The sequence below is a fragment of the Chelon labrosus genome (genome assembly GCF_963514085.1).
Source record: "Chelon labrosus genome assembly, chromosome: 5".
Taxonomy (NCBI): Eukaryota; Metazoa; Chordata; class Actinopteri; order Mugiliformes; family Mugilidae; genus Chelon; species Chelon labrosus.
Genome location: NC_140341.1, coordinates 26,631,350 through 26,746,493, shown reverse-complemented (window position 1 = coordinate 26,746,493; position 115,144 = coordinate 26,631,350). Strand labels below are relative to the sequence as shown.

At 40.9% G+C, this 115,144-nt stretch overlaps 4 protein-coding genes across 5 annotated transcripts; 3 read left to right on the top strand and 1 right to left on the bottom strand.

Annotated features, from left to right (window-relative positions):
* The first annotated feature begins 13,560 nt into the window (after positions 1-13,560).
* Positions 13,561-30,061, top strand: LOC311487850 (integrin beta-2-like). Its single transcript, XM_084544249.1, has 16 exons — positions 13,561-13,634; positions 13,879-13,930; positions 14,410-14,507; positions 14,877-15,078; positions 15,194-15,364; positions 15,990-16,231; positions 17,844-18,002; positions 18,105-18,200; positions 18,294-18,383; positions 18,491-18,628; positions 19,276-19,466; positions 20,992-21,224; positions 23,994-24,213; positions 24,336-24,547; positions 24,764-24,930; positions 29,407-30,061. The coding sequence occupies exons 2-16, from the start codon at positions 13,882-13,884 to the stop codon at positions 29,470-29,472; spliced, it is 2,334 nt and encodes a 777-aa protein (XP_084400375.1). The 5' UTR covers positions 13,561-13,634; positions 13,879-13,881; the 3' UTR covers positions 29,473-30,061.
* A 9,335-nt stretch (positions 30,062-39,396) lies between these two features.
* Positions 39,397-61,347, top strand: LOC311487849 (integrin beta-2-like). Of its 2 annotated transcripts, XM_084544247.1 has the most exons (17): positions 39,397-39,441; positions 42,922-43,005; positions 43,245-43,296; positions 43,747-43,844; positions 44,214-44,415; positions 44,531-44,701; positions 45,299-45,540; positions 45,859-46,017; positions 46,120-46,215; positions 46,308-46,397; positions 46,505-46,642; positions 47,314-47,504; positions 48,336-48,568; positions 51,933-52,152; positions 52,275-52,486; positions 53,389-53,555; positions 57,929-61,347. In XM_084544247.1, the coding sequence occupies exons 3-17, from the start codon at positions 43,248-43,250 to the stop codon at positions 57,992-57,994; spliced, it is 2,334 nt and encodes a 777-aa protein (XP_084400373.1). In that variant the 5' UTR covers positions 39,397-39,441; positions 42,922-43,005; positions 43,245-43,247; the 3' UTR covers positions 57,995-61,347. The 2 variants fall into 2 exon arrangements, with proteins under 2 accessions (XP_084400373.1, XP_084400374.1); XM_084544248.1 differs by lacking the exons at positions 39,397-39,441; positions 43,747-43,844 and having other exon boundaries at positions 42,958-43,005.
* A 6,263-nt stretch (positions 61,348-67,610) lies between these two features.
* On the top strand, positions 67,611-89,557 carry LOC311487848 (integrin beta-2-like). The gene is made up of 17 exons (XM_084544246.1): positions 67,611-67,839; positions 72,250-72,333; positions 72,591-72,642; positions 73,116-73,213; positions 73,476-73,677; positions 73,793-73,963; positions 74,522-74,763; positions 75,075-75,233; positions 75,336-75,431; positions 75,522-75,611; positions 75,712-75,849; positions 76,464-76,654; positions 77,506-77,738; positions 84,846-85,065; positions 85,184-85,395; positions 85,612-85,778; positions 88,372-89,557. Exons 3-17 carry the CDS (start codon positions 72,594-72,596, stop codon positions 88,435-88,437), a joined length of 2,334 nt encoding a protein of 777 aa, XP_084400372.1. The 5' UTR covers positions 67,611-67,839; positions 72,250-72,333; positions 72,591-72,593; the 3' UTR covers positions 88,438-89,557.
* Positions 89,558-92,173: 2,616 nt separating this feature from the next.
* On the bottom strand, positions 92,174-114,901 carry cavin2a (caveolae associated protein 2a). The gene is made up of 2 exons (XM_084545055.1): positions 114,219-114,901; positions 92,174-96,384 (listed from the first exon to the last, which is right to left on the bottom strand). Exons 1-2 carry the CDS (start codon positions 114,780-114,782, stop codon positions 95,512-95,514), a joined length of 1,437 nt encoding a protein of 478 aa, XP_084401181.1. The 5' UTR covers positions 114,783-114,901; the 3' UTR covers positions 92,174-95,511.
* Between the last annotated feature and the right edge of the window lie 243 nt (positions 114,902-115,144).

Below are 115,144 nucleotides of genomic sequence, written 5' to 3'. Positions count from 1 at the left end.
CAATCACAAAAGTTACCCGCACTTGGCGGGTGGGCGGGTGCCAATTTCATGCCGTGTACATGTACTCCAACATTGGTCTGGTATTTTGGGGATGGGGTGGGAAGGGTTTATGTTTGTTCTGATTGTGTCTGTTCATGCAGTTTGATATTGTTTGTACTGTTTTGTATGATTGGAAAATGTTAATAAAAAAGACTTTGATCACAAAGAGGCGACCTGACTGTGTTTGTCTAAATGTTGCTGCTGTCACAGAGAAGAGCAGGCTCACTTTCTCCTCCTAATCGTATTGTAGATTCTGAACACGATGCCTGAAAAACACTTTGTTTTCATTTGTTCTCAAGTGATAATTTGGTGTTTTGTGTCTTTGTGTGTATTTCTATTTACTTATAAACTTTGTCCAAATTCTGTACTGGATTGTAAGTGATTAATAATCCAAATGACAAAATTCACATTTAGATAATCATGTGCATCACCATCAGCCACAGGAGCTGATGAAGGACCTGCAGCAAACATGTCTAATTCTGGCACATTTGGCAGCGTTTGCTTGAAGAGCAAGTTTTTTTTTTTTTTTTCTGCAGTTCTCTCCATCTCAGAAGATCCTAACAGATAACGTTACGTTCATCCTACATTGCACTGCACACCGGCTCACCGAGCCAATGGGAGGAGGTGTTTCATGATATAATTGGTCCAGCCCCGTGTCAGTCAAGAAAATAACCAATGGGCTGCAGACCACCGTGTGGCAAAGCCCGGTGGTTAGGAAACAAACTTTTGCGCTGACTTTTTTTTTTTTTTTTTTTTCTGAATGCATTACGTAGGCAGGACCAAAGTGAAAGAGGCTGGTGTTGCAAAAGTGTTCACATTCTGTACTTAAGTAAAAGTATGGATACTTGTGTAAAGAAATACTCTGGTAAAAGTAAAAGTACTGATTCAACTCCTTTACTCAAGTAAAAGTAAGAAAGTACAGGCTCTGAAATGTACTTAAGTAAAAAGTATGATTTTTGCCATTAATGAAACAATTCATCCGTTGATAATTATGCAAAATGAAAAAGATCTAGCAGAATAATCTAGACTGAATTGACCAGAAATCCTGCATGAGCATCTGGATAATTTTTAAAAATAAATTGAGGGTTATTGGGTTGTTGTTGACAGCTGGGATAGGCTCCAGCAGACCCCGCTACCCTTAACAGGAATAAGCTGGTGCAGAAGATGAATGAATGAATGAATGAATGGGTTGTTGTTTTTAAACTGCTATCTAGTGTTAGCTATAAACGATCAAAACGATGTGTTCCCATAGCATTGCTAACGTTGTAAACTAGCTTCCAAAAAATCCTCAAAAAGCTAATGATAGCAACAGAAACCACACTATACATGAATTATTTTTTTTCACATTAGACCAGTAGTTCTCAAATAGTGGGGTCAGGTGGACTTCAGTATCAGTATGTCAAATGGCCAGTCCATCCCTGGTTCAACTCCTAGTGTGCAGCAGTGTATGCAGGTGGTGCCGCGCAGGAAGATGTGTACCGTCGAGAGACAGGGCAGATAGGCAGGGACAGGGCAGATAATCAAGGCAGAAACTCTCTCATGGGCTAAAAACGAACTACTGTTTGTGGCAGGAAAGCCACATGAAAGTGTATATTTATATATGAAGAAAAACCGATAACTGTATCAAGTGTTGTAAGATTGCGAAGAAGAGACAGATGACCATTCTCCACCACTGCCACATGACAAGCACAAAAGAGAGAGAAAGAATGAACTCAACTGATAGATCTGTTAGTATTAGGGACGATGTAAGCTTGTAGAACCTGCTGGTTGTATTGAAATATTGCAGGAAATACACAGTGTATTTACAACCTGATAATAGCTTGTATTTTCTGCATTTCAGATTGAATGTTTCTGAATATGAATGTCTATTTTTAGTGAAGTTGCCTGGAGGTGAACTAAAAGTGGAACTAAAAACAATGCCACTTGAAAGGTATTAATCATAAATGAGTGAGTTAAATCAGTATTCTCTTCAAACAAGACGATAAACAACACATATTGATCAGTTTCCTTGTCATTTGAAGGAAATCACACATGATATTACAGATTAGCCAAATCTTCCCATAATGTGGTTTGCTGATGATTGCTGATTTGCATGTCACACCTTCTTTTTAGTGTAATAATAACACAGAGAAAGTGTTAACTGTAAACAGGCACTAGTACCGCTTTTTATATAATATAACCAGGGTTGGGGAGCAACGGATTACATGTAACAGCGTTATGTATTTAAAATACAAAATAAGAGTAACTGTAGTCTGTTATAGTTACAGTTTAATTTGCTGTATTCTGAATACAGTTACTTTCTCAAAAAAATGGATTACTTAGGGATTACTTTACACTACACACAGGTTGCACTGTGCAGATGCAGGTGGCATTATGTGCGCAGTTACGCTGCAAGTCAATGCGCGAGAGGACTTTCCACACACAACCGAATGACAATGGCAGGGGATGAGAAAAACGACCTGGAGGAGGACAAAAATGCATTTTTGGCATGGAAATTTACAGAACATTTTACCTACAAACCTGGTCAAGAAGGTCGCAACATCACAGTCCAGCTTTGGTTGTTTCTGATGAGATCCAAAAGTTGTACTGGTAGTGGCGCTGCAGTCATCTTTTTCTCAGTCCTTTTAGTGCTGTCCTCTGTATGGCTATGGGGTGCTTTCTCTGAAAATAAATAAAAATAAAATAAATGCAAATAGTGAAATGGTAGGCTGTTAATGTGCTGATTTTTAACTTTGTAACTGGCAGTGCACAACCTTACTTCTGTAAACTGATAGAAGGAATCAGTGGTGGGAAAACGCCCATGTGCAGGAAGATGCTGATGCAGCGCATTGACAAAGCGTCACATTTTGACCATGCATAATGTGTTTGCTGTGAGTTCACGAAGTGCATGATTGCACCCTGTATTGTTCTCAGTGCAGTTTGCAGTTTTTATTTTATGCACATTCAAAGCATGTTTTTGCTTTGTTATACAAATACTTGTTAAAGCAGCCATGTTGCACTTTAATTTCCCTAATTTCTGAGCTGTGGAAATTAATAAAGGTAAAGGAAATTGAACACTATTGACTCTTGGAAGCCATTTTTCTTTAAATAGTGTCAGTTGCAGGACAAAACGCACCACATTTGTGTTTTGTGTACCAGCATAACCTTTTCCCTGAAGACAGATCGTTCTCTAAACCATGTGTCCAGTGTACCAGATAAACACACACAGCTGGATGATTTTGAAGTGAGCTAAAAGTAATCCAAAAGTATTTAGAATACATTACTTTACTTGAGTAATCCAAGGGAATACGCTACAGGTTGCATTTTAGGACATGTAATCAGTAATCTGTAGGGGAATACATTTTAAAAGTAACCCTCCCAACACTGAATATAACAACTTGCACAACTGCACATCACATATGTTAAGAGTTGACTTAGAGGGGGGCGCGCTTGAGCATGAGTAGTGAATAGACGTGTCTTCCACAGCTCAGGCAGAAATCTGTTAAATTTCTACATTTTGGACCTTGTAACCATTCAAACTTCGTTGGAAACACAAATTAAGTGACTTTATTACCTCACGAGTGGACAAATGCCTCCCAAACCGGCCAAACAACAGAGTGGGAGAGGCAACTCGGACTCCCCCGGTTAGCGTTAGCAAAGAAACAGATGCGAATGCTAACAATATGGAAGCGCTGGCTAAGGCAGTTACTGCTGTGCAAACCTCTATCAACTCATTTTGGGAGGAGAACCGGGCGTCTATGAACGAGTTCGATAAAAGACTGAGCAGCGTGGAAACTTCCCAAACTTCACTGTCTAAAGAAAACGATGCCTTGAAGGAGAAGGTAGAATACTTGGAAAACTACACCAGACGGCAGAATATACGTATTGTGGAGATACCAGAAAATGCGGAGGGCCCACGGCCATCGGAGTTCATTACCAGGCTGCTCATTGATGTGCTTGGTGAAGACAGTTTTGAGAAGTTACCGTCGGTGGATGGAGCCCACAGAAGTTTGGCCCCAAAACCAGCGGATGGTGACAACAGACCGTGGCCGTTCATTGTCAAGCTCCACCACTTTCAAACTAAAGAGTTGATCCTACGCCTCGCCAGGCAGAAGGGCCCGCTTTCTTACAACGGATCAAGATTTCACATTTTTCCTGATTACAGCCCGGATGTCAACAAACACCGCGCAGCCTTCTCCGAGGCCAAAAAGAAGCTCCACGCCACAAAGATCCAGTTCGGCCTCTACTACCCAGCCACTCTGCAGTTTATACACAACAGGAGACGCATTCACTTTCATGTGGCTTTCCTGCCCTTTATTGTGTCAAACACTATCTTGGACCCAAATGGCAGATATGCGATGGTTGTGGGAGAGCTGTTTCAACTTCGCTTAGTATTGGTTAATATCTACGGCCCGAACTTTGATGGTGATCATTTTTTTAAAAAGATGCTAAGCTCCATCCCTAATCTAGATAGTCATCACTTGATTATGTCTGGGGATTACAACCTGGTATTGGATTCTACCTGGGATCGTTCTTCCCAGTTTGTACCGAGACCATCTAAATCTGTGCAAACAATCCAATCATTCATAGATATACATAAACTTATAGACCCATGGAGATTTAAGCACCCAACCAAGAGGGAGTATTCGTATTACTCTAATGTTCATAAGTCATTTTCCAGGATAGATTTTTTTTGGTTGACCCCTATTTGCTGAGTGTTATTACAGATTGTAAATATGACCCAATCATTATTTCTGACCATGCCCCGGTGAGTATTAAAGTAACTCTTCCGATTCAGAGAACAAAACGGACATGGCAGCTTGATACACTCCTGCTGGCAGATTCAGACTTTGTAGAGTTCATTACAGAACAAATAGATTTTTTTCTGCAGCTAAACAGGACTGATGGTATCTCAGTCTCAACTCTCTGGGAAACACTTAAAGCTTATCTCAGAGGGCAGATTATTTCCCGCTCTGCCCATATTAGGAAAATAAAGTATAAGAATATTGAGGAGCTATCTTCAGAAATTAAGACTCTGGACGGACTCATAACTGGCTCTTCAACCCCTGGTCTGATTAGGAGGAGAGTAGGCGTACAAACTGAAATTGATCTCTTAACTACCACCCAAGCAGAAAGGCTCATCCTTAAATCCCGTAGTAGATTCTATGAAGAGGGAGATAAACCTTCCAAATTATGAGCCAGTCAACTCCGTCAAAAAGCGGTGTCCCGTATTATTTCGCAAATTATGCTCCCGGATGGCTCCTCAACAGAGGATCATCAGACTATTAACAACTGCTTTAAAGAGTTCTATTCTAAATTATATTCTTCAAACTCAACACCGGATCACAACCAATTTGTGATGTCTTTTTTCTTTCTAATCTAAACATTCCTACAATTGACTCTGACTCTAAAGAGCGGTTGGAACAAAATTTGATGATGGAGGAAATTAACAATGCAACAATGTCCCTTCAGAGTGGAAAAGCCCCCGGCCCGGATGGGTTTCCAACAGATTTTTATAAAAAATTTAAAGATAAACTTGCCCCTCTTCTTCTCTCAGTTTATGCAAAAGCACTGGAGAAGAACACTCTTCCGCCTACGCTCTGCCAGGCATCTATTACACTGTTATTAAAAAAGAATAAGGACCCTCGTGATTGCTCATCGTACAGACCAATTAGCTTGACAAACTGTGATGGTAAAGTGTTCTCAAAGGTCATTGCACTTCAGCTTGAGACAATTCTTCCTTATATCGTTTCTGAGGACCAGACTGGGTTTGTCCAGGGTAGACAATCTATTTTAACCTGAGACGGTTGTTTAATATCATCTATACTGAATCTAACACTCCGTCCCCAGGAGCAGTAATATCGCTTGATGCCGAAAAGGCGTTTGATCGGATCGAGTGGAATTATCTTTTTCATACGCTTATCAGATTTAGGTTTGGCCCTAACTTCATTCAACTTATCAAGCTCATTTACACTGACCCACCTGCCTCAGTTTATACCAATGGTATCTCATCGGAGTACTTTCCTCTTCACAGAGGGACGAAACAAGGGGATCCAGTGAGTCCGCTGCTTTTCGTTCTAGCTATAGAACCACTTGCTATAGCTCTCAGATGCAGTAATAGTATACAAGGTATTTCACGTAGTGGCCTAACTCACACTGTCTCGCTTTATGCAGACGATTTATTACTATATGTTACCAACCCTATCACATCTACCCCTGAAATTCTTAGAGTTTTGCAGGAATTTGGAAGCATATCTGGATATAAACAAAATTTTAATAAAAGTGAATACTTCCCCATTAGTAGTAATGCTAGAGAATATCCCAATCTGCCATTTAAGTTATCCGCCGAGTCTTTTACATATCTAGGTGTAAAAGTCACCAAATCCTATTACAGTCTATTTAATAGTAACCTCACTCCTCTGCTGGATCAGTGTAAACAAGACATTAAAAGATGGTCTATTTTGCCTCTCTCTCTCATCGGGAGAACAAATTCTGTAAAGATGAATATTGTGCCAAAGTTTCTATATTTGTTTCAGGCAGGGCCGGTTTTTGCTATGGGCAATGTGGGCGACCGCCCAGGGCGCAATCCCTGTGAGGGCGCACGAGCGCCGTAAAAAAAACAAAACAAAAAAAAACAAACCTGGAAACAAAACTCGCCATTTTTCTAGACTACCGCTCATTTCCATGCAAGTTAGTGTAGTGGGCGCTGGGGCGCCCTCACGTCAACTTGCTGCTGAGAGTCATACAGGTGTGTGTGTGTCAGAAGAGGCAAGGGGGAGGGGGGCGGGGGATCAACTTCCAACTGCCGAGGTTGGAAAGGAGGACGGGAGCGAGGGATAGACTGATCCCAGGCCACACAACACAAACTGCTTCCAAGTAAATTGTATTTCATTCCTTTAACCTTTAAATTAACATAGACCCATACCTACATGTAATGAATTGGGTTATGTGAAAAATGACAAAAAAACGTAACTCCGGTTGATTGACAAGCGAACGGACGGTGTTGGCAAAAAGTAATGCAAAAGTTAATGATGTCTTCATCTTCATCTTCATCATGGATCAAAGTAAAAGACCAAAGAAGCATCAGTTGCCCAGTTCAGAAAAACAAGAAAAGAAGAAGAGGACAAACGGGCAAAAGATAAAGGTATGCAGATTTCTATGAGTGACGTGAGTGACAGTATCTATAGGCTATTTATGAGCCTCTTGCTAATATGTTGCTATTAGCCACAGAAGACGACATTTGGTTTTTAGTTTTGCTGAACTAGCAACTATTAGAATTGAGGCAATTGCACTTCACACCTGTTGTTAATGTTAATGCCAGTTGTAAACAGGGTGAAAAACCCAGGTTGAAAAATCTGCTACAGTCTGAGCACTGAATTCAGATTATTTTAATTATCTGCTGTTTCTCTATGTACAAAACTGGTGTGTTATCATAACTGTTCAGATGGTATTAGGATGATGCAAATCAAAACTCGTATGTAAAATACGAAATAGTTGTATTAGTGCAGGAACCTTTTTTATGTAGTTTTTTATTTATTTATTTTTTTTAGCTTTCTTCAGGGATTTTTCAAGCATGGTTATTAGATCCTGTGATGAAGGATTTGTGCAATTTTGTGCATTTATTTATCTTGTTGTTTCTCTGTACTTGTTATCTTTTTGTATTTAAGATTATATATAATAAAATAATACAAATAATATAATATATTGTTGTGTTGGTGGCGTTTTTTTTTTTTTTTTTTGGGGGGGGGGGGGGCGCCAAGGGATGGTTCGCCCAGGGCGTAAATCTAGCCAGGACCGCCTCTGGTTTCAGGCATTGCCTGTTTTCATACCACAGTCTTTTTTAAGACATTTAACCATCCCTTAGTTATGCTGCTATGCTGGGGGACGATGCACCAAACACATGTCCTCCTTCTTTCTTCTCTCTCCTCTCTCGCATCCTCCACTTTCTTTTCTCTGGCACAGAGCTCTTGCCCTCTAATTTCCTATATACTACTAGTCATACAATTCTGTGCTATTACTATGTAGAATGTTTACTGCTGTGTGTGTCCCACCCCCCTTCCCCCCCCCCCTTCCCCCCCCCCCCCTTCCCCCCCTTCCCCCCTCTTCCCCCCCTTCCCCCCTCTTCTTGTGAGTATCTCTGGCCTGGAGTGGTGTGTTTCCTGTGGAGCTCTATACTACATCTGTTGTCGTGGTCTCATCAGCCTGCCTAGTCTTCATGGAATCCTGAAGTTATCCACTCCTACCTGAATGAACAATTCTCCAACCTGCCTATGATTCCTCTTACATTTTCAAACTGTCATGTAACATCATCAGTTTGTATCATAAGATTCCACATGTACACTTTAGTCAGATATGTGTATCTATGACAGATGTATGTTTATCTTGCTGTTCTCTTCTCTTCTCTCTTTGCTGTTCTCTTCTCTCTTTCTTCTGTCTGTACCCGGCTGGCCTTAGGCAGATGGGTCCCTCCATATGAGCTGGGTTCTGCTTGAGGTTTCTTCCTGTTAAAAGGGAGTTTTTCCTTGCCACCGTTGCCTTCAGGCTTGCTCTGGGGGTTTCAGGCCGGGTTTTTGTAAAGCGTCTTGAGACGATTTGTATTGTTATTGACGCTATATAAATAAAATTGAATTGAATTGAATTAATCAAATGATTTCTTCCTTTACATGGAATAATAAACCAGCTCGCATAAGAAAAGAATTTATGGAAAGACCAAAAGGTGTAGGTGGGCTTTCACTTCCAAATTTGTGTACGTATTATTGGGCTGCGAATGTTAATGCCACTTCTCTGTGGTTAAAGGATTGGAATGATAGGATCCCTGCTTGGCTCCAGATTGAAAAGGTTACAAGCAGCCCACACTCACTCCCTGCCTTACTCTGTGCTCCCCTACCATCACTGGTTAAGAATATTAAAGGTAATATAATTGTAACTCAATCCTTACGTATCATGAACCAGTTCAAAAGATGTCTGGGTATTCAGAATATTTCTATTCACTCGCCAATAATACGTAATCACTTATTTCAACCATCTTTATTGGACAATGGCTTCAAAATTTGGTATGATAAGGGTATTCATAGTATTGAGGACCTGTATGTCAATAATACTTTTGCTAGCTTTGAACAGCTCTCCAGAAAATTTGGTCTGACCAATAATCATTTTTTGCGACACTTGCAGATTAGAGATTTTACTCGTAAAAAGTTTACTAATTTTCCTACTCTTCCCCCTCCTTCCTGTCTGGATTCCATATTAAGGGTCAATAGGCTGAATAAAAGCAGAATATAATTTATTTATTCCTGTATAATGGATAGCTGCAACCACTCTATTTCACATATTCGAGAACAGTGGGAAAATGACTTGGGGGTTCAGCTGTCTGATGACAAATGGAATATGGCTCTTACTAGGATCCACTCTTCTTCCATATGTTCTAGACATGCTTTAATACAGTTTAAAGTGTTGCATAGATTACACTTCTCAAAAGCTAAATTAGCAAGAATATTTCCAAATGTAGACCCATTATGCGACAGATGTAAACAGACCCTGGCTACTTCCTATCATATGTTCTGGTCTTGTCCGAAACTTGTTCCTTTTTGGTCATCCTTTTTTGAAGTAATCTCTAATAGTAAGTAAGTAAGTAAATTTAATTTATAAATCACATTTAAACACAGCATAGACTGACCAAAGTGCTGTACAGTGGATAACAAGGATTAAGACAAATAATACAGAATGCATAATGCTTATGCCTATAACATCTCACCGTCTCCTTTGGTTGCTGTTTTTGGTTGGTTTTCTGATCCAACGGGATCTGTTCCTCCTGTTCATTTACAGAGGGTCATTGCCTTTTCCTCATTACTAGCTAGACGTCTGATTTTATTTAAGTGGAAGGCTGCTACTTCTCCATCACATCACCACTGGATTATGCAGAACCTTAGGATGGAAAAGATCAGATGTACCCTCAACGGTTCCATCAGCAGATTCCACAAAACCTGGGACCCTCTAATAACTTATGTGAAAAATATACCTGGTCTGGAACTGGAACTCTGAATGATTACGCCTGCCCTTGACCAATCCTGTAACAAGAAGTAGTAGGTGCACTTGTTGTTTTTGTTGTTTAGTTTAGTTTTTGTTTGTTTTTCTCCTCTTGTCTGTTCCTGTGTGTTTGTCTATGACGAGTTTGTCACGTTGCTTGTGGGTTTGATCTGTCTCTGTTTGTTGTCTCTGCTCTGTTTGTTGTCGGGATTGTTTTTCTGTGACTATTTGTAAAACAAAGAATATGATTGTTTTATATGATAACTGGAAAATTGCAAATAAAGTGTTTTTAAAAAAAAAAAAAAAAAAAAGAGTTGACTTAGATATAAATAGTTTTCTATGTGGGCCCAAGTCAGTGGCACCACCCTCGCTGTTCTCTCACTGGTTGCTTCACACTTCCCGACATGAGGGTGTAGTCTCTCATGTAGACCAGATAGCTTTTAGCAGAACTGTCAACCTCAGACCTGGGCTCCATCTTCCTGTTTCTGGTAAGTCTGACTGAGCAAAGAAATTGTTAATTTTAGTCAAGAAACTGTTGGCTGTTATGATTCTTTTTGCCTTTTATTGTTCCATCCTGTTGTTTGTCAAATGAAAACGTGGTTTACAGAAAACGAGTAAAAACACTTGTAAAGGAGCAGGTGCACTAGATGGACAATGCTTATTTCACAAACTAACGTCACACCCAGATCTACAGCCAGATCTTCGTGTTCACCTTCATTTGAAGATGATGCTATTTCATTGACAAGATTATCTGTCTCCTACAAAACATCACATCACTTAAATAAACGTCAATAAATACAGATCTGCCAGTCATGCAAGTTCTCTTAATTGAGCAACATACTGTATGTATAAAAGCTTTGAATTTAAGTCAAAGGTGTATGTCCATCTAAAATGTAATGTATTACTTAAGTATATATACATATTTATATTTAATACAGAATTATGTTTAAGACAAAAAAAATGCTCTGTTTCTTTCAGTCACTAATGAATAAAATACTAACTCCCCTGAGTTATATAACACTTTGACAAAGACCACCTCTATGATTTGCAGGAAGAGAAATACCGACTGAATGACATGTTTTATTAAGATAATGATACACGTATAAATAACTAAATAACTACGTGACTGAAAGGGAGGGCTCCGCCAGCAAGAACTAAGTTGCAGTTTTGCTTGCAACTTAAATAAACTCTAACCTATACATACACATACGTGGGACTGCCATGTCCATCCCAAGTCATTCTTGTCAACCACCACTTTGTCTAGTTTGCTTGCAAACACCTACATGTCAGCTGGGAGTTGTAAGCCTGACTGGATCTTTGCTTTGTTGTTTGATACACTTTCAGTGGTGTGTCCCATGGGAACCATAGTGCTCCTATGGTTCCCATTGGACTGTGGGATGCTCAGGTATTTCTAGCTGATCTGCATGTCTGCTATCATGCCTCCCTTTAGTCCTGATGAGCTCCTTTCCCTAATACAGTCTGAACGATACCCTGATATCTTCACTGATGCAGTATTATCTGAGTCTGAACAGCCATAGATGTAATTATAATTCTGGTTTTATTTCAAGTAGGTTCACAGCAGTGTTTAATAGATGGCCATTTAAGTTGGGCAGTGTTGCGTCTCATTTCTTATTATTATTCAGTTGTTGTATTTATTCTGATCCAAATAAGTCCACCAGCATCATGTTGGTATTTTATAACATTACAACTCACACCCATAGAAGATTTATATCCAGTCAATTTAGTTTGCAATTTAGTGCTTTTGTGACGTTCTGAGGATATTCAGCCTTGGCTTTTATCCAGAATACTGCCTGAGACCTGCCTTGCATGGCTGCTGACTACTCCCAGTGTGCTCACTTGGATGGGTTTAATGCAGAGAACAAACACCGTGTATGTACTTGCTCTCCAAAACATTGGGTACACTAGTGTAGTGCACTGTAGCCCAAGAAGGTCACATTCCCCTTTCTATTCCTATTTATACACATCAGTTATATGTTTGGGAGAGATTGACCAGTAAAGTTTTAAGAAGATATACACTTTATCAATGAAGAATAAATTACATCGTCACAATCATTTCAAGAGAAGAGGTCAAAATTGTTTTATTCCAATGCTATGGGCAACAGCATCCGTTCTAATATAACAGTCCTGCATATAGTCGTGGTGTAGTTTCTGGTGGTGTTATTTAGTCTTGTACAATGACTAAAACAGGTTTGTAAAAATAATCAAACGTGTCTGTACAGCACACATAAATGCTGAATATCATAACCTTCGTGAAGTTAAGACTTAGTGCATGTTTTTTTAGAATCAATTTGCTTTCACAAGTTGAACTGGCAAGTTGGTGTATGTACATAAAAGGTGCAAATAAAGCAGATTACACATTTTACACCGGAAGTGTAGTGGTGCCCTTGCTTTGCAGAAGTTGGAAGCGACTTTTAAACTGCTTTACATATCTAATATGAGTGAACCGTACTGAATATGTACTCATGCCTACTGACCCAAAGAACCAGAAGCCTCAGGAAAGGGGTTTCTATTTTCTTTGTTTTCTCTGATATGTTTGACGTGTTTAGTTTGTTTTACGGTCATCTGCAATTCATTCTTTAATTCTCCCTCAGAACACCCAAACGCAAATTTACAGAAATTGGAGTAGTAATTAGTAAGTTCTGCACTTAGCAAGCTAAATGTTTTGCTTTTGCTTTTGGTTAAAACTATAAGTGTACAGTCATTGCTGGAGGCAGCGCAACTTAATATGAACTATAGACAGATAGACATGTGTTAATTCAAATAACCTTCTGTAGCCACATTTGACAGTGTTGAATCAGGCTTCTACATGCTGTAAAAGTCTAGACATAAAAACTACCCTACTGCCATCTCAACATCTAACTGAAATCTGATTTGATGAAGGCCGGTGTTCTGTACTGCACAGTGAATTGTCACAAAGCTACAGTAGTGAGCATTATTGCAAGCCCTTTTCAGCCTGTATGAGAAAGCAGATGTGTATTTTTAACCTAACACTTCACTCCTCCCTTCTTCCTTTGATGGTGTAGTGTTGACACACTGTTTTGTGCTCAGGAAACCACCGCGTTACTGGTGGTTGTTTGACACATGTCAGCTGAGCTGATGCTCATTTTTACACGTTGCCTCCTCATAGCGTGGTGCTATGAGGTGGCAACCCACTGACAGCTGGGATTGGCTCCATAAGATTAAGACGTAACTATATTTGCCTTGACATTTGTCAGTAAAGGTCACTTCCCCTTTAGTGGAAGTATGAAGTACAGTTAATAATGTTTGTGTCCTATGCATACACACATCCAGATGGGACTTTTTTTTATTTCTAAAGGGACTGAAAGCTTCGCATCATCGTTATTAAATGGTTGTGCTGTTGTGCTGGACATTAATGTTGAAATGAAATGATGTGTAGTAGAGGCACGTTGTCAGCAGAGGGTACAAGTCAGCTTGGTTTGATATTTTTGGAAAGTTGCAATTAACCTTGGTTCGGTTTGTTTTCACAGGGCAATCCAGACAAAGAAAGAGAGAACAACTTTTACATTTACAGCACCAGTCCCTCTTGGAAGACTTGCATACAGTTTCTCAAGGTACTTGTCACTGAAGATAGATCTTAATGACTCCAATCAGATGCAAGCACTGTGCTATAGATAAAAAGATGCAATAGACATTTTTGTATTATATATGGAGCATGCAAAATGAAGGTCAGTTGAGTGTAACAGCTTTATAATATGAAATTATTTGATGATATTCTGTGTATTTTCAGGAGAAGTATTTTAAAGTAGCTGTTTTGAAGTGGATAATGGTCACAAAAATCTGTTGTTTTGTCACCAGGGCATGGATTGTTGTTTGCTGTTACTTCTGCTCCTGTTGATGGAGCAGAATGGTAAGCTTTAAAATGTAAAAATGAGATGATTCAATTGCAAATTAATAAGGATGTATTTCGTCCCTCAGTGAAAAGATGTAGTTAATCAGAGGATATTCAGGTTGAGTGATTATTTATTGTCACTTACCGTAAACCAGAAATTGTTAAGCCTTAACGATTCTGAAGTCGATTATATAATATTCTGTTATTTTATTCCTTTGTGTTGTCTATATTAAAGCCAAACTGTATTTTTTTTTTATAATAAAATGTTACAATGTTATACACTTCTACTGTCAGTGGTCATAATGTTATGCCTGATTCCTGTATATCCCCCTATTATCCCCCTATACCTACCCACTACATTTAATGTGTACTAGAGATATTAAATAGTAAAGACAATATAATGTCTTTATTGTCTATATTAAAGACAATATAGACATTTTAAAAAGATTTATTTAAATGTGTGATCATGTTGTACAAATGTGTGGTTTTCTTTGCAGGGCTGTGTCAACAACAAGAAGTTTGCACGAAGTCAGTCGTCAACTCCTGTAGCGACTGTATCAGATCTGGGCCATTCTGTTCATGGTGCCAACAGCTGGTGAGAGAGGAAGTTTATGTAAAATCAAATACAAGAAGTGGGTACTGATTTGTCCAGTTTTGGTCAGTAACGTGACTTCAGGTAGATTAAACACAGCAAGCCACCATCAGTTTCTTTATTACCTGATGCAGCTCACCTCATCCTGCTGCAGGCTTCATATTAACAGAACTGTCTTTATCTGTTCAGCTGTTCCATCCTCCATCTTTATACAGTCTATGGTTTGAATGCATTATTTTGCCTCCAGTTCTTGCTGCTGTTCTGCCTGTTTATTGAGCCATTTGGTTTGAAAACATGGCAACATGTTAAAAGCACATTATATGTTTAGTTTGAAAGCCAATCCCAATCTATTATTGTCTTCTTTTATTGCAGAATTTCACCAAAGCAGGAGAGCAGGAAGCAGTGCGGTGTGACACCAAAGCCCAGTTGATAGCTAAAGGCTGCAATGTTACAGACATCATCTCTCCTAAGAACTCTCAAGACGTTACCAAGAATGAACCTCTGTCTAACTCATTTGACAATAGAGAACCAGTCCAGATGAGTCCACAGAAAATTAGCCTGAAGCTGCGACCGGGTTTGTGCAATCAGTTAATGCTAAACTTTGATCTACAGGCTGTGTTTGTTTCCATGTCACTGCCAGTGTCTACATTTCAATCAAACAATCAAAGTTTTTCCGTCTGTGTGTACAGGGCTTCCGGAAACCTTCCGTGTTTCTTTCAAAAGAGTTGAGGGTTATCCAGTGGACCTCTACTACCTGATGGACCTGTCTTACTCCATGAAAGACGATTTGCAGAAAATCAAAGAACTTGGCAATGATCTTTTTGCTGCTCTGAAAAACATCACTAAGCATGTTCAAATAGGTAATATGATGGCGATGTTATTCTAATAACATAAATCATCTATCTGATGCACTGTAGAATACAGACATAACTTACAGTGTTATTTTTTTATATATCGCTTAATAACTTTGGGTTCTCAAAGTTTCCTACTAAAAGATTAAAAGATTATCTCAACCCAAGGAGCAGGACATGAAGAGTTCAATCCACATTCGTCAGTGTCTTCAGTTTAGGGCATATAATTAAAAAGTACTCTGTGGTGTGGCAATAACTTAGACATGCAATTATGTCAGATGTTGAGTCATAGATTCTTCAGTAGTCAGGCTGCCGGTGGTATAGTAGACAGTAGATGCTGTGCAATTTCAACAATGGTTAGGCTAAAAAGTATGGGAGTAGCAAGGTCTTTTCTGCTGCAGGCTACACTTATTTCTTTTCTCATTGTTTCGATTTCACCAGTACATATTCTGATATCCCATTTGTAAAATGTACACAAAATGTATCGTATTGTATTATGAGAATCCTGAAGTGTTGGCTTCTGTGTGTTTTTACTTAATACATTTCACTTGTCTGAAATACCTGACACACATTTCAAGAAGAAATTATACGGGGAAAAAATGATGAGTAAAGCTGTAGCTTATTATAATTACAGGATTTGGTGCCTTTGTTGATAAGACAGTCCTTCCTTACACCAACACCAACAAAGAAAAACTGGAGAAGCCATGTGATCAGAATGACCAGCAGTGTCAGGCTGCCTTTGGCTACAGACATGTGCTTAGTATGACAGCAAAGGAGGAGGAGTTCCAACAAGAAGTGGCAGCTCAGTTCATTTCTGGGAACCTTGACTCTCCTGAAGGGAGTCTGGATGCCATGATGCAGGCTGCTGTATGTGGGGTAAGGACCCATCCAAACAGATAAATATGTACTGTAAGCGAGACAAGGAATACAAACTTGATGTTATAAAGACTTGGTAACATTTCTTCCAATGGCCTGACATACACTATATTACCAAAAGTATTCGCTCACCTGCCTTTACTCATTCTATGAACTGAAGTGCCATCCCATTCCTAACTCATAGAATTCAATATGATGTCGGTCCACCTTTTGCAGCTATTACAGCTTCAACTCTTCTGGGAAGACTGTCCACAAGGTTGAGGAGAGTGTTTATAGGAATTTTTGACCATTCTTCCAAAAGCGCATTGGTGAGGTCACACACTGATGTTGGTCGAGAAGGCCTGGCTCTCAGTCTCCGCTCTAATTCATCCCAAAGGTGTTCTATCGGGTTCAGGTCAGGACTCTGTGCAGGCCAGTCAAGTTCATCCACACCAGACTCTGTCATCCACGTCTTTATGGACCTTGCTTTGTGCACTGGTGCACAGTCATGTTGGAAGAGGAAGGGGCCCGCTCCAAACTGTTCCCACAAGGTTGGGAGCATGGAATTGTCCAAAATGTTTTGGTATCCTGAAGCATTCAATGTTCCTTTCACTGGAACTAAGGGGCCAAGCCCAGCTCCTGAAAAACAACCCCATACCATAATTCCTCCTCCACCAAATTTCACAGTTGGCACAATGCAATCTGAAATGTACCGTTCTCCTGGCAACCTCCAAACCCAGACTCGTCCATCAGATTGCCAGATGGAAAAGCGTGATTCATCACTCCAGAGAACGCGTCTCCACTGCTCTAGAGGCCAGTGGCGGCGTGCTTTACACCATTGCATCCGACGCCTTGCATTGCACTTGGTGATGTGTGGCTTGGCTGCAGCTGCTCGGCCATGGAAACCCATTCCATGAAGCTCTCTGCGTACTGTACTTGGGCTAATCTGAAGGTCACATGAAGTTTGTAGCTCTGTAGCAATTGACTGTGCAGAAAGTCGGCGACCTCTTTGCACTATGCGCTTCAGCATCCGCTGACCCCTCTCCGTCACTTTACGTGGCCTACCACTTCGTGGCTGAGTTGCTGTTTTTCCCAAACGCTTCCATTTTGTTATAATAGAGCTGACAGTTGACTGTGGAATATTTAGGAGCGAGGAAATTTCACGACTGGATTTGTTGCACAAGTGGCATCCTATGACAGTTCCACGCTGGAATTCACTGAGCTCCTGAGAGCGGCCCATTCTTTCACAAATGTCTTGTTTCACAGTCTGCATGCCTGAGTGCTTGAATTTATACACCTGGGGCCAGGCCAAGTGATTAGAACACCTGATTCTGATCATTTGAATGGGTGAGCGAATACTTTTGGTAATATAGTGTAGTTTAGTAGGAATTGTGACTTTATGTCTAAAGTCAGAACTGTCTTCTCTGGGCTCCAAAATGTAAACTAAAGCATAGAATTGTGGTGCTTTTGCAGCTTGCTGGTGCAAACTATTATGATAGGTGATTTTACAATGCTTCTGATAATGATCTGTTATGTAGTGTCCTTCACTTTGTTAAAGTGTTCCCCATTAAAGAGTCGGCTGCAATCAATATTTATCTCAGAAAAAATTCACAGTGTGCATATTTTTGTTTAGGACAAAATCGGTTGGAGAAACAGCAGCACTCGGCTTATTGTGCTGACCACTGACGCTGGATTCCACATGGCTGGGGATGGAAAACTGGCCGGCATACTGGAACCCAATGATGAACAGTGCCATATGGAAGACAATCTTTATGTCAAGAGCAGTGAGATGGTATGTGTGGAATCATGACAGTTTTGTTCAGTGATTTGACTCATCTGATTATGTAAGCGGTGTCAGCAATATTTGAAAGATTTTACTAATTATTATTTGCAGGACTACCCATCTGTTGGACAACTTGCTATGGTGTTAGAAAAGCACAATATTCAGCCAATATTTGCAGTGACAGAGAATGTCAAGAGTGTGTATACGGTAAATTAAATCCATTCCTTTTGGTACACCTTACAAAGGAAACATTGTATTACTTAGATTAAAATTTAATTTCCATGTTTTTTTCCCCCCTAGAGACTCTCCAAATTGATTCCAAAATCTGAAGTGGGAGCCCTGTTATCAGATTCTAGGAATGTTGTTCAGTTGATTGTAAACGCCTACAATGTAAGTTGATCTTTCATTGTGCATCAGTTTGCCACCTTTGAGGGCACATGTATCTTTCAAATCTGTATTGTGACCAATACGTTCTTTCTTACTGATTTTTATGGCAGAGGTTGTCCTCTAAAGTAACCGTGACCCATGACAGTCTTCCTGACAATGTAAGAGTTGTCTATACCCCTGGATGCAGTAAACCAGGACCAACAGGAGACAGCAAAGGAGTTTGTAACAATGTGCATGCGAATCAAACGGTCAGTGTTGACAGTGTTGTATATAAAACACTCATAGCTCTTATTACATTTCAGATTCAGATGCTTAATTGTATTAGGTGCTGCCCTTGTGTAATTGCAATTCTTATTAACTATCATGCATTCATTGTATAAATCTGTATATCCTGATCCAGATCCGGTGGCCCCAGGCTAGATGATGTAGCTCAGACACTAGCTCTTCAGGAAAGATTCTAAACTATTCCAGTGCATGCTGTAGGCCAGGGTGTCAAACATATGGCCCGAGGGCCAAAACCAGCCCGCCCACCAGAAGGTCCAATCTGGCCTGTGGGATGAATTTGCAAAGTGCATTAATTGCAAAATTTCAACAAAAGTAACTGCTATTTATAATTTGTGCACTAGGATCAGATTGTTTTAGTAAGATCTGTGGACATAACATGTCAATGTGACCCAGAACTGAACTGTAGATAGCAGCAGTACACCAAAATTATTTTCCTAAAGAAATTTCAGGTTTTGTCACAAAACAGAATAAATGAGGAGGCACACACCTTGTGGAAACCAGCACCTACTGAGATTGTGCAATCACAAAATGGGAATATTGTGCCTTTGGCTTTTCATGCTGTTTTTAATTCTTCTCTTCTCTGTTATTAATTCTAACTGATACTTTCCAGATACATTTTGACGTTACTGTGACTGTGGACTCATGTATGGAGGACAAGTCTTTCACTGTCAGACCACTGGGCATTAAAGACACACTGACGGTGACTTTATCTACCAACTGTGAGTGTCCATGTGAAAACGCCGATGACAATAATCACCAAATTTGCGGTGACAGGGGAAGCATCATCTGTGGTATTTGCAGGTAAGCTTTTCCCTCCCACACAATGACTGTATGCGTATGGTTTGTATATTTTTGGTAATTAGATTTTACTGTTATTACTGGAATTAATACATCTTAGACTACTAATCTGATGTTAAAGTAACTTCTCGAGAAAAAAATATGACTTTTTGCCTTACTTTGATTTGGAATACATTTTTTGGTTTGATGAGTAGTTTGTGAGCCTGAAAATAAGCCTTTTTCCACAGCCACTGGGTTACCAAATACTACACAGTAAAAGTAGTTCTTCAAGGATTAAGGATTCAAGGATTCTTTATTGTCATTACGACACATGTTGGTACATGGGAAGGAACGAAATTGGTTACTCTGGTCCTCAAGCCATGAGTAAAGAAACAAAAAAACAAATGTATAAATATAGAATATAGAATAAAATTAGCTTTCCAAGTATTATACAAAATAGCAGGTACACATTTTTTTTATAAAAAAATAGAATTTAACAGCAGTGAATTGAGGTAGTGTGCAAATGGAGTTAAAGTTACAGTGCAAAACAAACTGCAATCTGTGCAGATGTGTCCGTGGGTGGCTGTGGTTCTTATTGTGCAAGTAGTGTCAGAAGTACTAATTCCAAAAATATTGGAATATCAAACTCGAGTATGCTACAGAGTTGTTAATAGTATTTATGCAAGATGTTCTAATTTCTTCGGCATACTGTCCTGTTTTACTTACTAAGTGCCCTGTATTACTTCAGGCTCACTAAATTCTTAAAGCCATTGGAATTGGTTTTGTTTTGATTTGTTTTTCTGTATTGAACTGTCATCTGTTGACTTCTTTTTCATTTTTAGTGAACGTGCATTGTTGCGTTCCTTAATCCTGATCAACAAAAATGAAAACAAGCAATATCCTATTGATTTAGTCTTGATTTGTTCATTAATGGAAATAACAAATGTGAAACTACTGTGACATGTGTCCCATACTGTATTTAAAAGTCACTTCCAACCGTGCCTCAGAGTTGTTTGATGGTGATTAATTTAAATCTTAGATTGGACTAAATGGAAGTGAGAGCTGACTTGATGGCAGTGTACTGCTCCATTTTGTTGCATCAAGGTTGCATTTTGATCTACCCTAACCTGTTTGTTTGATAGTTGGTTATATAAATACAACAACTTCAAAATGATACATATTAATTACAATAAGGTGATACAATTTTGAACAATTTAACATTTAATGACATCATACAGGTCCATACTTAGTTTTTTAAATATTTGTGGTTGAGAAAATACACCTCCTTTTCACATTTTCCTCTGGAATAATATTGAAAGAATAATATCAAGATTCGTCATTATTCGTGAAGGAATAGCAGGCCTGGCTCTTTCCAGCACTTCTAAAATGAGTTTGTTTTACCTGTACACTAAGAGAAATATCCAGTCCTCAAACAGTGTGTGGATGACTGAACAATTTGAAAAAAATATGATTATATGTTCTATGAGAGGGTGCATCTCATAGAGAGTAATGTAACAACCCATCCATCTTTTTATCTGTCCTTATTCAGCTGCCAGGAGGGTTTCACTGGTCAGTTCTGCGAGTGTTCCATTGGCGATAAAGACGAAAGCTCCCTACGAGCATTATGTCAGAGGCATAACGGCACTGAGTGTGAGGGTCGAGGGGACTGTGTGTGTGGCAGGTGCCAATGCTACAACACAGAGAAGGGCAGCAGTTACTATGGTGAATTCTGCGAGTGCGATGATGAGCACTGTGAAAAGTTCCAGAATCAGCAATGTGGAGGTACGGTTGCAATTATTTTGTGTTGCAGCTTTTTGTTTAATATTTTAAAGCATTTCTCACCAGAGACATTCTTACCTGATTTTCCAGTTCTTCCCTGCCTAATCAGCCAAGGCATGGTCATTAGGAGGCTTTCAGGATTTGTTATTGCATAAAAATATAACTTAAATAACTTAATGTTTGATAAGAAGTTGTGACTGTATGTGGTGAGTTGGTTATTACAGTGTAACAACAATAATGGTTTATAAACTCACTATGTAACTCATGGCATCCATATTCATCTCATAATTGAACAGTAGCAGTCTACTATACTATCACTGTGTTCTCACCGTTACAAGGTAAGCAGGTTGCAGTGGAGATTGTATTATTTGATGTGTTGTTGTCTTCACCCTCAGCATTATCCAGAAAGTTGAAAAAAAGTAAAGGGAGACCAATCACAGCACTGTTCATGTGGATAAAGGACGAACATGAGAAATCCTTTAATTAACTAATAATTTCACACTCCCTGACAGATGCAAATACATTTATTAACAGGACACGAGGGAATGGGGATGGATGGATTAAAGGAGTTGAGATGAGTGGAGACAAAGGGATGGGATGAATGAGGTGGGATGGGGAGCTGGGTGATGGTCTTCAGATGTGAAGAAACCCAGGATGTGAGACTCTTCCTTGTTTTGTAAATGCCTTTCATTAGATGAGCTTGTCTGTTGTCATTGAGGTGGGTGAGACTATAACCTTGGTAGGCTTGGGAAGACCAATGTATTCCATTTTAAGCAATGCTGTTTTCAAGTATTATGAAGTCATGGAGGGAAGGACCACTGGCAGACTGTGACAGGAGTGCAAAAGACAACCTCATGGACAAATTGCATAGCTGAGTTGATCGAGAAGAGAAAGCTGACTTAAAGAACTGATCTGGTAAGAGTGGGAAAATCATGATACAGTACACAGTACATTTGTGTTATGTTCTACGTTGTAGATTAATACCGAAGATATACAAATTATGAAGGAACACATGGGATTAGTCCATTACTTCTATAAGACATGACCATCAGTCAGGCCAGAAACCCGTCAAATGCAGGATAGGCAGACTTGGAGTGACCTCTGCTGTAGAGGATAAATTCATTAGAGTTACCAGCCTCAGAAACCACAAATTAACAGTACCTCAAATTAGAGCCCATTTAAATGCTTCACAGTTTGCAACATCAGCTGTATAAAGGAGAACATGAAGAAGAAGAAGAATAACAACAACAACAACAACAAGAGAAATGCTTGGGCCAAGAAATCCAAGGAAGACTTTGACTTTTTGAGAGACAGATTTCTGTCAGTGTTGGGGTGCTTTGCTGATGATTGTTGGTGATTTATTCAAAATTCAAGAAACACATGACCAGCATGGATCACAGCATTCTGCAGCAACAAGCCATACCATTTACCATTATTTGTTTTTCAACAGGACAATGAACACACCTCCAGGCTTTGCAAGGGCTATTAGACCGAGAAGGAGGGTGATGGAGTGCTACATTAGAAGACCTGGCCTTCACAATCACCTAACCTAATTTTATTTGGGATGGTTTGGGTGTGGCAAAATGAAGTGAATGCAAAGCCTTCAACAAGTGTTCCATATCGAAAGACACATCCCGTGGTCGTGGAAAAGATGTTAATCTGTTTGAGAAGGGTCAAATCATTGGCATGCATCGAGCAGAGAAAACATATATAACAATAGGGTTAAGAACTGTCCAACGCAGTGTTAAAAACTGGAAGGATAGTGGGGAACCATCGTCTTTGAGGAAGAAATGTGGCTGGAAAAAAATCCTGATTGATCGTGATCAGCGATCACTTAAACATTTGGTGAAATCAAATCGAAGAAAAACTCAGGGCTATGTTTAATAGTGAAAGTAAGAACATTTCCACAGGTACAATGCAAAGGGAACTTAAGGCACTGGGACTGAACAGCTGTGTAGTCTTAAGAAAACCACTAATCAGTGAAGCTAATCAGAAAAAAGGCTTCAGTTTGCTAGGGAGCATAAAGATTGGACTCTGGAGCAATGGAAGAAGGTCATGTGGTCTGATGAGTCCAGATTTACCCTGTTCCAGAGTGATGGGGCATCAGGGTAAGAAGAGAGGCAGATGAAGTGATGCACCCATCATGCCTAGTGTCTACTGTACAAGCCTGTGGGGGCAGTGCTATGATCTGGGGTTGCTGCAGTTGCTCAGGTCTAGGTTCAGCAACAATATGTGCTCAAGGAATGAGATCAGCTGACTATCTGAATATACTGAATGACCAGGTTATTACATCAATGGAGCTTTTCTTCCCTGATGGCACGGGCATATTCCAAGATGACAATACCAGGATTCATGGGGCTCAAACTGTGAAAGAGTGGTTCAGGGAGCATGAGACATCATTTTCACACATGGTTGGACCACCACAGAGTCCAGACCTTAACCTCATTGAGAATCTTTGGGATGTGTTGGAGAAGGCTTTGTACAGTGGTCAGACTCTCCCATCATCAATACAAGATCTTGGTGAAAAATTAATGCAACACTGGATGGAAATAAGTGGTGACATTGAAGAAGCTTATCGAAACAATGACACAGAGAATGTGTGCTGCGATCAAAGCTAAAGGTGGTCCAAAGAAATATTAGAGTGTGTGACCTTTTTTTTTGGCCAGGCAGTGTATTTGGACACAACGACTCCACAGAGAAACTGCAGGATATATGGGGTAGAAAATATGTCAGTGTTCAGGAACTTTCCTCTCTGTTTCTCATTACTTGTAGGAAATGGTGACTGCAAATGTGGAGAATGTAAATGTCATCCGGGCTTTGAGGGCACTGCCTGTCACTGCAGAAAGTCTGAAGAGGGGTGTCGTACCCCAAACAACACTGTGTGCTATGGCAGAGGGTCCTGCGTGTGTAACCGCTGTGAATGTAAAGAGGGATACCAGCCTCCACAATGTCATACATGTCTTGGCTGCCCAGACCCATGTCAGACCAAGCTGTAAGTTAACACATTCATTCTGCTATCACTTCACCAATTTACAAATACATAAATAAATAAAGTATCTCCACTGCAGACCTATAATGAAAACTCTAAACTGCCTCACTTAACTTTATTTTCAGGGATTGCATTGAATGTCTCGCCTTTGGCTCCGGCCCCTTTCAAAAAAACTGTAGCATCATATGTACACACACCACAGCAGAGCTGGTAGACACATTCACCCTAGCAGCCAAGGAGTGCCAGCAGAAGGACAGTGAGGGATGCTGGATCAAATTTAAGCTGGACCAGTTGGTTGGAGAAGATAACTACAAGGCTGAAATTTTGAAACAGAAAGGTAAGCTGCCAATGAAATAACAGAAAACTCAGACTTGGCAACTTCTTTATATAAGAACACTCTTCTTGTCTTAGCACCCTGTTAACACATTATTTGACAAGTACTATATGTGGTCACAAGTCCAAAGTATTGGACACATTGACATATTAACCCCATTCTTTCAAGTTCAGTGTGTTTGAACTGTGTAAAACCTTCTGCTATTTATAACTCCTACAGACTGTCCAGAACCACCCAGTGTTATAGCTATTATCGTAGGCTCCATCGCTGGGGTGGCTATCATTGGCATTCTGCTGCTGATGCTCCTCAAGATTCTCATCTACATGAAGGACCTGGAAGAATTCAAGAAATTTGAGAATGAAAAGAAGAAATCCTATTGGGTAGAGGTGAGCGAGAGTTTGTGTGAAAGTCATTTTTTGTTGTTGTTGTTTCACAGCAAGTTGTTGGTATTTTTGTTTCTGTATCTACAGTTTGTTGTTAAGCAGAATGCGGTGAATCATGCCTCCTTTTAGATTTCAATACCTAATAGGCCTCAGATAAACATTCAGATTGTTCTGCCGTGACACATGTCTATTGCTTGATTGTGTTGTTATTTGTCACAATGAGTAAAAACTGTAGGAGTCAGGACTGGAAGTCAGGATTATGTCATTGTTAACTTTATAGCAGGAGACCAAGGTTCTGCATAAGGTTGGCTTGGTACTGATCCACCAACACTCTGGTGCTCCAGTGTTACCCCCTGACTGGACAGATAGTCCATTTGGTTTCTCCTCTGCTCCACTGCTGTAGATATTAAGTTTTATTCTTTATTTTGAAAGAATCTCTATGCTACCACAACACTCACTGTGTGAACAGTAGCATGGCAGTGCAATCCTGTATGAACTGATATGTCTGTGATTGATCTGCAATAAGCAATTAGGGGTTGATTCTCCATTTGCAGATTTCTGTATTGAACTTCTGACGGAATCCTGGATGCATTAGTTCCAGAAGACTTTTAGACAATTAGCTGTTGTAGCATAACACATTTGCAAAGGCAAATCTACTGCGGAATGTATTTGTTCAGTGTAAACAGGATGCAGGGACGGATGTGAACATGGTTGTTTTAGGAATGTAGAAATCCTGAGTCTTTGTTTGAAATAGCAGGTATGATACTTCCAGAGGGTTGGTGTCTAGTAGTCCATTTTTCTTCTGATGTATTTCAGCTGTTAATGGCAGTGTATTGAAATCTAGTTATCAGTGTTACATATCAGGGGAGCTAGATGGTGACACCTAAATGTTGTATTCAGAATCTTGTTCCTACTGTGATACTTCCAACTTTATGGTAAATGGTAAACAGCATTGCTTTAGAACGCTTTTCTACCTATTGGTACTCAAAGTGCTTTACAGTCACAGATACATCTACCCATTCGCTCACACATTCACACACCAGTGCCATGCACTGGGAGCAACTAGGGGCTTCAGGGTCTTGCTCACGGACACTTCACCATGTGGCACATTCCGGGGATTGAACCGCTAACCCTCTGGTTTGTAGACAACCCGCTCTGCCTACTGGGCCACAGCCGCCAATTATAACTTTTATTTAAGCAGATAAAAAACCCATTGAGATCAAGACCTCTTTAATCTTATCTTGCCCGCTTTTTTTTGGCTGACATTTATGCTGTGGTTTCCAATATTAATATATAATAATTTATATAATAAAATTCTCAGATGGCTATGGAGAACCAAATTAATTAGATTATCATCACCAGAAACAGAATTAGACAGCTGAGCTTGGGTCTTTTAAGTAACTTACAGAGAACACAGCCCATAACTTGTCTGCACTGATTTCATTGTAAAAGTGTACTGAATTAGTAAGTAAGCGACAACAGTGTTTCTGGAACAGTGCTATGGAAATAAAAATGATTCAGAATATGTGGCCATTGTAGTAGAGGTAGTAATCCTTACCCAGTCTTTGTAAAAAAAACAACGCTTTGCAGTTTCAACATGGCTGATGGAGAGATTACTAGGCAGTATGTTGTGCCTGTAACTCCCAAATATACTGCTAGACTGTCTGATCGGTGCAATACGTGATTAATCAATACATCAGTTTACATAAACCTGGAATCACTTGAGGACGAGGCATATTAAGAACTGGAGGCTCACATTGACGTGATTTACTCAGAAATGCCTTGAGAACACGACAACAAACAGCAGGAGTGAGTTTAAATCAAGCGAACCTGAAGACTCTCACATATCTGCAAATCTCCGTGACAAATGTGAGTCCATGGCAGGAATAAAAGAACAACTGCAAAAGTTAAACCTTTTTTTAAAAAAATGAAAAACTCCTGGGAGACCTAAAGCAATTTTTTTTTTGTGTTTAATACCGCCTTGATCAAGGTTCTAAGGGGGCAATGCATCCCACAGGACGGTGGTCAAAGGTCTCGAACGATGGACAGCAGAACTTAAATAAATGCAGAAATGGCCAGTGATATATTGGAGAGACAATATAATAATTTGCAGGCTTCTGGAAGAAAGCTGGTAAACTTACAGGATAACAGGACAGCTGGTCAAGTAGCTATATTTATTGACTGCAGGTTGGTTTGTGGAAAAATGCAATGAGTTAAAAGGATCTGACTTCTCCATCATTCTAAATCGTCGTGGCACAGCAGTAAAGTCAGCCAGTCGACCTCCCCTACTGGCCACTAGCTGAACAAATATGGCATGGCTGTGTTGTTTTTAATAACTGATTACAAATACAATTTAATAAAATAGAAAGAGACCCATCGAGTCGATATCATAATTCAGAGGCAGACAATATCACTGAATATATCTAGTATACACCGATCAGGCATAACATTATGAGCATTGTGGAGGTCTGAGACAGGCCTCCAAAACAGTTGTGACTCATCAGAGGATGGACATGGGCCTTCTGAGGGTGTCCTGTGGTGTCTGGCAACACAGTGTTGTTAGTGGGAACATTTGGGTCCTATGGGTTGAGGGGAGGGGACTCTGTGGATCATCCCACAAATACTTGATCAGTTTGGGATCTAGTGAATTTGGAGGCCAGGTCAACACCTTGTGCTGTTCTTTTTGAGTTGTTCCTAAAGCATTTGTGTGTGTGTGTGTGTGAAAACCACTGTGTTAACTTACAGCCTGGTCTGACATGGGTCTGGGCAGCCAAGACATGTATGGCATAGCGGAGGCTGGTATCCCTCTTTACATTCACAGCGGTTACACACACAGGACCAGTGTTTGGAATAACGCCGTTTAAAAGAACGGCGTTAGGTGACGACGTTATTTTTTCAGTAACGGGGTAATCTAACTAATTACTTTTCCCGTCGTTACAACGCCGTTAACGTTACTGGACGTTAAATGCGGTGCGTTACTATGCATTGATTGAATAAACTGTGTAATCCGAACGCACCCCTGGCTCACCGCTAGTGAGGAGGTGGGTTAATAACGAGGTAAGCGATTATGATTGGCTAAGGCAGAGTCATGTTTCATGGTAGCCAATCAGAGCCAGTGTTTTTACACACATGCCAGCACATGCGCCACACACACACACACACAACAGCTAAACAGAGATTCGATGAAGCAAGAGAGATGGCGAGTCAGGAGCAATCCGATGAAAAGTTGGCATTTTCAAGGTGGAGATATAAGCACTACTTCAATAAATAAAAATAAAAAATTCATTGTGGTCAAAGGGAGGAACGTGCATGTAATGTGTACATTACGTCCAGGAGCGAAGACTTTGTCGACATCCGTTGTAATTTAATGAAGCATCTCACAACGACACACGCATCTACAAAGCTAGTGGCCAAAAACACCGATACCTCCACCACAGATGATAGCTCGCTGTCTAAACCCTATCGAAATATAAATATTATATGTATAAATATAATATAAATATAAATATAAATATAAAATATAGCCTATATATAAGTATCGAAAGTTATGTACAAACAGCTGTCTGTTCTACTCATTTCAACTGACTTGTGAAAACTGCTCAAAAAAATCCAAATTATTTGACATATAGCAACTTTTTTTTTTTTAACAGTAACGCAAATAGTTACTTTCCCTGGTAACGAGTTACTTTTATTATAGAGTAATTCAGTTACTAACTCAGTTACTTTATGGAACAAGTAGTGAGTAACTATAACTAATTACTTTTTTAAAGTAACGTTCCCAACACTGCACAGGACCCTCTGCCATAGCACACAGTGTTGTTTGGGGTACGACAGCGCTCTTCAGACTTTCTGCAGTGACAGGCAGTGCCCCCAAAGCCTGGATGACATTCACATCTTCCACATTTGCAGTCACCAAAAAATCAATCCAAGTCTAGTTCCAAGTTTGCTGAAGTGGTGCAAGGTTTATTGGAGTTCCGGGTCATGGTGAGCCTACCGACACAGAGTGGATCTGAGACCAGAGACTGACCCTGAATGCAGGGCCAGAACACAGATATACCCTGTCCCCAGGTGTGGTTGCAGACCGTTCCTGAATAGATTGTATAGTGGATGTATATTGGTCAGTCGAGGGCAACTTTACACAGGAGGGTGAACTCAGTAGGGGCAGGGGTGGCTCCCAGATATGGTCGAAAGGACAAAGGAGTGACACTCAGGTAGTATGATCACGGCTCTGATCAGCAGGGGAGAGGAGACGGGGAGGGTGGACAAAGGAGTATGATCAGGAAACTCTGATCAGCAGGGGAGCAGAGACAGGAGAGATCAACATATGGCTGGAATTGCCCCAGACGTGTCAATTCCAATGTCCCTTCAAAGTTTACTTCTTCACTAGTGATGTGACATCTGAAATAAACTGATTCAAGACTAAATGTACTCAAATCTTTAAACAAATCTTTCTAATCACTGGGCTTTATTTGTTAACAGGACGACAACCCGCTGTTCCAGAATGCCACCACCACTGTGGCCAACCCCACATTCACTGGAGAATGAAGGAAAAACAGCAGATAGTTCAGTACATTTTATAATGTCTGATTTGTGCCTGTTTGATTACTTGCAAATGTCTACATCCTCAGATGTTTTTACTGCGACTACTGTTATCTTACTTATTGACATTAATATGTACACACAGTATGGTAAATGGTAAATAGCCTTGCTTTTATGTAGAGCTTTTGTACCTATTGGTACTCAAAGCGCTTTACAGTCACAGACACATCTACCCATTCACTCACACAACCACACACACATTCACACACCAGTGCCACACACTGGGAACAACTGGCATGTGGCACATTCCGGGGATCAAACCGGTAACCCTCTGGTTTGCGGACAAACCACTCTACTTACTGAGCCACAGCCAACACATAATTGCGATTGCATTGTTTTGTCCAACAGCTTTTCACTTATTAGCTCACTGCTTATAATATTTACACAAAAAGAAATACAGTATTGCTTTAAATATTTACAGTAATACACTTTATATTGGTACCATATGTATAGAAAATGCAGACGATAGTGATCTGTAATCACAGCTTTTCTTTGGCATGTACTCTTCAGAGAGAAAATTAATAAATAAATACATTAAGTTTACAATGTTTGTTTTTTTAAATGGCACAGAGGCAAAGTGGGATTTAAACTACAGGAATTGATCTTCAGGCCGCAACAAATACAATATTCACCTCTTTTTAGTTCTTGTTTGATCTCTGCCAACTCCTTGTAAAACATACCTGGCTCTTTCTAAATTCTCAAGCTCTCATCTGTTTCAGAGTGATGCTGTAGGTGATTTAAGAGCAGCACATCTAATGCTGTTTAGTACGTTTAATAACTTGTACAGTTCATTACGAGTGATTACAGTTTTTTCCAATTGCTTAAACACAATTTTGCAAACTAGGCTGGTTTCATCAAAATACTAACACAATTCACCAAACCACACACCCAAACTGCAAAATACCTCATATATCCCGCAAAATGAAGCACTGCAACCAAAATCAAACTTTTGCACCAGATGGCACACACTTCATTCGTATTACAGATTTTTGTCTAACCAACTACACACTGTAGGGCATAATGAAAAGCACTCTCATCTTTAGTATGCTTTGCCATAATACTAACATAGTTCAAACTGTAGAGAATTCTTCAGATTGTTCACATGCACAGAAATATTTAGATACACACACGTGCTACTGAAATATTTATTTTTTTATTTTTCACCAAACAAGTCAGTGCAACATATGCACAGCAGATATATTTACATTGGAGTGAACTAAAATATGCTCACAAAACAGTAAGCTGAAAAATACAATTGCAGAAAAAATGTGCAGAAAAAAAAAAAAAAGAGGAAAGCAAAATAATTAGACAGCATCCTGCCGTACAGCTGGGTCTGGCCACAACACCACTGTCACTCCCTCTTCCTCTTCCTCTCTCAGCAATGTCTTCCATTGTTGTTGTAAAAGAAAAAAAGATGCTCACCTGTGGTCTTTTATTGCTTACTTCCTGACCGAAGTGTTAACAATTACATAACACCTGTTTGGCCAGATGGCACATATGGTGGCCAATGAGCTCATGTAGTGTCATTTTACAGTTTTTCTCAATTGCTAAAACACAATTTCTGAAACCTTGCTCCATTTTCTCAAAACCTTAAACACAAAACCTCAGCTTCAAGCACGATTTACAAAACCTCTGACTCCTCTTGCAAAATGAAACTTTCGCCTCAAAGCAGTTTTACCTGTGCCCAAAATGAAACTTTGGCCTCAAAACAGTTTTACCTGTGCTCAAAATCAAACACTGCTCTCAAATAATAAACAAATTGCTCAAAATTACATACACTATCAAGTAGTCAGTAAACAATACACCAAAAAATAGAAAACACATTGTTCAAAACATATAGTTCTGAGGGAGAAGTACATTTTTAATCTCAAAACAAATTTCATATGTTTCTGTCATTATACAAAAAGCTCAAAATTGATCAGAAATTACTGTGTTTTGCTCTTTGCATTTTTTTTTGTTCTTCCTCCTTCTTGTACCCTTATTTTTACAGTGCTGTACCCTGCATCTCAAAAACTTTATCTCTGTGATACTGTAATTCTTGTTCTTTGATGATATGAACCTGTAACCAGTCGAAATCTATTGAGCAGTCAGTACTGAAAACAAATGGAAAGCACAATGTTCAGGGCCATACAATTAGTTTATTGTACCATATACAGCCTACAATGCACTGTGCTACAGTATACAATGAAAGTGACAAAAATCGAAGGACTAAACATGTGATCAATGGGCTTCTTCTTGTCTTTGGGCTGGGTCAGGCCAGAGCACTTCATCGACATCACATGCAATATTTTCCCTCCTGAGGCAACGGGGGAAAAAGCCTCTGGTGTGCCCTATCCAGCCCTGACATGATTCCTCACCTATATCACCACAGGCTAAATCCATGGCTTGCAGCAGATTTACTCTGGTGTAGGGCTGTCTATCATACACTTTCCATCTCCAAGAGGAGAAAAACTCCTCAATCGGATTCAGGAAAGGCGAGTATGGAGGGAGGTACAGGTTCATAAACTGCCCATTGATGGTAAACCATTCCCTCACTTGAGCAGCTCGGTGGAAGCTGACATTGTCCCACACTATTACATAGGTGGGCATGGGATCTAGCTCTTGACCCTGCTGCTCTTGAACCTGCTGCTCTTGAACCTGCTGCTCAAATAATACATCTCTTAGACTGACAAGAAATCTGAGAAGATGCTGGGTGTTATAAGGCCCCAATGTAACATGGTGATGTATAACACCATGGTTGCTGATAGCAGCACAGATTGTGACATTGCCACCTCGTTGACCAGGGACTTCAACAATGGCCCGCTGTCCAATAACGTTTCGGCCTCTCCTTCTCCTCTTTTGAAGATTGAAGCCTGCTTCATCGACAATTTCTCTGAGTCGTATTGTGTTATTTTGAAGGACCATGCCCACTATAATGGTCTCTTGCTCCTGAGTGAATATAGCTGTCCTTCCACCTGCACGTGGCAGCCTTGCAATTCTATAAAAAGTAGATATGCAGTTACAAAAAACATTCATGCAGTGCAATACAGTGATGAATTTTACAAATGTCTATTGGAACAGCTGCATATACTGTAGTACAGTAAATTTATAATTACAAAAATACAGTAGTATACTGTACCTGTTCTCTTCTCTGAATGTCCTTACTATGGTGGACACAGAAAATCGGCTCAAATTGGGTTGCACTCTAAGACCTGCTTCCCTCATTGTCAGTCCATGGACAACAACATGGTCTATGATTGTTGCTCGAATTTCATCGGATATTTCCACTCTTTGTCTTCCTCTTCCTCTTCCTCTTCCTCTTTCTCTTCGTCCTCCTCTTTCTCGCCCTCCTCCTCTTTCTCCTCGTCCCCCACCTTGCATACGCACTTGTCCTCGTCCTCTCACATAAATTCTTCTATCCATTCTCACACTTTCTCATTCCCACCTTCAACAACCTGTTTGCTCTCTGAACTGGCTTATATTGGTTGTCACATCATTTGAAACAAGTGAAATCAATTTTGACTGATTGTGTTCAATCAATGACATTTCTGCTCTCTTTATATGTAATTGTTGCCAGTTGTGTTTACCAGTATGGATGACATGTGCATTAGAGTGCAGAATGTGTTTTAAGAATGAGAATGTGTTTAGAGTTTTGCTAAACCATGTGAAATGGTTTAAAGTATTGACAACAGACTGAACAGTTAGCTTAATGAGTTCAAGCAACTGAGAACTTTCTTCAGCCAATGGATTTTAGTGTTTTAGCAACTGAGAAAAACTGTAATCAATTTGGGAAATTCATGCCAGAGTTTTCGCAATGCCGGGGAGGAGTGTCTTAAACGGCCAATGGCTGGTCTAAGTGAACTGTCCTTCAGCCAGTCAGTGACTACAGTGAGACAGTCATCCTCAATCTGCTGTTGGCGTAGTGCATCCAAGTCAACTGACAATGTGTGGCTGATTTCCGAACCAACCGAGGTAGCACTGTCATCCATGTCTGTGTTGACTGAAGACTCTCGGTCCGGGGCACTGATGGCAGATATGACACACTGAACAGCCTTGCTGTGGGTCTCTGTGTTGGGACGCCGTGACATGGCATCCGCATTAGCATGCAGTTTACCATCTTGGTGTAAAATGTGGTAGTCATACACATCCAGCTCGAGTATCCATCGACTGCGCCTTCCAGTAGGATCATTATCCACTGGACTTTTCTTCAGACCCAGAAGGGCCTTATGATCTGTGACCACTGTGAATGAGCTGCCTGAAAGGAGGTGCTTAAAATGTCTCACAGACCAAACGACAGCCCACAGCTTACGGTCAAAAGTAGACCATTTCCTTTCAGAAGTGCTGAGTGTATGGCTTGCATAGGCAATAACACTTTCATTATTGTCCTGACGTTGAGCCAACACAGAGCCATTACTATCCTGTGAAGCATCTGTGTATAACAAGAAAGGCTGTGTGAAGATGGGATGTGCCACAATCAGTGGATGGGTGAGAGCGTGTTTCAGTGATTGAAAAGCATCGTCACATTCAACAGTCCATTTGAATATTGCTCCTTTGTGCGTGAGACTATGCAGGGGAGCAGCAATGACTGAAAAGTTTTTGACGAACCTACGGTAGTAAGAGCACAGTCCAATAAATGCTCTCACCTCTGTGGCTGTCTTGGGTGTAGGCCATCCACAAACCTTTTCAAGGTTCTTTGCATCTGGTTGAAGTCCGTGGCTTGAAATTACATGTCCAAGAAAGGTCACTTGTGTCTGTGCAAACTGGCACTTCTGGGTTTTCAACTTGAGGCCAGCGGAGCGGAAACGTTTGAACACCTCCCCAAGGCTCCGAAGGTGATCTGTAAAAGAGTGGCTGAACACAAGGACATCATCCAAATAAATCAAGCAATCTTTCCAGTGGAGGCCATGGAGCACCAGTTCCATCAATCGTTGAAACGTGGGTGGAGCATTCGTTAAGCCCATAGGCATAACTTTGAACTGGTACAGGCCACTGCCAGTGTTGAATGCTGTTTTCTCTCTGTCTTGTGGCTCAAGCTCAACCTGCCAATATCCACTTGATAAGTCCATCGTACTGAACCAGCAAGCACCCGAAAGGCTGTCAAGGGCATCTGCAGGACGTGGCAGGGGGTATGAGTCTTTAATCGTGGCTGCATTCAACTTCCTGTAATCAATACAGAATCTGTAGTAGGGTTTAATATTTTTTCCGAAAATTAGATGAATCAGATCCCGGGAAAAGACGACCCATTTCCCAGGAATCTCGGGAAACAGCTGTTTTTTGTTGTTGTTGTTTTTGCCCAAGTAATGTATCGATATCATTCAAATATGCGTTCCCAGCATGTCTTATATTATTTGTAACATTATTAGGGCAAGAAACACAGTTTATGTCCATATCAACAAAGTTTGCAATGATCAATTCTGCTGCGTGATCAAGTGAGCTGCGTGCGTGACAGCCTATCTGCCAAAAAGCAGCTACTGTATTGGTGTAGAACGATCACGTGACCAACCGTGCCACCACTCGCAACCAAGATCTTATTACGCTCTGAAGAAACTAGTTCTGCATAAAACATAGAATCGGCAATCGACTGGAATTTTTGCGACGAACTTTTTTTGGGTAGCTTAGCATGACTCGTTATGTTTTATGAACTAAAGATTGTGTAGATGCCAGACTGTGGAGCGGGATGAAACGATAACAGGGTTCACCTAGTTTACGGCCTAACAAAGCTGGCTGCAGACATCATTAGGAGGTTGGTAGCTTACTGCTGCAAATGACATTTGCTGCACTGAATTCAACGTTAACGTAAGACAACAATAGAAGCGCACGTGTAACAAAAAATAAATATTTATTTATTTTATATATTATTTATATATTTTCCGTTTCTCGTCATAACCTTTCCCGGGAATCGGGAAATAGTCTTGATCAGATTTCCCGGGAATCCCGTTTCCCAGGATTAAACCCTAATCTGTCTTTCTTCCTGACAAGAACAACAGGTGAAGACTTGCCTGTCTATCTCTGCCCTGACGTTGGGGGAAGCTCTGTATGCTCGCTGTTTGATGGGTGGCGCATCACCTGTCCTGATACTGTGTCTGACTATGTGTGTGCGTCCATAATCTTGGCCATGCATGCTAAAAACATCACTGTACGACAGCACCAAAGCCTCAAGCTATTGACGTTGTTCAACAGTAAGTGATCACTGATTAAGATCAACATCTGGTAATGACTGCGGAGGAGAGGATTCTGTGGCTGTTGTAACTGCAGCTACACTAGTTTCCACTATGCAGTATTCATCCTCACTATCACCACCTAGTGGATGAAAATCACCCAGTCGGGTGTTACATGGTACATGGAGGTCAGCATTGGTTGGATTCATTACTCTTACATAAGTCAGCCCTGCCTGTACAGGAGCAACGGTGCGTGCCGCTATCAGGCCTTGAAAACTAGGTGGACCTGCCTCTAAGATACCTGTGTAGTCAGCTTCAAGATCAGGCACTCCAATAGTGGGCTGAACCTTAGCTAGCAAAGTCATCTGTGACACAGCCGGAACTACTACTGGAGACAGGGTGACAGCATTGCAGCTCAGGGGAGCAGTCTCAGTGGTACACAAAAGAGGAACACAACTACGATTCCCTACCTTAAAGGTACATTCCCTCAAGTCCAAAACTGCATGGTGTGACAGTAAAAAGTCCCAACCTAAGATCACTGGCTGAGTAATATTCCTGACCACTTGCACGGTGTGAGTAAATACCTCATTACCTATCCTGATGGTGATGGGAAGTGTGCCTAGGTTGTCTAAATAGTCACCAGTTACTGACCTGGGGAAAAGCTGCATAGGTTTAACTCTCAGAGATGGAATAGATATTCTGAAGGCCTCACTAATCAGCGATATGTCTGACCCTGTATCTAGGTAGACTCTAGTAGCAATGTTCTCAATAACAGCAACAACATAACGTGTGGGAGTTTTACTTGAAGGTGACAGCACCTGTTGGTGGGCCCCATCAGTAGCAGCAGACACTCGGCCCTCAGTGCCTGCTACCAGTCTTTTCCCTGATCATAGTGGTCTTCATTAAAGCTGACCTGATGGCTTGCTTCTCTATGTGGCTGGTGTCTTTCCCGGGTAGAGTGGGCTGAGTGTGAGTTATACGTGGGCTTGCCTGAGTCATAGGAAGTGTGCCTATAAGAGTCATTGTGATGTGAACACCTTACAGTGCAATCAGGAGAGCGACGTCTATCTGGATTGTATTGCATGTAGCGATGTGAACTGTATCTGTATCTGTGGCGGAGATTATCGCTGTGTGACCTGCTGGAACTGTGATGGTTGGAGGAGTAGACACCTCGGTCAGCAGACACAGACGGAGAACGGCGGTATCTTTCTCTGCCACGCTCATCTCTCAGTTCATGTGAATGGTCATATTTGCGTTTAGTGAATTCGCCATGGGAAGCTCGGGATTGAGCAGTGTGGCTGTAGTCTTGTCCTAGTTGTGAAACTTCCAGTCGGAGGGCATGAACATCTTTGGAGAGTTGCTTAACAACATCAATTAGACCAGTAGATGAGTCTGGATGGGATTTTTCATGTTTGGTGAACACCATGGCGGAGAGCGGCTCGTCTCGTGCAGTATAAGAGGCAGCAGCATGTGAGGGTGTAGGTGAAAAAACAGGTGGAGGCAGAAGTTTCAAAGCTTCTTGTGCACGTTCCCATTTACATGCAACAGCTAACGCATCCTCTAGCGTAGCAACGCCATGCTCGTGACATTTAGCTTGAAGAATGGGATCTAAACCAGCAACAAATTTTCTGAAGCGCTCCATTGCAATAGCTGGCTGGCCATAGTTAGGAAATGCCTCCAATACAAGTCTTGTAATTTCTGCAGCATAGACTTCTAAAGACTCTTTAGGCAAACGCTGTCTTGCATTTACAAAAGTCTGAAAGTGAAGCAGAAATTCTTTTCGTCCAAAAATTTCATTTAGCTTAGCTGCACATTTCTCATAGTCCTGCTGGATATCAGGTGGCAAGGACAGCCAGTATGCCAGGGCATCTCCACTAAGGCGTGTGGGAAGTATTGTAGCAATGTCTAGCTGCCGTGCGTCTGCACATGCTTTAACTGCAAGCTCCAGTCTGGTTTTCCACCGAGAAAAACTTTCCTTATCCTTACCGTCACCGTGAAAATACGGTGGTAATTCCACTCTGACTGCCTTGGCTAATTAATCCGAAGACCAAAAAAAACAAACCCGCTGCCACCAGTCTGTAACCCAGATTTGTAACAGTGTCCTCCTCCAGACTCTCGGGGCTGTGGGTGTAATACGGGTTACAGTTCAACTCTTCTGGAAATCGACACCAACACGGCAGGACAGTCCGTAACCAAAACTTTATTAATCCATTCTTTTTCCACTCACACCACCAGAGCGTCACACCCTTAATTGTCCCCCCATAAACAACTGAAAGGTAGGAACCAAAATTACAGTCAGATAACAGAAAGTGATAACATGGAAATAAGGTGCAGGACCAGATAAATAATTAATTATGAAATAACTTAATCCTGTGAAGTCCCAAAATAATACTGCACACCTAAATACACAACATAAAGTACTATAATAAAAATGTATCCTTAAAATAATCCAAAAGTAATGTGTGCAAGAACCAAGGTTACACATATAACGCACACATTTCATTCATAATATTATAAATACAGGCCTATAATTCCTGCACATTTTTGTTTTTATGAATTGTGCGAAATGGTCAAATAAAACTAGGTAATACAAAATGATTATTTGGTCACCAAGGTGAATTGGTTTTGTCTTGACTTCTGTTCGTGAGTGACAGCGCTGGGGGATGGAAATCTGTTGATTGTCGAGTGTCAAATAAACGCAGAGATGGACAGAAAAAAGGTCAAAGCCATCAGGTGACCAGTTTAGGAAAAAGAAGAGGAGAAACGAGCAAAAGATAAAGGTATGCTATGTTCTCTCTGTATGATTACAGTATCCATGTCATGAATTAAAGGCTAATGTTAATCGGTGGTATACGTTTGTTAGCCTTTTTGCTATGATGCTTGTAATGCTTATACACCAGTAATTCGTTTTAAGAAACACCAGATCTAATTTCACCCTAAGATTGTGCTTTGCAACAAAACTGTTACAAGTTCAGTTATTATTTATTTCCACGTTGGGTCCTGTAATTAGCCAACGGAATTTTCATATCTGTAGGTAGTTTCAGAGATGAACATTTCCCATTTGCTTCAACTCTATTTTGTGTCAAACATAGTTTAACCAGTCATAACTAAAAGTGTGAGCATAGAATTCGAGGCAGTAACCAAGAAGCTAATTGTTCCTCCCTGACAGATAGATTAATATAGCGTCTAATGACAGACACTTAGCATGGAAGGGCATGTTTATTTAAATTTGCAATTCATGGATGTTTTGAATAAGAGTTATATTGTAGTCTACGGTCTTTTGATGTCAGTTTCAATTGCAATTTCAGGGGCACTTCTTAAATATTTTGGAGCATCCTCTGCCACTGGTCAGGATGAGCCACCCACCTCCCCTGCTAGACAAGACCTGCCATCTACCTACCTACAGTATGTTGGAGGTGGAGATTGTGCACCTTAAAAAGTGTGTTTCCTGTTGTAACTGCAATAGTTGAATAACTGGATTCTCTTAAGTGTGATTTTAAAATGTTCTATTGAAGGATTTGTGCAATTGAGAAATATAAATTTTGTGTTATTTCGTTTTTGTTTCGTTACAACTTGCACAACTGCACATCACATATGTTAAGAGTTGACTTAAATATAAATAGTTTTCTATGTGGGCCCTAGTCAGTGACATAACCCTCGCTGTTCTCTCACTGGTTGCTTCACACTTCCCGTCATGAGGTTGTAGTCTCTCATGTAGACCAGATAGCTTTTAGCGGAACTGTCAACCTCAGACCTGTGCTCCATCTTCCTGTTTCTGGTAAGTCTGACTGAGCGAAGAAATTGTTCGCTTTAGTCAAGAAACTGTTGGCTGTTCTGATCCTTTTTGCCTTTTATTGTTCCGTTTATTATCAAATGAAAATGTGGTTGTGTCGTGTTGCAAGTAAAGTCTGTTGGAGGAAATAATATACTTTGTATTTGACATCCATCACATTTCATATTGTGATCAGCTTTTCATTCCAAAATGATACAAGTCAGAGAAGTCAGATTACTGTAATATACAGTACAACGGCACTAGATTGTGACAGTTTGATAAACTATGTTAAGCGACATGAGGAAGACAGGCTTCTCTGTCTTTGAGAGGAAGTTGACTAACGCATTTTCAAGAAACGGAACCGTGAGTGAATATTTATAGTTGTCCAAATCCAAAACTGTTTAAAGACATTATGTGAATTTCATTTTTAAACATGTTTTTACTTTCCTCTAACACACATAAAAGCTGTAGGAGAAAAAAAAAGGCAGAAAATGAATAAAAACACTTGTAAAGGGGCAAGTGTACGAGATGGACAATGCTTATTTCACAAGCTAACGTCACACCCAGATCTACAGCCAGATCTTCGTGTTCACCTTCATTTGAAGATGATGCTATTTCATTGACAAGATTATCTGTCTCCTACAAAACATCAAATCACTTAAATAAACGTCTCTGAGCTTTCATGGTTAATGGAAAATAAATGCACATCTGCCAGTCATGCAAGTTCTCTTAATTGAGCAACATACTGTATGTATAAAAGCTTTGAATTTAAGTCAAAAGTGTATGTCCATCTAAAATGTATTACTTAAGTATATATACATATTTATATTTAATACAGAATTATGTTTAAGACAAAAAAAAAAATCCCCCGTTTCTTTCAGTCACTGATGAATGAAATACTAACTCCCCTGAGTTATATAACACTTTGACAAAGACCACCTCTATGATTTGCAGGAAGAGAAATACTGACTGAATGACATGTTTTATTAAGATAATGATACACGTATAAATAACTAAATAACTGCGTGACTGAAAGGGAGGGCTCCGCCAGCAAGAACTAAGTTGCAGTGTTGCTTGCAACTTAAATAAACTCTAACCTATACATACACATACATGGGACTGCCATGTCCATTACAGCTGATTCTTGTCAACCACCACTTTGTCTAGTTTGCTTGCAAACACCTACTTGTCAGCTGGGAGTTGGAAGCCTGACTGGATCTTTGCTTTGTTGTTAGATACACTTTAAGTGGTGTGTCCCATGGGAACCAGAGTGCTCCTATGGTTCCCATTGGACTGTGGGATGCTCAGGTATTTCTAGCTGATCTGCATGTCTGCTATCATGCCTCCCTTTAGTCCTGATAAGCTCCTTTCTCTAATACAGTCTGAATGATACCCTGATATCTTCACCGATGCAGTATTATCTGAGTCCGAACAGACATAGATGTAATTATAATTCTAGTTTTAATTCAAGTAGGTGCAGTCCAGGCAGAGTGCAGATCTATTTAAGCAAACCGAAATAACTCATGAAACAACAGCGTTTAATAGATGGCCAATTAAGTTGGGCAGTGTTGCGTCTCATTTCTTATTATTACTGGTATATAATATTGTTGGTATTATATAACATTACAACTCACACCCATATCCAGTCAATTCCTCAATTTAGTTGGAATTTAGTGCTTTTGTGACGTTCTGAGGATATTCAGCCTTGGCTTTTGTCCAGAATACTGCCTGAGACCTGCCTTGCACGGCTTCCCACTACTCCCAGTGTGCTCACTTGGATGGGTTTAATGCAGAGAACAAACACCGTGTATGTGTGTGCATACTTGCTCTCCAAAACATTGGGTACACTAGTGTAGTACACTGTTGCCCAAAAAGGTCACAGTCCTCTTTTCATTCATATTTATACACATCAGTTACATGTTTGGGAGAGACTGACCAGTAAAGTTTTAAGAAGATATACACTTTATCGATGAAGAATAAATTACATCGTCACAATCATTTCAGGAGAAGAGGTCAAAATAGTTTTATTCCAATGCTATGGGCGACAGCGTCCGTTCTAATATAACAGTCCTGCATATAGTTGTGGTGTAGTTTCTGGTGGTGTTATTTAATCTTGCACAATGACTAAAACAGGTTTGTAAAAATAATCAAACGTGTCAGTACAGCACACATAAATGCTGAATATCATAACCTTCGTGAAGTTAAGATTTAGTGCACGACTGTTTTTTTTTTAATCAATTTGCTTTCACTAGTGTATCTAATGAACTGGCAAGTATGTACATAAAAGGTGCACATAAAGCAGATTACACCTGAAACCCAGAAGTTTAGTGGTGCCCTTGCTTTGCAGAAGTTGGAAGCGACTTTTAAACTCTGCTTTGGATATCTAATATGAGTGAACCGTATTGAACGTGTACTCACTCACTACTCAATGTTCAAAATGCCTACTGACCCAAAGAACCAGAATCCTCAGGAAAGGGGTTTCTATTTATTTTTTTTGTTTGTTTTCTCTGACATGTTTGACGTGTTTAGTTTTTTTTACGGTCGTCTGCAATTCATTCTTTAATTCTCCCTCAGAACACTCTGTTGTTTGAAATTTACAGAAATTGGAGTAGGTCTGACACAAACTTATGTTTTCAGGAGAAACAATGTACTTTTGTCCACTTAAAAGTTCTAATATATTCCGATGTAGTTCTGCATTTAGCAAGCTAAATGTTTTGCTTTACAATGGATTTATTTTTGCTTAAAACGACAAGTGTACAGTCATTGCTGGAGGCAGCTCGACTTAATATGAACTATAGACAGATATCTGTGTTGATTCAGATCAAATAACCTTCTGTAGCCACATTTGACAGTGTTGAATCAGGCTACTACATGCTGTAAAAGTCTAGACATAAAAACTACTCTACTGCCGTCTCAACATCAATCTAACTGAAATCTGATTTGATGAAGGCCGGTGATCTGTACTGCACAGTGAATCGTCACAAAGCTGCAGCAGTGAGCATTATTGCAAGCCCTTTTTCAGCCTGTATGAGAAAGCGGATGTGTATCTTTAACCTAACACTTCGCTCTTTCCTTCTTCCTTTTATGGCGTGGTGTTGACACACTGTTTTGTGCACAGGAAACCACCGCGTTACTGGTGGTTGTTTGACACATGTCAGCTGAGCTGATGCTCATTTTTACACGTTGCCTCCTCATAGCGTGGTGCTATGAGGAGGCAACCCACTGACAGCTGGGATTGGCTCCATAAGATTAAGATGTAACTATATTTGCCTTGCCATTTGTCAGTAGAGGTCACTTCCCCTTTAGTGGAAGTATGAAGTACAGTTAAAGATGTGTCCTATGCACACTCACATCTAGATGGGACAATTTATATGTTGAAATGAAATGATGTGTAGTAGAGGCACGTTGTCAGCAGAGGGTACAAGTCAGCTTGGTTTAATGTTTTTGGAAAGTTGCAATTAACCTTGGTTCGGTTTGTTTTCACAGGACAATCCAGACAAAGAAAGAGAGAACAACTTTTACATTTACAGCACCAGTCCCTCTTGGAAGACTTGCATACAGTTTCTCAAGGTACTTGTCTCTGAAGATAGATTTTAATGACTCCAATCAGATGCAAGCACTGTGCTATAGATAAAAAGATGCAATATACATTTTTGGATTATATATGGATCATGCAAAATGAGGGTCAATTGAGCATAACAGCTTTATAATATGAAATTATTTGATGATATTCTGTGTAAGTATTATTTTAAAGTAGCTGTTTTGAAGTGATGGATAATGGTCACAAAAATCTGTTGTTTTGTCACCAGGGCATGGATTGTCGTTTGCTGTTCATTCTGCTTCTGCTGATGGAGCAGAATGGTAAGCTTTAAAATGTAAAAATTAGATGATTCAATTGCAAATTAATAAGGATGTATTTAGTCCCTCAGTGAAAAGATGTAGTTAATCAGAGGATGTTCAGGCTGAGTGATTATTTCACTTACCGTAAACCAGAAATTGAAGTTGATTATATAATATTCTGTTATTTTATTCCTTTGTGTTGGCTATAGTAAAGCCAAACAGTATGTTTTTTATAATAAAAAGTTACAATGTTATTCACTTCTACTGCCAATGGTCATAATGTTATGCCTGATTGCTGTATATCCCCCTATTATCCCCCTATCCCTACCCACTATATTTAATGTGTACTAGAGATATTTAAAAAATACAATATAATGTCTTTATTGTCTATATTAAAGACAGTATAGACATTTTAAAAAGATTTATTTAAATGTGTGATCATGTTGTACAAATTTGTGGTTTTCTTTGCAGGGCTGTGTCAACAACAAGAAGTTTGCTCCAAGTCAGGTGTCAACTCCTGTAGCGACTGTATCAGATCTGGGCCATTCTGTTCATGGTGCCAACAGCTGGTGAGAGAGAAAGTTTATGTAAAGTCAAATACAAGAAGTGGGTACTGATTTGTCCAGTTTTGGTCAGTAACATGACTTCAGGTAGATTAAACTCAACAAGCCACCATCAGTTTCTTTATTACCTGATGCAGCTCACCTCATCCTGCTGCAGGCTTCATATTAACAGAACTGTCTGTATCTGTTCAGCTGTTCCAGCCTCCATCTTTATACAGTCTATGGTTTTAATGCATTATTTTGCCTGCAATTCTTGCTGATGTTCTGCCTGTTTATTGAGCAGTTTGGTTTGAAAACATGGCAACATGTTAAAAGCACATTATATTTTTAGTTTGAAAGCCAATCCCAATCTAGTATTATCTTCATTTATTGCAGAATTTCACCAAACCAGGAGAGCAGGAAACAGTGCGGTGTGACACCATAGCCCAGTTGATAGCTAAAGGCTGCAGAAATACAGACATCATCTCTCCCAAGAACTCTCAAGACGTTACCAAGAGTGAATCTCTGTCTAACTCATTTGACAATAGAGAACCAGTCCAGATGAGGCCACAGAAAATTAGCCTGAAGCTGCGACCGGGTTTGTGCAATCAGTTAATGCTAAACTTTGATCTACAGGCTGTGTTTGTTTCCATGTCACTGCCAGTCTCTACATTTCAATCGAACAATCAAAGTTTTCCCGTCTGTGTCTACAGGACTTCCGGAAACCTTCCGTGTTTCTTTCAAGAGAGTTGAGGGTTATCCAGTGGACCTCTACTACCTGATGGACCTGTCTTACTCCATGAAAGATGATTTGCAGAAAATCAAAGAACTCGGCAGTGATCTTTTTGCCACTCTGAAAAACATCACTAAGCATGCTCAAATAGGTAATATGATGGCGACGTTATTCTAATAACATAAATCATCTATCTGATGCACTGTAGAATACAGACATAACTTACAGTGTTATCTTTTATATATCACTTAATAACTTTGGGTTCTCAAAGTTTCCTACTAAATGATTAAAAGATTATCTCAGTTAAATCCACATTCGCCAGTGTCTTCAATTTAGGGCATATAATTAAAAAGTGCTCTGTGGTGTGACAATAATTTAGACATGCAATTATGTCAGATGTTGAGTCATAGATTCTTCACTAGTCAGGTTGCTGGTGGTATAGTAGACAGTAGATGCTGTGCAATTTCAACAATGGTCAGGCTAAAAGGTATGGGAGTAGTCTTGTCTGCTACAGGCTACACTTATTTCTTTTGTCATTGTCTTGATTTCACCAGTACATATTCTGATATCCCATTTGTAAAATGTACACAAAATGTATCGTATTGTATTATGAGAATCCTGAAGTGTTGCCTTCTGTGTGTTTTTACTTGATACGTTTCACTTGTCTGAAATGCCTGACACACATTTCAAGAAGAAATTATACAGGAAAAAAAAAGATGAGTAAAACTGTAGCTTATTATAATTACAGGATTTGGTGCCTTTGTTGATAAGACAGTCCTTCCTTACACCAACACCAACAAAGAAAAACTGGAGAAGCCATGTGATCAGAATGACCAGCAGTGTCAGGCTGCCTTTGGCTACAGACATGTGCTCAGTATGACAGCAAAGGAGGAGGAGTTCCAACAAGAAGTGGACGCTCAGTTCATTTCTGGGAACCTTGACTCTCCTGAAGGGAGTCTGGATGCCATGATGCAGGCTGCTGTATGTGGGGTAAGGACCCATCCAAACAGATAAATATGTATTGTAAGCGAGACAAGGAATACAAACTTGATGTTATAAAGACTTGGTAATATTTCTTCCAATGGCCTGACACAGTTTTGTAGGAATTGTGACTTTATGTCTAAAGTCAGAACTGTCTTCTCTGGGCTCCAAAATGTAAACTAAAGCATAGAACTGTGGTGCTTTTGCAGCTTGGTGGTGCAAACTATTATGATGCTTTTACAATGCCACTGATAATGATCTGTTATGTAGTGTCCTTCACTTTGTTAAAGTGTTCCTCATTAAAGAGTTGACCATATTTTTGTTTAGGACAAAATCGGTTGGAGAAACAGCAGCACTCGGCTTATTGTGCTGACCACTGACGCTGGATTCCACATGGCTGGGGATGGAAAACTGGCCGGCATACTGGAACCCAATGATGAACAGTGTCATATGGAAAACAGTGTTTATGTCAAGAGCAGTGAGATGGTATGTGTGGAATCATGACAGTTTTGTTCAGTGATTTGACTCATCTGATTATGTAAGCGGTGTAAGCAATATTTGAAAGATTTTACTAATTATTATTTGCAGGACTACCCATCTGTTGGACAACTTGCTATGGTGTTGGAAAAGCACAATATTCAGCCAATATTTGCAGTGACAGAGAATGTCAAGAGTGTGTATACGGTAAATTAAATCCATTCCTTTTGTTACACCTTACAAAGGAAACATTGTATTACTCAGATTAAAATTCAATTTCCATGTTTTTTTTCCCCCAGAGACTCTCCAAATTGATTCCAAAATCTGAAGTGGGAGTCCTGTCATCAGATTCTAGAAATGTTGTTCAGTTGATTGTAAACGCCTACAATGTAAGTTGATCTTTCATTGTGCATCAGTTTGCCACCTTTGAGGTCACATGTATCTTTGAAATCTGTATTGTGACCAATACGTTCTTTCTTACTGATTTTTATGGCAGAGGTTGTCCTCTCAAGTAACCGTGACCCATGACAGTCTTCCTGACAATGTAAGAGTTGTCTATACCCCTGGATGCAGTAATCCAGGACCAGCAGGAGACAGCCAAGGAGTTTGTAACAATGTGCATCCAGAACAAACGGTCAGTGTTGACAGTGTTGTATATAAATGCTCACAGCTCTTATTATATTTCAGATTCAGATGCTTAATTGTATTAGGTGCTGCCCTTGTGTAATTGCAATTCTTATTAACTATCATGCATTCATTGTATAAATCTGTATATCCTGATCCAGATCTGGTGGCCCCAGGCTAGATGATGTAGCTCAGACACCAGCTCTTCAGGAAAGATTCTAAACTATTCCAGTGCATGCTGTAGGCTAGGGTGTCAAACATATGGCCTGATGCCTAAAACCAGCCCACCAGATGGTCCAATCTGGCCTGTGGGATGAATTTGCAAAGTGCATTAATTGCAAATTTTCAACAAAAGTAACTGCTATTCATAATTTGTCCACTAGGATCAGATTGTTTTAGTAAGATCTGCGGACATAACATGTCAATGTGACCAGAACTGAACTGTAGATAGCAGCAGTACACCAAAATTATTTTCCTAAAGAAATTTCATAAAATGTTGGCTGGTTTTGTCACAAAACAGAATAAATGAGGAGGCACACACCTTGTGGAAACCAGCACCTACTGAGATTGTGCAATCACAAAATGGGAATATTGTGCCTTTGGTTTTTCATGCTGTTTTTAATTCTTCTCTTCTCTGTTTTTAATTCTGTCTGACTCTCCAATTTGAAATGCCCTTTCCAGATATATTTTGACGTTACTGTGACTGTGGACTCATGTATGGAGGACAAGTCTTTCACTATCAGCCCACAGGGCATTAAAGACACACTGACAGTGACTTTATCTACCAACTGTGAGTGTCCATGTGAAAACGCCGATGACAAAAATCACCAAATTTGCAAGGACAGGGGAAGCGTCATCTGCGGTATTTGCAGGTAAGCTTTTCCCTCCCACACAATGACTGTATGCGTATGGTTTGCATATTTTTTGTAATTAGATTTTACTGTTGGAATTAGTTTTGTTTTGTTTTTCTGTATTGAACTGTCATCTGTTGACTTGTCTTTCATTTTTAATGAACATGCATTGTTGCGTTCCTTAATCCCGATCAGCAAAAAGGAAACCAGCAATATCCTATTGATTTAATCTTGAGTTGTTCATTAATGGAAATAACACAAGTGATTATTGCTGTGACATGTGTCCCATACTGTATTTAACAGTCACTTCCAACCTTAAATCTTAGATTGGACTAAATGGAAGTGAGAGCTGACTTGATGGCAGTGTACTGCTTCATTTTGTTGCATCAAGGTTGCATTTTTGGGACTTGTATTTGATCTAGTCTAATCTGTTTGTTTGATATTTGGTTATATAAATACAACAACTTCAAAATGATATATATTAATTACAATAAGGTGATACAATTTTGGACAATTTAACATTTTATTGACATTACACAGGTCCATACTTATTTTTTCTCAATATTTGTGGTGCAGAAAATACACCTCCTTTTCACATTTTCCTCTGGAATAATATTTAAACAATAATATCAAAATTCCTCATTATTCATGAAGGAATAGCAGGCCTGGCTCTTTCCAGCACTTTTAAAGTGAGTTTGTTTTACCTGTACACTAAGAGAAATATCCAGTCCTCAAACAATGTCTGCATGACTGAACAATTTGAAAAAAATGTGATTGTATGTTCTATGAGAGGGTGACTCCATAGAGGGTGTTCTAACAACCCATCCATCTTTTTATCTTGTCCTTATTCAGCTGCCAGGAGGGTTTCATTGGTCAGTTCTGCGAGTGTTCCATTGGCGATAAAGACGAAAGCTCCCTGCGAGCATCCTGTCAAAGGAATAACGGCACTGAGTGTGAGGGTCGAGGGGACTGTGTGTGTGGCAGGTGCCAATGCCACAACACGGAAAAGGGCACCAGTTACTATGGTGAATTCTGCGAGTGTGATGATGAGCACTGTGAAAAGTTCCAGAATAAGCAATGTGGAGGTACGGTTGCAGTCATTTTGTGTTACAGCTTTTTGTTTAATATTTTAAAGCATTTCTCACCAGAGACATTCTTACCTGATTTTCCAGTTCTTCCCTGCCTAATCAGCCAAAGCCAAGGTCATTGGGAGGCTTTCCGGATTTGTTATTGCATAAAAATATAACTTAAATAACTTAATGTTTGATAAGAAGTTGTGACTGTATGTGGTGAGTTGGTTATTACTGTGTAACAATAATGGTGTATAAACTCACTATGTAACTCATGGCATCCATATTCATCTCATAAGTGAACAGTAGCAGTCTACTGTACAATCACTGTGTTCTCACCATTACAAGGTAAGCAGGTTGCAGTGGAGATTGCATTATTCGATGTGTTGTTGTCTTCACTATCAGCATTATCCAGAAAGTTGAAAAAAAGTAGAGGGAGACCAATCACAGCACTGTTCATGTGGATAAAGGACGAACATGAGAAATCCTTTAATTAACTAATAATTTCACACTCCCTGACAGATGCAAATACATTTATTGACAGGACACGAGAGAATGGGGACGGATGAATTAAAGGAGTAGAGATGAGTGGAGACAAAGGGATGGGATGAATGAGGTGGGATGGGGAGTTGGGTGATGGTCTTCAGATGTGAAGAAACCCAGCATGTGAGACTCTCTGCTCCTTGTTTAGTAAATGCCTTTCATTAGGTGAGCTTGTCTGATGTCATTGAGATGGGTAAGACTGTAACCTTGGTAGGCTTGGGAAGACCGATGTATTCCATTTTCATAAGCAAGCTGTTTTCAAGTATCATGAAGTCATGGAGGGAAGGACCACTGGCAGACTGTGACAGGAGTGCAAAAGACAACCTCATGAGCAAATTGCATAGCTGAGTTGATCGAGAAGGGAAAGCTGACTTAAAGAACTGTGATCTGGTAAGAGTGGAAAAATCATGATACAGTACACAGTATGGATCAAAGGTTTGGACACAACTTTGGAGTCATTATTTTTTCTACATTTGTGTTATGTTCTACATTGTAGATTAATACTGAAGATATACAAATTATGAAGGAACACATGGGATTAGTCCATTACTACTGTAAGACATGAACGTCAGTCAGTCCAGAAACCCGTCAAATGCAGGATAGGCAGACTTGGAGTGACCTCTGCTGTAGAGGATAAATTAATTAGAGTTACCGGCCTCAGAAACCAGAAATTAACAGTACCTCAAATTAGAGCCCATTTAAATGCTTCACAATTTGCAACTTCAGTTGTATAGAGGAGAACATGATAACAACAACAACAAACAGAGAATTGCTTTTGCCAAGAAACCCAAGGAAGACTTTGACTTTTTGAGAGACAGATTTCTACATGTGTGGATGAGCTGGTGTGATGGTGTTGGGGTGCTTTGCTGATGATTGTTGGTGATTTGATTCAAAATTCAAGAAACACATGACCAGCATGGATCACAGCATTCTGCAGCAACAAGCCATACCATCTACCATCATTTGTTTTTCAACAGCACAATGAACACACCTCCAGGCTTTGCAAGGGCTATTAGACCGAGAAGGAGGGTGATGGAGTGCTACATTAGAAGACCTGGCCTTCACAATCACCTAACCTAATTTTATTTGGGATGGTTTGGGTGTAGCAAAGTGATGTGAATGCAAAGCCTTCAACAAGTGCTCAAAAGACACATCCAGTCGTTGTGGAAAAGATGTTAGTCTGTTTGAGAAGGGTCAAATCACTGGTATGCATCAAGCGGAGAAAAAATCTAAGGAGATTGTAGAAAGTACTAAAATTGGGTTAAGAACTGTCCCACACATTATTACAAACTGGAAGGATAGTGGGGAACCATCGTCTTCGAGGAAGAAACGTGGCTGGAAAAAAATCTTGATTGATCGTGAACAGCGATCACTTAAAAGGGAACTACAGTTTTTTACAACCTAGACCTTATTTCTGGCATAAAATGTGATTGTTTACTCACCCATATAACTTTGGTGTCATTTGTGGTGTCAGAGTATACGGTAGAGGAGCTTGTTGAAAGGAGGATGCAGAGGCAGAGAGAGGAACAGCTGGCCAAACGACAACAAACCGCTGCACGTCTGCGAATAGATAGTAACTGGTGGTGTTCTTGTGGACAGTGTTCACCTATGACAACAGAAGAGGAATGCCTCTGTTGCTCAGTGGGATTTGAGGTCAGGTATAGACTTTTTTTCGTGTCACGAAAGTCAACTGGAAAACCCAGCCAAAGCCTGGGGTTAACTCTACCACTAGCACTGGCATATCATAACAAAATATTGAATGGACGAGTTTTGTGGCAGATGCGTTATTTAGAGGCTGCGTTTTGGTGCCCCAGTCGCTCCCACTGTATGAATATACGCGGATCTAAATAGCTCCTGAACGAGTGCAAATGACACCAAAGTTATATGGGTGAGTAAATGATTGTATTTTATGCCATAAATAAGGTTGTTGTAAAAAACTAATTCGCCTTTAAATGTTTGGTGGAGAAAAGCAACAGTAGAACTCAGGGCTATGTTTAATAGTGAAAGTAAGAACATTTCCATGTGTACAATGTGAAGGGAACTCAAGGGATTGGGACTGAACAGCTGTGTAGCCTTAAGAAAACCACTAATCAGTGAGGCTAACCGGAAAAAATACATCAGTTTGCTCGGGAGCATAAAGATTGGACTCTGGAGCAATGGAAGAAGGTCATGTGGTCTGATGAGTCCAGATTTACCCTGTTCCAGAGTGATGGGGGCATCAGGGTACGAAGAGAGGCAGATGAAGTGATGCACCCATCATGCCTAGTGTCTACTGAACAAGGCTGTGGGGCAGTGCTATGATCTGGGGTTGCTGCAGTTGCTCAGGTCTAGGTTCAGCAACATTGTGTGTCCAAAGAATGAGGTCAGCTGACTACCTGAATATACTGAATGACCAGGTTATTCCATCAATGGATTTTTTCTTCCCTCATGTTCACGGTCATATTCCAAGATGACAATGCCAGGATTCATGGGGCTCAAATTGTGAAAGAGTGGTTCAGGGAGCATGAGACATCATTTTCACACATTGATTGGCCACCACAGAGTCCAGACCTTAACCCCAATTGAGCATCTTTGGGATGTGCTGGAGGAGGCTTTGTGCAGAGGTCAGGCTCTCCCATCATGAAAAATAAATGCAACACTGGATGAAAATAAATCTGGTGACACTGCAGTAGCTTATCGGAATGATGCCACAGAGAATGCATGCTATAATCAAAGCTAAAAGCAGTCAAACTAAATATTAGTGTGTGTCTAACTCCACAGAGAAACTGCAGGATATATGGGGTAGAAATGATGTCAGTGCTCAGGAACTTTCCTCTCTGTTTCTCATTACTTGTAGGAAATGGTGTGTGCAAATGTGGAACATGTGAATGTAATCCGGGCTTTGAGGGCAGTGCCTGTCAGTGCAGAAAGTCTGATGAGGCCTGTCGTACCCCAAACAACACTGTGTGCTATGGCAGAGGGTCCTGCGTGTGTAACCACTGTGAATGTAAAGAGGGATACCAGCCTTCGCTATGCCATACATGTCTTGGCTGCCCAGACCCATGTCAGACCAAGCTGTAAGTTAACACATTCATTCTGCTATCACTTCACCAATTTACAAATACATAAATAAATAAAGTATCTCCACTGCAGACCTATAATGAAAACTCTAAACTGTCTCACTTAACTTTATTTTCAGGAATTGCATTGAATGTCTCGCCTTTGGCTCCGGCCCCTTTAAAGAAAACTGTAACACCATGTGTAATAACACCACACTAGAGAAGGTAGACACATTCACCCTAGCAGTAAAGGAGTGCCAGCAGAAGGACAGTGAGGGATGCTGGATCAAATTTAAGCTGGACCAGTTGGTTGGAGAAGATAACTACAAGGCTGAAATTTTGAAACAGAAAGGTAAGCTGCCAATGAAATAATAGAAAACTCAGACTTGGCAAACTCTTTATATAAGAACACTCTTCTTGTCTCAGCACCCTGTTAACACATTATTTGACAAGTACTATATGTGGTCACAAATCCAAAGTATTGGACACATTAACATACTAACTAGGGCTGAACGATTTGGGAAAATAATCTAATTGCGATTTTTTCCCCCAATACTGCGATTTAATATGCGATTTTTTATTTATTTATTTATTTCTAGCATAAAATATCATCGTTTACTTACCAATATCATTTTTGTTTCATTTGCACTTGTTCAGGGGATAATTAGATCAGCGTATATCCATATGGCGGGAGTGGTCAGGGCATCGAGACGCAGCCTCTAAATAACGCATTATCTGCAGCGAAACTCGTTCATTCCGCCAATACTTTGTTATGATACGCTAGTGCTATTCCCCGTTGAGTCCGGAGTTACGTATTAACACCATCACGGATAATGTCTTCTGACTTCTGAGCGGCGCGCGCACACGCCACGGCGGGCTTGTTTAGCAGTAATTTGCTACTGCTATGGTTCGTCCACAACCTCAGAGTCGGACAAATATTCAGCCATGCTGCAAAAAAATAGCAGTAGCAAATTACCATTGACTGTATATACATTACACGTAAAGCAGAGGTAAACAAGCCGACCGTCGCGGTTGCGCGGGCCGCTCAGAGACGTCGTCGAGGTCAGAAGCTCATCATCCGCGTCGCTCGCGACACGTGACCACCTTGTAATCACGCAAGTTGCGGTTAGAAAATCGTGTGTTATCATATTATCGCAAATGCAATTAATCGTTCAGCCCTAATACGAACCCCTTTCTTTCAAGTTCAGTGTGTTTGAATTGTGTGAAACCTTCTGCTATTTATAACTCCTACAGACTGTCCAGAACCACCCAGTGTTATAGCTATTATCGCAGGCTCTATTGCTGGGGTGGCTCTCATTGGCTTTCTGCTGCTGATGCTCCTCAAGATGCTCATCTACATGAAGGACCTGGAAGAATATAAGAAATTTGAGAATGAAAAGAAGAAATCCAAGTGGGGAGAGGTGAGAGAAAGTTTGTGTGAAAGTCATTTTTTGTTGTTGTTGTTTCACAGCAAGTTGTTGGTATTTTTGTTTCTGTATCTATAGTTTGTTGTTAAGCAGAATGCAGTGAATCATGCCTCCTTTTAGATTTCAATACCTAATAGGCCTCAGATAAACATTCAGATTGTTCTGCCGTGACACATGTCTATTGCTTGATTGTGTTATTATTTGTCACAATGAGTAAAAACTGTGGGAGTCAGGACTGGAAGTCAGGATTATGTCATTGTTAACTTTATAGCAGGAGACCAAGGTTCTGCATAAGGTTGGCTTGGTACTGATCCACCAATACTCTAGTGCTCCAGTGTTACCCCCTGACAGGACAGGTAGTCCATTTAGTTTCTCCTCTGCTCCACTGCTGTAGATAGTAAGTTTTAAATAGTCTTTATTTTGAAAAGGATCTCTGTGCTACCACTACAGTCACTGTGTGAACAGTAGCATGGCAGTGCAATCCTGTATGAACTTCAATATGTCTCTGATTGATCCGCAATAAGAAAGTAGGGGTTGATTCTCCACTTGCAGATTTCTGTATCAAATTTCTGACGGGATTGCATAGGCAAATCTACCAGGGAATGTATTTGTTCAGTGTAAACAGGATGCAGGGACAGATGTGAACATGGTTGTTTTAGGAGTGTAGAAATCCTGAATCTTTGTTTGAAATAGCAGGTATGATAGTTCCAGAGGGTTGGTGTCTAGTAGTCCATTTTTCTTCTGATGTATTTCAGCTGTTAATGGCGGTGTATTGAAATCTAGTTATCAGTGTTACATATCAGGGGAGCTAGATGGTGGAGACACTTAAATGTTGTATTCAGAAAACTCACTGGTATTAGTCTGGTTCCTTTTACTGTTACTGTGATACTCTAATTCAACCGTCTTTTCCAACTATATGGTAAATAGCCTTGCTTTTATATAGCGCTTTTCTGCCTATTGGTACTCAAAACACTTTACAGTCACAGACACATCTACCCATTCACACACCAGTACCATGCACTGCGAGCAACTAGGGGGTTCAGTGTCTTGCTCAAGGACACTTTGGCACATGGCACATTCCCGGGATCGAACCACTAAACCTCTGGTTCGTGGACAACCCGCTCTACCTACTGAGCCACCGCTGCCAATCTTATCCTGCCCCTTTTTTTTGGCTGACATTTATGCTGTGGTTTCCAATATTAATATATAATAATTTATATAATAAAATTCTCAGATGGCTATGGAGAGCCAAATTAATTAGATCATCATCACCAGAAACAGAATTAGACCGCTGAGCTTGGGTCTTTTAAGTGGCTTGCAGAGAACACAGCCCATAACTTGTCTGCACTGATTTCATTGTAAAAGTGTACTGAATTAGTAAGTAAGCGACAACAGTGTTTCTGGAACAGTGCTGTGGAAATATAAATGATTCAGAATATGTGGCCATTGTAGTAGAGGTAGTAATCCTTACCCAGTTTTTGTAATAAACAAGGCTTTGCAGTTTCAACATGGCTGGTGGAGAGATTACCTAGGCAGTATGTTGTGCCTGTAACTCCCAAATATACCGCTAGACTAAGTCTGATCGGTGCAATAGGTGATTAATCAATACATCAGTATACATAAACCTGGAATCACTTGAGGATGAGGCATATTAAGAACTGGAGGCCCACATTGACGTGATTTACTCAGAAATGCCTTGAGAACACGACAACAAACAGCAGGAATGAGTTTAAATCAAGCGAACCTCAAGACTCTCACATATCTGCAAATCTCCGTGACAAATGTTAAACCTTTTTTTTAAAAAAAACAACAACAACAACAAAAAAAAAAAAACTCATGGAAGACCTAAAGCAATGGTTTTTTTTGTTTAATACCACCTTAATCAAGGATCTAAGAGGCCAATGCATCCCACAGGAGGGTGGTCAACGGTCTTGAACGACAGACAGTAGAACTTAAATAAGTGCAGAAACGGCCAGTGATATATTGATGACAGATGACAGAACAGCTGGTCAAGTAACTATATTTAATGACTGCAGGTTGGTTTGTGGAAAAATGCAATGAGTTAAAAGGATCTGACTTCTCCATCATCATTCTAAATCGTCGTGGCACAGCAGTAAAGTCAACTAGTCGACCACCCCTACTGGCCACTAGCTGAACAAATATGGCATGACTGTGTTGTTTTTAATAACTGATTACAAATACAATTTAATAAAATAGAAAGAGACCCATCGAGTAGATATCATAATTCAGAGGCAAACAATATCACTGAATATATCTAGTATACACCAATCAGGCATAACATTATGAGCATTGTGGAGGTCTGAGACAGGCCTCCAAAACAGTTGTGACTCATCAGAGAATGGACATGGGCCTTCTGAGGGTGTCCTGTGGTGTCTGGCAACACAGTGTTGTTAGTGGGGGCCTCTGGGTCCTATGGGTTGAGGGGAGGGGCCTCTGTGGATCATCCCACAGACACTTGATCAGTTTGGGATCTAGTGAATTTGGAGGCCAGGTCAACACCTTGTGCTGTTCTTCATGTTTTTTTTGAGTTGTTCGTAAAGTGTTTTTGTGTGTGTGTCAGGCTGCATCCTGCTGGGGATGGCTGCTGCCATCAAGGAGTGTCATTGCTATGGGGTGGGGGTGTCTGGTCTGGTCTAGGTGCGTGGTACATATCTAAGTAACATCCACATGAATGAAAGGTCCAAAGGTTTCCCAGCAGAACATTGAATTGTCAACATGGTCAATGTCTCTCCTGTCAGTGGTTTTAATGTTGTGGCTGATCGTTGTATGATCAGATCAGAATCAGAATCAGAAAAGACTTTATTGCCAAGCATGTTTGTACATACGAGGAATTTGTTTTGGTGTTGTTACGCATGAAATAAAATAAAATAAAATAAAATAAAATATAGAAACTATAGAACTTGCTCTCAGATATATAAAATACAAAAAATACAAAAATATATACACAGTATATATATATATTATACCAGAACATTTACTGTGGGACGGTAGTGGGTTTGATGTGTTTATGGGGGGGGGGGGCTTGGCATTGTTCAGCAGACAAACTGCGGATAGGAAAAAACTGCCATGCGAGTGGTCCTACACTTGATGGATTGCAGCCGTCTGCCAGAGGGGAGTCTGTTGAATAGTCCGTGTCCAGTGTGAGAGGGATCAGCCACAATCTTAGCTGCATGCTTCAGAGTCCTGGAAGCGTACAGCTCGTCGAGAGACTTCAGACTGCAGCCAATCACCTTCTCTGCAGAGCGAATGACACGCTGCAGTCTGCTCTTGTCCTTAGCAGAGGCTGCAGCATACCAAGTGGAGATGGAGTTGGTGAGGATGGACTCAGTGATGGCAGTGTAGAAGTGAACCATCATTGTCTTTGGCAGATTGAATTTCTTCAGCTGCCACAGGAAGTACATCCTCTGCTGTGCTTTTTTAATTAGGGCACTGATTTTCAGCTCCCATTTGAGGTCCTGGGAGATGATGGTGCCCAGGAAACGGAAGGAGTCCACAGTGTTGACTGTAGAGTCACACAGGATGATGGGGAGGAGTGGGGCTGTGTTCTTCCTGTAGTCCATGATCATCTCCACTGTCTTGGAGGCGGTCAGCTCCAGGTTGTGGCGGCTGCACCAAGTCACCAAGCTGTCAATCTCCAATCTGTAGGCGCTCTCATCTCCACCTGAGATAAGCCCGATGAGGGTGGTGTCATCCGCAAACTTCAGGAGCTTGACAGACTCGTGACTGGAGGTGCAGCTGTTGGTATATAGGGAGAAGAGCAGAGGAGAAAGTTACACAGCCTTGAGGGAAACCCGTGCTGATGGTACGGGAGTCTGAGATGTGTTTTCCCAGCCTCACATGCTGCCTCCTGTCAGACAGGAAGTGTGTGATCCACCTGCAGATGGAGTCAGGCACGGTCAGCTGGGAGAGTTTGCCCTGTAGTAGAGATGGAATGACCGTGTCAAAGGCCGAGCTGAAATCCACAAACAGGACCCTGGCATATGATCTGGGGGAGTCCAGGTGCTGGAGGATGAGGTGGAGGGACAGGTTGACTTGATTGACATGATGACTATGTCTGAGGGTTACATCACGCTGTAAATGTTACAACAATGATAGTTGTGGATGATATATTGACATCATAATACTGATTCACTGGGAGTGAACCACGGGTTGCTAACACTAACCTTGTAGAGGTGAACACATGTGCAGCACATAAGGATGTGCCTGAGAGCACCACTTATACCGTATATTGTGTTATAATCTGAGTCTTCCTAGTGACGTGACACCTGAAATAAACTGATTCAAGACAAAATGTACTCAAATCTTTAAACAAATCTTTCTAATCACTTTGCTTTATTTGTTAACAGGCTGACAACCCGCTGTACCAGAATGCCACCACCACTGTGGCCAACCCCCTATTCACTGGAGAATGAAGGAAAAACAGCAGATAATTCAGTACATTTTATAATGTCTGATTTGTGCCTGTTTGATTACTTGCAAATGTCTACATCCTCAGATGTTTTTATTGCGACTACTGTTCTCTTACTGACAAATTAATATGCTAGTCTACACACAGTATGGTAAATGGTAAATAGCCTTGCTTTTATATAGCGCTTTTCTACCTATTGGTTCTCAAATTGCTTTACAGTCACAGACACATCTACCCATTCACTCACACAAGCACACACACATTCACACACCAGTGCCAGGCACTGAGAGCACATTCCATGGATCGAACCGCTAACTCTCTGGTTTGTGGACAAACCACTCTACTTACTGAGCCACAGCCAACACATATTTGCGATTGCATTGTTTTGTCCAACAACTATTCACTTATTAGCTCACTGCTTATAATACTTATACAGTAGAAATACAGTATTGCTTTAAATATTTACAGTAATACACTTTATATTGGTACCATATGTATAGAAAATGCAGACTATAATGATGTATAAGGACAGCTTTTCTTTGGCATGTACTCTTCAGAGAGAAAATGAAGTAAATAAATACATTAAGTTTAAAATGTTTGTTTTTTTAAATGGCAGAGGCAAAGTGAGATTTAAACTTCAGGAATTGATCCAACAGACCACAACAAATACAATATTCACCTCTTTTTAGTTCTTGTTAGATCTCTGCCAACTCCTTGTAAAACATACCTGGCTCTTTCTAAATTCTCAAGCTGTCATCTGTACAGAGTGATAGGTGATTTAAGAGCAGCACATCTAATGCTGTTTAGAACGTTTACAGTTTTTGTCCGTTGCCTCAACACGTTTTGCAAAACTCGGCTCAGTGTTTCAAAACTCTTCACACAAGCAAAAAAGACACAACACTGGGAAATAAACCATTCACATCTATGTCAAATTGAAACTCTGCTATCAAAACTTAACAATCCTTTGTCAAAATGTCACTCTGATGACAAAATGATACCCACTTGCATCATATGAATACACTGTCAGATCAGCAGCAACACACTAGTCAGCTTTATATAAAACACAGCAGTCTTTTGTTTTCACTGTTTTTATTCAGTTCCACAGACGGAAAGTTTTCACAACAACCAAAAAGTGAAATACTCAAAATCATTACATTACAGTAGTGTATTTTACAGTACAGTAAATTTAGTTAAAGCAAAAATAAAACAAAAATAAAACAAACAATACACTACGGTAAACACAGAAAAACACAATTCTGCACAAATGGGCTTTCGGATCCTGCCGTCTGTTTGCGTCCACCCCCATTAGGTCTTCTAGCCATTCTGTAGAAAAATGCAACCACAAATTGTTATTGTTTGCTTCTTTTTTACAGTACTGAATATACTATACTTTACTGTATTTACCATACACATTACTGAAACATCTCAACACATGATCACGGAATGTTTCACAAAACTACCACTTTTGTTTGAAAAGGAGCATTAACCACCCTGCAATACAGTACATGTGATACGGTAACGTGATATCGTACAGTACTGTAAACTCTCTAGATACAGTCTGGGTAGAGTAGAGAGTTGAAGACATACCTGTTTTCCAGTAGGAATGTCCTCATTATGGATGAGACTGTGAAACGGCTTAGATTAGGGTGGACTCTCTGCCCAGCTTCCCTCACAGTCAGACCATGGTTTATGACATGGTCCACCAAAGTTGCTCTTACGTCATCCAAAATAATGGTCCTTGCATGGCCTCTTCGACCACGTCCTCCTCTCTCTCTCTCTGTCTTCCTCTTCCTCTGCCTCTAGCTCTCCCTGCCTCCATGCTTGCAAAGTTCTCAAAATTTTTGTATCTGGCTGATTGGTGTTCAGTTTTCTAAGTAAGTATTTTCTGGTGTGTGTCTAAGTGCTTTCAATAAATCAATGTGTGTTGTATTTTGAATAGATGTGTTTTCCCAATGGTACCCTGAGATTTCATTTTTGAGCTCATTGTCTTATGTAGGAAATAGTGTGTAGTGTGCAGCAGCAAGTGTCTTGCAGAAAGGGGCAAGTGTGTTACAGAATTTCAACTAAAGTGCAAAGCAGCGCTTTTGTTTAAGGTATGGTTACACTTTGTTTAAGGTATAGTAACAACAACTTCAAGTTATGTTACTTTGGTTTAAGCAAGTGTCTATAGTGTTAAAGCAACTGGCAAAAACTGTAATGCATGCTTTTTTAATTTGGTCCAATCAAGGCATAGTATCATTTCAGGATTTATACATTAACAACACCTTTGCGTCCTTCCAACAGCTCTCTGAGCAGTTCTCACTCCCTAAACATCACTTTTTTAGATACCTACAAATTCGCAGTTTTGCTCGCACAGCCTTCCCAAATTTCCCCAATTTGCCCAACGAGTCACCTCTTGATAGGTTTTTCAAATCTAGTTACTCATTGAAAGGGTTAATTTCAGATATTTATAATCAAATTCTCTCTCTTCGTCCAGATCCACTGGATAACATAAGGGCCTTGTGGCAAGAGGATTTGGGGGAGGAGTTATCTGAGGTTTTGTGGGACGAAATTCTTAGTCGTGTGCATAAATCTTCAATATGTGCACGCCATGGCCTTATTCAGTGCAAAATTCTGCACCGTACGTATTACACTAAAGAGAGGCTGGCTAAGATCTACAAAGATATATCTCCAGAATGCGATAGATGCAAGCAAACCCCAGCCAATTTAATTCATATGTTTTGGCTCTGCCCATCTCGGTGTAACTACTGGACGGACATTTTTAAAACTATTTCAGACATAGTTGAAGAGAGGATTGAGCCGAATGCTCTCACTGCATTGTTCGGTGTCTCCTCCTTTGTACCTTCCCTATCACAATCTAATAGAGATGTTATTGCCTTTGTCACCTTATTAGCAAGAAGACTAATTTTAACTAAATGGAAGTTAAGAACCCCCCCTTGTCATGCACGCTGGTTGGCGGATGTTCTTTATTTCCTTCAATTGGAAAAAATCTGACTTTCTACAAGGAGTTCTTCTCAAAAATTTTGGAAGGTTTGGGGCCCATTTTTTCTTTATTTTGAGAGTACTAGTTTCTCACATATTCCTGACTAGGACTAGACTGGCCTTAACCTAGCTATATGTCATATGTTATGCTCTGTTGGGGTGGCTACCTATTGTAAGGTTTTGCTGAATTTGGATATTGTATATGTGTCTGTGTTTTTGTATTTAATCCTCATTACTGACTGTGGAGGGTTGTTGTGTTTTGGTTTGATTTGATTTATTGTTGTTTATTTTGTGTATGTAAGCAAAAAAGGTAACTTGTTTTTGTACAGATATATTTTTTTAACTGCTTTTGTATTGTTGTCTTGAAATTAATAAACAAACTTGGGAAAAAAAAAAAAAAACTGTAATGCCATGTACAATTCATTTCGAATTATTACATTTTTTTTCAGTCGCTAACAAGCGTTTGTCCAATCAGTGGTCACATTTTCAAAACTCCAAACACAATTAGCACAGCATCGGTCTTTTGTGGCCATACCATTCACACATTTCATGTTGTTTTCACACAATATGCAGTCAATGAACACATTTTCACAATGCTTACATTTTCTTAACAGACCAGTTGTACCTCCCAACAAAGTTATGGATTGTTTTTGTATTATTTACGAATGTTAACACACAACATCCAACAATAGCAAAAACAATATTCCAAACCTTAGATACAGTATAAAAACCTCTTCTTCTGCAATGATATCAGTTCAAAAACAACATATCTCAGCTGATAATACAGTTTTTTTCAATCGCTAACAACATGGTTTGAAGTCCACTGTTGAAGAAAAAAAACATCCAAGTCTAGTTCCAAGTTTGCTGAAGTGGTGCAAGTTTATTGGAGTTCCAGGTCATGGTGAGCCTACCGACACAGAGTGGGTCTGAGACCGGAGACTGACCCTGAATGTAGGGACAGAGCACAGACATACCCTGTCCCCAGGTGTGGTTGCATATTGGTCAGTCGAGGGCACCTTTACACAGCAGGGTAAACTCAGCGGAGGGGCAGAGGTGGCTCCCAGACGTGGTCAAAACAAAAGGACAAAAGGACAAAGGAGTGACACTCAGGTAGTATGATCAGGAAACTCTGATCAGCAGGGGAGCAGAGGCAGGAGAGATCAACATATGGCTGGAATTGCCCCAGACGTGTCAATTTCAATGTCCCTTCAAAGTTTATTTCTTCACCACCCAAGACTGGTACGTCTCTTCCTTCCACCCTATTCACCGTTCCTCAACCCCATAGAGGAGTTGTTTTCTGCATGGAGGTGGAAGGTTTATGACCGTCAGCCACATGACCAGATGTCCCTCCTTGAAGCCATGGATGCTGGCTGCAGGGACATCACAGTTGATGATTGCCAAGGGTGGATCCGACATACCAAGCGGTTTTATCCCAGGTGCATCACCTTGGATAATATCAGATGCGATGTTGATGAAAACATGTGGCCTAACCGTGAAGATCGCAAAGATTAGATACAGTAATTTTGTGCTTTTTTTATCTGGGCTTTTTCCTGTTGTTGCTGTACTGTAAGCAATACTGTAAAACTTTTTCTGTTCTATCATACTGTAAACAGTATTTCTACTGTGCCTCCTGTAGTAAACAGTAAAGGAAAAAAAAATGATTTGCTTTTTACTGGAATGCTTTTGAATGTGAACAATACATGTGGACATACAGTTCCCAACCAAGAAATTTTGTGTAAAAAACAGTGGATTGCATGTTTTGCATGCAAATACCTGTAAAACTGAAGCATAAAAGTCTATGCAGTTTTTGTAATGTCAACAATAGCCAGTATTTTGAAACCTGGTGTACTTTGATTCACTGCATGTACCTTGTGAAGTGAAAACAAGTGTTATTCTATTCTACAATAAAAAAAAAAATACAGTTTTTTCTGATAGCTTAGATGCAATTTTTTAAACTTTTGGCTTTTTTTGCAAAACTCTACACACAAATCACAAAACCTTTCACCCAAATAGCAAAACACATTAGATTACTTGCAAAAGCACGTTTTTGCACTAATTGCATAAACACTTTTTGCTAAACTGTTCACACTCTTTCAAAAATAGTATTTTTTTATTATCACAAGCCATAATATCAGTAAGCACACAAAGCAGCCACTGCACACTGGCAGTAACAATGAAAAACTCATTTGGCTTTTGCTTATCCTGTGTGCAGGGCATATCGGTTTTCAGTACCTTATACAGTAACACACAGGGGTCAAAGTGTATGGATATTTATTTACACACATCAAAATACGTAAACATAAAGTGTGTTTTTCAAGTCAAGGCACAAAAAAAAACATATAATGGAGAATATCACTGAGGAAAAAAAAAATCAGTCTTGTCTTCTTACGGGGTCTGGCCACAAAATTTCATCAACATCACATGCAATGTCTTCCATTGCTAGGCAGCGGGGATAATATCTCCTCGAGTGTCGTATCCAGGCCTGACATGATACCTGGTCAATGTCTACGCATGCCTCCTCCATTGCCTCTAGAAGGGCTATGCGCTGATGGGGGCGACGGTCATAGACCTTCCAGCGCCAAGAAGAGAAGAACTCTTCAATTGGATTCAGGAATGGAGAGTAAGGGGGGAGGTAGACCGCAATGAAGAGCGGGTGATCGATAAACCAGTTGCGGACCAGAACAGCGTGATGGAAACTAACATTGTCCCATATGACGACATACCTGGTCTGCTCTGGTCTCTGAATGAGAGTGAATATTTCATGCAGGGTGTCCAGGAATGTAAGAATGTGTGCAGTGTTGTATGGGCCCAGATTTGCATGATGGTGAACAACACCGTTTTGGCTGATGGCTGCACACATGGTAATGTTTCCACCACGCTGTCCTGGGACATTGATTATGGCACGTTGTCCAATAATGTTCCTTCCCCGTCTTCTTGTTTTGCTGAGGTTAAAGCCTGCCTCATCCACAAAAATCAGCTCATGACCCATGGCATCTGCCTCTAGCTCCATCACTCTCTGGAAAAGACAAAACAAATGCAGCACAGCAGGCCCATGCACAGCACACAGTATGCACTTCCAGATTCAGTACCAATGATAAGCTTACCTGCACAAATTCATACCGCAGTTGTTTTACACGTTCACTGTTTCTTTGAAATGGGACCCTATAGATCTGCTTCATCTTTATTTGGTTGCGTGCCAGTAAGCGAGATAATGCAGAGATGCTCACATTATTTATGTCCTCGAATGTTGTGTCATCCTCTAGTATGTGCTGCTGTATTTCTCGTAGCCTTATTGAGTTGTTTGCCAACACCATATTCACTATGTAGGTCTCTTGTTCAGCCGTGAATAGTCTTCTTCTGCCCCCAGCTACAGGTCGTCTAACAATTCTACAAAGTAACAATATCAGTATTTTTACAGTAAATGTACAGTATTGTTTCTCAAAAGAATATGACACTACTGTATTACAGTATACATAATGTAAAACTTAGTATGAAGAAGATACTGTACTAACCGATTCTCATTTCGAAATGTTCTTATGATGCCTGCTACAGTGTAGCGGCTCAGGTTGGGTTGAACCCGTTGGCCAGCTTCCCTTAGGCTCATGCCATGGTTTATGACATGGTCCACTATTGTAGCTCTGATGACATCAGTGATTCTATTTCTTACTCGTACTCCTTGCCCTTCCTCTCCTCTTTCTCCTTGTGCTTCTGCACCTCCTCGTCCTCTTCCTCTAAGCACACCTCCTCGTCCTCTTCCTCTAAGCACACCTCGTTGTCCTCTTCCTCTAAGTGCTCCTCCGCGTCCTTGCTGTCCTCCTCTCCCTCTTGCTTCTGCACCTCCTCCTCCTCTTCCTCCAAATTCATTTCCTTGTCCACGTCCTCGTCCTCCTGCTTCTTCACCTCCACGTCCTCTTCCTCGCCCTCCTCTTACTCTCACTCCTCTTACTCTTCTTTCTCCTTCCATTGTTCTCCACACAAAAGGCTTACCTGTGGCTTATTTATAGTGCTCAGGCTGATTGCAAAGTCAAATAATTATAGATAATAGTTTTCACATGTGACAATGTGGCCTGACAGTTGGCAAAATTGTGTAAATAATAGCCATAAATATGTATAGTTTTGACAGGAGTGTGTAGATCATCTGGAAATTGAGTGTAAAGCAGTGAGCAGTGTTTACAGTTTTGCAAAAAGAGTGCTGTGCAGTAAATTGTATTTACACATACACAAAGTGTTTGTTACGAAATTGCAAACTAAGTGCAAAGCAGCGTTTGTGCTTTCAGTTTTGCAAACTCGGTGAAAGGTTTTGTGATAAATATTAATAGTTTTAGAAATTGTGCTATAAGAATCAATGTAAGTGTTTAAACCATCAGAAAAAACTGTAAATAAAATGATCTATGAAAATCTATTCATCTACATGGCACTCTGCTGAGTTCAGTGTTGGTACTAAAAGAGAAGTGACGGGTTATATCAGAAAACATTCATTTTCTTTAAGGGAATGATATGTATCAATGTCCAAAGGTTTCCCAGTTTCCCGGTCACACTTAAACGCACCATGGATTTGTGGATGTGTGGCGCTCTGATCTGTGCGTATCTGACGATCTGTATGCGCACGATTAGATATCCGTAATCATTGAAGCCTTTGAAAGCTGAAACGATGAGTCTCTAGGTTTTGCCACACGGCAAAGCCCAGCTTCATTAGTGAGGCACCACACATGATCCGTTGTCTAAGACCTTTTTGTCTAGACCAGGGGTGTCCAATACGTGGACCGCGATCGACTGGTAGATCTTGAAGGCAGTGCGGGTAGATGCCATTGAAAAGAAATGTTTTAAATGTTAGACTAATCATGTAGTGAATCATCTGTTGCACCTCCAGAACGAAAAGAGAAACAAAGATGGATATAGCTTTTAACACTATAGCAACAATTAATATGACTTAGGGTACTATATATATATATATATCTAACCTGTGATCGTTCACCTTCGCAAAGCTCATGGTTTGATCTTTCAAAGGCTTCAATGCTTACCGATATCTAATCGTGCGCATACAGATCGTCAGATACGCACAGATCAGAGCGCTACACACAGAGCCACAAATCCATGGTGCGTTTAAGTGTGACCGGGAAACTGGGAAACCTTTCGACCAGTAGCGGTTTTAGGCACGGGCGAACCGGGCAGTCGCCCGGGGCGGCATTTTTTCATGAGACAAGGGGGGCGGCACGAGCACTTGGGAAAAAAAAACAAAACAAATAAACAAATAAATCTGCGCCGCTACATGGTTTTCTATTATCTGTCATATCTGTGTGGGGAATTGGCAAATTGGCGCCCCCTGCAGCTGCAGGCGCCCCTGCTTGCTGAGAAGGTGCCGTGCACTGAAGGTGTTCGTGAGAAAGGGAAAGGGGAGGGGGGCGCGGGGTTCACCTCCCAAATTGAACGGACGGTGGGGGAATCCACTGTATAAAAGGGCTAAAGTCAGTCACAGTCACACCTTGACTTTCTTCCATATAACACACATTTCATTCATAATATAATAAATACAGGCCTATAATTTCCACGTTTTTCTATTTATGAATTGTGTGAAATGACCAAATAAAAATAGGTAATACAAAACGATTATGTGGTCACCAAGGTGAATCTGTTTAGTCTTGACTTCTGGTCGTGAGTGACAGCGCTGGGGGAGATGGAAATCTGTTCATTTTGAGTGTCAAATAAACGCAGAGATGGACAGAAAAAGGTCGAAGCCATCAGGTGGGAAAAAGGAAAAGAAGAAGAGGAGAAACAAGCAAAATATAAAGGTATGCTATGTTCTCTCTGTATGATTACAGTATCCATGTCATGAATGAAGGGCTAATGTTAATTGGTGGTATACGTTTGTACGGGGTGTAATTCAATGTAGAACCGCCACTGGGCAGGGCAGATAGGCAGGGGCAGGGCACATAACAAAGGCAGAAACTCTCTTATAGGATGAAAACAAACTACTGTTTGTGACAGGAAAGCCACATGAAAGTGTATTTTTATATATGAAGAAAAAACAATAACTGTATCAAATGTTGTTAGATTGCGGACAGATTAGCATTCTATACCACTGCCACATGACAAGCACAAAAGAGAGAGAGAATGAATTCAACTGATAGATCTGTTAGTATTAGGGACAATGTAAGCTTGTAGAACCTGCTGGTTGTATTGAAATATTGCAGGAAATACACAGTGTATTTACAGCCTGATAATAGCTTTTATTTCATGCAGGTAAGATTGAATGTTTCTGAATATGAATGTCTATTTCTAATGAAGTTGCCTGGAGGTGAACTAAAAGTGGAACTAAAAACAATGCCACTTGAAAGGTATTAATCATAAATGAATACTGGTGCGATGTTAAATGAGTATTCTCTTCAACCAAGATGATAAACAACACATATTGATCAGTTTCCTTGTCATTTGAAGGAAATCACACTTGACGTTGCAGATTAGCCAAATCTACCCATAATGTGCTTTGCTGATGATTGCTGATTTGCATGTCACACCTTATTTTAGTGCAACATTAACACAGAGAAAGTGTTAATGGTAGACAGGCACTAGTGCCGCTTTATAAAAGGGCAAGAAGAAGGAGAAGAACAAGCTTGCATACGTATGAGTAAACTGAGTCATTGCACCCAAAATATAACACAACTTGCACAACTGCACATCACATACGTTAAGAGTTGACTTAGATATAAATAGTTTTCTATGTGGGCCCTAGTCAGTGACACAACCCTCGCTGCTCTCTCACTGGTTGCTTCACACTTCCCGTCATGAGGGTGTAGTCTCTCATGTAGACCAGATAGCCAGATAGCAGAACTGTCAGCCTCAGACCTGGGCTCCATCTTCCTGTTTCTGGTAAGTCTGACTGAGTGAAGAAATTGTTAATTTTAATCAAGAAACTTTTTGCTGTTCTGATCCCTTTTGCCTTTTGTTGTTCCATCCTGTTGTTTATTGTCAAATGAAAACATGGTTGTGTCGTGTTGCAAGTAAAGTCTGATGGAGGAAATAATATACTTTGCATTTCACATCACATTTCATATTGTGATCAGCTTTTCATTTCAAAATGATACAAGTCAGAGAAGTCAGATTACTGTAATATACAGTACAATGGCACTAGATTGTGACAGTTTGATGAACAATGGTAAGCGACATGAGGAAGACGGGCTTCTCTGTCTTTGAGAGGAAGTTGACTAACACATTTTTAAGAAACGGAACCGTGAGTGAATATTTATAGTTGTCCGAATCCAAAACTGTTTAAAGACATTATGTGAATTTCATTTTTAAACATGTTTTTACTTTCCTCTAACACACATAAAAGCTGTAGGAGAAAAAAAAAAGGCAGAAAATGAGTAAAAACACTTGTAAAGGGGCAGGTGCACTAGATGGACAATGCTTATTTCACAAGCTAATGTCACACCCAGATCTACAGCCAGATCTTCGTGTTCACCTTCATTTGAAGATGATGCTATTTCATTGACAAGATTATCTGTCTCCTACATAACATCACATCACTTAAACAAACGTCTATGAGCTTTCATGGTTGATGGCAAATACAGATCTGCCAGTCATGCAAGTTCTCTTAATTGAGCAACATACTGTATGTACGAAAGCTTTGAATTTAATTCAAAAGTGTATGTCCATCTAAAATGTAAGGTATTACTTAAAAAAATCTATATATACATATTTATATTTAATACAGAATTATATTTAAGACTAAAAAATGCTCCATTTCTTTCAGTCACTGATGAATGAAATACTAACTCCCCTGACAAATTACTAATTTTATATAACACTTTGACAAAGACCACCTCTATGATTTGTAGGAAGAGAAATGCCGACTGAATGACATGTTTTATTAAGATAATGAGACACGTATAAATAACTAAATAACTGCGTGACTGAAAGGGAGGGCTCCGCCAGCAAGAACTAAGTTGCTAACAGTTTTGCTTGCAACTTAAATAAACTCTAACCTATACATACACATACATGGGACTGCCATGTCCATTACAGCTGATTCTTGTCAACCACCACTTTGTCTAGTTTGCTGGCAAACACCTACTTGTCGGGTGGGAGTTGGAAGCCTGACTGGATCTTTGCTTTGTTGTTTGATACACTTTCAGTGGTGTGTCCCATGGGAACCAGAGTGCTCCTATGGTTCCCATTGGACTGTGGGATGCTCAGGTATTTCTAGCTGATCTGCATGTCTGCTATCATGCCTCCCTTTAGTCCTGATAAGCTCCTTTTTCTAATACAGTCTGAGTGATACCCTGATATCTTCACCGATGCAGTATTATCTGAGTCTGAACAGACATAGATGTAATTATAATTCTAGTTTTATTTCAAGTAGGTGCAGTCCAGGCAGAGTGCAGATCTATTTAAGCATACCGAGATAACTCATGAAACAACAGTGTTTAATAGATGGCCAATTAAGTTGGGCAGTGTTGCGTCTCATTTCTTATTATTATTCAGTTGTTGTATTTAATCTGATCCAAATAAGTCCACCAGCATCATGTTGGTATTATATAACATTACAATAACACCCATAGAACATTATATCCAGTCAATTCCTCAATTTAGTTTGCAATTTAGTGCTTTTGTGACGTTCTGAGGATATTCAACCTTGGCTTTTATCCAGAATACTGCCTGAAACATGTCCTAGTGGGATCTGTGAACTTTACCCTGTTGATTTGGGCCCCTTGTCACCCTGTGTGAAGCCAGTAGTCTCAAATTTGGGTTTCAAGATGGACAGTGATTTTAAATTGGATCGGCAAATTGGTGCAGTGGATAAGTCCAGCTTTTTTCACTTTAGGCGGTTGGCAAAAGTTAAGCCCTTCCTCACATATCAGCACTTTGAGACAGTAATCCATGCCTTCATCACATCCCGGCTGGATTACTGTAACGCACTTTATTTAGGAGTCAGCCAGTCCTCCCTCACACGTCTCCAGTTGGTCCAGAATGCTGCTGCTCGCCTCTTAACTGGAGGACGTAAGAGGGAGCACATAACTCTCATTCTGGCCTCCCTCCACTGGCTGCCTGTGCACTGTAGAGTTCATTTTAAGATTCTTTTATTTGCTTTTAAATCTTTAAATGGTCTCGCTCCTCCTTACCTCTCTGAGCTTCTCCACCCTTACTCCTCTGCTCCTAGTCTCAGGTCAGCTGATCAGCTGCTCCTAGAGGTACCAAGGTCTAAATGGAAGCTCAGAGGGGACAGAGCTTTCTTTGTTGCTGCCAAATGGTGGAATGACCTACCACTCCACATCAGACAAGCCCCCTCACTGTCCATTTTTAAAACTTGTCTTAAAACCCATTTTTATTCCTTGGCCTTTACCTCAGCATGAGACTCTGTTTTTACTGCTTTTGTTTAGTGCCTTTATTGTTTTTATTGTTTTTAGTGCCTTTATTGTTTTGTTATTTTTACTGTTTTATTGTTTTTAATAGTTTGTCTCACCAATGTACAGCACTTTGTTTCAGCTGTGGTTGTTTTTAAAGTGCTTTATAAATAAATAACGCTGAGTTGAGATGCATGGCTGCCCACTACTCCCAGTGTGCTCACTTGGATGGGTTTAATGCAGAGAACAAACACCGTGTATGTGTGTGCATACTTGCTCTCCAAAACATTGGGTACACTAGTGTAGTGCACTGTTGCCCAAAAAGGTCACAGTCCTCTTTTCATTCATATTTATACACATCAGTTATATGTTTGGGAGAGATTGACCAGTAAAGTTTTAAGAAGATATACACTTTTTCGATGAAGAATAAATTACATTGTCACAATCATTTTATTCCAATGCTATGGGCGACAGCGTCCGTTCTAATATAACAGTCCTGCATATAGTCATGGTGTAGTTTCTGGTGGTGTTATTTAATCTTGTACAATGACTAAAACAGGTTTGTAAAAATAATCAACCACACATAAATGCTGAATATCATAACCTTTGTGAAGATAAGATTTAGTGCATGTTTTTTTAGAATCAATTTGCTTCTAACTAACTGGCAAGTGGGTATATATGTACATGAAAGGTTACACCTTAGATTACACCTTAAACCGGGAAGTGTAGTGGTGCCCTTGCTTTGCAGAAGTTGGAAGCGACTTTTAAACTCTGCTTTACATATCTAATATGAGTGAACCGTATTGAACATGTACTCACTCACTACTCAGTGTTCAATATGCCTACTGACCCAAAGAACCAGAATCCTCAGGAAAGGGGTTTCTATTTTTTTTGTTTTCTCTGACATGTTTGACGTGTTTAGTTTGTTTTACGGTTGTCTGCAATTCATTCTTTAATTCTCCCTCAGAACACTCTGTTGTTTGAAAACGCGAATTTACAGAAATTGGAGTAGGTCTGACACAAACTTATGTTTTCAGGAGAAACAATGTACTTTAGTCCACTTAAAAGTTTTAATATATTCCAGTGTAGTTCTGGACTTAGCAAGCTAAATGTTTTGCTTTACAATGGATTTTTTGGTTAAAACTAAAAGTGTACAGTCATTGCTGGAGGCAGCTCAACTTAATATGAACTATAGACAGATAGACATGTGTTAATTCAAATAACCTTCTGTAGCCACATTTGACAATGTTGAATCAGGCTTCTACATGCTGTAAAAGTCTAGACATAAAAAATCTGAACTGAAAACTGAAATCTGATTTGATGAAGGCCAGTGTTCTGTACTGCACAGTGAATCGTCACAGAGCTGCAGCAGTGAGCATTATTGCAAGCCCTTTTTCAGCCTGTATGAGAAAACGGATGTGTATCTTTAACCTAACACTTCGCTCTTTCCTTCTTCCTTTTATGGTGTAGTGTTGACACACTGTTTTGTGCGCAGGAAACCACCGCGTTACTGGTGGTTGTTTGACACATGTCAGCTGAGCTGATGCTCATTTCTACACGTTGCCTCCTCATAGCGTGGTGCTATGAGGTGGCAACCCAGTGACAGCTTGGATAGGCTCCATAAGATTAAGATGTAACTATATTTGCCTTGACATTTGTCAGTAAAGGTCACTTCTCCTTTCGTGGAAGTATGAAGTACAGTTAATGATGTGTCCTATGCATACTCACATCTAGATGGGACTTTTTTTTATTTCTAAAGGGACTGAAAGCTTCGCATCATCATTATTAAACGGTTGTGCTGTTGTGCTGGACATTAATGTTGAAATGAAATGATGTGTAGTAGAGGCACGTTGCCAGCAGAGGGTACAAGTCAGCTTGGTTTGATAAGATATTTTTGGAAAGTTGCAATTAACCTTGGTTCGGTTTGTTTTCACAGGGCAATCCAGACAAAGAAAGAGAGAACAACTTTTACATTTACAGCACCAGTCCCTCTTGGAAGACTTGCATACAGTTTCTCAAGGTACTTGTCACTGAAGATAGATCTTAATGACTCCAATCAGATGCAAGCACTGTGCTATAGATAAAAAGATGCAATAGACATTTTTGTATTATATATGGATCATGCAAAATGAGGGTCAATTGAGCGTAACAGCTTTATAATATGAAATAATTTGATGATATTCTTTTGATAATAGTGTATTTTCAGGAGTAGTATTTTAAAGTAGCTGTTTTGAAGTGATGGATAATGGTCACAAAAATCTGTTGTTTTGTCTCCAGGGCATGGATTGTCGTTTGCTGTTACTTCTGCTCCTGCTGATGGAACAGAATGGTAAGCTTTAAAATGTAAAAATTAGATAATTCAATTGCAAATTAATAAGGATGTATTTAGTCCCTCAGTGAAAAGATGTAGTTAATCAGAGGATATTCAGGCTGAGTGATTATTTATTGTCACTTACTATAATGTAACAAACCACTGATTATATAATATTCTGTGTTATTTTATTCCTTTGCATTGTTTATATTAAATCCAAACAGTATTTTTTTATATATATAATAAAAAGTTACAATGTTATTCACTTCTGCTGTCAGTGGTCATAATGTTATGCCTGATTGCTGTATATCCCCCTATTATCCCCCTATCCCTACCCACTACATTTAATACTAGAGTACTTAAGATATTTTAAAAAGACATTATAGACAATATAATGTCTTTATTGTCTATGCTAAAGACAATATAGACATTTTAAAAAGATTTATTTAAATGTGTGATCATGTTGTACAAATGTGTGGTTTTCTTTGCAGGGCTGTGTCAACAACAAGAAGTTTGCACAAAGTCAGGTGTCAAGTCCTGTGGCGACTGTATCAGATCTGGGCCATTCTGTTCATGGTGCCAACAGCTGGTGAGAGAGAAAGTTTATGTAAAATCAAATACAAGAAGTGGGTACTGATTTGTCCAGTTTTGGTCAGTAACGTGACTTCAGTCTATGGTCTATGTCTTTATACAGTCTATGGTTTGAATGCATTATTTTGCCTCCAGTTCTTGCTGATGTTCTGCATGTTTATTGAGCAGTTTGGTTTGAAAACATGGCAACATGTTAAAAGCACATTATATGTTTAGTTTGAAAGCCAATCCCAATCTATTATTGTCTTCATTTTTCGCAGAATTTCACCAAACCAGGAGAGCAGGAAGCAGTGCGGTGTGACACCAAAGCCCAGTTGATAGCTAAAGGCTGCAGAAATACAGACATCATCTCTCCTAAGAACTCTCAAAACGTTACCAAGAGAGAACCTCTGTCTAACTCATTTGACAATAGAGAACCAGTCCAGATGAGTCCACAGAAAATTAGCCTGAAGCTGCGACCGGGTTTGTACAATCAGTTAATGCTAAACTTTGATCTACAGGCTGTGTTTGTTTCCATGTCACTGCCAGTCTCTACATTTCAATCAAACAATCAAAGTTTTTCCGTCTGTGTGTACAGGGCTTCCGGAAACCTTCCGTGTTTCTTTCAAGAGAGTTGAGGGTTATCCAGTGGACCTCTACTACCTGATGGACCTGTCTTACTCCATGAAAGATGATTTGCAGAAAATCAAAGAACTCGGCAATGATCTTTTTGCCACTCTGAAAAAAATCACTAAGCATGCTCAAATAGGTAATATGATGGCGACGTTATTCTAATAACATAAATCATCTATCTGATGCACTGTAGAATACAGACATAACTTTGTGTTCTCAAAGTTTCCTACTAAAAGATTAAAAGATTATCTCAACCCAAGGAGCAGGACATGAAGAGTTAAATCCACATTCACCAGTGTCTTCAATTTAGGGCATGTAATTAAAAAGTGCTCTGTGGTGTGACAATAACTTAGACATGCAATTATGTCAGATGTTGAGTCATAGATTCTTCACTAGTCAGGCTGCTGGTGGTATAGTAGACAGTAGATGCTGTGCAATTTCAACAATGGTTAGGCTAAAAGGTATGGGAGTAGCAAGGTCTTTTCTGCTGCAGGCTACACTTATTTCTTTTCTCAGTCTATGTCTCTCTCACCAGTACATATTCCTGATATCCCATTTGTACAATTTACACAAATGTATTGTATTGTATTGTATTATGTGAATCCTGAAGTGTTGCCTTCTGTGTGTTTTTACACATTTTATACATTTCACTTGTCTGAAAGTAAAGTAAAGCTGTAGCTTATTATAATTCCAGGATTTGGTGCCTTTGTTGATAAGACAGTCCTTCCTTACACCAACACCAACAAGGAAAAACTGGAGAAGCCATGTGATCAGAATGACCAGCAGTGTCAGGCTGCCTTTGGCTACAGACATGTGCTTAGTATGACAGCAAAGGAGGAGGAGTTCCAACAAAAAGTGGCAGCTCAGTTCATTTCTGGGAACCTTGACTCTCCTGAAGGGAGTCTGGATGCCATGATGCAGGCTGCTGTATGTGGGGTAAGGACCCATCCAAACAGATAAATATGTATTGTAAGCGAGACAAGGAATCCAAACTTGATGTTATAAAGACTTGGTAACATTTCTTCCAATGGCCTGACACAGTTTAGTAGGAATGTCTAAAGTCAGAACTGTCTTCTCTGGGCTCCAAAATGTAAACTAAAGCATAGAATTGTGATGCTTTTGCAGCTTGGTGGTACAAACTATTATGATAGGTGATTTTACAATGCTACTGATAATGATCTGTTATGTAGTGCCCTTCACTTTGTTAAAGTGTTCCCCATTAAAGAGTTGACCATATTTTTGTTTAGGACAAAATCGGTTGGAGAAACAGCAGCACTCGGCTTATTGTGCTGACCACTGACGCTGGATTCCACATGGCTGGGGATGGAAAACTGGCCGGCATACTGGAACCCAATGATGAACAGTGCCATATGGAAGACAGTCTTTATGTCAAGAGCAGTGAGATGGTATGTGTGGAATCATGACAGTTTTGTTCAGTGATTTGACTCATCTGATTATGTAAGCGGTGTAAGCAATATTTGAAAGATTTTACTAATTATTATTTGCAGGACTACCCATCTGTTGGACAACTTGCTACGGTGTTGGAAAAGCACAATATTCAGCCAATATTTGCAGTGACAGAGAATGTCAAGAGTGTGTATACGGTAAATTAAATCAATTCCTTTTGGTACACCTTACAAAGGAAACATTGTATTACTCAGATTAAAATTTAATTTCCATGTTTTATTTCCCAGGAACTCTCCAAAATGATTCCAAAATCTGAAGTGGGAGTCCTGTCATCAGATTCTAGAAATGTTGTTCAGTTGATTGAAAACGCCTACAATGTAAGTTGGTCTTTCATTGTGCATCAGTTTGCCACCTTTGAGGCATCTTTGAAATCTGTATTGTGACCAATACGTTCTTTCTTACTGATTTTTATGGCAGAGGTTGTCCTCTAAAGTAACCGTGACCCATGACAGTCTTCCTGACAATGTAAGAGTTGTCTATACCCCTGTATGCAGTAATCCAGGACCAGCAGGAGACAGCCAAGGAGTTTGTAACAATGTGCATGCAGAACAAACGGTCAGTGTTGACAGTGTTGTGTATAAATGCTCACAGTTCTTATTACATTTCAGATTCAGATGCTTAATTGTATTAGGTGCTGCCCTTGTGTAATTGCAATTCTTATTAACTATCATGCATTCATTGTATAAATCTGTATATCCTGGTCCAGATCTGGTGGCCCCAGGCTAGATGTAGCTCAGACACCAGCTCTTCAGGAAAGATTCTAAACTATTCCAGTGCATGCTGTAGGCTAGGGTGTCAAACATATGGCCTGAGGCCTAAAACCAGCCCACCAGAAGGTCCAATCTGGCCTGTGGGATGAATTTGCAATAAAAGTAACTGCTATTCATAATTTGTCCACTAGGATCAGATTGTTTTCGTAACATTTGCAGACATAACATGGTAATGTGACCCAGAACTGAAGTTGAACATAGTTTGCGAGTGCAAGCAAAACGACACCTTGGCTGGTTTTGTCACAAAACAGAATAAATGAGGAGGCACACACCTTGTGGAAACCAGCACCTACTGAGAATGTGCAATCACAAAATGGGAATATTGTGCCTTTGGTTTTTCATGCCATTTTTAATTCTTGCAAAAGTGTCTGACTCTCCAATTCGAAATGCCCTTTCCAGATATATTTTGACGTTACTGTGACTGTGGACTCATGTATGGAGGACAAGTCTTTCACTATCAGACCACTGGGCATTAAAGACACACTGACAGTGACTTTATCTACCAACTGTGAGTGTTCATGTGAAAAGTCAGGTGGCAAAAATCACCAAATTTGCGGTGACAGGGGAAGCATCATCTGTGGTATTTGCAGGTAAGCTTTTCCCTCCCACACAATGACTGTATGCATATGGTTTGCGTATTTTTGGTAATTGGATTTTACTATTATTACTGGAATTAATACTTCTTAGACTATTAATCTGATGTTAAAGAAACTTTTAGAGAAACAAAATATGACATGGCTTACTTTGATTTGGAATAAATTTCCAAAAAATTTATTGTGCAAGTAGTGTAAGAAGTCATAATTCCAAAAATATGGAATATCAAACTCTGAGACTGGAGTACTCTACAGAGTTGTTAATAGTATTTCTGCAAGATGTACTAATTTCATCATCATACTGTAAGTGTTCTGTATTACTTCTGGCCCGCTAAATTCTTTAAGCCATAGGAATTATTTTTGTTTTGATTTTTTTTTCTGTAACAAACTGCCATCTGTTGACTTGTCTTTCATTTTTAATGAACATGCATTGTTGCGTTCCTTAATACCGATCAACAATAATGAAAGCAAGCAATATCCTGTTGATTTAATCTTGATTTGTCCATTAATGGAAATAACAAAAGTGAGACTATTGCTGTGACATGTGTCCTATACTGTACTTAAAAGTCACTTCCAAGTCACTTGCAGAAAATACACCTCCTTTTCACATTTTCCTCGTAAATAATATTGAAAGAATAACATCAAGATTCCTCATTATTCATGAAGGAATAGCAGGCCTGACTCTTTCCAGCATTTTTAAAATTTGTTTTACCTGTACAGTAAGAGAAATATCCAGTCCTCAAACTGACTGAAAATTTTTAAAAATATGATTGATGTTCTATGAGAGGGTGCATCTCATAGAGAGTGTTCTAACAAACCATCCATATTTTTATCTTGTCCTTATTCAGCTGCCAGGAGGGTTTCATTGGTCAGTTCTGCGAGTGTTTAATTGGCAATAAAGACGAAAGCTCCCTGCGAGCATCCTGTCAGAGGAATAACGGCACTCAGTGTGAGGGTCGAGGGGACTGTGTGTGTGGCAGGTGCCAATGTCACAACACGGAGAAGGGCAGCAGTTACTATGGTGAATTCTGCGAGTGCGATGATGAGCACTGTGAAAAGTTCCAGAATAAGCAATGTGGAGGTACGGTTGCAATCATTTTGTGTTACAGCTTTTTGTTTAATATTTTAAAGCATTTCTCACCAGAGACATTGTTAGCTGATTTTCCAGTTCTTCCCTGCCTAATCAGCCAAAGCCAAGGTCACTTTCAGGATTTGTTATTGCATAAAAATATAACTTAAATAACTTAATGTACAGTTGTGACTGTATGTGGTGAGTTGAATGTTACAGTGTAACAACAATAATGGTTTATAAACTCACTATGTAACTTATGGCATCCATATTCATCTAATTAGTGAACACTAGCAGTCTACTGTACAATCACTGTGTTCTCACCGTTACAAGGTAAGCAGGTTGCAGTGGAGACTGCATTATTTGATGTGTTTTTTGTGTTATTTTGTCTTCACCATCAGCATTATCCAGAATTTTTTTTTTTTTTAAAGTAAAGGGAGACCAACCACAGCACTGTTCATGTGGATGTAGGATGAACATGAGAAATCCTTTAATTAACTAATAATTTCAGCTCTAGAGCACACCCTAACAGATGCAAATACAGGACGCAAGAGAATGGGGATGGATGGATTAAAGGAGTTGAGATGAGACAGAGTGATGGGATGAATGAGGTGGGATGGGGAGCTGGGTGATGGTCTTCAGATGTGAAGAAACCCAGGATGTGAGACTCTCTGCTCCTTGTTTTGTAAATGCCTTTCATTAGGTGAGCTTGTCTGATGTTACAGATGTCTTATGTTACAGTACACAGTACGGATCAAAGGTTTGGACACAACTTTGGATTCATTCTTTTTTTCTATATTTGTGTTATGTTCTACATTGTAGATTAACACTGAAGATACAGATACAAATTATGAAGTGTATAACAAACCAGAATATGTTTTATGTTTTGGATCCTTCAAAGTAGCCACCTTTTGGTTTGATGACAGCTTTTCACGCTCTTGACATTCTCTCAATCAGCTTCATGAGGTAGGGTTGATAAACAGTTCTCTAAAGTAAATACCCCCTTTCTTTTGACTGTTGTTTTAATCCATATCATGGCAAGAACAATTCAACTAAGTAAAGAGAAACTGCAGTCCATCACTACTGTAAGACACGAACGTCAGTCAGTCCAGAAACCCGTCAAATGCTATGACGAAACTGGGTCTCATGAGAACCGCCCCAGGATAGGAAGACTCGGAGTGACCTCTGCTGTAGAGGATCAATTCATTAGAGTTACCGGCCTCAGCAACCAGAAATTAACAGTACCTCAAATTAGAGCCCATTTAAATGCTTCACAATTTGCAACTTCAGCTGTATAGAGGAGAACATGATAACAACAACAACAACAACAAACAGAGAATTGCTTTTGCCATGAAACCCAAGGAAGACTTTGACTTTTTGAGAGACGGATTTATACATGTGTGGATGAGGTGGTGTGGTGGTGTGGCATCCCTACACCACCACACCACCTCATCTACATGTGTGGATGAGGTGGTGTGGTGGTGTAGGGATGCTTTGCTGATGATTGTTGGTGATTTATTCAAAATTCAAGAAACACATGACCAGCATGGATCACAGCATTCTGCAGCAACAAGCCATACCATCTACCATCATTTGTTTTTCAACAGGACAATGAACACACCTCCAGGCTTTGCAAGGGCTATTAGATTATATGGAGTGCTACATTAGAAGACCTGACCTTCACAATCACCTAACCTAATTTTAGTTGAGATGGTTTGGGTGTAGCAAAGTGAAGTGAATGCAAAGCCTTCAACAAGTGTTCCATGTCGAAAGACACATCCCGTGGTCGTGGAAAAGATGTTAGTCTGCTTTAGAAGGGTCAAATCATTGGCATGCATCAAGCAGAGAAAACATCTAAGGAGACTGGAGAAACTACTAAAATTGGATTAAAAACTGTCCAACGCATTATTAAAAACTGGAAGGATAGTGGGGAACCATCGTCTTTGAGGAAGAAATGTGGCTGGAAAAAAATCTTGTGGACAATGTTCGTCTATGACAACAGAGGAGGGATGCCTCTGTTGCTCAGAGTGGGATTTGAGGCCAGGAGATACTCGTCTGGACGTCTCCAGAAATATCTGTATCACAACTCTGGAGGATTTCCGTTCTATGATAGACCGGGCTGTGGTAGAGACTTTTTCTCGTGTCACGAAAGTCAACTGGAAAACCCAGCCAAAGCCTGGGGTTAGCAATTGCACTAGCGTATCACAACAAAATATTGGTGAAATGAACAAGTTTTGTGGCAGATAATGCGTTATTTAGAGGCTGCGTTTCGGTGCCCCAGTCGCTCTCACTATATGGATATACGCGGATCTAAATATCTCCTGAACAACTATAAATGACACCAAAGTTATATGGGTGAGTAAACGATTGTATTTTATGCCAGGAATGAGGTCCAGGTTGTAAAAAACTAATTCGCCTTTAAACGTTTGGTGAAGAAAAGCAACTCAGGCCTATTTTAATAGTGAAAGTAAGAACATTTCCACATGTACAATGTGAAGGGAACTCAAGGGATTGGGACTGAACAGCTGTGTAGCCTTAAGAAAACCACTAATCAGTGAGGCTAACCAGGAAAAAAGGCTTCAATTTGCTAGGGAGCATAAAGAGTGGACTCTGGAGCAATGGAAGAAGGTCATGTGGTCTGATGAGTCCAGATTTACCCTGTTCCAGAGTGATGGGGGCATCAGGGTAAGAAGAGAGGCAGATGAAATGATGCATCCATCATGCCTAGTGCCTACTGTATAAGCCTGTGGGGGCAGTGCTATGATCTGGGGTTGCTACAGTTGGTCAGGTCTAGGTTCAGCAACATTATGTCCCCAAAGAATGAGGTCAGCTGACTACCTGAATATACTGAAAGACCAGGTTATTCCATCAGTGGATTTTCTTTCTTCCCTGATGGCACGGGCATATTCCAAGATGACAATGCTAGGATTCATGGGGCTCAAATTGTGAAAGAGTGGTTCAGGGAGCATGAGACATCATTTCACACATGGATTGGCCACCAGAGTCCAGACCTTAACCCCATTGAGAATTTTTGGGATGTGTTGGAGAAGGCTTTGTGCAGTGGTCAGACTCTCCCATCATCAATACAAGATCTTGGTGAAAAATGAATGCAGCACTGGATGGAAATAAGTGGTCGCTTGGCAACGGGGACGCTGGCTGCTCAAGCCGCTCCGTCTGACCTGTTTTTGTTTGGATTTTTTATATTTTACTATTTTATTCCCGATTATTTTTCTTCAATTCTTGTATATTCGTTACTTTAGCTGTACAGTTATAGATAGCCTTTTTTGTTTTGGTTGTTTCTTTTGTTTTTCCACACTTTTGTTGCGTTTTGTGGGGTCTGTCTCTAGTCCGCGTTCTGCCTGCGCTGTTTTGGTGATCAGCTGTTTTTTCTGCTGTTTGCCTTCGGCGAGGCCTATTTCGCTGCTGCTGGACTTGCTGTCTGCTTGTGTGGTGGAGGCTGTGTTGGACTCGAGCTTGCTAGTGTCTCTCTCCTTTTCCATCCTGACGCTGTGTTCATATAGTCGGTTGACTGTCCAGCTGCTTGGTGAATCGTGACGTTGCCTGAGATTAACGAGCGCGTTTGGCTGCCGCTGCTCACTGGGACTACAGCCCTCATTTGGATTGTTTTATACCAATTTGGATTGTTTTATACCAATCAAAGTTTGACTAACCTGAAAAAACCTATCACCGTCTCCACGAACTTCCATGAACTTGACTGGAGTCCACCGTGAGAGGTTTTCCTGGCAGCTGATCCATGGTCTGGGCTGTCCTCCTATGTCTGCCTTCCCTCTATGAGACTCTTGCACGGGGCTTGCTATCGGTGTTGGCACACGAAAGCGGGATATCGGCATACTGGCTACCTTGTCGGCCAGCGGCTAGCGAGGCTAGGTGGCATCCGCCCTTGGTTGGCATGGCGTTCAGCTATTCCTCCTCACAACTCCACAAACTAAACGCTGCAATCACTCCTGGACTTAACATCTCCATCATAAATGAACTCGGACTTCTGCGTCGCCCCCGTTATGTCCACCGGAGTACACGCAGAAGCTTCGTTTACCACCAGCAGCCTGAGCAGTGCATTCCTTCCATCTGGATGCCCGTCGCACAACTGACACGTCATCAGTGCACTGCTACCAAGAGGCAATAGGCGCGTTCGACTTCATGCAGATCTGAGCAGATCTGACTTGACGTGATACATGCTGGGTTGTCATGCTCATAGATCTCGAATATGATTGGTTAAAATGAACTTGTTCTACCCAGCATGCATCACGTCAAGTCAGATCTGCACAGATCTGCATGAAGTCGAACGCGCCTTATTTCATTCCAAGCAGGACAGAAAACGTGGAGTGGATTACAGCCTACTCCGGCCCCTACAGAGACACTCCGCTGCCACCAACCCAGCACCCCCTGTTAAAATTGAACTCTTAAATGCACAATCCCTCAATAACAAGGCATCTTTTATTCATGACCACATCATCAACGAGCAGATATACTTCATGTGCCTAGTTGAAACCTGGCAACAACCTGAAGTCTACTCTAGTCTGAATGAAGCCTGTCCTCCTGGCTACACTTACCTCAGCAGGGCCCGCACCACTGGCCGCGGTGGTGGCCTTGCCGTTGTGCACCGGGTAGACTTTGAGTTGTCCCCCCTGTCTCTGCCAGTCCTCTCCTCATTTGAATGCCTTGCATTCAAATGCAAACCGCCACTTTCCACCACAATGTTGCTGATTTACCGGCCCCCCAAACCGAACTCAGCTTTTATTCCCGAGATACATGATCTCCTCACCAAACTCTGCACAACCCCAGGGAATATCATCATACTCGGTGATTTTAATATCCATGTTAACGACCCCCCTTCCTACTCTGTAGCTGAATTCACTAATCTTCTTGACAGTCTCAACCTCACCCAACACGTCAATGTCCCAACACACTCCAAAGGCCACACTCTTGATTTGCTGATCACCAACTCCACCACCATCAGCAATCTCTCGGTGCATGATCTGGGCGTGTCCGACCATAAGGCCATCTCAATGGAGCTACCCACCCTGTCCCCCCTCAGTAAGCCCAGCAGACAAATCAGTTTCAGGAACCTTAAGAACATCAACCCAGTCACCCTGACTACTGACCTCCGTCATCTCTCTGCTGCCAACCCACTTTCAGTCACTGAATCTGTGGATCTCTACAATTCATCACTCAGCCACCCAGCTCCTCTGCTGTTTTACGGACATCACTCAGCATGAGATTGAGGACCTCCTTAGGAAGATGAAGCCCTCCACCTGTGACCTGGACCCATTTCCCTCAGCCCTGATAAAAAGTCACTCCTCTGCAATAAGTCCCATGATCACCAAAATCATCAATCAGTCCCTCCGATCCGGCCATGTCCCCACGTCTCTGAAAACTGCTGTCATTAAGCCACTACTCAAAAAGCCCAGCCTTGACCCCGAAGTACCTGCCAACTACCGCCCCATCTCCAACCTCCCTTTCCTGTCAAAGGTGTTGGAAAAGGTAGTTTCTGCCCAACTCCACAACCACCTCATAACTAACAGTCTTTATGAGAAGTTCCAGTCTGGTTTTTGCTCTGGCCACAGTACAGAAACTGCCCTGGTCCGGGTCACAAATGACCTACTGATGACGGCTGATGCTGGCTCTCCATCACTTCTCATCCTTCTTGACCTCACCGCAGCCTTTGACACCGTGGACCACCACATCCTTCTACACCGCCTCCACTCCTCCATTGGACTCTCTGACACTACCCTGGCCTGGTTCACATCATATCTCACCGACAGAACAGAGTATGTATCCCTGGGTGGTGCTAAATCGGACACACACTCTGTCACCTGTGGTGTCCCTCAAGGATCAGTCCTTGGCCCCACCCTCTTCACGCTCTGCATGCTCCCCCTTGGTCATGTCATCAGCCAGCATGGAATATCTTTCCATTGCTACGCTGATGACACCCAACTTTACATCAAAACCAACCCAAACCCCTCTGCAGCCCTTTCCACACTTTCCACCTGCCTGGAGGAGATAAAGGCGTGGATGACGGCTAACTTCCTGCAACTTAACAGTTCAAAAACGGAAGCCTTTCTTGTTGGCACTCCACACCAGACCCGGTCATCCACCATCACCAGCATCACCTTCTCCGGCCATGACATCCACCTCTCATCCTCAGTCACAAACCTCGGTGTCAGAATGGACCCTCACCTGACTTTTGAGGCTCACATTAAACACCTTTGCAAAACCTCCTTCTTTCACCTCAGGAATATTGCAAAACTCCGCCCCATACTCACTCTCCGTGATGCCGAAAAACTTGTCCATGCCTTTGTCTCCTCCAGGCTGGACTACTGCAACGCACTCCTCATCGGGATCCCAGGCAAGAACATCAAGCAGTTGCAGTACATCCAGAACTGTGCTGCCAGGATCCTGATGGGGGTGCGGAAGTACCACCACATCACACCCATCCTCAAATCCCTTCACTGGCTTCCTGTCCAGTACAGGATTGAATTCAAAGTTTCCCTTCTGACCCACCAGTGCCTCCATGGCACTGCCCCCGGTTACCTCAAACAACTCATCACCCCCCTTTCCTCCTCACGCCATCTCCGCACTGGACAGGCCAACCTCCTCCAGCCTCCAAGGACAAGGCTTCGAACCATGGGCGACCGCGCCTTCTGTTCAGCTGCACCCAGCCTGTGGAATACTCTTCCTGTGCATCTAAGGGCACCACAGACTGTGGACTCTTTTAAAAAAGGCCTTAAGACTCATCTTTTTATAAAAGCCTATGGCTAAAACTGCTATTTTTAATGTCTAGTTTTAAAGTCTTTATGTTGTTTTATGTGCATTGTAGCACTTTGAGGTCATTGCTTTGATGTAAAGTGCGTTATAAATAAAATTTATTATTATTTATTATTATTACATTGAAGAAGCTCATTGAAACAATGACACAGAGAATGCGTGCTGTGATCAAATGTAAAGGCGGTCCAAAGAAATATTAGAGTGTGTGACCTTTTTTTTTTTGCCAGGCAGTGTACTTGGACTCAACGACTCCACAGAGAAACTGCAGGATATATGGTGTAGAAATTATGTCAGTGCTCAGGAACTTTCCTCTCTGTTTCTCATTACTTGTAGGAAATGGTGTGTGCAAATGTGGAAGATGTGAATGTTTTTCGGGCTTTGAGGGCACTGCCTGTCACTGCAAAAGGTCTGATGAGGCCTGTCGTACCCAAAACAACACTGTGTGCTATGGCAGAGGGTCCTGCGTGTGTAACCGCTGTGAATGTAAAGAGGGATACCAGCCTCCACTATGCCATACATGTCTTGGCTGCCCAGACCCATGTCAGACCAAGCTGTAAGTTAACACATTCATTCTGCTATCACTTCACCAATTTACAAATACATAAAAAAGGTATCTCCACTGCAAACCTATAATGAAAACTCTAAACTGTCTCACTTAACTTTATTTTCAGGAATTGCATTGAATGTCTCGCCTTTGGCTCCGGCCCCTTTAAAGAAAACTGTAACACCATGTGTAATAACACCATAGCAGCGAAGGTAGATACATTCACCCTAGCAGCCAAGGAGTGCCAGCAGAAGGACAGTGAGGGATGCTGGATCAAATTTAAGCTGGACCAGTTGGTTGGAGAAGATAACTACAAGGCTGAAATTTTGAAACAGAGAGGTAAGCTGCCAATGAAATAACAGAAAACTCAGACTTGGCAAATTCTTTATATAAGAACACTCTTCTTGTCTCAGCACCCTGTTAACACATTATTTGACAAGTACTATATGTGGTCACAAATCCAAAGTATTGGACACATTAACATACTAACCCCTTTCTTTCAAGTTCAGTGTGTTTGAATTGTGTGAAACCTTCTGCTATCTATAACTCCCGCAGAATGTCCAGAACCACCCAATGTTGGAGCTATTATCGGAGGTTCCGTCGTTGGGGTGGCTCTCATTGGCATTCTGCTGCTGATGCTCCTCAAGATGCTCATCTACATGAAGGACCTGAAAGAATTCAGGAAATTTGAGAATGATAAGAAGAAATCCAAGTGGGCAGAGGTGAGAGAGAGTTTGTGTGAAAGTCATTTTTTGTTGTTGTTGTTTCACAGCAAGTTGTTGGTATTTTTGTTTCTGTATCTACAGTTTGTTGTTAAGCAGAATGCAGTGAATCATGCCTCCTTTTAGATTTGAATACCTAATAGGCCTCAGATAAACATTCAGATTGTTCTGTCGTGACACATGTCTATTGGTTGATTGTGTTATTATGTGTCACAATGAGTAAAAACTGTGGGAGTCAGGACTGGAAGTCAGGATTATGTCATTGTTAACTTTATAGCAGGAGACCAAGGTTCTGCATAAGGTTGGCTTGGTACTGATCCACCAACACTCTGGTGCTCCAGTGTTACCCCCTGACTGGACAGATAGTCCATTTAGTTTCTCCTCTGCTCCACTGCTGTAGATAGTAAGTTTTAAATAGTCTTTATTTTGAAAAGGATCTCTGTGCTACCACTACAGTCACTGTGAGAACAGTAGCATGGCAGTGCAATCCTGTATGAACTCTGATATGTCTCTGATTGATCCGCAATAAGAAATCGCAAAGGCAAATCTACCAGGGAATGTATTTGTTCAGTGTAAACAGGATGCAGGGATGGATGTGAACATGGTTGTTTTAGGAATGTAGAAATCCTGAATCTTTGTTTGAAATAGCAGGTATGATAGTTCCAGAGGATTGGTGTCGAGTAGTCCATTTTTCTTCTGATGTATTTCAGCTGTTAATGGCGGTGTATTGAAATCTAGTTATCAGTGTTACATATCAGGGGAGCTAGATGGTGTATTCAGAAAACTCACAAGTATTAGTCTTGTTCCTACTGTGATGGTCTTGCTTTTATATAGCGCTTTTCTACCTGTTGGTACTCAAAGCACTTTACAGCCACAGACACATCTATCCATTCACACACCAGTGCCATGCACTGCAAGCAACTAGGGGCTTCAGTGTCTTGCTCATGGACACTTCGGCATGTGGCACATTCCGGGGATCAAACCGCTAACCCTCTGGTTCATGGACAACCCGCTCTACCTATTGAGCCACCGCTGCCAATCTTATCCTGCCCCTTTTCTGGCTGACATTTATGCTGTGGTTTCCAATATTAATATATAATCATTTATATAATAAACTGGAGGCCCACATTGACGTGATTTACTCAGAAATGCCTTGAGAACACGACAACAAACAGCAGGAATGAGTTTAAATCAAGCGAACCTGAAGACTCTCACATATCTGCAAATCTCTGTGAAAAATGTGAGTCCATGGCAACAATAAAAGAACAACTGCAAAAGTTAAACCTTTTTTAAAAAAACATAACAAAAAAAAACAAAAAAAAACAAACAAACAAAAAAACTCATGGAAGACCTAAAGCAATTTATTTTTGTTTAATACCACCTTAATCAAGGTTCTAAGAGGGCAATGCATCCCACAGGACGGTGGTCAACGGTCTCGAACGACAGACAGTAGAACTTAAATAAATGCAGAAACGGCCAGTGATATATTGATGACAGATGACAGAACAGCTGGTCAAGTAACTATATTTAATGACTGCAGGTTGGTTTGTGGAAAAATGCAATGAGTTAAAAGGATCTGACTTCTCCATCATCATTCTAAATCGTCATGGCACAGCAGTAAAGTCAGCCAGTCGACCTCCCCTACTGGCCACTAGCTGAACAAATATGGCATGGCTGTGTTGTTTTTAATAACTGATTACAAATACAATTTAATAAAATAGAAAGAGACCCATCGAGTAGATATCATAATTCAGAGGCAGACAATATCATTGAATATATCTAGTATACACCAATCAGGCATAACATTATGAGCATTGTGGAGGTCTGAGACAGGCATCCAAAACAGCTGTGACTCATCAGAGAATGGACATGGAGCTTCTGAGGGTGTCCTGTGGTGTCTGGCAACACAGTGTTGTTAGTGGGAACATTTGGGTCCTATGGGTTGAGGGGACGGACCTCTGTGGATCATCCCACAGACACTTGATCAGTTTGGGATCTAGTGAATTTGGAGGCCAGGTCAACACCTTGTGTTTTTGAGTTGTTCCTAAACCGTTTTTGTGTGTGTGCCTGTGTCAGGCTGCATCCTGCTGGGGATGGCTGCTGACAATGAGTGTCATTGCTATGGGGTGGGGGTCCCTGGTCTGGTCTAGGTGGGTGCTACATGTCTAAGTAACATCCACATGAATGAAAGGTCCAAAGGTTTCCCAGCAGAACATTGAATTGTCACAAGATGGTCAATGTTATTTACTTCTCCTGTCAGTGGTTTTAATGTTGTGGCTGATCGTTGTATGATGACTATGTCTGAGGGTTACATCACGCTGTAAATGTTACAACAATGATAGTTGTGGATGATATACTGACATCACAATACTGATTCACTGGGAGTGAACCACGGATTGCTAACACTAACCTTGTGGAGGTGAACACATGTGCAGCACATAAGGATGTGCCTGAGAGCACCACTTATACCGTATATTGTGTTATAATCTGAGTCTTCCTAGTGACGTGACATCTGAAATAAACTGATTCAAGACAAAATGTACTCAAATCTTTAAACAAATCTTTCTAATCACTGGACTTTATTTGTTAACAGGCCGACAACCCGCTGTTCCAGACTGCCACCACCACTACGGCCAACCCCACATTCACTGGAGAATGAAGGAAAAACATCAGATAATTCAGTACATTGACCTGATTTGTGCCTGTTTGATTATTTGCAAATGTTTACATCCTCAGATGTTTTTACTGCGACTACTGTTCTCTTACTGGTGAATTAATAGTCTACACACAATATGGTAAATAGCCTTGCTTTTATATAGCACTTTTCTACCTATTGGAACTCAAAGCGCTTTACACACATCTACCCATTTGCTCACACAAGCACACACACATTTACACACCAGTGCCAGGCACTGAGAACCGCTCTTGCTACTGAGCCACAGCCAACACATAATTGCAATTGCATTGTTTTGTCCATCAGCTATTCACTTATTAGCTCACTGCTTATAATATTTATACAGTAGAAATACAGTATTGCTTTAAATATTTACAGTAATACACTTTATATTGGTACCATATGTATAGAAAATGCAGACTATAATGATGTATAAGGACAGCTTTTCTTTGGCATGTACTCTTCAGAGAGAAAATGAATAAATAAAGACATTAAGTTTACAATGTTTGTTTTTTAAATGGCACAGAGGCAAAGTGGGATTTAAACTACAAGGATTGATCTTCAGGCCAACAGGCTGCAACAAATACAATATTCACCTCTTTTTAGTTCTTGTTTGATCTCTGCCAACTCCTTGTAAAACATACATGGCTCTTTCTAAATTCTCAAGCTCTCATCTGTTTCAGAGTGACGCTGTAGGTGCTTCAAGAGCAGCACATCTAATATGCTGTAAAGTAGCCACCTACTGGTTACATAGTAGTCTGACAACACACAGGCGTCACTGTTAATTAAACCACAGAACCAACCCATCTTGAAGTTACACGAAACACACACAAAAAACAAAAACAAACAAACAAACAAAACAGATAAAAACAGAATCCTTCAGCAGACTATACTCTTTCTACAATCAAAAAAACGATCTATGAAAATCTATTCATATATGGCACTCTGTTGAGTTCAGTGTTGGTACTAAAAGAGAAGTGACGGGAATGATATGTATCAATGTCCAAAGATTTCCCAGTTTCCCGGTCACACTTAAACGCACCATGGACTTATGGATCTGCGTGGCTCGCAGTCTGATCTGTGCGTATCTGACGACCTGTATGCGCACGATTAGATATCCGTAAGCATTGAAGCCTTTGAAAGATCAAACCATGAGCTTTGCGAAGGTGAACGATCACATGTGTGAATTTGCAAAAAAAAAAAAAAAAAAAAGAAAAAAAAACATAATATACATAATTGCATAATGCATTGAATTATTTTGCACATGTTCGCATTGCTCGGTATTTTTCACCAATAAAATTCACACACAAATTCTTTGTGAATCTCGTGTTTCACTTGTGGATCATGGAACATGGGATTCTACACTACAGACAGGGGTGCCCACACTTTTTTGGCTTGCAGGCTATACTTTTACAACGACCAAGTCAAAGCGATCTACCTATAATATAGCTAGATATATATACCCTACCCTAAGTCATATTAATTGTTGCTAAGCTCTATCCATCTTTGTTTTTATTATTCTAAGAAATGTTGTTGCACTGCTCCTTTAGAAAAATAGCGCTGTTCCTTTAAGAAAGGCAATAGTCTTAGTTGTTGATGTTGCAGAGCAGTGCCGCTGAACTGAGGGGATGTTACAATAATTGTAATAGAAAAAAAAAGATGAACGTTTCTCTTTTCGTTCTTGGGGTGCAACAGATAAATGATTAGTCTAACGTTTAAAACATTTTTTTTTTTTTTTCAATGGCTTCTACCCGCACTGCCACGTACTGGGCACCCCTGGTCTAGACAAAAAGGTCTTAGACAACGGATCATGTGTGGTGACTCACTAATGAAGCTGGTGCAGCAGATACTGGTAAAAGATAAAGTTATATGAGTGTAGGAAGCGAAGGGTGTATGCAGGGTGTTAGTTCGGACATAAGAGGGAGACAAACACCATCATAACACCTCGGCACATCGGCACACCCAGGAAAAGGAAGAGAAGCTTTTTGGAAGTCCTAAGTCATATTTAAATAAAGGTTTGGGAATCTGTTGTATGTATTCTATGATAACCACACACTACGCCTTTCAAGGCAAACAGAAAATCAGTGCACTGCATGTCTTTTTTTTTTCTTTCTTTTTTTAGATGAGAGGCAAGTTGAGAGAAAAATGTTTTCTACTACCAATACAATTCCAAAAAGACAATGTACAAGGCAAAAGTGCTCTGAATCAAAGCTGATATTTTTCTGCTTAGAGGCTGGACAACTAATAAAATGTTATTTTAAAACCAGCTGTCAAAAACTATACTTTGGATACAAAGTTCCCTCGTGTTCTGAATGAATCAAGAAAGCAGGAGAACAATTGTGTTTGTAAAAGGAAGCTGTTACTCTGAGACTTTCTGTATTTGCCTCTCAACATGAAACTTAAGCCGCTTATGTAGTAACACAATTACAGTGCTTCAGGGACATTTTGAAGATTTTGAACATTGCCTTAAAAGTTAGTAAAACTTCCTCAGTCTTCTTGGTTTGTTTTCTTGTAGCTTCATCCACACATAGTACAAGAACCCTTGGGATCCTTGAGTTCATTTGGAGATGTTTAACAGGCATTTGTTCCCTTTTGTGTTCATATACAACACACAGTATATGCAAATTGTTTTAACACTAAGAAAAGGCCAGTTGATACAAATGATAAGGAAATGTTTTCTATTACCCCTGGCCAAGAATGCAAATAACCTGAGATACAACATGATTGTGGTAACCGCCTTGAAACGGAAACACATCAGATGGGATGCCAGTGGGTTCCCAGACCCTCGATCTTTGAACTTAGCCTTCATCTTCATGACACCTGTAATGTTTTGTGAAGTTTTCGTGCATTGTGCACAGTTGTGATGCTATGATGTGACAGAATGTGACAGAATCTGTCCACACGGACAGACATACAGTATAAATACCTGTCAGAGCACTCAGAACTGCTTTCACTGTAGTTCCTTCTACATTAGGGTACGTGTCCTCATTTTGCTATGATGACACACAGATAGAGAGGCAGTCTTAATGTGACAACGATTCCCTACAATGCAAAGTGAAAACTAGCTTTGTATATTCATACAGCAGACAAAGAGAAATCATTTGGGGAGGTACACGTACATCTAACATGAAAAAGAATGTGGAACAGGGGTGTAAAGTGGAGAGGCCAATGGCCCCTTGGCCTCCTGCTTCTGGGAAACTTTACTCAGGTCGCTTGGGTCAGACTGCACCCATCTTCAAACTCTGCCTTCATTTTGATCTGAGCTATACACGTGTTAAATTTGACTGCAACTTGCACGGTTGTTTGCGTGGACAGAGACATAGAAGCAACTTTGAAATGCACAGTAGGTGTCTCAAGGACTGTGTTTTGCCATGATGACACATACAACTATAGCTGGTATAAATGTAATTTTGTAATTTGTACAAAGCAACTCTACCATCGTGGATTCGTCCTCAGCGTTTAATTTTAATTTCACATAGAGCCTTCTAAATCCTCCTGAACACCTCCTTTTACTGAGACTAATCCTTCTTTACCCCTTTACCTACCAGTCTAGATTACAGCGCTGTGACCTATAGCTAACAAATTTGCAATGGCCTAAGGAGCAGCTTTTTAGGTCAGGCACAAATCAGCGAGTTTATGACATGGATGACGCTAAAAATATCAGGTACTATTGTGTCTTCCTTTACCTTGAGTACTGCAAACAGAGGTCAAAAACACAATGTCACTGTTATAAAATCTTTATTAATGTATCCAACACTAAAGTTTGAAAGGAAAGGCCTGCATGTTTACAAGGCGCGTCAGGAGGAGCACATTTGAACACTCAGGTGGCAGGTAATCGTCTGCTGTGAACGAAACGTCTTTGGTTCAGGTGGTTAATTAAAATAAAACCATGTTTAACACAATGTCGCGACCTGACAATGCTGTAAGTGCCAGGTGTGAGCCAGATTTTCACAATGTGATATCCAAACAAATAAAAAAATAAAACAGGTGTTTTGCACAGATACACATATATTTATGCATTTATTTATTTTAACATTGGCAGACAAACATATCACCAAGTAACACATGTGCACGAATAAGCAGAAAATAAGCCACACACTAAAGCCTAGTAGTGTCTGATCCCTTTTCACTTCTGTCAGTTATACAAAGAATGAAAATAAAACTGATAAGCACATTTAATAAACACAGATAACGAATAGTTTTAGATCATAAAGGTCTAATTATTTATTGTCTTCTTAAAATTCGCACTGAGAAAATTGGCTTTTTATTTTTAGTAATACACAAAGCACTTAGTCTGTCATACCTCCCATGCTGCATTTACCTGGACCTGCATTTGTCAAACTTTGTAAAAGAGAAATAGTGGAAGAAACCCTTCGCTTTTAATCCCACTCACAAAGATAAGAATAAGAATTATGTATGAATTAATTATTTTTTTGACCTGCAGAGTAGTACTGCAGTAAAGAAACAGAGCTGAACATATACATTTGTTTCATGGCTGATAATAAAAACAATAATACATCAGCTGAAACAGTTTAATAAGGAATATGTAATTTAAGTCATTTGCATCTGAATTATATGCGATAATGTTAGATATGTTCTCCCTTTTTGGCCTTTATCAGGGGCGTAAACAAACAAACAAACAAACAAACAAGTATAAATCTGTACTTGTCAGCGTGGCACTAGATCTTATATGATGGCTACTAACAGCAGATTTTCAGCGTTCGAACCCAATTCCTAATGCTTCATCCCTATTTATGCACTTATACACTGATAATATACAAGCTTGTTAAATATTCACAAAGATTTAAAGATTTCACATAAGTCACCGTAACAAAGTGTCACTATACGACAGAGAATGGTTGAATCAATACACTTATTTTTATTGGCAATTCATGGGATCGACCAGTTGGCTGCAAGAAGGAGTTAGTTCACTTAATAAACGTGTGCTATTATCACTTCTGTGATATCAAGGTCTTGTTTTAGAGCAATCAAATGTGATTATTAGAAATGCAATAAAAACACTGTATTGCATAGTTTACATACAACGAGTACTTGAGGCGCCATCATTTGACTCTCTAAAACCTATCATATGCCTGTGGGGTGTAGTCAAACTGAAATACTAGTTTCCTAATCCTGCTGTGACAGCTGCTGGTATGTATATCCCCTAAACATATTTCAGCTCCCATGCTCAGACACATTGCAGACTCTCACAATTTGAGAACCTTTCTGCCAAGACGCACATCTGCCTAACCAAAGGCACTTTTATCATCCCTTCCAACTACTGAAGCCCTTTTCCCACACTTCCCAACACACTTGCCCCCCCCTTCCACTGCACGCTGATGCCCAGGAGCCTCTACAGGGGCAGAACACCTGTGGCTCCACAGAACCTCCTCTTCTTTTTCCACTGTCTCAACAAGGAGGCCAAGAGCATGAAAAATGGGCTGAGCAGGAGTCATCCGTCAAACCTAGGAATGCTGTCCTCTGCCTTTATCCACTTCTGTGACCTCTCTAGTATCTGGATGCTTGGCACCTGGTATCACTTGGTAAATTATTTTTAGGAAGTCATGGCATGTAACTAACTGCTGGCGAAGCTCTAACGATGAGCAACAAGAGGAAGGTCACTTTATGGAAACTTGTAGGCACGACTTCCAAACAAAGTTGCTTGCAAACGATGCGTCTGCACGCCCTTTAAACTTTCTCTATGTAGCTGGTGTAAAATCTTTACTATGGCTGAAAAAGCAAGGCATCCCTTAGAGAGAAGTGATCCACGCCTGACAGAGGCATGTTTTACTTTAACTCTAGTCTACGCAAACACAAGAGTCCATCCCTTCAGGAGTGTAGATACTCATACCAGCTTGTGCCAGGTAACGGCACTGTAGGAGTGTGTTTATGCGTGCATCGAGGCAGAGTGCATTGAGTGATGGTGCTCTGGGAAATTTTTCAGATAGCATCCAGGGTTTAAACATATGGAAGTGAGTAAACATCAAAACCCAAGTATAATTAGTAACAAAAGTAATAAAACAAATCAGATACAACATTAGCTGTATAAGTACACACACTCAAGGCGAAATTACCGTACTATTTTATAGTGTTTAAGCTGTAAATACTTAGGAAGTAGTGTGCCTTACATAGAAAAAGTACATAAACATAAAAAGTAGTAGCCCTGTGACATTTAGTGTCTCTTGTAAGGTCCTTAGTGTTGTTAACATCCTTTTTGACGAAACTCACATCTATTCTGTTTTACTTTTCTGTGATGCAAAGGTTAATTCCTGGTTTATATCATATCACTGTAGTATGCAGCTAATGTGAGACGTTATCAATGATAAGACTGGGAGAAATGAAACAGCCAGAGTCAGCCAGACTACTGAAGTCACCTGTTAGTTAAGTCCAGGGCCGCTTCAGTGCAGGCCCAGAGAATTCAGTAAACAACCTCTAGTCCACCACTAAAATCACTCCGGAGACCTTTTCACTGAAAATGCAGGAACTCCCCATTCCAACTCTTGCATAGCCTGGCAACACGCTGCCTCAACTGGCTGTGCGCAGCACCACTGTTGCCAAAGATTTACTATTTTTCACAAAAAAGAAAAAAAATCACAAAGAACAAAAGAGGCTATTCGTCAGTGAGGAAGGGAGGGCCGGAGGCAGATAAACACAGGAGGAGGGAGATAGTTGTTCCAGTTCCCTGGAAATGTGCACCGACTGAAGTGGTGGGCACTGGTTGGTGAGAGTGAGTTATGATGTATTGCTGCAATTTTGCCTTCTTTATTCAGCCTGACTACTGGGTTTAGGAAACTGATTTACCGGATGCTTCAATTGGAACTTTTTGGTCTGTGCTGGTGATAATCAAAGATAGTGTTGAAGGAGAGGTTCAGGGATGGACTACCTCAAGAAGTTGAAAAGTGTCTTTCTAGCGTATGTGAGTGCTAATGACAAGACTGTTTACAGTGGAGGGATAATTTGTGCCTGCTGGGTGTTCGTCCAGTAATTGCTTAAACTTGAGTTAAAAAAAAAAAAAGAATAATTGGGAAACTAGATTTTGATGCTCAAAATCAAATCATATTAAGACACTTGCTCCACAGCAACTGTGGCTTGTGGAAGCTGGACATCTGCTGCTGTTTCAACAGGACTTTTGTGTTTCTCCTCTTCCTCTTCTTCTTCTTCCTCTTCTACATCCTCGCCAACATCTTCATCATGCTCTGGAACTGCCAGGCCAGCAAAACGATCCCCATTGATCTCGCACTCAATGCTTGGCGCTTTTCCGTTGATTTCCAGGTCTGCCTTCAGACTCTCAGGGGTGGAAGGACCCATCTCTTCATGAACCTGCTTCACAAGGCCCTCCTGGGAATGCACCTCTGCCAGTGGAATCTCAGCATCAAGATTCCCCAGAGGAGGAATCTCCACATGGGCTTCTTCTCCAGGTGAACCCATGTCTTGTGTGGGCTCCTCCCCATCTCTGACCTTCTTCACATTGAAGGTCATGGGAGACACCTTGAAAGAGGAGGTCTTGGCAGTTGGGCTCTTGGGGTGGTTAGGGGTGAGGCTCTTCTTGAGTTTCTCCCGTTTCTCCGGGGGCACGATCTTGGTGGTGATCTGGGTCATCTTCTTCTCGATGCTCTGGCGTGAAAAGGCTTTCTTGAGGCTGTCAACCTTCTTCAGGCTGGAGCGCTTGAACTTGTCAGCTCTTCTCTCATATGAGACGGAAGTGCCCATCGCAGCCTCACCCTCCTGCATGTATTCTTCTCTGAGTGCTGTAAGATCGTCCTCATCGGAGGACAGGCTTATGGACTGGAGGCCTTCCTCTTGGGTGTGCATGCCATCAATTGAGCCTGTAACAGATGGATTACGCTGCGTAGATTCCGCATCATACTGGCTTGGTAGCGGGGTCTTAAGGGAATCCTTGACGAACACGGTGGAGGGGATTTCATTGTCTTCCTGCGGGGAAATAAAAAGATAGAAGTGTGTTAAAAGCACAATCATTTGGATCAGTTCTGAAAAATTATGACTGCTTGAATCAATCTTAATTTGACTAAGCTGACCTCAGTCTTATTGTGTTTGAACTGGTCATGGTCAGACTAAGACTTCAGGTAACTGATTATTTCAGTTTCTGTAATTCTAGACCAGTGATCAGAGAGGTACTTCAGGTATATTCCAAGCACACATTCCCAATAAGCATGCTAATATATACTTCTTGGGCAAGTATTCACTGTAAATCGAAGTCTGGGTTTAATACACTCTGGCTTGGTCTGTCTGCTGAGGACTGAAGAAACCAGTCTCTGCACGCCTCCCGTTTTTCTCTTCAAGACATCTGAGGAATTCCATCTGTTTCTTAGCTGGAGTCAAACACTTCTCTTCACTTTTTCTTTTATATCTCTCTCTGCCCTAAGCCCTCAACTATGAACACACGATCACTGTAAGAAGAGTGAGATGGACACAAGTGAGTTTAATATCCTTCACTTCCTCCTCTATGTGTTAGTATCTTCATTCTTCCTCCCTTTGCCTCTGTGCCCACTCATCTGTGCAAAATCATGCAACTACACCCATGCGGGCACACATATATGAGGGGCCGTTAGGGACATTATTCAGAATTAGCCTCTCACATACACACGTCAAACGCAAAACTCTTACACACACACGTCAAACGCTCTCACATGCACACGTCAAACGCTCTCACATACACACGTCAAATGCAAAACACTCACATACACACGTCAAATGCTCTCACATTAACACGTCAAACGCCCTCACATTTATATGTCAAATGCTCTCGCATATACACGTCAAAATGCTCTCACATATACATGTCAAAATGCTCTCACATTAACACGTCAAATGCTCTCACATTAACACGTCAAAATGCTCTCACATATACATGTCAAAATGCTCTCACATTAACACGTCAAATGCTCTCACATTAACACGTCAAAATGCTCTCACATTTATATGTCAAATGCTCTCACATTAACATGTCAAAATGCTCTCACATTAACATGTCAAAATGCTCTCACATATACACGTCAAAATGCTCTCACATTAACATGTCAAAATTGAATAAAAACGGAAGGCGTTTGAGTAGAAAAGGAAGGCGTTTGAGTAGAAAAGGAAGGTGTTCGAGTAAACTGAAACTGTATTGGTGGTTTGCAGTCACGTGATTCCAATGACGCGCAAATTTCAGATGGGGGGGCAGGAAGTGTCTTGCAGGCAGGATACCGGCAGGACAACGGCAGGAAAATGTTCAAGTTTTGTGTAGTATATGGCTGTACTAACCGGGGAAAACAAAAAAAGTGTCTTTAGAATTCCCAAAGTGGTAACCCACAAAGGGGATCAATTTAAAAAAATGACCAAAAACGGCGACGGACGTGACTGAAAAACTTCTTCGGTCCACGTCTTCGGTCAGAGAGAGCGGAGTCCGACAACGCCTGTGTCTGCAGTGACCACTTCGTGAAAGGTAAGGCTACAGTGATTAAGCTACTTACAGAGCTGGCTAAAACTGTCAAAAATACAGAGCAGGGTATTATAATATTACAACATAGCTAATATTAGCTTCTGATAACCCTCTGGAGTTCTAACGTTAAGCTATGTGCCGATCTCCAGTGTCTTTGTTTTTAGCATTTCTAGCTAACGTTAGCTATCGCAACCAGTTGTTCTCAAATTGATGACATTGTCTATCTCTGTACAGTGTACAGAGATAGATTGAGATTGAGATGGCCCTATAGACTTAATATGAAAACGGTGGAGAATTATTTCATAGACTAATAACATGATGTAAACTGCAGTTCTCCCTCCTTACTCTCAGTGCATGGTGTTAATCACATTTATTTTATCTAGGCTGCCCAAGTGCTGTCACAGATGTACGGTTCATCCTGGCTACCAGAGAGGTAAACCAGTGACAGAGGCATCACGTCAACATGAAAGATTGAGGGCCAGAAAAGCTGATCTGACCAACACTGATGCAGAAGCGACGTGCACCGACACCACAGATGCATTGCTCCACCTCCGTGAAATACAGAATAATGCATGGAGGTTGCATGTAGCCATGTTACATTAACTGTTTTGATAACTATGTATCATACCCATGTATTTGTTTACCTCAGAATTCATCCTAAACAATTACCACCACCTTGATGAATACAATTTGTAAATTATACAACTAACCTATCTTACTCCCTCTCATCCTCTTGCCAAATATATTCTATATATGAAACTCCTAAAATGTTTTAATGCTATTACTTGAGTAAATTAATTTGAATCAATTGAGTTACCTTTGTGAGGCTGTTTTTACACAAGTATCTGTTCTTCCAATTGAGTAAAGATGTGTACTTTGGGCTCCTCTGTATATTTAACGTGTTTTTATATTTGTTTTCTTACAGATAGGTATTAAAAATATTTCATACTTTGTCTAGAAACTGTCATAATATCCCAAAATCATCCTGATGTACTTACTTCCAGCTAAAGATGATAGACAATATTGAGTTATCACCCTGCCATACTTAATTCATAAAAGTCATTTAAATTGACATCACAAAGTGGCCTTGGCATATTTCGGAAACTCATTTATTTTTTTAGTGATAGATAAGATTTTGACCCATTATGGTCACATTCTATGAAAACCTATGGACATACATGTATAGACATGAGAACATATAAACATTTGATTCATTTTGACAGTGTTGGAGAGTGGGTGATAATAGTTAGATATCCACTTGCACTTTTCCATAGTACAAGATTCACTCTTTCATTTTAACACCAGCTTCAATGGCACATAGAACTGCTCCAACATGTGAGCAGGATTCTGACAATCTGTTGGTAAAAGGGACAGAGAAAAGGAATTATGCATTTACAGATCAAATCTGTTTTTCACAGTGACATGCACAGTGATACTATTAAGTAACAAACAACTAACAGACTGCTTTGTTTACGTTGCTGAGAACCTAATTTAGTTGTGCTTCTCTGCTTTCTGAACTTACTCTTAAACACCAGACAGTCCTCTATGATATGATGCTGTCACATTGTCATGTTCAAACAACTGGACAAATTACTAAAGCAGGAATAAAGGTGGTCTAATTTTGACTGTTTACATGTTGATTTGGTGTTCATTTATTATGACGTACCCAACCACTACAATTGCAATGTGCTGTAACAACTTCTCCGTTGTCCTTAGCCACGACCCACGTTTTCAACGGTGTCTCAGTAGACCTCTGACAATGGTTGACCTAGAAACATTAGGTAGAAACCAGTTAGCTACAGGTAGCCAGTTAGCTTGTAGCCTGGTGCCAGTGGTGCATTCATGTAACGTTACATTAAAGTTGAAACAGCAATGTAAAGAGAGTGAATTACATTTACTCACCCGGGCAAAAATATGACAGGAGTCATTCAGTGCTGCTTTGGATCCGAGGCCGCTGACCCAATCACTTGTATGCCTTCATTTGGCTAGCGGTGTAGGAGGTCGGGAGGATGAATAATTTGTGATGTCGATGGCCTCCAAACGAGGCAAGTCCGACAACAGGTACGAAAAATCACCTTTACTTAGTGTGTATGGGTCATATCCTACATATTTTTCTACTTCTTAATAATACCTGCTACGTGCAGGCTCACCCTACTCGAGTTTCCATCATTTCTAATTACCGTTCTCCACTTCCTGCCCCCATCATTTCCGCGTCATTGGAATCACGTGACTGCAAACCACCAGTACAGTTTCAGTTAGTTAAGCCGTTTTGCGCATGCGTCTGTTCTTTTTTCGCCTCTTTCAACAACTTCCTTTCCTACTCAAATGCCTTCCGTTTTTATTCAATTTTGACATGTTAATGTGAGAGCATTTTGACATGTTAATGTGAGAGCATTTTGACATGTTAATGTGAGAGCATTTTGACGTATATATGTGAGAGCATTTTGACATGTTAATGTGAGAGCATTTTGACATGTTAATGTGAGAGCATTTTGACGTGTATATGTGAGAGCATTTTGACGTGTATATGTGAGAGCATTTGACGTATAAATGTGAGAGCATTTGACATGTTAATGTGAGAGCGTTTGACGTGTATATGTGAGAGCGTTTGACGTGTATATGTGAGAGCATTTGACATGTTAATGTGAGAGCGTTTGACGTGTTAATGTGAGAGCATTTTGACATGTATATGTGAGAGCATTTTGACATGTATATGTGAGAGCATTTGACGTATAAATGTGAGAGCGTTTGACATGTTAATGTGAGAGCATTTGACGTGTTAATGTGAGAGCATTTTGACATGTATATGTGAGAGCATTTTGACGTGTATATGTGAGAGCATTTGACATATAAATGTGAGGGCGTTTGACGTGTTAATGTGAGAGCATTTGACGTGTGTATGTGAGTGTTTTGCATTTGACGTGTATATGTGAGAGCGTTTGACGTGTGCATGTGAGAGCGTTTGACGTGTGTGTGTAAGAGTTTTGCGTTTGACGTGTGTATGTGAGAGGCTAATTCTGAATAATGTCCCTAACGGCCCCTCATACACATATGTGCATATCCAATGTTCTCCTCCACTGGGGATTCGTGTGCTGGAGTTTTCGCCCCCCTCCCCCCACTGCCCCTATCCTTTCACACCCAGGAGTGAGTGGAGAGTGAAGGTGCAGCTTCAGTAGTTGACATACTCTACTAAACATTTGAAATGGCCACAAACAAAGCCCCTTTCTTGACAACTTAAAGAAATCACCACTTGTTTCTTGGTTCTGACTTAATGGAACACACTGCACAGCCTTGTTTTTATGGGTAACAGTGCCAGCTCATGGCTGCATATTGGTCAGTTAACTTGTATACATTAATTTGCTCATAACCAATTATATCCAGGTGAGACTTGATTTAAGAGACTTCTAAGCTGCTAATGTGCAGGACATTTCTGAACAAGCTATGACTATAGGCCTCCACTCCATTTTACTACCTGGAAGCAGGTGAAGTGGATTTAGTGTTTTCCTCTAAATATGTGAATGGTGCTGGGGTATGTAAAATCTGCAAGTGTAATGTGCACTCACAGAAAAGTACTAGAGTGAGTCACTTTTGAGATGCTTCACTTCAAACTATGCAAGTATCAAGCACCACAGAAGGCCTCACTCAACCTGGAACACACTCTAGTAACATACTGTACGCATTATACACTACCTGTTTCCTTTCACCATGCACAGTTGGCACTGAAGTATGACTGCATTTTAAAGAATGCATAGCAGCTCTTAGGATATTACAGGTGCTTAAAGCAACAGGATGTCTTAAGATGCTGTACGTCTCGGGGTGTCATTAACATGCTTATGGACCGGGCCAACCAGATGCTTTAGAAGACTGCCTCCTGGCCTCTATACATCACTGATTGTCATTGTGTTGAGAAGGCCAGAAGTATTATGCATGCTGTGTCTGAAAACCTAAACTATTCCATAGTACATACACTGTTCTTGACAAGTGGGAAGCCTAGAAAACCCCCCATGTTTTTTACCACCTTGCAGACACCTGATATCTCTTACCTTGATCTCTGACATGCTGACTTGATTCACAACTCAGGTGTGTGCCAAGCATGCGTGGCATCTTACTGCTAATAAATCTGTCAGCGTGTTCTCAAAGACACAACATCAACTTTAAGAAGAAGGGAAGAGAAAGAAGAAACATAGCACAGTGCATACTGTAATAAAGGGTTGATAAATTAAATATACAGGTCGTCTTATGTTTTTTTCTGATGTGTGTAGACAGATAGTGAGAGTGTATTTACCACTAAAAACCACTAGAGGTATGCTATTCCTCTTAAGAAAAGCTGGGAGTCATGATGCACCAAAGGTTTGTAACTTGAAATCCAGAAAGACAAAGGTAGCACCTTAGGGAACAGCTCTGGTTACCACTGCCTCTCATTTAGTTGAACTGTAATCCCCCCTTTCAGTTTTGTTCTTTGTGCCTCCCTACTGTTGTACCTGACTGAGCAGTATTTGAATGCCTCATTTTGCTGCTACTGTGACACTGCACCACACCCACAGAGAGTTCACGCAGACTCAAATCATAAAGTCAGGAACTCCGTGGGTGACGGTGTATGTATTAAACACATTAGCGATAACTGAGAAATGACAGAAAGAAAACTCACTTCTGCAAACACAATGTTACTTCAGGCTGCATGCTTATCTCTTTTTCATCCCTGTGTGTACATTTCAGATAGAGTCAGGCAGTTTTAATCAGAATGAAGTGTGATGTAGCTCAAGGGTTAAGCACCCACCTAAATCTGACCGGCCATGATTAGAAAATCAGAGCCAATTTGGCCTCTCCTGACCCCCAGTGGACCATTCCCTGATAATAAAGACTAATCTTTCCCTGATTGCTTGGTGGTGTTAAGGTTTCTAAAGATTCTATCTTGATACCTCTGCTCCTGTCTGGGCACGTCATAGACTTTCTGATTTGGCCCAGACATGTTTGGTATAATCAGTGTGGGTAGTGAAGTGTGTGGGAGGCAGCAAATGAAAGTCAAACTCAGCGAGCGAATGAGAGCTGAGCCCACCTATGACTAACTGTGTAAGACTTGCTGCAGTAACATTGTTTTATTGACGTTGCTCGTGGTGAAAAATACAACGAATGCTTCACTTGTCAATATCAATTGACCTCTGCTTCAAGGGATCACACACACTACCAGTAGCGTCTCCAGTGGCAATATCACATACAGTTTTTTGACAGCCTCTACATCTAGGTTTGTGTTTCTTTTTTCCTGACAACAATCGGTATTAGCACACGTAGGACCATACTATGTAGAAAAATAGGAGTAGAGTGCTGTGATAGAACATGGACAAAGAGCATAGAGCAGTAGATACACTGCAGCTGAATCAGTGGCGTGGTTGGTTAGCGCTGATGCCTCACAGCAAGAAGGTTCCGGGTTCAGGACAAGCGGTTACAGAAGATGAATGAATGAATGAATGAATCAGCTATCATTTGCGTTTCAGTAGTCAAAGCAGTCACACCATTTATGGGGCAGATGGTACTTTCCCATTAGTTATTCCCAGACATTCATAGCTGGTCTCTTTAAAGCTAACACAAACAATATTTCTGGATTTCAAATTACAGGATCAATAATCAGGCCAGACACTACGCCTGATGCAATAAATACTTCTTAAACAAATAATACAAATGCTATGAGGTAACTGTGTAGTTTTTGAGTAATTGAAAGATCAATGTAAATTCCTAAGAACAAAACCAACCCTTTTTATCTGAAAAAAACAACAACAAAGCCAATAGCATGTCGTCCACAAGCAGCTCCTGAGCCTAACATTTTTGCAATCGGTACTTGCACAAACATTATCAACACTGTGGTGGCAGCTGGTTTGACCACACAAATACAAAGGCTGGCTCGATTGCAGTGCACTCATCCACTGGACATAGACTGCAATATCATGGGGAAAGGTTTGCATTACAAAAAGAAAAGAGTAACCCTTCACCCACTGGCTGCCCAAGCAGTAAGCCTGTGTGAAATTAGCATGTCCCCAGTTTAACCCTCAACAGTCTCAAGCAAGCGAGCCCAAGTAAACAAAGTTTTCCTAAATACCATTTGACCCTGGTCTGTCCTGTGTGTGTGTGTGTGTGTGTGTGTGAGGACCTCACATTCTGGCACTTCTCTCTTGGGAACCCTGTTAATTATCGTACCCTCTAAGCGAGCGCTTATTAGCCACGGAGCGCGATACAGTATGTGTGCGTTCGAGTGTCTGTGTGCAGCCATGTAGGACGTGGACTATTGTTTAAGAGAGCTGTTGAAGAGACCGAGATGAAAGCACATAAAAAAAAACCCAAAACAACAAAGTTAATTTAGTGTGACTGCTGGTTTACTGTACATTAAAGGGTGCGCACTACAAAGATATTTTGTACTGGAGGTTATGTAACACATTTCAAGATCTCATTTAACAGTTGCATGGTAGAACTACCATCTAATTGAGAGTCCTGCAAGGTGTTACTTAGCCAGAGCTTATGTAAGTCAGCTCTGTGGAGTCTCTTGCTCTCTTCACATGCAGAGATCAGGGAGGGGCACGACAGAGTTGCAACTCAGTGAAAGAGCTGAGATGGGCTCATGTTACTCAGCGAGTGTCTGTCTCTGTTTACACCACATCGGTAATGATACCCTATACGGTTTCTTCTTCATCTGCTCTCAAGTCGTTGTTTATACATGTGTCTGTGAATACAGGCACCTGCACACATCTGCAGTGAGTACTATATCCATTCCAGGGGATGAGTCGTACTGGCTTTGGGGATCTAGACTTTTCGCCCAGAACCAGCATGAGGTTGAGATTATGGGTTGAAATGCCTTGACATGTTCCATGGATTGCAGGGAAAGCTGGTAGAGACATTCATGTCCCCCTCGGGATGATTTCTAACAGCTTAAATCCCCGGACCTTTCATGTAGTGCCATAAATACCGGCTAAACTTGTGACCTTCGGCTGCAGTTTCTGTTAAGCACAGGTTAGCAAATCTTAGTATGCTAAGATTCTGGAAGAACAAGATGAATACAATGAACATCAAATCTTCCCAACAATATCTATGTGAGCATATTAATGTGTGCCTCACAGTTCAGCCTCTTCATCTTATTTCTGTACGCAAAACTCCAGTAAAGCTCGATGCACCTGCAACAGATCTACACAGAACCTACGGCACAGCCAGTGGTCATTGCAAAAATGTGTACCGCTGCAATGGAAGTCGGCGGCTTGTCAGCTGTCTTGAGTTCCTCTGTGTACTCCAGACCGTGGCTACTGGAACTGATCAGTTCATGTTGTAGCTAATAAATGCTGAACAATGCTGCGCACAAAAGAGTGAAGACATCTGAGTAGATGGTGTGAAGGAGGAAGAAGGAGGGAGGATTTTCAGCGTTTGTGCGGCCGCTGAGAGACGTGGACGAGGAAATGCATTTAGGGCCAGCCGCGGCGTATATGTGTATTACTTCTTAACTCAGTTTGCTTGTGATTTTATGTGGGACAATACAGTTTATAAACTGATAACACAGTCAGAAAAGTTGGTGCTTCCTGCTTCTGTCTGTCCATGTATGGATCTTCTGAAACAATAAAATCCAGATTACATCCCCTCTCCACGTTAATCACTGCCATCCCTCATAATAGCTTCAGTTGCACTTTCCTCAATACACTTCAGATCAAAAACACACACATATTTGCACACAGGAAAAATATTAAAATGTCACATCAACGCACTAATGGCGAGGCATAAAGCCACATATCAGCCCATATCGACCAGTTTTGCACATAGCTGATTATGCGCCTTCATGTGTATGTGTGCACATCAGCAGTTGGGACAGGTGTGTTCTGTGGGCCTTTCATACGACGAACGGAAGGTTTCTGAATCCTACCAGACGAGGTTGGTGCAGGTGTGTTGGCACAGTGAGTCAGGTGCCTCCGGGGGACTGCACCAATGAGAGTGTAAACCATCGTCACCACAGACACTACACGCGAGAAAAATTTTGTTCAAAAAAACAAACGGAGCGAGAAGAGAGACTGCAGAGCAACTGACGACTGCGTCCACAAAGTGCACACTTTTCAAACAAGGGGTCAAAGACAAAGTTCTGTGTGTTTTCTTCCTTCCACTATCGCTCATTCTCTAAATTGGCATAAAACACTGTCCCTACACTACAGCCCTTCAGTGGACAATGGCAGCGCCCCGACAAGCAAATTTGCCTTCATCTGCATATGTTTTGATTGCAGCACATCCCTCCCATCACAACCCAGGGGCGCTGCTTTACATTTCACCCCTATCTGGCTCGTTATGTAACAATCCCGTCCCCTCCACCTCCATCCCAGTGTGCATGAGGGGCCATCTGTGGACACGGGAAGGAAGGAAGGAGGAAAGGAAAAGGAATTCTGCTCTTTGTCACGGGACTGTGTTATCAAAAAAACTTGATAAACTCCAAATGTCCTGCACTTATAAAAGTAGAAACAAACACTGGAGCTACTGAGCTTCAATTGTGAATCACACTTTTTGGCACAGTACCTATAAAGCCTTGCACCCCTCCCATATCTGCCTCAGTAAAAGAAAACACGGCATGTTTACTGGCTTTGTGTGCTTGTGTAATTGCACAACACAATAACCAATTCAGGCGCGATGTCATGCTGACGTGCTGGTAGAACGGAGATTGTGGTGATCTAGAGAGGCTACCATTACTCCTGTTGACATAAATGATGATCCTGGCGGACTGGAAGCCCGTCCACGTAACCGGTCTTTTACAGGACAGCAGTCTGCACGCTCTAGATGAGGATGTCTTTCATATTCTGTATCATCCAGTTCTCTTTATTAACTCCACACATGTAATGATATTCATTATAATACCCCCCTAGGTGACTGGACCTGTGAGGGCCTGTGTCACTTAATGCACTTCCTCTACATCAACCAGATCACGTCACGTCAACTAATCTAACCCCGCTCCTCCATGATGAATGGTGCAAAGCGGTGAAGAATGTCTTCAGCAGTGTCACCGCAACATTCCTGCACATTCACAGCTCGAGTTCCTCCAGTTCTGACTATGTAAAACTCCTTCAACTATTTGGCTCAAATCTCCATAGGTCCCTCTTTACGCAGTGCTTCAGAACAATCCCATGCATGCGAATCAGAACCATTGTTTGATAAGGGCCGAGCAGAGATACCGCAAACATTTTTGATAAGGCTCCACAATGTTTACAGAGGTCAAGGGGCATGAGCGTCCACGGTGGAAGCAGGAAGTCATCATGTTATCGCAAGGCAAGTTGTGTTCTCATGTTTTATTTCAGAGTTGAGAACTAAGAACGGCGAGAAACAAAATGGCAATTGTTTTACGTCTTTGCGATTGTTTCACGTTTTCCGTCTTCCTGCAAATGGCTGTAGAGGCCTTGGTAAAGATCGGTTTGAGAACAAGCAAACACGCAGATGGAGTCCAAGGGCAAAAATAAAGGAGTTTAAAGACTATCTTTGTTTTTGTTTTGGTTTTTTTTCTGATCCCATGAAAAAAACAAAACTCCCAGTACTCCCAGTTTCTTTAGCTATTAAAATAACTCTTCGCCTCTGATAAGTCCCCACCTGCATCGCACATGATTCACTGCGGGTGTGAAAGAAAGTGGAGAGGGCACAACAAGAGCCAGAAACTGTGAAAGAAAAAAAAAAAAGAAGATTGCAAGGGAGCTTTGTTACCTATTAATACCTGTGGTATAATGAAAGACGCGCTAAATATGTGTTCTTGCCACATCCAAAACAAAGACGCGCATTGCATCATGGGATATGCGGGGAGGCGACACACAGCTTTATTGTATTGCGCCTATTCCTTCGGAGAAATCTGGCAATATGGCGAGGGAAAAATGATACGAAAACAACACAATTCAAACCTGAATTGCTAGCATGCTCAATCGCACGTTATTTAGACCGATGCTCAGTCAGAGTCCTAAACTTTGTAGACACTTTTCTGTGTTATTAGAGCAGGTGAAACTGGTATTTTGCCGCAGGAATCTGCAGTTGCTAACTTGCCTCACAGACTGAAACAGTTGAGCAGACTTGTCAAACCTGAATGTGACATCTGGCAGAAGAGCAGCAAGCACTTAAGGTGATAGCGCCCCGTCCACATGCGTATAGATTAGCTCTCAAATACAGTTTGCATATGTCAGTATAATCTCTTCTCCAAACTCATACTATTGTGACTAGTAGACAAAACAGGATACATATGCGTACTTTTTCTCTCTCTCTGGATTTATCTCTTCCTATCTCTTCTGCCATTTTGACTTTCTGCTGTCTGAAAACCCAGATGATTATCTGAGGTATTAACCCCAAAAGAAAAATAAGAAAGTTAACAAAGCTAAAATCCGTGATGTAAACAAAACTTCAGTGTTCATTTGGAGCACGCCTTAAAGGCTTTGCAGTTGTTTCAGAGGTTTTACTCTTTTGAGGTTTGCACCAGAGCCACACTTTGCTAAAAATAGTTCAAAACTCAACGTGGAGGACAAAATGCATTCAAGTCACTTCTTGTGTAGTGGTGGTTACAGACGCAACATTTCTCCAACTCCAGCATAGAATATGTCATCTTGATGGTATTGATATTAAGGTATTAGTGTTAAACTGCATTTGTATCAACGTAACGGGCCTTTACGCAGAATACATTTTGACTTATCATAAAGAAAAGTGCGGGTGTCACAGTTATTCATGGTCTAAACACTGCCAGCAACCAAGGCTAAAATTATGTGATGCAATCAGCTCAAGTGTTTGTCTTAAAGTGCCTCTACACAACTCCAAATCCTCAACACAACCATGTTGCATTTAACAAAGATGGAAAGCGCACATTGCGTTCTGACAGTTGCTGCAGATTTGTCGGCTGCACATCCACGATGCAAATCAGCCGTTCCACCTAATCGCAAAGGTGCTCTACTGGATTGAGATTTGGTGACTGTTGAGGCCATTTGATTACAGTGAACTCATTATTGTGTTCAAGAAACCAGTTTAGAAGTGGCTATCAGAAGATAGATACACTGTGGTCATAAAGGGATGGACATGGTCAGCTACAATACTCAGGTAAGATGCTCCATTTAATCTGTACACAGCTGTTAATATAAGATAGATAGAATGGATCTATGCTTTCAAGTTGTTTATGCCAAACTCGGACCCTACCATGCAAATCTTGCAGTTGAAATTATCACTTATAAGACCAGGCAACTTTTGTCCAATCTTCTATTGTCGGATTCCTATGGACCCTTGCAAATTGAGGTCTTAGTTTTCTGTTCTTAGCTGACCGGAGTGGCCATCGGTGTGGACTTCTGCTGCTCAAGCCCCTCCTCTTCAAGGTTTAACGTGTTGTGTATTCACAGATGCTCTTCCACATAACTCGCTTGCAAGTAGTAGTTATTTGAGTTACTATTGCCCTGCTATCCACTCGAACCAGTCTGGACATTCTCCTCTGACCTCAACAAGGAATTTTTACTTAGAGAGGTGCAGCAACTGAACTCAGACCATGTTCTGTAAACTCTGTAAACTCTAGTGATGGTTGTGAATGAAAAGCCCAGTAGATCAGCAGTTTCAGAAATACTCCATCAACAACCATGGCACGTTCAAAGTCACTTAAATCACCTTTCTTCTCCGTTCTGATGCTCAGTTTCAACTTCAGCAGATTGTCTTCACTATATCTACACGCCTAAATGCAGTTGTTCCCACGTGACTGGCTGATCAGATACTTGCATTAGTTCGATCCACTCTATCCATTCCTTTTAGATAGAGGGTTTACATGGTTTGTCTGTGAAGGTTCTCAGTCATCCAGGTCATGGTATATCCAACAAAGGTTCAAAAAAAGGCAACTGGACTTGTAGAGTTTCTCTCAAACTCTCCAACCTTTGTTGGAGGTTTACATGGTTATTAGGCACTAATATAAATAGTAATCAAAGTTTACACCAGGGGTGGTGTAAACTTTGATTACTATTTATATTTCAATCTGATTGAAAACTCCTTCCTCTTCTACTAGTCTCTTGCAACTCTTAAGGTTGTTACGTGAGGACATTTTTGTGTTGATTGGGCTATAAATATCTACTTATTAGCAGAACGTCACCTTATTGTCCACGTAAACATAACGAATAAGATCAGTTTGCACTTCCTGGAATACAAGTTTCTCCCATTTTTGCAAAAGCTAGCAACATTTTCCAGTTCAATCCTGTGAAAGGTGAACATGTCTTTTGCCTTAGCTCAGTGAATGAGCCAATCCATCAAACTGTCAAAGTAATGAGCGGTTACAGGGGTTAGCCTACTTTACTCTAAAGAGAACTTACACACTAATTTCTAAGAAACATTACTGCAACTTACTTTTTTTTCTTATTTTTCCTACACTACTAGTAACAGTCAGAATAAATAAATGAATAATACTGCCTCACATACACATCGCTCCTTTAGTGGAAACAGCAGCAGACATTAACGTAAGCAGCCTATTCTTCTCCTTTATTTTATGAGCAACAGGCTAAAGTTTGATGACACGTAGGCCCAGAACCTGAAAGCAGAGAAACAGCTAGCGCTGCTTTCTGCTTTCCTGGTGTAATATATCACCCGGAAGAAAGAGACACTCAACTAATCTCAGCTGTAGCCTGCAGCCAGCGGCCTGCTCAAACTTGTGGAAATGTGATTTTATAATGGAAGATTCTGCAGGGAACATGCACAATATGTGCTCCAATTACACTCGACTATCTTATTCCCCCTGAACATATTTTATTATGAAAGATAATAAGAAATATAATACGCTTTTTGCTGTTGATTCATTAGAGTTTGGCTTAAAGGGTTTCTCTTGTAGCATCGGTCGCGCTGCATTTGATTTTTTTTTGCACGAGATGGGACCAAAAATAGACAAGCTGAACATTTTTCTACTCCGTGTCATTAAACTACAGTAAAAGGTAAGAGCTCCGGGCGAGGCTGGGAACAGCGTTACCAGTTCTCCGTCCTCCGTCTCAGAGCATGACTGTGTTAAACAGCCATTATTTCCTGCTGCTGAGAGCTAACATTAAGTCTCAACCTTTGGTCAAGTGTGGCTACACAAAAGCTCCATGACGATTGGCAGCAAAGCAAACAAAATGACAGTGACATATGTTAAGCCTCAAGAGCGTTGAAAAAGCCTTCAGTAGAGAATGAGTCAGGACGTGGCGAAAGATGGAAATGCTGTTTCACAAGCTGTCTTACTAATTCATTCTAACTTATTAAATGGGTGACACCTATATATATCTATATCTATATCTATATATATATATATATATATATAATATAATATGTGACTGAATGAACTACCAGTCCAATAGCAACAGAATGCAACTCACTGTGTTTACTTTGGCTGGGGAGTATATTTCTTTTTCCTACGAGGGATATGAATGTTCTTTGATAGTGTGTGAGCGTGATAGTGTGTGAGAACTTGGACTACTGTCACTCCCTGCCTCTCTCTCTGCGATTAGAGATCATCCCTCCAAAAAATTTAAATAAATAAATAAATCACCAAACATCCTCTTCCCATCCCGGCGAAGGAGCCAGACAACTGTACTCTCACCGCTATATAGTTAGCAAAACTCTGACTCTGGCCCGTCAGAGAGCGCATAAAAATCTCACTGCGTTCAAATTCAATTTTCCATTGTGGTTGGAGTGTTTGCTGTGATGAAATAGCTGCTGTGAAATAAACACAGATGGGAACATCATAATCTGCCCAGACATAAATTACTTCTGTCGCAGGAAATGAAATTCCAAATACACCGCATTTGTTGCAGCATGTGGCGGCGATGTAAATTCAGATAAGTTAGAAGATCTCCAGGGCGACTGTTGATATTTAAACTATCAGGTAATGAGTCTCTGTGACAAATAATAGAAAAGGAAAATATCTGCTGTCTTTTAGCTTCTCCAAACAGAAATTAATAAAACTGTCTTGACACGGGGCACAGTGGAATCTTAGATGGCTGGGAATTGTGTGTGTGTATGTGCGTGTGTGCATGCAAGAGAAAAGCCATGTGGAGACAGGAAAAGCACTGGTGCGCGAAAACAAACAAACAAGGCCCAAGCAGCGGTAATTAAGTCCTCATTAGACCCTGTTATGCACAGGAATGCAGCGGAGCGGCAGACAGTGCTGTCATTTCTGACTGACCGTGGCCAAAGCCCGGAGCTGGTGGGGACCCCCGCTCTGTGCTGCAGTGGGTGCTTACCCAGAATCCCTCTGTGTTTCCACCTCAGCTGGCACGTACAGGGTGATGAGTGTTTTGGATCAATTTTGCCGCGGAGAAGGGCCCCTCGGCTGATAGCGGCAGGGCTTCATACGCGTTTGGCACTTGGTTGTGCAACGAAAGCACGTTATCAAAGAGCAGCGTGAGGCGTGCAGCATGTGTGTGGTTTCAGGGAACCGGGACAGGTGGCCCGACCAAAGGAGAGAAAAAAATGGCTGCATGCAAGCTGGAGTTTGTTGAAAAGTGCGCCAAAAGGTATCAAACAACAAACTTAAAGCGCAGAACTACACTACAGAGAAGATAAAGACACAATACTGGCAGTACAAAAAGAGATTAGGTGAGGCGGATGGTGATGGTCACAGAAAGAAGTCAACCCAGGAGAAGGAACAAGGGCTGCACTAAGTTCTTTTATTACCCACTCCCCTCAGGCACACCGAGTCTCATTTACCAGCTCTGTAACTGCATACACCTGACCCAACACATCGGCGTAGCATTCAACAGGCGAGCTGCTAAGAACGCACACGCCCTTGAGGTCATACCGTGGCCTTACTACACCCATCTGCAAATGCTCCACTCTTTAGTTTGACTTCGGAAATCAACAGTACAGCCGGAAAATGCCCACACAAACTTTACTCCAATGTGCTTTTATAATATTCAAATACTGTTTGAAGAATAACTGAAAGAATAAAACAAAGGATTTGACAGCGCCTTAAAAGCAAGAACTATCCACTTTATCTCCAAAGTAACAAGTGGCTCCATTCTAGCGTGACCGGGAATTTGATCAAATCGATCCACGGTGCCTCGCCCACAGACACACAGCCAGCTTGTACAGAGTAAGGTCTTGGCACCTGATGCATTTGAACAACAGAGTCTCAGTACCTGGGAAACCAGATAACAGCGGCAGTTAAGAGCTCTTAGTGGCTCTGGCTGTGTCAACAATGCCCTCCCCCTCTCTACCTGGGTAGCGCACGCACACACACGCACACACAAAGACAAGCATGAGAAGACATGCACGTATTATTCATGCACGAAGACTCCAGTCTTTTTTTTTTTTTTTGGTTGAAAGGAAATGCATCCGTCAAATACAGCCACGGCCTGCGCTGGCCTTGCATGGCAACCACTTAACACAATAAACTCCTCTATCTGCGCATCAAGAATGCAGGGGAAGATCTATCTCGCTCCGTAAACAGACATTCGGCTTGTCATTATCTAAGTAAGGCGTTGTTTATGTAAGGTTATTATTCACACTCTCAATTCTCTCTGGTAATGAGAAAGCTGAGCACGTTTTCTGCGGCAGCATGGCGTCTCACCCTCACAGGTGTGCCGCGGCAGCTGAAGCAGGGAAACCCATCCAGAAACCACTTGCCCGTCTCAAATATGACTATGGGGGTGTAAACAAATCTAGTCAAAGTCAGCGACTGAGCCCTCCTCCATTATCCTCTGTAGCTCCATTCCCAGACACACCCTTCTTCTCTATCTCACACACTCTCTCTCTTTCACACACACACACAGGAAGAGACTCGGGTGAGTGTATCAAACTTGATAAAGCCTTGATAAGGTCGTAAGTAACCAAATTCTATTCCCCGTTCTTGCACATCTTGTTTCACAGCGCTTCTAATGTTCAGCTCGACAAGCCTTAAGTGTTGAACGTGTTCTAAAGTGCTGATGGCCTACAACACATCACGTGTCAGTGTCAACCAGGCACACAACCAAACACATGCGCCACTGCAGTCAAATAGGAATGCAAATAACACTGAAGCACACACGCTAAAGAGTAAGTCCTCATGTTGGAGTTCATTTACCTTAAGGGCTAGACCAGCCATTTGAGCTCTTTTGTTTCCCATGATGCACCTTGACAACATCTGTCAATTACCTTATGTCATCTCTAAGATCCACATCTCCACTTTGTAACATTGCATCTATCTGATTCAGTGATTAGGCCTCAGTGTTAGCCTGCATAGCTTGGTGCCATCAGTGTGACATCACAAGGGTGATATTTATTTTTTTCACAACAGCTACATCAAAACTGCCTCCACAGATGAGTGGTACTCCTCGCATAAATCTATTTAGCTGGGCTGTCTTAGAAACTTTCTTTTTCCCCCCACCTGGAAGATGAGCACTTTGAAGTGGTTCCTCTTCAGCAGGTGGCTGTGGTTGGCCTCCAGCTTCTTCACCTGGACCGCCTGTTTGTCCAGGCGCTCCTTCACGTCCTTCAGGTGCACGCTGACTTTCCGGGAGCGCTCCAGCAGCTTGCAGACGCTGTTGGACGTGCCGACGTGCGTCTTGGACAGGCGGGTCACGTCGCCCTGCACCACCCGCACGGCGTCCTCCAGGTCGGCCTGCCGCTGCTCCATGCGCTCCTGGTTGTTCTGCACCGACTCCAGCATGTTGACCAGCTTGTCCAGCAGCGCCACCACGGTTATGGCGCTCACCTGGCCGCGGTCCACGGGGCTGCCGGGCGCCACGGAGTTCGGGCTGGTGGGGCTCCTGAAGCCCATGCGGGAGAGGGTGCCGGTCGGGGTGGGGGAGGACGGCGCGGACGGCGGGTTGAAGCTCGGGATGAGCATCTCCGGGTTTTCGGGCTGCTGCTGCTGCTGCTGCTGCTGGGGGATGGTGTGGGTGCTTCCAGAGATGCTGCTGGGCTCGGCGTGGGACGCGTCTTCTTCCATGGTTCACAGGTGGTCAAACGTCCCGCTTCGAAAGGAGTAAACACGAATAGCTTCGCAGTGATTTGACACACTCTCAGGTGCTGCTGTCACTTGCTCCAGCTGAGGACTGAAGGAGGGGTGTTTCAGTTCTTGGGAGTTGTTTGGGACGTCCACGCCCCTTTTTTTTTTTTTGCTCGCACACGGGCACAAACACGCTGTGAACTTTCAAAACACCTCCCCTGTAGGCCAAAGGGAGGGGCGAGGTTGCTATGGAAACCATGTAGGCCTAGCCCTATTGACAGTGCAGAGGCAGGGCTGCTGCTGCTGCTGTGTGTGTGTGTGTGTGTATTCCTGTGTGCGGTGTGTTTTCATGTGACTGCCAT

Coding starts and splice junctions, on each gene's coding strand:
- LOC311487850 (XM_084544249.1), top strand. CDS start 13,882: ATGGATTGTTGTTTGCTGTTACTTCTGCTCCTGTTGATGGAGCAGAAT. Junction 13,931..14,409: donor CCTGTTGATGGAGCAGAATG/GTAAGCTTTAAA, acceptor TTTTCTTTGCAG/GGCTGTGTCAACAACAAGAA. Junction 18,201..18,293: donor ATGTCAAGAGTGTGTATACG/GTAAATTAAATC, acceptor TTTCCCCCCTAG/AGACTCTCCAAATTGATTCC.
- LOC311487849 (XM_084544247.1), top strand. CDS start 43,248: ATGGATTGTCGTTTGCTGTTCATTCTGCTTCTGCTGATGGAGCAGAAT. Junction 43,297..43,746: donor TCTGCTGATGGAGCAGAATG/GTAAGCTTTAAA, acceptor TTTTCTTTGCAG/GGCTGTGTCAACAACAAGAA. Junction 47,505..48,335: donor GTCATCTGCGGTATTTGCAG/GTAAGCTTTTCC, acceptor GTCCTTATTCAG/CTGCCAGGAGGGTTTCATTG.
- LOC311487848 (XM_084544246.1), top strand. CDS start 72,594: ATGGATTGTCGTTTGCTGTTACTTCTGCTCCTGCTGATGGAACAGAAT. Junction 73,964..74,521: donor CACTAAGCATGCTCAAATAG/GTAATATGATGG, acceptor TTATAATTCCAG/GATTTGGTGCCTTTGTTGAT. Junction 85,779..88,371: donor AGAAATCCAAGTGGGCAGAG/GTGAGAGAGAGT, acceptor ATTTGTTAACAG/GCCGACAACCCGCTGTTCCA.
- cavin2a (XM_084545055.1), bottom strand. CDS start 114,782: ATGGAAGAAGACGCGTCCCACGCCGAGCCCAGCAGCATCTCTGGAAGC. Junction 96,385..114,218: donor TCAAAGTGCTCATCTTCCAG/GTGGGGGGAAAA, acceptor ATTTCCCCGCAG/GAAGACAATGAAATCCCCTC.